The sequence below is a fragment of the Camellia sinensis genome, chromosome 5 (genome assembly GCF_055761805.1).
Source record: "Camellia sinensis isolate YWXY chromosome 5, ASM5576180v1, whole genome shotgun sequence".
NCBI classification, from domain to species: Eukaryota; Viridiplantae; Streptophyta; class Magnoliopsida; order Ericales; family Theaceae; genus Camellia; species Camellia sinensis.
The window spans coordinates 151,656,355-151,800,533 of NC_138965.1; the positions used below are offsets into that span (position 1 = coordinate 151,656,355).

The window sequence follows — 144,179 nt, forward strand, 5'->3', positions numbered from 1 at the left end:
TAAACTAATTTGACAAAAATAAATGTTAAAAAAATATTTTTAATTTTTTTAAAATTATTTTTATCCACCAATGATAAAATTATGTAAAATTGATAAAAATTAATAAAAATTACATGATTATTTTTTAAAATTAATTTTACATGATTATCATCCAAATACATAATAAAAATTAATTTGGTAAAAAAATAAATAAATATTTAAAAGATTTATCAATTTTACATATTTTACTTTTAGTGGGTAGAAATAATTTTTAAAAATTCAAAAATATTTGTTTGATATTTATTTTTGTCAAATTAGTTTATATTTTATCAAATTGACGATTTTACCCTTAAAAAATCTAATAATATTTTCAATTGTCCTTATTTGGAACAAGATTCAAAATTTATGGTCAAATGTGTCTCAATTGAAAAGTCAGGGACCAAAGTGACACAATGCCCAAATTATAGGGACTATTAGTGTAATTCACTCCAAATATATTATCAAATTTTCTACTAAACTACTTACATGTAAATATTTTGTAGAAATTTTGATGAAAAATATTTAGTAGCCACACCTATGTGAATGATTAAAATTTTGATAATACATTTAATATCCCTAGAATTATTCTTTTTGGTTTTCTACCAATTTGGTGTGTCATGCTTCTAAATATGTATATAAAAATTTCGTGTGGTTTAATTTTGAAATCAATTTTAAAAGGTAAGGTTGCGTTTGGTAGAGCTTTAAAATTATGATTTGAGAATAGAGTTGTATTTTGAGTTTGTAAGTTTTGAAATTATGATTTGAGTATGGAAATTTTGTTTGCTTATGAGTTTTAAAAAGAATTTGAATTGAGTGATGTGACATATAATATTAAAAAGTGGATATTTTGAAAAATGGGTGTAGAATTAATATACATAGATTAACATCTACATCGAGTCATAAGAATTCCCAATTTCAACACATGTAAAAGCAAAATAAAACTGAACACAACAGAGTAACAATACGCGTAAGGGTGAACATCGGCCATCTCAAAACTCTGACAAATGGGAACCTTGCAGTAAGACACAGAGGTTAGCTTGGTAAAACCAAAGCAAGGTCGATGCCACTATGTCCTTTCCTGAACTGGATCACCTACTTAATATATCAAAATATGAGTTTGAGCCTAGTGAATAACAGCTAAGTAAAGGGGTTCTGAACGATGATCATAATGTAAAGCAAATTACATACTGAGCAGGTTCTTGTTACATATAGAAAGTATAATGCAATACGTGGTACATCCAAAAGCAATAAGTACAGGCTATCTAGAAGACCGAACAGGCGGTCATGAAGACCGAAGATTAGATATGATGGCCATCACTATAGTGAACAGAAGTCCCATGAATTGAAACTGACAAAGATCTCTATAATCACATGAACAGATGCCAAGGATGCCACGATAAATAGTGTAAGCAGAAATAGAATCATCATTCATAAATATAAGAAAACATATCAGAACAAAGCATAACTTTAAAGCAGGAAAAAGGTACTTTAAATTAAACATATCTTTATAACAGTATTACTCACAATTGGCTCTGTGATATATGTGACTGGAACGTGGCGTTTGACCTACACAGACATATATAAGCATAGCACACTTAATTCACCATACAACCAACTAATTAGTTTCATTACTTAAGAATTGATTGGTCTAAATATCTTTTACTCTCATTTAATGCCTATGCAGTGCAAATAAACGTCAATTACGGATGCAAATCCCGCTAACAGAAGCCCAGGAGTGGAGTAAACAAAGCAGAAAAGTGAAACCGAGGCTGCCAAACAGTCGCATGTGCGAAGCTCCTTGGCCGCACGTGCACCGCACGTGTTTTTTATGCAGAATGCTCCCAGCATCTCTCTTGTTATCTGCACGTGCAAGCCTACCCACTGCACGTGCGCCAATGCTTCCCGCACGTGTGGGCTCTCCAGTCGCACGTGCAGTTCTAGGTGTTCCAGAACCGGATTTATGCTCTATTTTTTGAGCTTTAAACTACCAAAAATTAAACCCAAATTCGATCAAATCAAAGGCCAAAAGTTAACAAACACGGTGTATAAACAATTACCAAGTTCAAACCAAGAATAGAACTTTAAATTCAAACTCAAGTTCCACAATCTCATAAACAACTTCAAGGTTAAATAGAAAACAAAACCATGGAAATTAATCTTAAACTCATGCAAGACCAAATAAATGAGCTTGAGTAATGCCATTCAGGCAAGGATATGGAAGAATTCCTCCTGTTAGGGTGATAACACAACTTATACTACCCAACTCCTTACTCTCTCCCTCAATCCCATGAGTTCAAGATTAAAATTCATTCTCATGTAAGAAATTAGGAAGAACTCTTATCTTAATGAGTTAATTTGATGAAGTTGTTTCAAATTCTTCTCTTTTCCTTTACCTTCCTCTCTTCTCTTCTTATTCACTCACTCAAACTCTAGAACACTCTTTAACTCTCCCAAGTTCTCTCTCTCTCTCTCTTTGAGTTCAATATGAATATATAGATACATATCTATATCTCAGTTACTTAACTTGGATTAATTAAATGAGAGCCTCATTACTTGAATTACCTCACTAATTAATTAAATTACTACTTGACCTACTTAAGGTGAATCAACTCTACCCACCTAGTCCACTAGTTAATTTATAACCCTACGATTTAACGAATCAGATAGGTTTTTTTTATAAATGAACATATTTGTCAACAAACATGATGCACATAACACATAAATAAGCATATAATACACAGATAAATACATAATTAAGATTAATCATAAAATTAACAGCTATGTAAGAGGCGGGTATTACAGGATTCCACTTTGATTCTCTAAAGTAGGGAAGGACTAATTGATTAATGCAAGTAGTACGGCTGCCATCTTCTCTATTGCAAGTTTTTCTGCTAGTTGAACTCCAATTAGCGGATTTACTTAACTACACCCGCTTTGATTCGTGCAGCTATTATGATAACATCTGGCGTTTTCATGAATGGAACAATAAATGAAAAAAACTTGAGATGTCCATATAATAAAAGAAAATCTTCACATAAATGAAGAAAACATGATCTACGGTATTGTCCATCCAATGAAAGCAAATCTTTGCATTTCCTGCTGATATCCCAAGTCTCCAAGTGGATTGTTTTGAAAATTTGATCTATCAAATCCTAATTTCTATATATATATTTTATGAACATTTGTATCCTTTTAGGCTTTTATTGTATAATATATATAGATATATATAAAATAAAATATTTTTATATTACGTGACTCATATTTGTGTCATTTTCTATCTAATTTTAGACATAGTTGACCCTAAGTTTTATAGGGTTTAGGCGAACTCTTGGGAAATAGACACTTTTGCCATGATTTTAACTGAAATCCTTGCAAATGAACCGTGTAATCGATCACTTAGATTAGTCAGTTCAATGGGTTGGTTGCCAAGTTATCAAAAAAAATCTAATTTATTTTTAAGCATTATCTGCTTGAGATATACAAAAAAATTAAAATAATTAAGAGTAAATTACACTTTGACCCTTAATTTGTTGTTCTATTACTTTAGCCCTTCATGTTTTAATTTTTTGTCAATTTACTTTTAAAGTTAACTTTTATTTAAAATTAGATTGAAAATGTCACATTAACTACTATATAACCTAACAAAAATATATGGGGAACTTAGGCCTCGTTTGGGAACAGGCTAATTTAGTAACTTTTTGGCTATTTGGCTAAAATATGAGCTAAAAAAAACTAATATGTTTGAGATGACTTTTTAGCTTTTTACGAAAAGATGTGCAAAAAGTAGAGAGAAAAGAGAATCTTTGACTTTTTTGTATGAGTTGTTGACTTTTTGATTTTTTTAGTGACTTTTTGACTTTTTAGCTAAACGGGTCGCTTCTCAAACGAGACCTTAATTGGTGTTATAAGTTTTGGGGCGTTACAGGTTTAGTAAAAATTTTGGTAATACATCCGATATCCCTAGAATTAGGGTTCGTTTGAGATTTGAGTTGGCTTTTTGTGTAACGCCCTGACCCTTCACATGTCATCGATATTGTCCGCTTTGGGCCACGCCCGCACGGATTTGTTCTTCCCAGTGGGTCACCCATCCTAGAACTACACCAGCCTAAGCACGCTTAACTGGGGAGTTCTAATAGGGATTGCACCACTTGGGAAAAGGCCTCGATGCTATACAAGAGTCTAAGTTTTTACTTTTATAGCCTAGGAACTCCCCCTCCATTCTCGATGTGGGACACCGGGGCCTTACATTTTGACTTTTTAATTTTTTGACTATTTTAGCCTGGGGCTAAAAAGTCTCGTTTGAGATTGACTTTTTGACTTTTTTGAGAGAAAAAATAAAATGATTATAACTTGGATATGACATTTTATCTTATGAACTAAAAAATATATCTTATCTTTTTGTGATTATTTTAGTCAAAAAATTTCATTTTAGCTTATGCTAAATGAAGGCTTATTCTTATTGGTTTTCTACCAATTTGGTCCCTCATGCTTCTAAATATGTATGTAAAAATTACGTTTAGTTTAATTTTGCAATCAATTTTAAAAGACACATTTTTTAGAAGAGCTTTCAAAATATGTTTGGTTGTATATTTTAAAAATAATTTGATAGTTTTGTAGTTGAATAGATGTTTATGAGAAAAAAAATAATTAATAGTGCATCAACCAACGTTCATTATAAGAGGAGAAGTAATTCTCCAACCTTTACATTTCGTGATCATGAGGTTCATACAAAATAATCCCACATGCAAATATACATTCAATGATTTCTAATACATGAGTCTATAGCATGTAAAACATTAAATCAAAAAATAAACAAACAAATGCCCTCAAGGACTAACAAATTCCAAGGCTTAAGCCGGGTTTCACAAAAGATGGTTTCTCGAATCCATACATATATTGCCCTTGGCTTACAAAAATACAATCACAATAAAATAGAGCCTTGTGCTCTCAATACATACATTCATGCCCTAGTTTGGCAGATTCATCACGTCTTTTTCTGTACCAAAATCCCATAGGGTGAGCATAAAACCCAGTAGAAAATTTCTTAACAAAGTATATACATTTTGTACAAGTTTCATCAAATGAGATGCATATGCCATGCCATGCTTTTAAAGGAAAATCACGTTTATGTCCTTTGAAAACCTTCATGCTCAATGATAACTTGAAATCTCAACAATTCAAAATTTATCAATTTAGTTCAAAGGGCGATAAATACAACTTAGGTAATCCCTAGGTTGGTGTTTGCAAGTAGGCAAAACTAGCACTACCAAGACCCCACTTTACTGGTTGCTAACCGGAAGGAAAGTGGTACCTCATCCGCGCGTGTTTTCGGTCTTTCACTCGGACACTCGGACCAACTTAATCAATTTCATCTACACCTTTTATTTGGACTTACCAACATATTTACCCAAAAACAATTCCATGAGCACTTATTTCACAACATGCTTTTCTCAATGCAAAAATTTTCAAATCCAATAATCAAAATTTACCATAACCAAATGAATTGAGATGAAAATGCAACCCTTAACAATGCAATGCAATATCCCTTCATTTACATTTCCATCCCATGATTCAACCATGAAGACCAATATCACCAATTTCCTCATTTCTAATGTGATTTCACAAGATAACCATTTATCTATTCAAATTCATCAAAAGTAACAATATTTCCACATTTCTTATGTTCTCAACAAATTAGTCATTTCAAGACTAAGGCAACATTTAAACAACAACTTCCAATATCAACAATTTTTATGTTTCATGAAACTCATCATACATATATATATAAATAAAAAAAATTATCTTCCTTCACTTATTTTGGCACACAAAATTGTACATATACAATGTATAAATTCTATAAAGAAGACTTAATTATTCGACTCCGTATTGCGGAGGATAATAGAAAGAAATGAGGGAGTACCTCTTCAGTGAATGCCAATGTCATTAAGCATGTAAATTTTCGGGAATGAAGAAGAAGCCCCCCTTGAACAAGGGCTCTAAGCTGGGGCCAAGGGGTGGTGTTGCAAAGAAGTTGGCATACAAGTTGTAGAAACCAGGTTATTGGTTCTTTGGGAAGTGCTACAATTGTGGTAGCGAGGGGTTTTAGTTTTACTAGGGCTACACACCACATCTGCTCCGAGAATGAGCTATTTACAACTTTCGAACCAGTTACAAATGGTAAGAAGTTGTTTATGGAAACTCTACTACCTCATTTGTTGAGGGAAAGGTGGTCCTGAAGTTAACCTCAGGAAATGAGCTAACCATGAATGAAGTCCTGTATGTTCCGGACTTTCGCATGGTTTTGAGTCCGACAAGGTCGTTTTGACGAAACACAAGTGTGAAACTTGTGTTGAAGCGAAGTGGACAAGATCCCGTATGAGTAATGGAAAGGCGTTAAGCCTTCTTAAAAATTCTTACAAATGTGGGGGTGTCTTGCTATAGTGGTGATTCCTACACCCAAACGGGTTAGGATAGGCCCGAAATCCGTGGATTGTATAGTCATTGGTTATGCACATAATATTAGTGCATAACGGTTTCTTGTACATAAGTTTGAAACTTCAGACATTCACAGGAATACCATCATGGAATCAAGGAATGCTTGTTTCTTTGAAGACATTTTCTTTGCCGAACCTAATAAGGGGTTCCGAGGTTTTGAAGCAATTTGGTGAGCTTGTTAGTGATGATCATTTTGATGATCAAGTCGAGAATCAAGGTGATGATCAGCCTAGAAGGAGTAAGAGGGCTAGGACTGCAAAGTCTTTTGGTCTAGATTTTTTGACTTATATGTTAGAGGGAGAACCTCGAACTTTCCACGAAGCTATGACTTCTCTTGAGAGTCCTTGATGGAAAGAAGCGATCAAAAGTAAGATTGACTCTATCTTACAAAATCACACCTGGGTGTTGGTAGATTTACCTCCAGGTTGTAAGCCTTTAGGCTGAAAATGGAATTTTAAAAGAAAGATGAAACCTGATGGGTCAATTGATAAATATAAAGCTAGACTCGTTATCAAAGAATACAGGCAGAGAGAAGGCCTGGATTACTTTGATACGTATTCACCTGTGACAAGGACTACATCCATTCGCATGGTGATTGCGATAGCAACGCTACGTGGTCTGGAGATACATCAGATGGATGTAAAGATAGCTTTTTTAAATGGGGATTTGAATGAAGAAATCTATATGGAGCAACCTATAGGGTTTTCAGCTCCAGGGCAAAGCAAGAAAGTCTGTAAACTTGTCAAATCTTTGTATGGTTTGAAGCAATGGCATGAGAAGTTTGACAACGTAATGTTGTCAAGTGGGTTTAAAATCAACGAATGTGACATGTGTGTTTATGTCAAAGACACTGACAGCGGTTATGCCATTTTGTGCCTATATGTTGATGATATGCTCATTATAAGTAGTAACGATGAAATGATCAAAACTACCAAGAAATTGTTAAATTCTAAGTTTGATATGAAGGATATGGGTATTGCAGATGCTATTCTGGGAATTAAGATTACCAGAACATCTGGCGGAATTGTACTTTCTCAGTCTCTTTATGTTGATAAGATACTTGAGAAGTTTAGTGGATCAGATACGAATGTGTCTTCGACACCTGTAGACTTAAGTCTACATTTTACCAAGAATAATAAAGAGAGTGTTTCTCAGTTAGAATATTCTCGAGTAATTGGAAGTTTAATGTATCTGATGAGTTGTACTAGGCCGGATATAGCTTACTCGGTTAACAGGCTTAGTAGATACACTAGTAATCCCGATGCTTCTCATTGGAAGGGCGTTGTGCAGGTGTTAGGGTATTTACGCTACATTCGGGATTATAGGCTGCATTATACTCGATATCCAGCGGTGCTAGAAGGCTATAATGACGCGAATTGGATATCAGATATAAAAGACTCAAAGTCCACTAGTGGATTTGTTCCACGTTGGTCTAAACCTGTGCTAGCTATTTGTATTCATTGTGATATCTACAATTGGTAGGGCACAAAGTAATATGTATAACGGAAAGTCTAGACATATCCGTCGTAGACATAATTCCATACGACAACTACTCTCGAATGGAGTTATCTCTATAGACTATATAAAGTCTAAAGGACAACATTGCAGATCTGTTAACCAAAGGGTTAAATCGAGTGTTAGTCGAAACGTCGTCAAAAGGAATGGGGTTGAGGCCTTTGGAAGTTACCGGAATGGAAACCCAACCTAGTTGACCGGAGATCCCAAGATCTAGGTTCAATGGGACAACCTAATTGCGTGTAACGATGGTATGTCACTGAGGAGGTTAAACCTCCAGCCATTCCTTTTATCAGTGATACCTACAAGTGTAGAGGTTAAGCTGAGTTTTTAATGACTCTAGTGTGTTAAGCTGTTGAGCTGAGTATAGCAGGATACTCTAGTAGAGTCACCTATGTGAGTGTGAAGTGGGGTCGCTTTTAGAAGAATTGGGCAGGCCAAGATTCTTTGAAACCACTCGCTGAACCAGGCTAGTGCCCAGGGCCATACAGGGCACACCAGTGAGAACAAAATGGTGGTAGGAGTAATTCCCGTGTTTGATCTATTGTCCTAGTTTACATAAACAGTAGAGCAGTTCAAGATGTCATATTCACTGATCAGCTAGTAAACTCGATAGGTTTTCACTGGGAGAGGTTCAAAGCCAAAAGCTACGTTCTCTAATGTCGGGGTTAGTCCGTTGTGCTCTCTCTCCGAGTCTTTATTGTTGAACGGTGTCCGTTTGTTGAGTCATTCGGTCAATTTTTATTCATGTGGAGGATTGTTGGAAAAAATAGTTTTTTGGTGACTTTAATTAAATATTAAAGTGGGTCCCAATCGTCTATTGTGTTGGGTCGAAGTGGGTCTAGATACTTTGCAATGAGATCTTTACACCACAAATAGAATGGCCAAAAACCATTGAGAATTGAATGAGAAATTGCCCCATGAAGTTAGCTTCATAAGAGAGTTAATGGGGTTTGTAACTTCTGCCTTTATTGCAGAGTTTAATAGTGCATTAATGGAGTTTGTAACTCTTGCCTTTACTGCAGAGGTTAATGGTACATTAGTGATCGGCCATAAAGGCTGGAGGCTTCTCCTCTCTCCCCTATACATGTATAAATTGAGACCCTCCTGTCAAGTCTCAAACATAGAAATTGTTTCTTCTATTCTTTAGCCAGTTTGCTAGAAATTTCTACAGTGAGAGAGTGCTGCCACTGTTTTGTTCGCCAAGCTAGACAAAGAATGCTTCTGCCGTAGCTGGTTTTGACCGTCGTATCCTGGGAGACGGACGCCGGGATTCCTCAAGCACTCGACCTGTGAGGCGGCGAAATCTGTTTTAAGAAAACTGCTACCGTGCAGGTTTCGGTTTGGTTTCTTTACCATTTTTTATTGTTTTGTATATTTCTGTTGAAATTTAGTTGTAATTATCAGCATATGTTCTTGATATATAATTTTGATTTCTTCATAAATCTATTTCTTTAATTTCACAAATATAAACAACAATGTGCTCTGTTTTTGTTTGATAAAATGAGAGTAAAATTCTACTATGGTATGTGTTCTGATTTTGTTTGATAAAATGAGAGCAAAATTTTACTTTGGTATGTGCTTTGTTTTTGTTTGACAGAATGAGAATAAAATTTTACTCTAGTATGTGCTCTATTTTTTGTTTGATAAAATGAGAGTAAAATTTTACTCTAGTATTATCTTTTTTTTTTTTTTTGATACAATGACAGAAGATTTTTATTCTATTATTGTGTACTTCTGTTATTTGTTTTCAGAGCAATGAGTTCAAGCGATGAAACAAAGTGAGGGAGACAAACGGTTCCATCGTTTGATATTTGCCTATTTATATAGATGGGTATTTTAGTTGTTTTACCATATTTTTTTATTTAATAGACTTTTGGAACCAATATTTTATTATATGAGCTTCACACAAAAAAGATCCAATGGGAGGGGCTTTTCACCAAAAATCCCTCCGGCTTACTCCTAAGGAAAATGCTATAGGTCCCGACATATCTATCAAATATTTTATCAAATATCTCACATAAATATGGTGTGAGACATTTGACAAATATTTGGTAGAAATGTTCGCATTCTTAACATTACTTCACACTTATTGACCCAAAAACGATAAACGTCTGTTTGGGATGAGAGAGTTTTAGTATATAAAAAAAAAAATCACTAAAAAGATGAAATACATATTTGCCAAAAAAAAAATAATAATAATCTTTGTATTATCTGTACTTTTTACATTATTTTCATAAAAAATAAAAAAATTATTTGTAAACACTTCAGCATTTTTCACTAATATTTTAGCCAAAAAAACACTCCTAAAATAGCTACCTCGCAAACGAATCCTAAATTTCATCAAAACAGAGCAACGAAGCAGGGCAGCAAAAACTAAAGAGAGAGAAGATTTTGAACTAGGTCTACAACTGAGTAATGCCCAAACTACTTTGTAAATCAAATATATATACATATATATGTATGCATATGCTAAAACTATTCTACATATACTTGGCAGGTTAATAAAGGATTCACAATTCAGCTGCACATAAAAATCAAAGCAACACAAAGCCAAATAGATGTCTTAGAATATACTACATTAATTTTTCTCAAAACAGAGAGGAGAAAACTAGTTATATTTGTCACATCATACTTCTAAGAAACCCATGCAAATCTAACTTGCTCCATCTTCATTCTCATCTTTATTTCTCTCCTCTGTTTTCCCCTTTGTTTAGAGGCCTGGGTCTTTACTGGTATTTCATTCACAATCTGCAAAATTGTTTGAGTACAATCAATGTTGGATTTTAATTAAGAAATATTAAAAACTATATGGATAAATTTGGTAAATTCATATAATATATATAAGGGTTAATTACACAAATGGTCCCTAAAGTATGCATTAGTTACATTCTAGTCCTCTTTAGCATTAGCACGTTCAAATCAATTATCAATAACTGGATAAAGGGTATTTTCACAATTTTAGAAAAAAATAAAATATGCGACAAACTATAAAAGATTATGGATGAAAATGTGAGGAAGTGCACACTTTGTAGACTAAAATGAAACAAAGTACATATTTTAAGAACCAAAATAATACAAAAAGTATAGTTTGAGACCATTTGTGTATTTGGTCATTTTAATTATGTCGAGTCTTCATATAAAATTTTAAAAATATCTCTCTAATTTCAAATGGTGTTAATATCATGAATTAATGTGTAACACATTGTATACTGTTAAGATCAAAGTGGAACAATTAAAAGATTGAGAATTAAAATATAGTAGAATATATACGTACCGATTGGCGATTGTCTGTAGATGAAGATGGAAGAGAAAGGAGTTCAAGCTTTTCAACCTCTGCATTGCAGATGATACACTGATGAACATAATCTGACAGTCCTTCTCCACAACCTTTTTTGAACATTCCTTCTCCACAAATTAAGCACCAAATACGACACCCACATGGAACATTGCATAGCTCCATTTTTCTCTTTTCACAAAGAAAACATAAGTTCGTAGCCTTACATCTTTCATAATCCTGCATAATATATACATATATAAGTCTTTAATGAATAAAATGAAAAGCATTCAAAAAATTTACAAAATTAATTCAATCTTGACTCATATATTCATAATAATGTTGAGAAAAAAGAAAAATATGACAGAGTTGTTGATTTACCTATTTAAACTTAAATGCTTTATAAAAATGTACAATTCAATATCTTTTGCAGTGTATGTCACAATAGAAGCAAAATATACTCTGGTTGTAAATAAATTGTTCTCTTTTTATTTTTTGGGTAATTTTTAAGAGAGCTTTTTTGATAAATCTATTTTCTAAGAGGTTTATTCCATCCAACCCATATTCTTTTTGAGTATTCCATTAGGTCCAATTTGAGATAAGAAGACCAAAATACCCTTTTCATCTACTTATGTTCCATTTAGTTCACATTATTTTCTTATGTTTCAATAAGTTCTATGGGTGACATAAATTACCAAAATACCCTTAATGTGAATGTTCACACCGTCAATATAAATGTTTATATCGTCAATGTGTAGGGGCTCGGCTCATGTCGATCCTCGTGGGTGCCCGGAAAATTTGAGTCGGGCCGGGCCGGCCCACAAGCCAAAAAAATAGGCCCGACCCGGCCCGTTGATAGTATGAATATTTACATTGATAAGTTAATATTCACATTGATAGGAGTGTAAAATTGGCCTGCGGCCCGTGGGCGGCCCGAAACCAGCCCGTCGCCCGGGGCGGGCCCAGGCCGGCCCGTTCACAATATGAATATTCACATTGACATATTAACATTAACATTAACATTGACAAGAGTATAAAATTGGCCCATGACCCGTGGGCAGCCCGGGCCCGGGTCGGGGCGGGCCTGGCCCGGCCCGTTGACAATGTGAATATTCACATTGACATGTTAACATTTACATTGATAGGAGTGTAAAATTAGCCCGCGGCCTGTGGCCGGTCCGAAACCCGCCTACGGCTCGTGGGCTGCCCTGGGCGGGCCCGGCTAGCCCACGGCATGTGGGCGGCCCGGGGCGGGCCCGACCCGGCCTGTTGACAATGTGAATATTCACATTGACATATTAACATTCACATTGATAAGAGTGTAAAATTGACTCGCGTCCCATGGGCGGCCCGGGGCGAGCCCGGTCCGGCCCGTTAACAATGTGAATATTCACATTGACATATTAACATTCACATTTATAGGAATATAAAATTGGCCCGTTGCCCGTGGGCGACCTGAAGCCCGCACGCTGCCCAGGGCGGGCGCGGCCCGGCTCGTTGACAATGTAAATATTCACATTGACATATTAACATTAACATTGATAAGAGTGTAAAATTAGCCCGTGACCCGTGGGCAGCCTGAAGCCCGGCCCCGGGCCAACGCGGGCCCGGTCCGTTGACAACGTGAATATTCACATTGACATGTTAACATTCACATTGATAAGAGTGTAACATTAGCCCGTCCCCCGTGGCTGCCCGAAACACGCCCACGGCCCGTGGGCGGCCCGAGGAGGGCCCGGCCCGGCCTGTTGACAATGTGAATATTCACATTGACATGTTAACATTCACATTGATAAGAGTGTAAAATTGACTTGCGTCCCATGGGCGGCCTAGGGTGGCTCGGGTTTGGGTCCGGGCCTACCCCGGGCTGCTGGCGAGCTTCGGGCAGCGGACAAGTTTTACATTCCTATCAATGTTAATGTTAACATGTCAATGTGAATATTCACATTGTCACGGGTCGGGCCAAGCCCGCCTCGGGCTGCGATCGGGTTTCGGGCCGCCCATGGGCTGCGGGCTAATTTTACACTCCTATCAATGTGAATGTCAACATGTCAATGTGAATATTCACATTGCCAACGGGCCGGGCCCGCCCTGGCCCGAGGTCGGGCTTCGGGCTGCCCACGGGTCACGGGCCAATTGTACACTCTTATCATTGTGAATGTTAACATGTCAATGTGAATATTCACATTGTCAACAGGCCGGGCCGGGCCCGCTCCGGGCCGTCCACGGGCCGTGGACGGGTTTCGGGTAGCCGCGGGGCGCGGGCTAATTTTACACTCCTATCAATGTGCATGTTAACATGTTAATGTGAATATTCACATTGTCACGGGTCGGGCCAAGCCCGCCTCGGGCTGCGGTCGGGCTTCGGGCCGCCCACGGGCTGCGGGCCAATTTTACACTCTTATCAATGTTAATGTTGACATGTCAATGTGAATATTCACATTGTTAACGGGCCGGGCCGGGCCCACCCCGGGCAGCGGGCGGGCTTTTGAACGTCCATGGGCCACGGGCCAATTTTATACTCTTATCAATGTGAATGTTAACATGCCAATGTGAATATTCACATTGTCAACGGGTCGGACTGGGACCGCCCTGGGTCGCCCATGGGCCGCGGGCGGGTTTCGTGCCGCCACGGGACGGGGGCCAATTTTACACTCCTATTAATGTGAATGTTAACATGTCAATGTGAATATTCACATTGTCAACGGGCTGGGCCGGGCTGAGTCGGGCCCGCCCTGGGCTGCTGTCTAGTTTTATACTCTTATCAATGTGAATGTTAACATGTCAATGTGAACATTCACATTGTCAACAGGCCGGGCCGGGCCCGCCCACGGGCCGTGGGTGGGTTTCGGGCAGCTACAAGGCGCGGACTAATTTTACACTCCTATCAATGTGAATGTTAACATGTCAATGTGAATATTCACATTGTCAACGGGCCGGGCCGGGCCCGCCCCGGGCTGCGGCCGGGATTTTGGCCGCCCATGGGCCGCGGCCCAATTTTATACTCTTATCAATGTGAATGTTAACATGTCAATGTGAATATTCACATTGTCAACAGGCCAGACCGGGCCCGCCCCGGGCTGCCCATGGACCGCGGGCGGGTTTCGCGCTGCCACGGGACGGGGGCCAATTTTACACTCCTATTAATGTGAATTTTAACATGTCAATGTGAATATTCACATTGTCAACGGGCCGGGCCCGCCTTGGCTCGCGGGCGGGTTTCGGGCCGCCCACGGGCCAATTTATATTTCTACAAATGTGAAATTTAAAAAATGAATTTTCACATCATTAAATTGCTAATCGTTGAAAAAATATTTATAAGGGTATCAAAATTAAATATAAGGGCATAAGTGTCCAAGAAAATAGTGTAAATCAAGAAAATGGACTTTATGGAATAAAACTATACATACATGGGACTAAATGGGTTAAAAAATTCCTTCATGGACTTCTTAGGTTAAAACACTTCTAAATTGGACTTATCAATAAAAATCTCAATTTTTAAATGCTTTGTTTTTTTGGTTTTTTTGTTCATGCATATTTTATGCCGTTAAATCAACACCAAAAATAAAAATAAAAATCATGTAATAGATTATATTGTGTTATCTCAAATTAAATGAGATCTATGCTTAAATACATATATGCACATCTGAATCTTATACGAAAGTTGTTTTTTTTTTTTTGGCCAATGCTGATTAACATCTTCGTGTATAAGTAAAGGAGGAACAAAACTGAGAAAGGCAAAAAGAAATTGTTTAGAACTTTGAAACAATCATTCCAACCAAATTATCCTACAATACAAAAAGAGGAAATAGTAATAATAATAATAAGGGTAAATTACATTTTCACTCTTATAGGAGTGTTTGGTGGGTTTTTTTGAGCCAACTTATGGCTTCTGCCTTTTAAAAAGTTATTTTGGATTGTTTGGTTAAACTTATTTCAAACAGTTTCTGATTCTAATAACTTATTTTAAGTCCAAAAAGCTGATTCTAAGAAACTGTTCACCCCTTGCTTCTGATTATCAGCTTTTGCTGTGGACATATTAATTCACGGTTATATTTTTAGATTTTTTTATTTTTTATTTTTTTAAAAATAAAAAAAGACCCAAATGGACTATTAAATATTATTATTATTTTTTATGAGAAATGTAGACAAATAGTGAATAATAAAAAATAAAAGTTAATTGAAAAAAATACTTCACAGCTTATTTAACAAACACTACTCAGCAACTTAAATTTATAATCCAAAAGCTATACCAAAAAGATTAACACTTTCTGATTAAAGTCATAATCTATAATCTGTTAAGTTATAATCTATAATTTGTTTTAAAAGTTACACCAAACAAGACCATAGTTTGACTTAAATTTTATTTTCATTCTTATTATTTTAATTTTAAAAATTTTAATCACTATATTTTAAGTATAATTTTAATTTAGTTCTTCAATCTAAATTTCCATTAATTTTTTTTTTTCAAGTGTACACCTCAAAAGATAAATAATTGTTCTAAAATCATTAATTTTAACTTCTAACTTGAATTAAAGGACCAAAATTAAACTATTATTAAAATATAGAGACTAAAGTGAAATTCAGATCAAATTACAAGATTAAAAGCGTAATTCACCCTAATAATGATGATAATTACAATTACTGTACCTGTATATTCGTACTCAATGGACTACATATGCATCAAAACCCACTGTTTCCATATGCAATAAACTCAAAGCCAAATGTCTCCTTTTACAAATTCTCATATATACACATCACATCCAAATTTTACGATCATAGAAGAAGAAGAAGAAGAAGAAGAAGATGAGTAGAACATACAGTGCCGAAGATGGGACCGGTTTGAAAGAAAGAAGATTGATCGCGCCCATACTTGTGATCCAAGAACTCGTTTTTGAGGGTATTATTGTTATTATGAATGGTTCTTGTGTTTGAAGGTTGATCACAATCTTGTTCACCACCTTCTTCTCTTCTTCTTGTTGCTACTGCAAATGGCCTAAATTTGAGCCATTTAGATTCCTCAAGTCTTTCGGTGAGTTCATCAATTCCCACAATCTTCTTCTCCTTCAAAATATTCAATATTTTCAAGTTTACCATTACATTCATATATCCATAAATATATAAATAATATAAAACTGTGATACACATATGTATAGCTAGATGTAGTAAAGATTGTTCTTACTTCATCTTCCATAATTTCTTTAAAAATGGGTTTGTATGGTGGAACTGGTTCTGGGTTTTGGGTATTTCTTGAAACGATCTAAGGTTGTTTTGCCAGTCTTCAAAGGTTTGAAAGGAGGGTTCAAATTTCAATGTGTTATATATGCGATGAGCTTCCTCCGCCGATTTAATCCTTTAATTTTTGGGTAAATTCCATTTTGTTCTTTTTATATTTGACTATTTTTTCACCCTTTTTACATATTCACCTCTAAAAAAAAAATTAAATAAATAAAATAGAGTAATATGGTAAAAACAAAAATATTTAAAAAGATTGTTGCTAGTATCTACTCAGTTTACTTACATATATATTTCGATAGAAATAAATCATTATAATGATTCAAGGGCTTATTTTGAGAAGTAGGTTTTTTATTTTTTTGACCTTTTTTTGTAAAAAAAAATATAGAGGTAATGTGACTGAAAAAAACTAACTTTTAGCCGAGTTTTCAAAACAAAAATAACAAAATTCTAGTTAAGTTGCTTTGTAATTTAGCAAATTTTAGTTTACAGGAAGACTTTATTTTTCGTTGTTCAGTTGGTCAAAATATAAGTAAAATATGTCTAGTTACAAAGAACAAAAATTACAGATTTGATTTTGGACATAAATTAGCTTTTCAAGTAAATTTCAAAGACCAAAGTAAAAATAAAAAAGAAAAAAGAAGAAAGGGCCACCTCCCAAGAGTTCGCCTAAACACTATAAAACTCAGGGTCAGTTGTATCTTAAATTAGATAGAAAATGACACAAATAAGAGTCACGTAATATAAAAATATTTTATTTTATATATATCTATATATATTATACAATAAAAGCCTAAAAGGATAAAAATGTTCATAAAATATATATATATATATAGAAATTAGGATTTGATAAATCAAATTTTCAAAACAATTCACTTGGAGACTTGGGATATGAGCACGAAATGCAAAGATTTGCTTTCATTGCATGGACAATACCGTAGATCATGTTTTCTTCATTTATGTGAAGATTTGCTTTTATTATATGGACATCTCAAGTTTTTTTCATTTATTGTTCCAATCATGAAAACGCCAGATGTCATCATAATAGCTGCATTAATCAAAGCGGACGTAGTTAAAGTAGATCCGCTAATTGGAGTTCAACTAGAAGAAAATCAACTAGTCATTCCCTACTTTAGAGAATCAAAGTGGAATCCATACATGTTTTATAGAATTTATTGGAATACCATAAAATCATTTGAACTAATTATAATATAAGTATGTGAAGGGAGATTTATCACTAAGGGCTCGTTTGGGAACATGTTTTTTTAGTATTTTTTTGATTTTTTAGCTAAAATATGATGTAAAAAAAACTAGTATGTTTGTGATGATTTTTTAAATTTTTACTAAACAATATACAAAAAGTAGAGAGAAAAGAGAATTTTTGACTTTTTGATATAGATTATTGGCTTTTTGATTTTTTAATATTTTTTTGACTAAAAAAGTCACCTGCCAAACGAGCCCTTAGTTTTTCATAATTTACCCGTAATAGTATAAGCAATACTACATTTATCAATTTATCTGAATTTATTCATGTCGGTCATCCGGTAACAAAGGTGAGAGCCGCCGTTGACAATGGTAACAACCATGGTAAACATCAGTTGTCCATTCGGCAACAAAGATGACAATTGCAGTAGACACTGGTCGATCGACATGCATAAATTCAAGCGATTCGGCCAAACTTAAATTCAATGGATGAATTATTTTGTAAAAATATATATTTTGTTCAAAATTAAATAGAAAATGTCATGTTAATTGTCACATGACATAACAAATATATTATATTACAATTTAAGTTTGTGTAATATAAATTATATAAAATAAAATATTTTTATACTGTGTGATTGTCAATGTGTGATTTTTGAGAAAGTCTAGGGACTCAGATTTACCTATCCAGAATTTTTTACATGGGTGATTGTGTGGTGAAAATTAATTTTCAGATAATTTTTGGTTTATAATAGTGAATTTGTAGTATTACTTGTAATTTTTTGACATAAGGCCTCGTTTGGGAAGCGACCCGTTTAGCAAAAAAGTCAAAAAATTACTAAAAAAATAAAAAAACAACAACCTATACCAATAAGTCAAAGATTTTCTTTTCTCTCTACTTTTTGCATATCTTTTTTTAAAAAGCCAAAAAGTCATCCCAAACATTGTTTATTTTAGCCAAATAATCAAAAAGTCATGTTCCCAAATAGTCAAAAAGTTACTGAATTAGCATGTTCCCAAACAAGGCCTAAATTAGTTTTTTTAAGGTAGCATTTGGTAACGTTTACATTTTTTATTTATGTTTACAAAAAATTTATAAACTGATTTTTGTTTATCTTAAAAAAAACATAAACTACAAATGCGTTTGATTTGGACAAAATGTTTGAAAATTTTTAAAAACATAAACTAAAAAATATGTTTGTTCATGCTTAAAATATTTATATTTATTTTTTTATTATTTATGACAATGGGATCATACACATTATAATTAAAAAAAATTAATTAAAAAAAATAATTGAAAAAAAATTATTTTAAAAAAAAATTGTTAGTCAAAATTTTAAATTTATGTTTAAAAACCAACGTAAATTCATTTTTTGAATTTACGTTTTTTCCTCAAATTTATAAACTGAGAGAACCATTTATAAATCAAAAAAATTACCAAATAAGTTTTTATAACAATTTTTAAATTTTTGTAAATATAACCTGAAAATTAAAAATGAAATGACTACCAAACAGGCCAGATTTTTTTTTTTTTTTTGAAACATTAATAACCAAAATCAGAAAAATAAAATAAAATAAGAAAATGGTTAAACATTAAAGGGTAAAAACTAAATAACACTTCGCACTTGTGTTATTTTGAAAATAACTCTTCACATCTAATTTCACTTTTATCTCTTGACATTTTAAATGTACTGATCAACTTCTTAAATTTAAGTTTCAATTCAAGTTGTAAGTGAGGCCTATTTTGTGAACGTAATATTTTAATAAAAAAAAATCAAAAAGTTATTAAAAAAATAACTATTCCCTTTAATTTTTTACATTTTTGTTTTTGTAAAAATAAAGGAAAAATACTAAAAATGTTAATTCCCAAATAACATTGAGTATTAGTTGCACAATATTGTTTTGAAGTTGCTGGAAAGACTAAAGTAAAATTTTTATAAAAATAGAAGGATGTTAAAGACTAAAATAAATGGATTAAACTGAAATTTTGATAAAATTATAAAGGTGACGAGTGTAATTTTGAAGCAAAACTACAGAAACTATGGCCTTGTTTTGTTCAGTTTTGAAAATAATTTTGAGAGTTCAAAACCTAAAATTTATTTGGTTTACAATTTTTTTTTCAATTACTTTATATATATCCTCTCTCATTTACATTTTATACATCAATCTATTACTTTTTCTCTCTCATCTCTTACATCATATTATTTATTATTAAATCTTGAAATTTTAAATTGTTTATATATATATATACATACATTACGAGCCATTTTTGATCCATTTTGTTGATTTGAACAATTTGGTTCTTAGTTCATAGTTACATTTATCTTAAAAAATGAATAATCTATCTTCGCAATTGTATTTATTATTTATTTTTGTAAAGATAGATATAATTCAAATAGAGATTTTTGCCATGATTTTAACTGAGATCCTCGCAAGTGAAAGGCGTAATTGATCATTCAAATTAGTCAGTTCAATGGGTTGGATATCAAGTTATCAAAAAAAATCTAATTTATTTTTAAGAATGATCTACTTGAGATATACAAAAAAAAAAAAAAAGCGTAAATTACACTTTTGGCCCTTAATTTGTTTTTCTCTCACTTCAGCCCGTCATGTTTTAATTTTTTATCAATTTACTTTTAAAGTTAACTTTTATTTAAAATTAAACAGAAAATATCACATTAACTACTATATAACCTAACAAAAATATATGGGGAAGTTAGTGATAAATCCCCTTTCACATACTTGTATTTTAATTAGTTCAAGTGATTTTATTGTATTTCAATAAATTCTATAAAACAGGTATGGATTCCACTTTGATTCTCTAAAGAAGGGAATGACTACTTGATTAGTGCAGGTAGTGAGGCAGCCATCTTCTCTATTGCAAGTATTTCTTCTAGTTGAACTCCAATTAGCATATCTACTTTAACTGTGCCCGCTTCAATTCATGCAGTTGCTATGATAACATCTGGCGTTTTGATGAATGGAAAATAAATAAAGAAAACTTGAGACGTCCATATAATAAAAGCAAATCTTCGCATAAATGAAGAAAACGTGATCTACAAAGCAAATCTTTACATTTCTTGCTGACATCCCAAGTCTCCAAGTGGATTATCAAATCCTAATTTTTATTTATTTTTTATAAATATTTTTATCCTTATAGGCTTTTATTGTATAATATATATAATAAAATATTTTTATATTATGTGACTGTTATTGTATCATATTCAATCTAATTTTAAACATAGCTGACTTTGAGTTTTATAGTGTTGAGGCAAACTCTTGGGAGGTGGCCTTTTTACATATTCACCTCAAAAAAGAGGAAAAAAAAAGGAGTAATATGGTAAAAACAAAAATATTTAAAAAAATTGTTGCTCGTATATCTACTCAGTTTACTTACATATATATTAAGATAGAAATAAATCACTATAATGATTCAAAGGTTTATTTTGAGAAGTAGGTTTTTTGATTTTTTTTTTTTTTTTAAAGTATAAAAGAGTAGAGAGGTGATGTGATTCAAAAAAACTAACTTTTAGCTAAGTTTCCAAAATAGGCAAAAATAACAAAATTCTAATTAAATTGCTTTGTAATTAGCAAATTTTAGTTTACACTAAGGCTTTATTTTTCGTTGTTCGGTTGGTCAAAATGTAAGTAAAGTATGTTTAGTCATAAAGAACAAAATTTACAGGTTTGATTTTGGACATAAGTTAGCCTTTCAAGTAAATTTGAAAGACCAAAAAAATAAATAAATAAATAAAGTGAAAAAATAGTTAATTATAAAAAGAATAAAATGTAATTTACCCAAAAATTAAAGGATTAAATAGGTAGAGGAAGCTCATCTGCATATAGTCCAGATCCTTTGCAATGGTTCCTACTATTGTGCCAAATCGACGTCGTTTTGGCACCACGTTTTTTTTTTACCCAGCTTCTCTCTTTAGGGCATCCACAATGGGATGGCTAAAAAAGTGCATTAAGGTGTGTTATATGACAAAAGAATAAAGATTGGGACCCCCTTTCCCCCACCCCCTTTGACCCCTTTTCTTTTTTGATTGATCGCTTTTTCTTTTTCTTTTTCTTTTTTTTCTTCTCCTCCAATCACCACCTGCCACGTGTGTGTGGGGGGTGGTGGGGGTTGAAGTTTGAGGGGGTCTAAATCACTGCTGATGACAAAAAGGAATAGAAGTGGGGCCCAAAAATATTTGTTAAGATGTGTTAAGAGTTTGTTAATTTTATAGAGTGAATGGTGGTGCAATGGATGTGTTAAGATATGTGTTAAATATATATATATATATATATGTGTGTGTGTGTACATAATAAATAAAATAAATAAATAATTTAGTTTAATCAAAAATTTTAAGCCCAAAATTAAATTTCAAGTCCAAAAAAAAAATCCCAACAAATAAAAATAAATAAATAAATAAAATAAATTTGTCGTTGACCGGTCAACCGGCCGGACATTCGACCGATCAACCTGTAAGAATACAAACACACTCTCCTTCGCTAGCTAAAACCATCACTACAGATAACAAACAAATTAACACACACCACTAACACACACGTTAACCCATGCACTGCCACACCAAACAATACCCGCAACTAGCCAAAAATTAACACCCGACGCTAACACACAACTTTAGGCGTCCATTATGAATGCTCTTACACTCCATTCCCAACTCTGAGACCCAAATCAGAGAGATACCACAAGGATGACAGAGAAGAAGAAGGAAGGAAGAGAAAGGGAAATCACCGGCATCACAAACGAGACCCTTCACCTCCTTACCTCGTCGAAAAACTCTCATGCTACTTTCGCCGCCGTCACAGCAGCCAAAGCCTCTGAAAAAAAGGGGCTTCATCTTCTTCTCGCATTTACAGTTTCGTTTTCATTACAATGTTGTTACTATGATTTCAATCTAGGTTTTCTTCGCACAAGGAAGAGAGATATGGGTTCAAACAAAACAATCATCTCTGTTCACATACAATACAATCATCTCTGCCAATGCCCTTCTTAAACAAGACTCTCATCATCAATATCATCAAATGGTTTCAAGCCAATCATCAAGACGCCAATGGACACATCAAAAAAAACACCCAAGAAGAGGCAAATTTTGAGTTTGGACATTCTTATTTGAAAAGTTAACAATAGAAATTCTACTGATTTTTTGTTTGTGATTTTGGGTATACTTTCTTTTGCCCTTTTGGTTTGATACTGGTGAAAATTGATGAATATTACTGGAATCTCAGATTTTTGTTTTGGTCTTTTGTTTGGTTGGATTTTTTGAACCTATAAACTAAACACAAACTTTGACATTTTGGACATCAATTTGAATCAAGAGATAAACCAACACATCAATTTTCTAAAGCAAGACAACACCACCGATTTGCTTTCATTCGATAACCTGAAAAAAAAAAAGAAAAAAGAAAAAAAAAAGAACCAATTAAAACCTAGAAACAAAACCCAAAAACCCAGAAATTGAAAACCTAATTTCTTTGTTAGTTCATGTTTTCATTAAAAGAAATTGGTGTATTGCCAAGTGAAATTGATGGGTTGAGTTTAATTTGTGTTTAGAGAGTGGTTTGTTGCAGACTCATGGTAAGAAATTGTGATTGATTGGAGCAATAGAGAGTTATGATATAAATATATATATATATATATATATATATAGTGGTAGCTCAGATTTCTGCCATACAGAAAGATTGGGATTTACATCTTTTACCCATTACTAGTTCAAAACCTTCAAGTCTAGGATTACATTCTACATCTTCATCCTCTGCTCGTGTTCCTTCATTAGTTTCCGAACTCGAACCCAGATTCGATTGAGAGAAAGAATAAAGAGTGTGAAGAGGATGAACACAGTGATTGTCACAGAGCAAAGAAATCAAAAGAAGAAATCAGATTTTTGCCAATCAAAATCAGATTTGGTTGTTTTCTGGAGTCAAAACCGAACAGGACTTCTGATCAAAACCACTACTTTGGTTCTTTGAATCTCTGATTTGGGTTTGATTTCATTGTTTCATCTAGAAGAACCCAACAATGCCATCTATCTGGTAATAAATCGCAGAATACCGTGGGGTCGTCGTTGTTGCTCTCCGTCGCTGGTTTCCATGGACTACTGTCTCCCACTCTTTGTCGTCCTTGGTGGTCTCTCTCGGATTTGGGTCTCAGATTTGGGAATGAAGTGTTAGAGAGAGAAGCTTGAAATTTTTTTTTATTTTTTTTATTTTTTAAAAAAAGGTACCAAAACGACATTGTTTTGAAACCACAGCAGGAAACTGGCTATACATTAGAGTTAGACCCCATTTCTCTCTCTCTCTCTCACTTGAGAACGTTTCAAGAAAATATCCAGAACCAGTTCCACGATACAAACCCATTTTTAAAGAAATTATGGAAGATGAAGTAAGAACAATCTTTCCTACGTCTAGCTATACATATGTGTGTCACAGTTTTATATTATTTATAGATTTATGGATATATGAATGTAATGGTAAACTTTAAAATATTGAATATTTTGCAGGAGAAGAAGATTGTGGGAATTGATGAACTCACCAAAAGACTTGAGAAATCTGAATGGCTCAAATTTAAGCCATTTGCAGTAGCAACAAGAAGAAGAGAAGAAGATGGTGAACAAGATCGTGATCAACCTTCAAACACAAGAATCATTCATAATAACAATAATACCCTCAAAAACGAGTTCTTGGATTACAAGTATGGGTGCGATCAATTTTCTTTCTTTCAAACCGTTTCCACCTTCGTCACTGTATGTTCTACTCATCTTCTTCTTCTTCTTCTTCTTCTTCTTCTTCTTCTTTTCACTCTATAATCATAAAATTTGGATGTGATGTGTATATATGAGAATTTGTAAAAGGAGACATTTGGCTTTGAGTTTATTGCATATAGAAACAGTGGGTTTTGATGCATAGTTTGGCATCCTCCAAAAAATCTAAAAAGTCAAAAAGTCACTATCCTATTTAAGTCACATCATCTTATTTAGGTCACATCACCTCTCTAACACGTCACTTCAAACCCAACCCAACCCAAATCCAACCCATATTTCATAAAAAGTCAAAAAGTACACTTATTTAGTCTTTCCAAACTTGGCCGTAGTCCATTGAATATGAATATACAGATGCAGTAATTGTAATTATCATCATTATTAGGGTGATTTACGCTTTTAATCTTGTAATTTGATCTAAATTTCACTTTAGTCTCTATATTTTAATAATAGTTTAATTTTGGTCCTTTAATTCAAGTTAGAAGTTAAAATTAATGATTTTAGAACAATTATTAATATGAGGCGTACACTTGAAAAAAAAAAAAATAACGGAAATTTAGATAGAAGAACTAAATTAAAACTATACTTAAAATATAGTAATTAAATTTTTTTTCAAATTAAAATAATAAGAACTAAAATAAAATTTAAGTCAAACTATAAGAATGAAAATGTAATTTACCCTTGTTATTATTATTATAACTATTTCCTCCTTTTGGATTGTAGGATAATTTGGTTGGAATGATTGTTTCAACGTTCTAAACAATTTCTTTTTGCCTCACATTTTTGTTCCTTCTTTACTTATACACGAAGATGTTAATCAGCATTGACAACAAAAAAAAAAAAAAAAACCTTTGGGATAAGATTCAGATGTGCATTTATGTATTCAAGCATAGATCTCATTTATTTTGAGATAATACAATATAATCTATTACATTTTTTTTTTTGGGGTGTTGATTTAACGACATAAAATATTCATGAACAATAAAACCAAAAAAAAAAAAAAAAACGCATTTAAAAATTATCCAAAAAATAAAAAGAGAACAATTTATTTATAACCAGAGTATATTTTGCTTCTATTGTGACATACACTGCCGAAGATATTGAATTGTACATTTTTATAAAGCATTTAAATTTAAACAATTAAATCAACAACTCTGTCATATTTTTCTTTTTTCTCAACATTATTATGAATATATGAGTCAAGATTGAATTAATTTTGTAAATTTTTCGAATGCTTTTTATTTTATTCATTAGAGACTTATATATGTACATATTATGCAGGATTATGAAAGATGTAAGGCTAAGAACTTATGTTTTGTTTGTGAAAAGAGAAACATGGAGCTATACAATGTTCCGTGTGGGTGTCGTATTTGGTGCATAAGTTGGGGAGAAGAACTGTCAGATTATGTTCATCAATGTATCATCTGCAATGCACAGGTTGAAAAACTTGAACTCCTTTTTCTTCCATCTTCATTTTCAGACAATCGCCAATCGGTATATATATGTTCTGCTATATTTTAGTTCTCAATCTTTTAATTGTTCCACTTTGATCTTAAAAGTATACAATATATTACACATTAATTTATGATATTAACACCATTTGAAATTAGAGAGATATTTTTAAAATTTTACTTGAAGACTCGACATAATTAAAATGACCAAATACACAAATGGTCTCAAACTATACTTTTTATACTACTTTGGTTATTAAAATATGTACTTTGTTTCATTTTAGTCTACAAAGTGTGCACTTCGTCACATTTTCATCCCTAATCTTTAGTTTTGTTGCATTTTTTATTTTTTTTCTAAAATTGTGAAAATACCCTTTATCCAGTTATTGATTTTGATTTGAACGTGCTAATGCTAAAGACCAAAAGGATTAGTCTTTGGCAACCAAAGTGAAATAATTAAAAAATTGAGGACTAGAATGTAATGCATACTTTAGGGACCATCTGTGTAATTAACCCTTACATATATTATATGGATTTACCAAATTTATCTATATAGTTTTCAATATTTCTTAATTAAAATCCAACATTGATTGAACTCAAACAATTTTGCAGATTGTGAATGAAATACCAGTAAAGACCCAGGCCCCTAAACAAAGGGGAAACGGAGGAGAGAAATAAAGATGAGAATGAAGATGGAGGACCAAAAAGATGAGCATGAAGATGGAGAAGGAGGAGCAAGTTAGATTTGCATGGGTTTCTTAGAAGTTTGCTGTGACAAATAACTAGTTTTCGCCTCTCTGTTTTGAGAAAAATTAATGTAGTATATTCTAAGACATCTATTTGGCTTTGTGTTGCTTTGATTTTTATGTGCAGCTGAATTGTGAATACTTTATTAACCTGCCAGGTATATGTAGAATAGTTTTAGCATATGCATACATATGTATATATTTGATTTACAAAGTAGTTTGGGCATTACTCAGTTGTAGACCTAGCTCAAAATCTTCTTTCTCTTTAGTTTTTGCTGCCCTGCTTCGTTGCTCTGTTTCGATGAAATTTAGTATTCGTTTGGGAGGTAGCTTTTTTAGGACTGTTTTTTTGGCTAAAATATTAGTGAAAAATGCTGAAGTGTTTACAAATGATTTTTTTAACTTTTTATGAAAAAAATGCAAAAAGTAGGGATAGTACAAATATATTTTTTTTTTGGGGGGCATATATGTATTTCATCTTTTTAGTGATTTTTTATTTTTTATTTTTCAGTAGAACTCTCCCATCCCAAGCAGATCTTTACCTCTTTTGGGTCAATAAGTGTGCAGTAATATGCTAAGAATACTAACATTTTTACCAAATATTTAACCAAATGTCTCACGCCATACTTATTTGAGACATTTGATAAAATATTTGATAGAAACATCGGGACCTGTAGCATTTTTTTTAGGAGTAAGTTGGAGGAATTTTTGGTGAAAAGCCCCTCTCATTGGGCCTTTTTTGTGTGAAGCCTATATAATAAAATATTGGTTCCAAAAGTCCCTTAAACGAAAAAAAAAATTAAAAAATGGTGAAAAGACTGAAATACCCTTCCATATAAATGGAAAAATATCAAATGGTGGAACCGTTTGTCTCCCTCATTCTGTTTCATCACTTGAACTCGTTGCTCTGAAAACAGATAACAGAAGTACACAATTACAGAGTAACAATTTGCTGTCATTGTATCAAAAAAAGAAAGAAAGAACAGATAGCACCAGAGTAAAATTTTATTCACATTCTATCAAACAAAAACAAAGCACGTACCAAAGTAAAATTTTGCTTTCATTCTGTCAAACAAAATCAGAATACATATTAGAGTAAAATTTTACTCTAATTTTATCAAACAAAACAAAGCACACGTCAGAGTAAAATTTTACTCTCATTCTATCAAACAAAAACATAGCACATGCCAGAGTAAAATTTTACTTTCATTTCGTCAAACAAAATAAGATCATATACAATAAAAATAAATAATAATAAAAAAAAACTAATCAACCAATCAACATACCTAATTGAACTTGAATAATAATCAAACACGCGATTGAAGCAAAACCTCTAAAACTCTATCAACACTCACAAATTTCGATGAATCTCTCTAAATCTGATACAAATTTGTATAGATTTGAAACATAATCCTTCGTTTAATTGAGAGTGCTGATCGTTGATGGCGAGATCGTACATTGTTGACCAAGAGTGAGATCTTCAGATTTCGATATCGTCTTCATAGATTTCGCAGATCATCTTCATTGATTTCGCAGATCCTTCTCACTAAGCACATGTATACAAGATCTATGTATACATGAGCTCAATATCCGTATATATAGAAGGCCAATATGGTAAAAAAAAAAAAAAAAAAAAAAAGATATAAATTATAAAATGTCTTTATTGAGCCACGCGTCTCCTATTTAGGGATTTTTTGTGAAGAGAAATTTATTGAGTTGTCATTTACCCTACAAAAAAGCCCATAAAGGGAGGTTTCACCAAAAAAGCCGGAGAGGTAGGCATTGGAACCTAGTATTTGAACAAAAATAGGACCCCAAAATATTTAGAATAATTCTATCTATACTAAAAATATAAATAGTCAAATGTGATTGGTTGTCAAAACAAGTCCTTGTAGCATTGAAAACATAAATAGTAAATTACAAATATATCACTTGAAATTTGTTTAAAATACAAATATATCCCAATAGAAGCTTAGCTTCAATGGACTTAGGATTACTGCTAATGTTGGACTCCCAGTAGGATTAGGATAAACTCTCTAAGAGTTTTTATCTTTACCCAAACTGAAATTTTCTCCCATTCTAGGACTCGTCCCTTATCCGCTTATCCCAAATTTCGTTATTCTCGCAGATAACCTCGGCCTAGCCAAGATCATCTCAGCATCATGACCAGGACACGTGGCACCCCGGCTGTCACTTCAGTGACACCTCGGCCACATGTCGTCATTCAAGATTTATGTCCCCACAAAACATATATTGAATAATTATAAATAGATTGTATATGAATTTTTAGAGTTTAAAAATTACTTTTTTAATGTAATTTTGTATGATTTTATTGTTGCTTCATATTATTTGAAAAAATAGAGTTGAAACGTAAAGGAAAAATTATAAATATATTTTTTGAGATTTGCTTAAAATGTGGATTTCTCTTTATAGTTTGGAAAATTATAAATACCCATTTGCATAATTTTTTATTTAATAGAATTAACTAAAAATTGAATTTTCTAATTATTTTCTTATACAATAATAAAATTACTTACATTAATTAAAATAAATTTATGATATCATTAAAAATTATTAATTGATTTGATAATTTATTAATAAAATGTGCCAATTGTTATGAAATTCAAAACATCAGGAGGCGAAATGTAATTTTTAAAATTACATAAAATAATTCATATTTTAAGCAAACCTTAAGGAGTGTAATTGTAATTTATCTAAAATTTTAAAATATTGTTTCGGGCTCAATGGGTCCAATAGGTCATGTTGGTGAGATCTCATTGGGCCGGATTGTTCACAAAGCTTATGGAGATTGGGCCCGGTCAAGTGTAAATTTGAAATTAGATTGGACCCTATCTATTAATATTTTAAGATATAGCCCAAAATAAATCTAAAAAACCCAAATAAACTCAAGTTTTGTGTCCCAATTAATGAAATCCCTTTTGATGGACTTGTTCTCCATTTGGACCATTTCATATTCTTGTATCCTAATTTTTGTCAATGATTATATGCTCATTTAAAATTTAACAAATTTATATACATTTTTTTTGCTACAAAACTCAAAGTCAATGTCAATTTAAGATTATTTGTTGGATTATAACCAAGCTACTTTGGGATACGATTATATTTGTTACGTAAGTTATTCAATCCAGTGTTTGATGGTGCAATGGATACAGTTTTAACAAGTGATATCCTTGGTTTGTTTTTGTAATACTGTTTAATTGTGAAAATGTCTTTGGAGTTACCAAAGAAAATTTAATTGTATATTTGTAAAGAAATATGATTTATAAAGAGAAATTTTATACGAGATTTTATATTACAAAGTGATAATATCAATCTTAAAAATATAACCCAACCTATTACATCATTCTAAATAAATAAAATTTTAAATTGAATCCAAATGCTACATCAATTGAACTCCAATCTATGTTTCATTAACAACCTTTAAGTTCACAAAATGCACACTACAATAAATCAACAACTTTTCACACTCATCATTCACAAATACAATTCCATATGAACATTCTTATTGGTTCCTCAATTTCTAGATCACTTCTTTTAACAATTAATAAAAGAAGAATAAGGGAAAAGAGACGAGACATCTTTAGTCTTAAATCTCTTTTACCTCTCTGTCTCAATGAATTTCTAATCATAAAATTCCATGAGAATTTCAAGACATAAGAGTCTCAAACATGACCTAATGACAAGAGAGAGAAGAAATTGTTTTACGTAGCGACAAGATTAGACCACTTGAGTTGCACCAATGGAGGTCTTTTGATGAATCGTATCATCGGCGTAGACTCCATGTCTGGTTGCATCATACTTCTCCCCATCACCCCACAATGCGTACCCTTCCTCTCCATGCACTGCATCATCACCAATCTTCGACTGTTCCTCAGTCATTCGCAACGGAATCACTGTTGAAGGTCACCCCATGTGAAAGGGGTGATCCTCATGTCAACAAAGGAAGACAACCAACCAAGTCAAGCTTGGTGGCCACCAACCATGTCAAAAGTCAAGAATGAAGGCTCTCCCACCTACTCCTTTGTGTATAAATAGAGACGGGAGGGAGAGGATGATATACAGATCAGAAATTAGAGAGTGAGAGCTGTGAGTTGAGTGAGTTTCATCTCCTCCTCTGTATTTTGTATTTTGCTCCATTTTAGTGAAAACTTCTCATTTCTGTCCGTGGATGTAGGCATTGGGCCGAACCACGTAAATATTGTGTTTCCTGTGTGTGTGAGATATATTTCTGGGTGTGTTTGATCCTAACAAGTGGTATCAGAGCCGGTGTTGTGCGTTTTGCGGAAAAACAGAGTGTTGTTCCGAAACTGCCCAGAAATCGTATTGCTCGAAATCCGATTTTGAGCATACCAGGAGCAAGGGCTCGACGAGAGGAGTCCAGAAACATAAAACAGACACCCAACAGAGGCCAGACGCATTCTCACGCGCCACTAGAAGTTGGCTCGTGAATCCCAGTCGCGTCACGCGCCGCACGCGCTTTCAGAGGTAGAAGACGCGTGAGTTCACGCGCATGCACGCGCCTCACGCGCTTTCAGAGGTAGACGACGCGTGATATCACGCGCGACACGCGCCGCACGCGCGCGCACCAAGCCGCTCGAGCCGGAGCCGAGTTGACCGAGCCCGAGCCGCTGACCGAGCCGCTGACTGAGCCGCTCACGTCAGCCAGACGCCAGCCGAACAGAGAAAAATCTGGTGCTTCTCAGGCGCACCAGATTCTGCCGATCTGAACCGTTAAAATTGTTTTGGCTTGATTTAAGCCATTTGGAGTCCGTTTTTGGTGATCCAATAGTGGTTTCTGACTATTTGGAGTATTCCGGACACATCCGTACGGTCAGATTTTGCAAATAAATTGTTCAAAAATTCGCAGTTTTTATTTTGGCAATCCGAAGTGTTTTTCCGGCTAATTTGAGCAGTCCGGACTTCACAGCAAAGCCTGTTTTTCAAACAGAGATTACTTTCTGGATGATGGAGGAATCCACATCAGCTTCAGGGCCGATGATTCGGTTGAACGCTTCTAATTATGCGATATGGAAGCCGCGGATGGAGGACGTCCTGTATTGTAGAGATTTGTTTGACCCTATAGCGCTAAAGGGGGTCAAACCAGATGGAGACAAGGATGTGGACTGGATAAAAACCAACCGGAAGACTGTTGGTCAAATCAGACAGTGGATTGACCACAGTGTGTTCCACCATGTTGCCCAAGAGACAGACGCCTATGCCCTATGGATGAAATTGGAGGGCATGTACCAGTCCAAGACCGCACGGAACAAAGCCTTGATAATGAGAAGGCTTATAAACTTGAAGCTGAAGAATGGTGTGTCTGTTGCTGAACACACCAGTGAATTCCACAGCCTTGTGAACCAGCTTGCATCAATCAAAATGGAGTTGGAGGATGAGATGCAAGCATTATTATTACTCAGTTCCTTACCAGATAGCTGGGAGACGTTGGTGGTTTCTCTCAGTAATTCTGCACCCGAAGGGAAGCTGACCATGGGAATGGTCACAGACGCCTTATTCAACGAGGAGGCAAGGAAGAAAGAGATGGAAGGAGAGCAGTCCCATGCCCTTGTCACAGAAAGTAGAGGCAGAGATAGAGAAAGGGGCAGAGGTAGAGGAAGAAGTAAAAGCAGAGGGCGTTCACAGTCCAGACAGGACAACACGAGGAGGTGTTTTTACTGTGATCAAGAGGATCACGTAATAAGAGATTGCCCGGAGAAGAAGGTGGACAGACAAGCCAAAGAGAAGGCTAAGGGACACGGAGGTCCCTCAACTACAGCAGTTGCAGTGCATTCCTCTGACGATGAAGAGGTGATGCTTACAGTCTCGTCAGAGTTGAAAACACCCGGCTGGATTTTGGATTCAGGGTGTACGTTCCACATATGTGCGGATAGGAAGCTTTTCTCCACTTACCGAAGAGTCAGCGGTAGCATTATCCGGATGGCCAACAACACAGTAAACAGAGTTGTCGGCATAGGGACAGTGCGATTCCTTACTAAGGATGGAAGAAAAGTAATTTTATCTGAGGTCCGACATGTGCCAGGAGTACGGAGGAATCTAATCTCCCTGAGTATGCTAGATCTAAAAGGAAATTGTTTCTCATCTAGTGGGGGGGTTCTTCATGTACGCAGAGGTGATAGAGAAATGTTGCAAGGCAAATTGTGCAACAAACTGTACAGACTGGAAGGAGAAGTTTTGACAAAGATGAGTGTTGTCAAATGCCAGTCGAAGGGTACAAAGAGAGAACATACGCAACCAAAGCGTATGATTGAGCAAGGCTTTCATCAGGAATGGCGAAAACGGTGCACGGGAACGCAAGGAGGCAGTTCAAAGGTGCACAGATCTGAGCCAGTGAAGCCAATCTTGAAGAAAGTTCAGAGCAAAGAAACCAAGTCTGTAGAGACTATGCCAGTGAAGAAGAGAGTTTCTTTTGCTTCCGTGTTAGAGACATTTTGCAACCTCTCAAAAGATGCATGGAAAGGAGGGATGCAATCTCGAGTCGCAAAGTGAGCGTTGCAATGCACTCCAATAAGGGGGTGCGAGCACTATGCACGGAGTTGCATAGTGATACCTTGTACAGACCGATGGAAGTTGTCTTGGCAGAAGGGCTAACTGTCAAACATCAGTACAGACGTACAAGTGAGACTAAACCGAACATCAGGGATTGCAGCACAGACAACGGGCATATGAGATCGCTGGGAAGTTGTTCTAAAGTGCAGAAAGCAAAGGCTGGTTGTTCAGAAATAAGCTCCGAGCAAGGAAAATTGAGGATATTGATGTGTCACACTCTGAAGTTTTCTAGTTGCTCCCGTGTTCATCATGGAAGGAGTTGCACGGTAAAGGGTATCCCGAGCAGGGGGTGCAGGGCATCCAATCAGGGGGTGCTTGATACCTTGGCAGCAGGTTTTGTTGTGGATCATCTCACATGGGCTGAGGGGGTGATTGTTGAAGGTCACCCCATGTGAAAGGGGTGATCCTCATGTCAACAAAGGAAGACAACCAACCAAGTCAAGCTTGGTGGCCACCAACCATGTCAAAAGTCAAGAATGAAGGCTCTCCCACCTACTCCTTTGTGTATAAATAGAGACGGGAGGGAGAGGATGATATACAGATCAGAAATTAGAGAGTGAGAGCTGTGAGTTGAGTGAGTTTCATCTCCTCCTCTGTATTTTGTATTTTGCTCCATTTTAGTGAAAACTTCTCATTTCTGTCCGTGGATGTAGGCATTGGGCCGAACCACGTAAATATTGTGTTTCCTGTGTGTGTGAGATATATTTCTGGGTGTGTTTGATCCTAACAATCACCAACCTAATCACAACACAAATGATCGATGTGATCACGAGGTTCCACCCAATAATAAATAAGCCACCGGCGATTTGTTTGAGGAATTGGATTTCACCAGAGCCGCCATAGACGCCGCCTCTAGAGTTTGTGACGGGCAAGAAGAGGGCGCAAAGTGTGGGCTCTGCAAAGAGGCCGGTGAGGGTGCCACCGAGGAAGCCAGCGACGGCGTGGGTGTGGAAGACGCCGAGTGTGTCGTCGATTTGCTGGAGCGGTGTCCACCTCTTGTGAATTATCATCATTGTGAACCATGGAACACTGCCTGATAGAATTCCCATGACTATGGCAGCCCATCCTTGAACAAGACCTAAACAAATATATGTGTGACAAATTGATGAAATTGAAGCAAGATTATATAAATAACGATTGGTTAAGGTTGTAAATAAATTGAGTTAAGTTTTTTAGCTCAGTTTGTTTGAGAGTAAAAATTTTAAACTCATTTAGGCAATAGGGTTGCGCTTGAGTAAAAATAAGCTCGATTTGAATAGGCTTAGAAATACAATGATATATATATATATATATATATAAGTTAATATTTATTTTCAATAATTAAATAAATTATTTTTTAGAGAAAATTGGCCTAAGGTCCCTCCATTACTTTTGATAGGAGGAGATGTCCAAAATAATATGTTTTGATGGCTAAGGTCCCTCAAATTTATTTTAGGTTATAAAGTACCTAAATTACCCTTCCTTTATAACATAAATTTGTTTGAATATTATATTGTTGACTTAACTGATAGATTTTGGAAACCGAATTTGCAGTGGAGATTTCGTTGGAGATTTCAATGGAGATTCCATGGTGGAGATTTCGTCGGAGATTTCAGTGGAATTGACGAAAAAGATTGCTACAATCGTGTAGATTTCGTTGGAGATTTCAGTGGTGTTACAGTGTGTTGATCGCGTAGATTTTCAGTGGAGTTGAATCATGTTTGTTTTCGATGGAGATACCACATGCATTTTGATTTTTGTTTTGAATTTTTGTTTAGAGAGAGGCCAGTTTGATAGTGTTGATTTTTATTTTTTGAATTAATTTTTGATTCTTTGTTTTTTAATCAATTTCAAAGAGTGTTGACAGTGTGTTGATCACATAGGTTTTTGAGTGGAGTTGAATCAGGTTTGTTTTCGATTTAGATTACACATGGATTTTTATTTTTGTTTTGAATTTTTGTTTAGAGAGAGGCCGCTTGATAGAGTTGATTTTTATTTTTGGAATTAATTTTTCATTCTTTGTTTTTTGATGAATTTCAAATAGTGTTGACAGTGTAGGTGATTTTGATGTTTAGAGTTCATTTTTCGTGCTTTGTTTTTTATCAACATGCTGATCAATGATAAGTTTTGTTCTATGTTTTTTCAAACCAGAGAAATTTGGTTTTTTTAACAAAAAAGTCAAAAAGTTACTAAAAAAGTCAAAAAATCAACAACCTATGTCAAAAAGTTAAAATTTTCATTTTCTCTCTATTTTTTGCATATCTTTTCGTAAAAAGTCAAAAAGTCATCACAAGCATACTAGTTTTTTTTACACCATATTTTAACTAAAAAGATAAAAAATTACTAAAAAACACATGGTCCCAAATGAGCCTAAATAGAAAAATAAGCAAACATTTTATTTATTTTTTTGTAAATGAATTAAAAATTAAGGATGGACTTTTCAGGTAGAAAGGGACAAAAATAAACCATATCAACCCTGGTCAGTACCGTGGGAGGGTACTATGATACCACTACACCAGATGCGCTGCTTACTATAGTGTTGCTAAAATGAACTAATATATATGCACTTATTTTCAAATCTTGAAATTTTAAATTGTTTATATATATATATATATATATACATTATGAGCCGTTTTTTATCCATTTTGTTGATTTGAACAATTTGGTTCTTAGTTCATAGGTACATTTATCTTAAAAAATAAATAATCTATCTTTGTAATTGTATTTATTATTTATTTTTTTAAAGATAGATATAATTCAAATAGAGATTTTTGCCATAATTTTAACTGAGATCATCGCAAGTGAAAGGTGTAATTGATCATTTAAATTAGTCAGTTCAATGGATCGGATATCAAGTTATCAAAAAAATCTAATTTATTTTTAAGAATGATCTACCTGAGATATACAAAAAAAAAAAAAGAAAAAAAAAGTAAATTACACTTTGGCCCTTAATTTGTTTTTCTCTCACTTTAGCCCTTCATGTTTTAATTTTTTGTCAATTTATTTTTAAAGTTAACTTTTATTTAAAATTAGACAGAAAATATCACATTAACTACTATATAACCTAACAAAAATATATGTAGAATTTAGTGATAAATCCCATTTCACATACTTGTATTTTTAATTAGTTCAATTGATTTTATTATATTTCAATAAATTCTATAAAACAGGTATGGATTCCACTTTGATTCTCTAAAGTATAACATCTGGCGTTTTCATGAATGGAAAATAAATAAAGAAAACTTGAGACATCCATATAATAAAATGAAATCTTCGCATAAATGAAGAAAACGTGATCTACAAAGCACATCTTTGCATTTCTTGCTGATATCCCAAGTTTCCAAGTGAATTGTTTTGAAGAATTGATTTATCAAATCTTAATTTTTATTTATTTTTTATGAACATTTTTATCCTTATAGGCTTTTATTGTACAATATATATAATAAAATATTTTTATATTATGTGACTGTTATTGTATCATTTTCAATCTAATTTTAAACGTAGCTAACTCTGAGTTTTATAGTGTTTAGGCAAACTCTTGGGAGGTGGCCTTTTTACATATTCACCTCGAAAAAGAAATTTTTTTTTTGGAGTAATATGGTAAAAACAAAAATATTTTAAAAAATTTGTTGCTTGTGTATCTATTCAGTTTACTTACATATATATTAAGATAGAAATAAATCATTATAATGATTCAAAGGCTTATTTTGAGAAGTAGGTTTTTTGATTTTTTTTTTAAGTGTAAAAGAGTAGAGAGGTGATATGACTAAAAAAAACTAACTTTTAGCCGAGTTTCCAAAATAGGTAAAAATAACAAAATTCTAGTTAAATTGCTTTGTAATTTAGCAAATTTTAGTTTACACTTTATTTTTCGTTGTTCGGTTGGTCAAAATGTAAGTAAAATATGTTTAGCCATAAAGAACAAAAATTACAGGTTTGATTTTAGACATAAGTTAGCCTTTCAAGTAAATTTGAAAGACCAAAGTAAAAAAAAAAAGAGTAAAAAAATAGTCAAATATAAAAAGAATAAAATGTAATTTACCCAAAAATTAAAGGATTAAATAGGCGGAGGAAGCTCATCGCATATATATAATACGTTGAACCCTCCTTTGAAACCTTTGAAGACTGGCAAAACATTAGAGTTAGACCCCATTTCTCTCTCTCTCTCTCTCTCTCTCTCTCTCTCTCTCTCTCACCTGAGAACGTTTCAAGAAATACCCAAAACCCATAACCAGTTCCACCATATAAACCCATTTTTAAAGAAATTATGGAAGATGAAGTAAGAACAATCTTTCCTACATCTAGCTATACATATGTGTGTCACAGTTTTATATTATTTATATAGTAAACTTGAAAATATTGAATATTTTGCAGGAGAAGAAGATTGTGGGAATTGATGAACTCACCAAAAGACTTGAGAAATCTGAATGGCTCAAATTTAAGCCATTTGCAGTAGCAACAAGAAGAAGAGAAGAAGATGGTGAACAAGATTGTGATCAACCTTCAAACACAAGAATCATTCATAATAACAATAATACCCTCAAAAACGAGTTCTTGGATTACAAGTATGGGTGCGATCAATTTTCTTTCTTTCAAACCGGTCCCACCTTCGTCATTGTATGTTCTACTCATCTGCTTCTTCTTCTTTTTTTCACTCTATAATCATAAAATTTGGATGTGATGTGTATATATGAGAATTTGTAAAAGGAGACATTTGGCTTTGAGTTTATTGCATATAGAAACAGTGGGTTTTGATGCATATGTAGTCCATTGAGTATGAATATACAGAGTATGAATATACAGATACAGTAATTGTAATTATCGTCATTATTAGGGTGATTTACGCTTTTAATCTTGTAATTTGATCTAAATTTTACTTTAGTCTCTATATTTTAATAGAGAAAAGTTAGGAATCATGAAATTTTTTTCATGAAAAATTTATGATCACTGGATTACCTTGATTAGTGTGTGGTGCTTTATTCTAAGTGTAATCCAAGGGTCACAAAGCTTTCACGATTATTTTTATGAAAAGTTTTTCATTATACTTAGCATTGCTGATTTTAATAATAGTTTAATTTTGGTCCTTTAATTCAAGTTAGAAGTTAAAATTAATGATTTTAGAACAATTATTAATTTGAGGTGTACACTTGAAGAAAAAAAAAAAATTGTAACGGGAATTTAGATAGAAGAACTAAATTAAAACTATACTTAAAATATAGTGATTAAATTTTTTTCAAATTAAAATAATAAGAACTAAAATAAAATTTAAATCAAACTATAAGAATGAAAATGTAATTTACCCTTATTATTATTATTACTATTTTCTCTTTTTGTATTGTAGGATAATTTGGTTGGAATGATTGTTTCAACGTTCTAAACAATTTCTTTTTGCCTCTCATTTTTGTTCCTTCTTTACTTATACACGAAGATGTTAATCAGCATTGGCAAAAAAAAAAAAACCTTTGGGATAAGATTCAGATGTGCATATATGTATTCAAGCGTAGATCTCATTTATTTTGAGATAACACCATATAATCTATTACATTTTTTTTTTTTGGGGTGTTGATTTAACGACATAAAATATGCATGAAAAAAAAAAAAAAAAAAAAAGCACATTTTAAAATTATCCAAAAAATAAAAAGAGAACAATTTATTTATAACCAGAGTATATTTTGCTTCTTTTGTGACATACACTGCAGAAGATATTGAATTATACATTTTTATAAAGCATTTAAATTTAAATAGTTAAATCAACAACTCTGTCATATTTTTCTTTTTTCTCAACATTATTATGAATATATGAGTCAAGATTGAATTAATTTTGTAAATTTTTCGAATGCTTTTTATTTTATTCATTAGAGACTTCCATATGTATATATTGTGCAGGATTATGAAAGATGTAAGACCAAGAACTTATGTTTTGTTTGTGAAAAGAGAAACATGGTGCTATACAATGTTCCATGTGGGTGTCGTATTTGGTGCATAAGTTGTGGAGAAGAACTGTCAGATTATGTTCATCAATGTATCATCTGCGATGCAGAGGTTGAAAAGCTTGAACTCCTTTCTCTTCCATCTTCATCTTCAGACAATCGCCAATCTGTATGTATATGTTTTGCTATGTTTTAGTTCTCAATCTTGTAATTGTTCCACTTTGATCTTAAAAGTATACAATATGTTACACATTAATTCATGATATTAACACCATTTGAAATTAGAGAGATATTTTTAAAATTTTACATGAAGACTCGACATAATTAAAATGACCAAATACACAAATGGTCTCAAACTATACTTTTTGTACTATTTTAGTTCTTAAAATATGTACTTTGTTTCATTTTAGTCTACAAAATGTGTACTTCCTCACATTTTCATCCCTAATCTTTAGTTTTGTTGCATTTTTTATTTTTTTCTAAAATTGTGAAAATACCCTTTATCCAGTTATTGATTTTGATTTGAATGTGCTTAAGCTAAAGGCAAAAGTCTAGTCTTTGGCGACCAAAGTGAAATAATTAAAAAATTGAGGACTAGAATGTAACTAATGCATACTTTAGGGACCATTTGTGTAATTAACCCTTATATATATTATATGAATTTACCAAATTTATCTATATAGTTTTCAATATTTCTTAATTAAAATCCAACATTGATTGAACTCAAACAATTTTGCAGATTGTGAATGAAATACCAGTAAAGACCCAGGCCTCTAAACAAAGGGGAAAACAGAGGAGAGAAATAAAGATGAGAACGAAGATGGAGGAGCAAAAAGATGAGAACGAAGAAGGAGGAGCAAGTTAGATTTGCATGGGTTTCTTAGAAGTGTGATGTGACAAATAACTAGCTTTCTCCTCTCTGTTTTGAAAAAAATTAATGTAGTATATTCTAAGACGTCTATTTGGCTTTGTGTTGCTTTGATTTTTATGTGCAGCTGAATTGTGAATCCTTTATTAACCTGCCAAGTATATATAGAATAGTTTTAGCATATGCATACATATGATTTACAAAGTAGTTTGGGCATCACTCAGTTGTGGACCTAGTTCAAAATCTTCTTTCTCTCCAGTTTTTGCTGCCCTGCTTTGTTGCTCTGTTTTGATAAAATTTAGGATTCGTTTGGGAGGTAGCTTTTTTAGGAGTGTTTTTTTGGGCTAAAATATTAGTGAAAAATGTTGAAGTGTTTACAGATGATTTTTTGAACTTTTTTTGAAAAAAATGTAAAAAGTAGAGATAATAGAAAAAAAATCTTAGATTTTTATTTTTTTTTGTATATATGTATTTCGTCTTTTTAGTGATTTTTTTTCTACTAAAACTCTCTCATCCCAACCAGACCTTTACCACTTTTGGGCCAATAAGTGTGGAGTAATGCTAGGAATACTAACATTTCAACCAAATATTTGACTAAATGTCTCGTACCATACCTATGAGAGATATTTGATAAAATATTTGATAGAAATGTCAGGGCTTATAGCATTTTTCATTGGGACCTAGTATTTGAACAAAAATAGAACCCAAAATTTTTAGAATAATTCTATCCATACTAAAAATACAAATAGTCAAATGTGATTGGTTGTCAAAATAAGTCCTTGTAGCATTGAAAAAATAAATGGTAAATTACAAATACATCTCTTAAGATTTGTTTAAAATATAAATTGTCTTATGTGGTTTTAAAATTACATCTCGTCCTTAAAGTTTATAATTTCATAACAAATAACTCATTTTATTAATAAAACATTAAGTTAATTAATAGTTTGTAATAATGTTAAAATTTATTTTAATTACTAATTTAGATAATTTTATTATTGTATAGTAGATTAGTTAGGAATTTTATTTTTTTAATTAATTCTGTTAAATAAATTTTTTTGACAATGAGGTATTTATAATTTTTCAAACTATATGAAGTACTCTGTATTTTAAACAAACGTCAAGAGTGTATTTATAATTTTTCAAAAAATAAAATTAGCTCAATCTGTCTTTATAGAAATTAAAAGGGCTAAAAAATTCTGGGATCAAATTAAAAAAAAAAAAAAAAAAAAAGTAGCTATTTTTTTTTTTTTTTTGTTGGGGGGTTAGGATTATTTATAAAAAATTAGATTCCAAGCAGAGTGTTAACTAGTGGTGACTCCTCCTTCCGCGACTGTAAGCTGCCATTGTGAGGAAGAAATCGGTGTCTGATGTTCCGCGACTCACCGGTACTGAGTCGTCTCCCTTCGTTTCTTTAATGCTTTTTAATTGAATAATATTTGCCTTAAAAATGGCAATTTCTGTGTTCTATTTGATTTTTGTTTTCATTACAATCAAATCCATTAAATTTAAATTTAAATTTAAATTTAAATTTAATTTTTTTTGCTGTTAGACTTGTACTTTGAATCAATTTTTTGTTCTTACTTTGTGTTTCTAAATCCATTAAAATCCTTATAAAGAGTGTTATGCTTTGCCACAAGTTTTTGTTCACTCTTGGCTATTGTTTAATGTTGGGGAAAATTAGTTTGTTTGTTTGTTTGTGTTATTTTTTCAATGTGGTTGGAAACATATGCTTTGCAGATATATTTTCTTCAGCTTATTCATTTCTGTGCCTTTGGGTTGAATTTATGTTGATCATTGATTGGAATCTCATTATAGTTGGTTTAATTGTAAATTGGATTTTGGAAACTTTTTTGTGGCTACTAATACATAAAAATTGTGCATACTTATCATTTTATTGAAATTTTTTCCTTTTTTTTTTAATATGTAAGAGGTCCCATCTCATGAGTTTGCCTAGGGCCCCATGAAACTAAGGGCTGGCCCTGTTAGTGCTACTAAGAATTCCAAAAGGATAAAAATTACACTTATAATCTTTAAAGTATACACCTTATCTTATATGTAATTTTGATGGGTCAAGCACATAATATTGTGACTACGCACATCTCATTGTAACCAGAGGGGCGTGCCCAAAGGGTGCGCATTGTTGATTTTGCCTAGTGAATAAGCATATATATATGTATATCGTTTGTGTTCTGTACATTTCTGTTGTCTCTCAGTAGATTGAAACTTTGTACTTTTGCATTGTCATCAAATCCATATTAAGCTGACTGCATATGTTAGTAATTCTTATTACAACACCTTCATTCAATGTTCCCAATCAAAACATTCCAAAATTCTACTCAAAATTTAGAAAATGTTACACTAATTCGCAATTCATTATGAAGTCAAATTTTCATAAGCTATAGACACACACAAGGCATGAGTTGAAGTCACAAAAACCACCTCTCCAATAATGGAGGTAAGGCTGCATACATCTTGTCCTTTTCAAATCCCGCTTTAGTAGAAGTCTCGTGCACTGAGTCGCCCTTTTATAGACACGTACAAGGTACATACTCTATCGGAAAGGAGCTAGAGGATTTGGACTACTTGGAACTTGAGAGATTCTTAGCTCTTTACAAACATGATCTAACATACCCAGAAAGTCCCTCACAATCACAAAAATTCGAAGCGGGTTCACTTCTTCTTTGCTCACATTTCCATGAAAGTATTCTGTAATTTCTCGAACATGTAAAAGCACTCTTCCCTCATCTTCCCGCAACTCCTTTATATTCTTCTCTGCATAACCAATAAAAGATCTCATGCAGTTCACAAAATTCTCTCGCTTTTCATCCACACACAAGTCCTTGCCTACTAGATGTTTCAACTTAGCCATTTCATTTGACAGGTTTGAGACAGAGCTTGCAAGAACATCCAAGTCTATTGTAGCTGTTTTCTTCACATTGCATAGTTCAATACTTAGACTAGAAACAAGATCTAGACCCATCCTCCTGTAATCTTCTTCTCTTTCTTCAACATTTTGGATCTTGTTTTCCAGATTTATATTTCCCATAATGCTCTCTGAGACTCTGATTCCTTCTGATCGAATGATTTCTTGGACAACAAAATGGAGAAGTGTTGTTCTTCCATCAGTTCCTTTCACATCAGATAGCTTGAGGAGGGTGTCAAGCTTGAATGCTCTGGCACCTCCTCTTATGGTTCCAACATTCATTCTGTTTCCGGTTTTAAGGACTGCTTCAAGTAATTTTAGGAAGAGCCGACTTGATCTGAGTTCATTGCAGGCTTCCTGAAAGAAAAGAAAAAAGAAATGGATCGTTCATTTCAAAATAAGTTTTCCCATTAGATAAGAAGCATGAACACTTCTAAAAAGGTGATGTGTTGGATACCAATAAGATATGACACTTCTGCACAGTTCCCAACAGCTATCAAACACATGTTCAAACATGTCCTATTTAAAAATATATATATTTCTACACACTTCAGACACTTAGCAAGCACACATGTCTATTGTTTAGGCACACATGAAACACATTACAAATTTGAATAAAATATAAATAATGTAAATTTATACATGTTCTCTACCTTTAGATTTTAAAAGTTAGTCTTTAAATTAAATATTCATATATATGATATATAATAATTGTTTATCCTTAATATATGCTATTTTGCGCTTGGCCACTCTCTGTCATGCTATATTTTTTTGAAATTTTTTGTATTAGTGTGTCCATGTCATGTCTATGTCATGTCACGTGTACATGTCCATGCTTGGATGATTAATTACCTCTAGCATTGAGAAAGACTTTCTGAGATGAACTACTTCATCTTCAAAAGTTTCTTTGTAAAGCATGGCTTCAATCCTTAGAAAGGCAAAAGGAATGTTTAACATTGTCATGACAAACTTCTCTGCTGAGCACAGTTCATTGATGTCTCCTTTATAGCTTGAGAGCTTATCTTCTTCTTCCTTGGTGGGTACCATCTTCACTAATGCTTCTAGTTGTTGTAAGCACAAGCCCTCCCCTGTTTTTTTGGAGATTTTAAAACTTAGAACAGTGGAAATATTAAAAAAGTATGAAATATAGTTGTCCTATGTCTTGACATGAAAATTATGTGAATTTGACACTTAGGCACATACCTACCCGCAACATCTAACTATTTGTTCATTATAATCTTAACATTAAAATTTCATTCAATCTGATCCTAAATGGAAGCATGTTGTATCATATTGCATTGTAATTTCATATTTCTTTCCCCCACATTCGGTGAATTCTTGTAGGTAGAACAACCTCTGATAAAGAAAAATTATTCAGTAGTTTCGGAATACCACCATAACATGTGCACTCATCCTATGAGATTTCACAAAAAGGAACAAATGGGGCCGACCTTGTCTCCCATCTAGCCAATTGATGGATGGGATGGGGCCAACCTTGTCTCCTACCTAGCTGGTCTGATCAACTCCACCCATCTCATTAATACTATTCTTTTTTTTTTTTTTTTTTTTGATTGAGAACTCAGACCAGGTAGGGTTTTTTGGACCCACCCCAGGCAACTCGGGTTCAAAAGCCACCTCCTAAGCCTATGAATTGGGAAAACAAGAGGGGAGTCAAACCTCAGACCTCCTAGACAAGAATTGGTCCAATATGAAGACTGTTTATCTAAACATAATAGAGTTTTAGGAGAAAAACCTTGTACTAGTGCATCACAAACTTGCTGAGCAGTAACATTCAAAGCTTTTGCAAGTATGGTAATGTTTTGTAGTCTCTTGTGTTCAAGAATATGCTTGCTTGGAGAAGGGCTCTTGCTCTTTGCCTCATCATTCTTCATAGAATTTTGTAGATTGTATCCAAAAAGTGATTCAATCATCTCCTCATCCAATCTGTTCCACATCTCACACACTGTTTAATTCCCAAACATAAAAGAAATTGAAACCAATTACAACATGTAAAACAAAATCTCTTACTCAAATGAGCTTGATGTCAACTTGTCCCACACCATAGACCGGTCCGGTGCAGCTCTAACTTTGTCCCAGTGAAGCGGTTTCAGCTTTGGCAATGGAGCTCCGTCTTTGCCCAATGGGGTAAACAAAGGAAGTTGGGATGGCGGAGGAGGTGGCAAGCCTTTAAGAGAGTTATTATAATTTCCTTTGAAAAATGGCGGTGGACATGGTGGTGGAGGAACATTGCCTGAAGGCTTAGGAGGACTAGGAGGTGGCAAAGGTGGCAAATTACTTTTTGGGAGGCCTCTTGTCTCCAATCCAATTTTGGATTGTATTGGTGTAGTATGTGCTTGTGGGCCCACTGCGGGTCTTGCTTCGATGACCTGATTTGAGTTTCTTGGAGATAATGAAAATGGTAATGTAGGAGAACTTAAACCTTTACATGTGATCTGAGTCGAGCAAGAAGAAGAATGAGAAGGAGAAATGTGTAAATTACTTGAGGAAGGAAGGGACGGAGGCGGTGGCGGTGGCGGTGGAGGAATAGTGCTTGAAGGCTCAGGAGGATTAGGAGGTGGTGAAGGTGGGTTTTGATTTGGGAGACCGCTTGTCTCCAGTCCAACTTTAGATTGGCCCGGTTCAATTTGGGTTTGTGGGCCTACCATGGATCTCGCTTCGATGATCTGATATGAGTTTCTTGGAGACAATAAAATTGGTACTGTGGGAGAACTTAAAGCTGTACATGTGATCCAAGTTGAACAAGAAGAAGAATTAGAAGGAGAAATGTGTAAATTACTTGAGGAAGGAAGGGGTGGCGGTGGCGGTGAGGCTGAGGATGTGTCAGTAAGACTACCTGCTGAAGCATTAGAAAGCCTCATGTTGGATGAATATGAATCACAGAAAGAATGAAAAGATTCATCACCGTCTGATGAATGAGCTTCTTGATCAGCAGGAACTACTTCATGATCATCATCAGATGATCCATCATCAGATTCATACTTCAGTGACTCTTCTTCACTCTCATCACGAACACACATGATTTCTTCTTGCCCTGACTCTTCTTCTCTCTCATTCAATTCACATCTTGGTGTGTTTTCATTTGATGATGAGTTGTTGACAACTTCAAAATTTTGTTTCAGACAAAATGGTTGTGGTTCTAAAGCAGTTTCTAGGGACTCAATGTAAAAGAGGTCCAAGACTGGTTCAGAGCTCACCCTTTTCACTGAGTTTTGAGAGTTCACATACATGGTGGGCCGACCTCTAGAGCCTGCTTCCGTGTTGTGTGTTTTTGACCCCGCATTAGCTGATCTCTTTCTCACCCATATGAGCCCAATGGCACACAACAAAAATATAGCTCCAACAGACACAAGAATTGAAACTAGAATTCTTTTGAGTCTACCTTTATGATCGTGTCTGTGAATCTTGTGGGGTGGTGGTGCGATTGGATGCGTTGGGTGCACCAAAACAGGAGGTGGAGCTCCTGATTCAATGGTGGGTGATGGGGAAGGTGATGGTGATGACCACACATTTTCAGTGTCACCATTGATGGTTTTGAATCCAAGTAAAGCTCTGAACTTTTCTATGATCAGAGTTTGCTTTTCTTCACTCTCATCCTTTCCTGTGACCTTCTCAATGTGGTGGTTCTCTTTACCATCTTCACTCTCTTCCTCCAAGTAATAGAGCTCTTGTAGGCCATCATGGCCATTCAAGTGATACTCCGCATTCAATGAAGCATCCACTGCCAGAATGTGGGTAGTAATTTGGAATGAAATGAACATGAGGATGAGGAGGGTGAAGATCATGTGGAGAGTAGTGTGAGAATCGGAACCCATATGCTTCAACCCAAAATCATCAAGCAATGAGTCTACCTTTCTGCATATAAGGCTAGCTCTGTTTTTTTATTTTTATTTATTTTTGTAAGTAAAAGAAAGAAGGTTGGTTTTGGGTGGTGCGAGAGGGAAAATTATTAGGTAGTCCTGGAGTCCCACACGACGTTACTTACATGGTGCTTCTGAGACATAGATGAGGCATCCCCTGTTTCCAAACTAACTATTAAAGATGGGTCAACATTGTCTTACTTGTAAAATTTTTTGCTACATCATTGCTTGGAGTACCATGTGAACAACATCATGTGGCACTAGTATCCCCACACTACTGAATAATTACCCTGTGGGGGTGTGATATGTAGTGAAGAAGATCTTTATGTGGAGAGTCTTTAATGCTACTCCAAGAAACCCCTGAACCTTTGGCAGCTGTAGTTGTAACTGGACCTTCTTTATTTCTTGTGTTCTTGCCCTCTTATCTACTCTCTCTCTCTCTCCACCATTAATTGCCTCTGCTAGTCACTGTTTAGCTTGTTTGGAGCTATAAACTGTTTATAGTCTTTTACTGAGCATTTGGTGCAATTTCTGCTTTTAATTTCTATTTTATGATTATCAATTTTCATGATTGAGAAAAACTGCCATAAAAAGGCCTTTCTCAGCCTATCTTTTGGGACATGTTTCACAAATTTTACTCAAAATCTGTGCTTCTATCCGTCATTCACACACCTCACCATCTTCTTCTGGTTTAGTGTTAGCTTTGGAGTGTGAAAAAGTCATAGGATGTAAAATCAAATTCATGCGTTTTTAGATGTGAATCAAGCTTTATGTAGCTAAAAGTCATCAGTGAATCTGATAGTCTTTTGGTGGGTCTAGATTGGTTGGACTTGCCTTGCTTTCCAGGAGGGTGATATTGCAAGTTTTCACCAACCCCACAATATTAAAAGAAGAGAGGGAGAAAATGTTCCATCATTTTCTCATCTGATTTTTCCATCCACAAACCCAATGGATTAAAATAGTCAATAAAACAAAACACTAGATCACATCAAAGTAAAACCTCTTAAGCCTCTTTTAGAGATAGACAATTTTAGTAATTTTTTTATTTTTATGAAAAAATGTGCAGAAAAATAAGAAGAGTGACGTGACAATTTAACTTTTTAAACTTTTTAACTGAAAGTGAAAGTTGCCAAACTTTTTATTATATTGTTTTTGAAAACACACCAAATAGGTTTATTTTATTTTATTTTACTTTTTAAAGAGCAAACACACCAAACAGGTTGAAGAAGTATGAAAACTTTGAAATTTTTTGCCACTCCCCCCCCCCCCCAACTTTTTAAAGTACAATTTTTAGAAGTATAAAATTTCAAATTCTAAACTAATTGAGTTATTAATATATATATGTATGGAGAAAGCAAGATTTTTGATGTTGAATTATGTGAGGCTAAAAAAACTAGTAGACCATATGTGTCCCATTCACACACTACTTTAGATTGAATCTCCATTAGCAAGTGGTGTGTTAGTTAATGTTGTTTATAGATTTGCATGTAGCATTTTATGGTGTGTTGGGATTAAATTTGAACTTGTGGGCTGTGGGGGTACGTCTCTCTCACATAACCACTGGAGAGAGAGAGAGAGAGAGAGAGAGAGAGAGAGAGCATTACACACACACACCATCCGTCCATACGTATATCATTGGCCAATTGGGTTGGCTTGCCCGCTACTTAGAATGCCACTCCATGCCCTTTACTTAGACTATAATAAGCAGTTCGGTTTAGTTGGGATTGTGAAAAAATTTAGGTCTTGTTTGTCATAACCGAAAAAAGTCAAAAAGTCGCTATCCTATTTAAATCACATTTACTTATTTAAATCACATCACTTCAAACCCAATTTATATTTTATAAAAAGTCAAAAAGTACACTTATCCCAAGCTACTCCTTAGTATCGAATGAATCCTTCACTTTTGTTGGTTTCATGAAAAGTTGAAACGATGACATGTTAAGGTTTAGTTATTTTGATTTTTTGATTTAGTGTAAATGAGAGGTTTATAAATTTTTTTAAAGAGATTTATAAAATCATACAAAATTTCATATCAAGAATAAATGAAGAGAAATGGTGGACATATAAATGGCTCCCTCTAACTTTTATTGCGAAGTATGTAATATTAGTCACTTATCTTTTAATATTCAAAGAATTAGAATATAAAAAAGTAATTAAATATATGATTTGAGTAGGTATTGATGTAAAATTTTTCAGAGTTGAAATAGTCCTTATGTTGTGATAAATTAACAGAAATTTTTAAGCAACAGAAATTTCTGTTGATCTCGAACAGTTGTTTGCATTAATTATGCTTGTTTTACTCATATTAAAAAGGAAGTCAATGTAATTATACCAAATTTATGTAATTTATTGTATTTTTTAAAAATTTTAAGACAGATCAATGTAATTTACCCTCTTTCTTTTTTCTTTCTTTCTTTCTTTTTTTTTTTTTTTAACAAAACCCTCTAAATAATAATAGGTAAAATGAGAATTTTATTGTAATTTTATAGAATAATAAAGATAAAAACAAATTGAGTGATTTTTTTTTTTTTTTTTTTTTTTGTAAATGAGTAAAACCTAATCCAAGCCAACATCAGGCCTAAAGTTCGAAGTGAAGCCTAAATATAAAATGAAAAATGCTTCGGACCCCTACTGAGGTGGCGCGCCGTGATTGGACAAAAAAAAATTGTTTTATTTATTTATTTATTTATTTTTTGAGTTTCAGCCAGTGGGGGCTCGCCACCTCACTGGGAGTGCGACCCCCACTGGGGGTCTGCAGCATAATTGATATAAAATTACCTTTCGATCCAAAACTCATACTGTATATTAAATAAACAATAAAATTTAAAGCTTGGTAGGTGCATTTTGCGTTTAGTGTATTTTTTTTTATTTAGAAAAAAATAAAACTAAATAAATTATAAATGTACATATATATATATATATATGTAATTTTTGGATTCAAGAACTATTCCCAAACCTAGTCTATTTAACGAATGGACCTTAGAGTTCAGCCCAAGTCTACGCCATGGGCTCAAGTACTAGTCCCAAGCTCTTAATTTGAGACCAGAACCATAACACAAGAAAATGGGCCAAAACGTGTAAATTGAACGACCCAAATCTAATAAGATCTAGATCAATAGAAATATGATTATTTTTGTCAATTTTGGCGATCTACTTAACTATATCACCAATTGATTCTTTTCATGCTAAAAGTTATTCAGTGCATTTAGAATAAAATCACTTTGTGTTTTAAGACATTCATATTCTCTCATTTTTTAAGCCATTTAATGTTGTGTTTGGATGATAAATTTGAAAAAATAAAATAAAAATAAAAAAGGTGACTGGATTTTTTTTCACTTTTCCCTTCACAATACACTTCAAATTCAAGATTCAAACGGAGTTTGAAGCTAAACTCACATTTTTAAGTTTGACCTTGAATTTACGGAGAGGTTTGTGAAGGAGAAAAGAAAAGAGAAGAAAAAAGTAAATAGTTAACCTCGGAACTTAGAGGGCAAGTGTCTAGATTTTTTTCAAAATGCATGTGAATGGTAGAAATTGAAGGATTGTGTTGTTGGGTCCATGTATAAAATGAAACTGGACCATATATTAATAATTTTGAGTATAATTTATGGGTTTGTAGCATTATTTAAAGGTAATTGCAATATAAACTAAGTTTTACACCTTCACAAATTCCCCCCCAAACTTCAAGATCCAAGCATAGCGTCCTCAAAAATAATAAAAATATAATAATACAGAAATTGATTACAAAATCATGTACAATCTTCTCGCATGAGATGAGTTTTTTATTTTTTGTGAGTCCTACACCCATTTATGAGAGTTGCATCTAATTCTATAATTGATTTTTGTTCTTTCATTTCTTGGCAGCCAAAGCCAGTTTAAGCTGTCTGATCTTTCGGAAATATAGCACCAACTCATCTCTATTTGGTGAGCATTCTTTGATCAATGGCAACTCTAGGAAGTCCTCCATCCATTTGATGAAAGAAGGATACTTGAGTGAGTCAACCATTTTGACACAAGAAACTTCTTCAATTATGTCTAGCCCTATGGCTATAAAACCCATGACCAGGTCCAAGTAACCAATGGTTTCACCTCCAAAGAACTTCTTTCCCTTGAGCTCTCCTTCAACGATTTCTAGGGCTTCTTTTGCATTCTTCACTTCCATCTCTTGTTGTTCTCCATCAAGCAATAGCACCTTCTTTACCACTTCAGTGAACTGTTACAAAAAAAAAAAAAAAAAAATCTACTTAGGTCCTGTTTGGCAAAGGCTTAAAACCTATTTTTGGCCCCAAAATATTTTTTGACATTTATAGCCCCAAAAATAGCTTATTTGGCATTGACTTAAAAGTTGAACAAAAGACTTGAAAACCTGTCTTTTACCAAGTGAGCCATTAATAATATTTAGGGCAAATTACATTGGTGAATCTTATATTTTACTGATTGTGTCATTTTTGGTTCGCATACATTCAATTGTTTAATTTTAACCCTTAATTTTAAATTTTGTGTCAATTTAATTCAATTGATAATTTTGTTAGTGTTTTTTAAAGAAAATTATCACTAAATTAGTTGAGGTTAACTAACTGAGTTTAGTATCTTTATAATTTTGACCTTAAAAATATAACACGTGATACTTATGTGCGTATTTTTGATAAAGAAATACTAAAAGTTGTAATTAATTAGATCAAATTGAGACAAAATTATAAATAAAAGGTCAAAATTGAGCCAATTGAAATTACAAGGACTAAAATGACAGAATAATCAAAGTACAAGAATTACCATTGTAATTTGTCCTAATATTTATTTATTTATTTATTTTTGCATCTTAATAATATTAGAATATATGATTGTCTTATATATATATATATATATATTTTTATCTCCTGTTATTGAAAAATCACATCCAGTGAAATATAGGTCCAACAACCTCCCAAATAATTTCTCAAGTGAAACAATCTCTTTACCAATATATCTCATCATCGGTTATATATGATCAGAATTATTTTATATACTTGTGATGAATTTATTATTGTGTAATTTATAGCACACAAACATCAATCTTGACTGAATATTGACATAGTTTTCTATTACTTTTGTTTTTGGATACCATCGTCCATCTTCCCAATTAGAGCAAAGTTTCAATTTAATCCTCATAGTTTTCATTCCAACAACTTGAATCTTATATTTTTAATTGAACAATTTACTCAATCAAACTATATAGGGACTAATGGTACAATTTACCCTGAAAAAAAATCTAATGAACCATATATATTAAACCTTCATGACAGCAACACAAGATTGAAATGGTCAGAGATGAGAGAGATTACCTTTTCTTCAACAAACTTAGCCCAGAAACGAGCCTTGGCTCTCTCATAAGGGTCCTCAGGCAATATAGGGTTGTGTTTCCAGATGTGGTCGATGTACTCAATGATGATGAGGGACTCACATATAGGTTTGTCGTTGTGAAGCAGGACGGGGACTTTTCTAAAGACGGGATTGCAGGTGAGGAGAAGATTGCTCTTGTTGAAAACGTCTTGTTCTAAGTACTCATATTGGATGTTTTTAAGCTTCAGAGCCCATCTTACTCTGTAGACAAATGGACTCACTGATGAGCCCAGCAGCTTCACCTCTTGCCCCTTTTCCATGTTTGATGATTTTGTGATTTTATGACTTCCTTCCTTCCTTCTGCTCTTTTCTTATATATACAACACACGAGAGAGAGAGAGAGAGAGAGAGAGAGAGAGAGAGAGAGAGAGGTAGCTTTTCTTGTTCAATCATCAATTTTTTGAATGCTTTTTTTTGGGAGTTCGGTTAAAAGTTTTGATTTTCTTAAATTTTTTTGAAAATTTGTATAAAAAAATAAAGAGTTAATATGACTTAAATAAGTTAAAAAATCAAAAAATTAGTTTTTAACCCAAATTGCCAAAATATTCAAGTTGGTATTAGAATTTTCATTCAATTTGATTAGTAGAATTAATAATGAGGGAATTAATAACTTACGAGATTAAGCTTATTTTGGAAAGCAAGTTAAAAGCTGAATTTTTTTATTTTTTTTTAAAAAAGTACAAAAAAAGTAGAGAGGTGATATAATTCAAAAATTTCAAAAGCCAAAAAATTGACTTTTAGGATTAATTATTCAGTTGGATCAATGTGATAAATAATTCACTCTTATCGCGTTTATTTTGCAATAGATATGGACACATATAATCTCAGTTATATGTTTATTTTGTATTATTAGTTGTAGGATTAAAAAATTTATCAATTTTGTTAGATAAAATATTCATCAAAATTTAATTCAAATAACGAATATTGCAACCAAATAATGGAATGTGAGTTATGTGGATTACTAATCTCAACCCTGCACTATAAACACCACAAATAAGGTTGCAAACAAGTAGAGTTGATTCAAGTCTAGTATTAAGTTGCTCAAGCTTGAATTGAAAGAGTTTTTGAAAAACTTAAACATTTTCAAAAAAATTTCAAATTTAGCTTTTTATACTTCAAACAAGTTTTTAACGAGTTGGATACAAGTCGAGCTTTAATAATTTTTTTTTATAGTATATATAAGTTTATTGAGTCAAGTAATAAATTGTTCAAGTTTAATTTAAAAAATTAACGTATTGTAAATTATGTTTAAATTTAATTTATTTATCTAATCAACTTTTAGTTAACCAAATAAGTATATGTAAAATTTATAAAACAAAAAAAGAATAGACTTTTCTCGCATGCAACAATCCAATCGGTGGTTTTTTGAGGAGAAAAGTAAAGAAAGACAATTTCAAATTGGATGTAAAAACATAACCAATCAAACATTGACAAATTCTTCTCAATGTGAAAAGTGGCTGACAAAACAAAAAAACAAAATTCAAAAGCAAAGAGAGAAAATTGCGTGGTTGCCAAAATGGAAATAGTCTAGCAATTTTCTTTTCTAGATGGATGACCCTGCTTTGAACGCTAATAAGGTGATTAGGATGATTTGACTTTGAAGAAAAGTTATTGGTTGATTTAAGACTAATGTCAAATTGATAAACATCATATTGATTAGTTGGTGTTCTTATGAATAATTAATAATTGGAGAAATTTTAATTTAGGCCTTTTGGGAATCATTAAAAAAATTAATTTTTAATTTTTTATTCATTTCGAATCACATTATTTTTTATATTTTTTATTCACAAAAATATAAAGTAGATTAAAAAAATTAAAAAATCAACTTTTTGCTAATTTTCCAAAGCACTCCTCAATGTAAGATTTTTAAATATATATATATATATATAAATGATAAATGTTATACATATTAATAGTTAAAATTATAAATTTTTTATGATTCTACATAATTATTTGATAGGACCATTGACAGGTAATTTCCCCTTAATAATATTGTCCAGTCACGGCTCTATCAGCACGGAATACTGATGTAAATGTATCAATAGGAGTTTATCTTATACCAACTAATAATTTTTTTGACTTTCAAACCTAATTTTTTATTTAAACCATTTCAATATTTTTTTAATAATGTGTTTGGATCTTCAATTTAATAAATAAATAAATAGTACCCAAAAAATGAGTTTATTTTAAAATTTTTATTCTTTATAAATGACTAACCCTCTGTTTTTTTATTAAATTTTTTCTTATTTTTTTTTTTTGGTGTGCGGAATGATAGGAAACAAAAGTCAATAAAAATAATTTTCAGCCAATGCAAGGCATATTTAAAAGGCAAAAAATTATTCAGTACATTTGGTTTCAGTTTTCTGACTTCAATTTTTTGAAAATTGAGTTTTTTATTTTTCATATTTTTTTTTGTTTTTAATGGATATTTTTAAAATTTTAAGTATTTTTTTTTTTACTTTTTTAGATGCATGTTACTTAGATATATCTAAAAAGTAAAATATTTGTAAAAAAATATTTTAAAAAATTAATAAATATACAAAAATAAAAAAATATACTGAATTTTCGTATTTTTCTTGTATTTTTGGTATTTAATGAATTTTTTATAGATTTTTTTCACAAAAATTATACTTTTTAAGTGTATTGATATTAGGTGTGTCTAAAAATTAAAAAAAATTACTTAAAATATTTAAAAAAATCAGTAAAAACAAAAAAAAAATCTGAAAAACAAAAAGTAAGCCTGCGTTTGGTTGTGTTTTGTAAATGTGATTTGAGAGTATGAGTTTTATTTTGAGTTTGTGTGTTGTAGAATTATGATTGGAGTGTGGAAAATTTGTTTGGTAAAGAGTTTTGAAAATAGTTTTGGAAAAGAGGTTTGATTTGAGTGGGGAATTGTTGATGTGACATTTGATATGTGATACAAAAATTTACAAGTCATAACTAAACATACAACTCAAAATTATTTTAAAACACATAAAAAATTTAAAAAAATTCAGAAAATATTTTTCCCGAGTATGTAAATCAATTGCCAAAAAAAAAAAAAATTCTGGAATTAAGAGGACATCCGGGTGGACGTTCCCAAGGACATCCGGGTGGACATCCGGGGGACATCCTCAGGCAAAATTTTAACAAAAAAACGCGGCCTGTGCATCAAAATTCTCTGCAGAGAGTGTGGAAAATTGATTTCAAAACCATAACCAAACATCATACTCAAACATAAGTGTAGAAAATTGATTACAAATCACAACCAAACAGAGCCTAAAATTTTCTAAAAAATGTTTTTAAAAAATTAAAAACAAACATAGTGATTTTTATTGGAAATTTTTTGACTAGAAAATGGTTTATTAAGACAAAAATAGCCTCAAAAAATACAACTTAAAAAGATTTTGATGCCAATCCCAAACATGAAAAATGAACCGTCCAAATCGAATAGGATATCTAAACAGAATTATGATTGTGTGTAAATCTAATTAAATGTAAAATCTATATAATAAAAATATCATATTTTTTTTAAACCTATGTGCATGGTTGAGTGTTACGACTAAATAAATCTAAGCCTTATAAAAAAAGAGATATGCTAGAACTGAGAGTTAAGATTGAGGAGTTATTGTTTAATTTGACATGATTAATTTAAAATTAGACTTGATTTTTGATTTGATCATAGGGTTATTATTGTCCGATCAATATAATTTTTTATTAGAATATTCAACTTAACATGTCTTAAAAATAAAAACAATTTAAATTATTAAGATGAGACCTGTATTGGGTTCAGTTGTGCTCACAAGTAGGGGTGTGCGCGGTGCGGGTCGGTGCGGTTTGAGGGAAAAATAGAAACCGTATGGCGGGTGGCGGATTGATAAAAGTGTCACTAGAATTTGTCATTTTCCTTATCAAAAACCAGCGGTTCGGTTGGCAAATAATGACGGATTTGCCTTGGCGGTTCGGGCGGATTGGCGGTTTATAAAAAATATAATTCAAATTATAAAACTTAAATCAAAGAGTAAAAAAAAGACGAGAGATACCGTGATGTTAAGCATCTTGAAAAGTGAATTGGAATCCAATTTTATTTTGGATAACTGACATCTTGAATTCCCCTCGAGCAGTAATGTAATACTATATTCTAAGGTATAGAACACCAAGAAAACTTAAGTAAAAAATAATTTTTAGAATCTTATAAAAACATGATTTAATAGCGGTGCGGGTCGGTGCGGTTTGGAAGAAAAATAGAAACCGGCGGATTGATAAAAGTGTCACTAGAATTTGCCATTTTTCTTACCAAAAACCGGCGGTTCGATTGGCAAATAATAACGAATTTGCCTTTGCGGTGCGGTTCGGTGCGGTTTTGGCGGTTTCGGCGGTTTCGGCGGTATTATGCACACCCCTACTCACAAGAGTGATTTCTGTGCCAAAGGAGACAACAAAGGATGATATATATATGGATTGGTGATAAGGCTTGGAAAGAAGCCTTCATAGATTGTACCTAATGCCTATCATCCAGTCAAATGAGATAAGGTTAGCATGTGAAGCACAACTCATCATTTATGGTTTTTATGAATGTGGCACTACCTCACCAAATTTTGCTGGACTTTTTGTTGATTGTGTTTGGTATATAATTTTTTTATTTGGGAGGTGAGAGAATTATTATTAAAGTTAAATTTTATTAATTTCTTTTTTGTTACGGGATTGTTTGTTTAGTTCATTGTCAAGTTTTGTTGTGTCCTTTATTTTTTTCTTATTCTGGGAGCTCTTTGTTAGATTGATTGTTAGATTATAATTATTCAAATTGTCTTTATATTTATGTGGGGATATATTTTCAGAGTACCAACACGTGGCATGGTGACGCCGAGGTGTCAGCCGAGGTGCCACGTGTCGTGGCAGTTATGCCAAGGTTATCTTGGCGAGGCCGAGGTGATCTCCGAAAATATCGGAATCCGAGATAAGCGGATAAAGGACAAGAGTCCTAGAGTAAAGAGAAGACTTAGCCAAGATAAGGATAAAACTCTTAGGGAGTTTATCTTTATCTCTTGAAGAGTCCAAAGTCAGTATTGAATTGGAGTCCATAGAAGTCAGGCTTCTAGTGGGACTTGGATTAAGTAAACTATAAAAGAGAGGCACCCCCATGGGTCTAAGGTACGCAATTTTATGCTTTGAATAATAAGTTTAGCACTTGATTATCTTTGAGAGATATACTGACTTGATCGTCAGAGTGCCCCCGGGTGGAAGAGCCACCGTCGGAGCCTTTTCTTTCTGTTACAGGTTTGCTAAAGCCATCTATTCTGCCGGTGCTCTCCAGCTGATTACTAAGCGGGCAGTGTGGTCAGAAAATTACTCACACAATTTGGCGTCGTCTGTGGGAAACTTAGAAGAATAGATGGCCAGTAACGGACAGAGGGAAAACATTGGGGGCGACACTCCTACTAGGAGTGGTAGACCAATTGACCTTGACGTTGAAGGAGACAACCACAATACAGAAAATCGTGACCAGGGCCACGGAGAGAGAGACGTCGGCTAGGAGGACGACGCTTCAAAGAGGACAGACCAAAGCAAGTATTATAACGAAGATAACCTTCAGGTATGGAGGGATAGGTGCCTACGGAGGGATGAGGAAGTAAAAGACTTGGCAAACAAGTTGGCAGACCTACAGTCAGTGGTCAACTTCATGATGCAAAACAATGTCATGCAGCCACCTTACCCGCTGCAGGATACGCCAATGCCAGCAACTAACACCCAGAAGGGAGGAAGAAGAACAATCCCCGAAATCCCTCAGCACACCAGGAGCGAAAGGCACTCTCACCGACCTTCTGGGGAAGCCGGACGAGAGGAGTCGAGACGAGAGGAGTCCCGAAGAACGTATCACACGAAGGATCCAGAGCCCAAAGAACATCGGCATGTTCAAGGGTAGGCGTTTTGCTTTGACACAACACATGGAGAGAGATCAAAACAAGCCCACCACGAGGCCGAAAGTAGTGTGCCGAAGATATTGAAATCCAGAGATAGCCGAGCTCCAGGAAGGAGTAAAGAAGACTTGAGAGATTACCTCAAGAGGAGGCAACAGAATGCTGAAGCCGAGGTAACTTCCCCGGTTAAGCCGAAGACACCATTCTCGGTGGAACTGGACAAATTTCAAGCACCAAAGCGATTTAGTATGCCGAGGTTCCAAATATATGACGGTAAGACAGATCCCAACTTCCACGTCGTGCTATACCTGAATTCGATGGCATTATAAAGTGGGAACGAACCGTTGCTCTGCAAAGTGTTCCCCTCGTCCTTTGGAGAAATTGTATCCGATTGGTTCCATAAACTACCGAAGGGAAGCGTAAAGACGTGGGAAGGCCTGACCGAGATGTTTGTGGCCAGGTTTGTGACGAACAAACTACAGCCCTTGAGGGTCGACGCCCTGATGGCTTTAAGAATCACCAAGGAAGAAGGCCTTAGGGCCTACGCGAAGAGGTACTACGAGGTGTTCAATTGAATACCCGAATGCAACCAAGAAGTGGCGGTCGTGTCTTTCAAGAACGGCCTGAAAGATGACTGCCCATTACGGAAGTCTTTGGCAAAAACATTGCCAAAAAACATGGAAGAACTCATGGCGAGAATAGAGAAGTACGCCAGAGCCAAGGAGGATACGTCGGGAAATAAAGAAACAAAACAAGAGAAAGGAAATGACTCGCCGAAGCGAAGCCGAGGCAACAATGGACCAACCAAACAAGAAACGGAATTGAGGGGTAAACAGGCAGTAACAACTATATTCCGAGTCCCGATCCACAAAGTCTTGGATCAAATACAAAACAAACCCCATTTCAGAGCTCCAGCAAGAGTACCAGGGGAATTCATGGGAAGAAACGTTGGTAGGCGTTGTGCTTACCACAATGAAGAAGGGCACCCAACTCAGGGTTGCAGAGCCCTAAAAGCACACTTAGAAGACTTGGTAAGGCAAGGCCATCTGAGGGACCTTGTTGATGAGGCCAGGACAAGAGAAGAACAGGCAAGATTGCCTCAAGCACCAGCAGCTCCGCCTCCCCCAGCACAGCAACCACAGGCAGGAGGACCACGGGTGGTTAATGTAATTCACTCAAAGGTAAACGAAAGCGACATTCAGGGAGAAACCCAAAGAGTAAGACACGTGCAGCACGTGAACCAGGTCAGACATAAAAGACCTCGGCCTGAAGAATGCCGAGGACCGATGATAGCCTTCACTGAAGCTGACCTAGAGATGGTCCAGCATCCGCACAACGATGCCTTGGCAGTATCCCTCCAGGTTGGGGAGTGCCAAGTGAAGCGCATCCTGATTGATTAAGGCAGCTCTTGCGACATCATGTATGTCAGATGTTACAAGGAGCTGGGCCTTCATCCTAACGACCTGGAACAATCCAGCAACCCGATGGTCGGCTTCAATGGAACGCCGACGTGGCCACTGAGCGCAGCAAGCGTGGAAGTACAACCTGGTACTAAGAAGATCAAGACAGAATTTATGGTGATTGACACACCCTCGCCATATAACATCATCTTGGGAAGGCCATGGTTTCATGCAATGGGGGCAGTTCCCTCAACGTTGCATCAACTACTGCGGTTCCCAACAGAGCATGGGATTGAAGAAATCAGAAGAGATCAACTGCAGGCAAAAAATTGCTCCATGGCAGCAATGAAGTCTACCTGCTGCGTACGAGAGCCAAAGAAGGCAGAAATTGAAGATGAAGACGTGGAAGTCCTAGAAGACGTCGGCAAAGAACCAGCCGAGAAGAGCGAAGAGGCGCTAAAGAAAATCGTCGTCCAGGATGGAGATGAAGAAAGCTTCTTTCTTCTCGATTCAGGCTTAGCCGAAGAAGAGGAGAAAGAGTTGGAAACTTTTCTAAGAGCCAACATTGAGCTGTTCGCCTAGACACCTTACGAAATGCCTGGCATTGACCCCGAGGTCACTTGCCACAGACTGAATGTCAACAGGTCAGCAAAACCTGTGATTCAACGAGCCAGAAGACCGATGTTGATGCACGTCGAAGCAGTAGAAGAAGAAGTAGACGGACTTCTGGAGGCCAGGGCCATCCGAGAAGTTCACTACCCGACATGGCTGTCCAACACAGTAGTGGTAAAGAAGAAGAACGGCAAATAGAGGGTCTGTGTAGACTTTACCAGCCTCAACAAAACCTGCCCCAAAGACAGCTTTCCTCTGCCCAAGATTGACCAGCTAGTAGATGCTACTTCAGGGCATGAAAGGATGAGTTTTCTGGATGCATACAGGGGGTACCACCAGATTGCCATGTACCCTCCAGACGAGGAGAAGACCGCGTTCATCACCCCTAAAGGCCTGTACTGTTACAAGGTAATGCCTTTTGGGTTGAAAAACGCAGGAGCAACTTACCAAAGATTAGTAACAAAGATGTTCAAGCACCTGATTGGCAAAACGGTAGAAGTCTACATCGATGACATGGTCGTGAAAACCAAGGAATCTAAGGGTCATCTTGCCAACCTAAAAGAGGTCTTTGATATACTAAAAACATACCGATTCCGACTCAACGCATCAAAGTGCGCGTTTGGAATTGGATCAAGTAAGTTTTTGGGGTATCTGGTAATAAGAAAGGGCATTGAGGCCAGCTCAGACCAAATCAAGGCCATCCTAGAGCTGAAAAGCCCGACGTCGGCAAAACAAGTTCAGATGCTTACTAGAAGGGCCGCAGCCCTAAACAGATTCATCAGCAGAAGCTCAGATAAGTGCAGACCCTTCTTCAACCTGGTGAAAAAAGCCACAGACTTTCTGTGGACAAAAGAATGCGAAGCCGCTTTGACTGACCTGAAGAAGTACTTGACCACAACTTCGGTTCTTTCCAATCCAGAACCAGGGGAAGAACTATTTTTGTACTTGGCAATTTCAGAACACGTAATCAGTGCAGTACTAATCCGAGAAGAAAAAAGGGAGCAAAAGGCTGTTTACTATGTAAGCAAAACCTTGGCCAACGCAAAAACAAGGTATCTACCACTAGAGAAATTAATGCTAACCTTAGTAATAGTTTCAAAGAAGTTGAACCATTACTTTCAGGCGTACAAGATTGTGGTCCTAACAGAGCATCCACTGAAGTCCTTGTTGCAACAAGGAGACTTAACAGGAAGAATAGCAAGATGGGAAGTTGCCTTGGGCCAGTATGACCTGGAGTTCAGGCCCAGAACAGCAATAAAAGGCCAAGTTTTGGCCGACTTCGTGGCAGAATTCACGCCTGAAACCATCGAACATCGGGCTCCGTTGAGCCAGGATGAGCATTGTCCCAGCAAGCAAGGAGAATCCCAGCCAAAGGTAAAAAAGCAAAGGAAGGAAAAACTCAAACCCTGCAGCATCTACATCGGCAACTCATTCAGACTATTTGTCGATGGAAGTTCGAACCGACAAGGAGCGGGAGCAGGAGTACTACTGATATCACCAGATGGCGAAATAATAGAACAGTCCATCTGTTTGGGGTTCAAGGCCTCAAACAATGAAGTGGAATACGAAGAATTAATTGCAGGGCTAAAACTGGCAGCAGCAGCAGAAGTAGATGAGGTAATAGTTTTTTGTGATTCACAGCTTATTGTTAATCAGTCAACAGGAGAATTTGCAGCCAGAGACGAAAGGATGTCGGCATATGCAAAAGAGGTCATCAGATTGGCAGCCCTATTTCAGAATTGCCGACTACTCCAAGTTAGCCGAGATGACAACACCCACGCCGACGCATTGGCTAACCTGGCAAGTTCAATGCAGACTGGAAAAACAAGAACAATTATGATCGACTATATATCGGGCCCGAGCATAGAACCAGAAAGCACAGAGCAGAAAGCAATGTGTGTGGACATGGGACCAAGCTAGATGGATGCAATTATTGCATTCCTAAAAGAAGGAAAGCTGCCGGAAGGTCGTAAGGAGGCACACAAAGTCAGATTGAAATCAGCAAGATTCAATCTGACAGAAGATGGACACCTCTACAGAAGGTCCTTCACTGGACCCCTTTTAAGGTGCGTACACCCTTTGCAGGTTGAGGATTTCCTATATGAAATTCATGAAGGTATTTGTGGAAGCCATGCTGGGGGCAGATCTTTAGCCCACAGGGCCATTACCCAGGGGTATTGGTGGCCCTACATGCAAAAGGATGCTGAAGCCTACGTGAAGAAGTGTGAACAATGCCAAAGGTTTGCACCTTTGATACATCAGCCAGCTGCCGACCTGAACCCAGTATCCAGCCCTTGGCCGTTTGCCCAATGGGGCATGGATCTTGTTGGGCAACTTCCCCAGGCAACTGGGCAGAGAAAATACTTGCTAGTAGCCACAGATTACTTTACGAAGTGGATAGAGGCAGAACCTCTTGCCAAAATTCGAGATGTGGACGTCAAGAACTTTATATGGAGAAACATCATCACCAGATTTGGGATTCCAAGAGCAATAGTTGCCAACAACGGAACGCAGTTTGACAGCAAACTCATCAAGAACTTTTGTGCGAAATTCAAGATCAAGAATTACTTTTCAACACCAATTTTTCCCCAAAGTAATGGGCAAGCAGAAGCATCCAACAAAGTAATTTTGGATGAAATAAAGAAGAGGCTGCAGGCAGCAAAAGGAAAGTGGGTAGACGAATTGCCCAACGTGCTTTGGGCATATCGGACTACGCCGAGAAGATCAATAAGGGAATCCCTTTTTGTAGGGATGGCAATTTGAAACCAACCCGATGGGGATCCCCGACCCCGATCCCGATTTGAGCGGTTTTTTCCCAAAAAATACTCCCGACGGGGAGGGGACGGTATTTGAAAATCAATCCCCGATCTGTTTCGGGCCGGGGACGGTGATCAGTGTTCAAGCCCCGGCCCGGCCCCGGCCCCATCCCCGAATTTCCCCGAAAGAAAATTACATTTATACCCTTTATATTTATATTATATGCATATATATATAATATATCTGTGTTGTTTTTTTTTATGTTTTTTTGAGGAGCTGTGTTGTTTTATATCTCTTACTCTCTAACCTGTTTCTGACTCTCATCTCAACTCTCTCTTCTTTTTTTTTGATCGGAATCTCAACTCTCTCTTTCACTCTCACTCTCTTTTTGACTCTCATCTCAACTCTCACTCTTAACTCTCTCGTTCCTCATGGCCACTGCCGCCGCCGCCGCAGGTCCAAGCCCACTGCCACAGCCGCAGAGGTGTATTCAGATCTAACAGATCTGTTCTCTCTCTCTCTCTCGCTCTCTCTCTCTGTGATCTGATCATCGTCGCCGCTGCATGATCATCAATCGTCGCCGCTGCATACCTTGTCATCGTCGCTAGCGAAGAAGTATGGGGTTTCAGCTCCGCTGTAAGACAACTCTTTCTCTCTCTCTCTCTCTCCCTATATTCTCTCTCTTCATTTCAGTTCTGAATCTAAAGCGTTTTTCTTCGCCATTTCTCAGATCTGAACCAGATGGTGAAAGAAAATGAACCAGATCTGAGGGCTTGTCCATTTTTAATGATTGTTGATGATTGATGAATTGTTGTTGATGATTGAACCAGAATTTTTTTTTTTTTTATAAGTTGTTAATGATGAAAAAAATGGGTTGGGGATATTTCGGGGTCAGGGAAACCCGCTCTCCGTTGGGGGCGGGGATGGAGACGACGGTAGGTTCCCCGTCGGGGATTGGGGCCGGGAGATATTCACAATCGGGGATCGGGGACGGGGAGGGTGATCCCCGGCCCCACCCCTCCTCGTTGCCATTCCTACCCTTTTGCCATGGCTTATGGCACAGAAGCAGTCATCCCATTGGAGAACGGCATTCCAGGGATCAGAACCCAAGGAGTAGAGAATGGCACCAATGACATACTCTTAGCCCGAGATCTGGATCTTTTGGAAGAACGAAGAGAGAAAGCTGTAATTCAGCTCGCAGTATACCAGCAACAGCTTGCCAGAGCTTACAACAAGAAAGTCAATCCAAGAGATTTTCAAGTCGGTGACCTAGTCTTGAGAAAAGTCGTCGGCAACAAGAAGGATCCCAAAGAGGGCAAGCTTGGCCCAAACTGGGAAGGACCCTACAGAATTAATTTGGTATTAGGCAATGGAGCTTATCGGCTTGAAGATAACGAGGGCAAAGCACTGCCAAGACCTTGGAACACTTGTAATTTGAAATTCTTCTATCATTAGATGTGCATTATTTTTGGCCGATGTCATCAACAAAATCTTTTCCCTTTTCTTTAAACACATATGATTGATAAAGTTACATATTGGTGTTTTTGGAGACATGAATAATGAGAACCCAAGTAGAACTCAGGTTCACATTGGGGGCAGAGAGAAGACAGAGACACTTAATTCACTTGTTGAAATTTGTAGCAATTTACAAGTTGAAGTTAAGCTGAGATGGTTCCGTATCTTCACTTGTTGAAATTTGTAGCAATTTACAAGTTGAAGTTAAGCTGATTCCATATCTTCACTTGTTGAAATTTGTAGCAATTTACAAGTTGAAGATAAGCTGAGATAGTTCCTTATCTTCACTTGTTGAAATTTGTAGCAATTTACAAGTTGAAGTTAAGCTGAAATGGTTCATTATCTTCACTTGTTGAAATTTATTGCAATTTACAAGTTGAAGTTAAGCTGAGATGGTTCCTTATCTTCACTTGTCGAAATTTGTAGCAATTTACAAGTTGAAGTTAAGCTGATTCCTTATCTTCACTTGTTGAAATTTGTAACAATTTACAAGTTGAAGATAAGCTGAGATAGTTCCTTATCTTCACTTGTTGAAATTTGTAGCAATTTACAAGTTGAAGTTAAGCTGATTCCTTATCTTCACTTGTTGAAATTTGTAGCAATTTACAAGTTGAAGTTAAGCTGATTCCTTATCTTCACTTGTTGATATTTGTAGCAATTTACAAGTTGAAGTTAAGCCGATTCCTTATCTTCACTTGTTGAAATTTGTAGCAATTTACAAGTTGAAGTTAAGCTGCAATTTACAAGTTGAAATGAAGCCGAGGTTATTGCTTAAACCCTTATAGCAATCTACAGGTTGGCTAAACCTAAAGAAGATGCTTAACACTTGTTGAAATTTGTAGCAATTTACAAGATGACGTTAAGCCGACATATGATCAGCTGTTGAAATTTACAGCAATTTACAGGTTGAAATAACAGCTAAGTATATTGTTTAAACACTTATTGAAATTTGTAGCAATTTACAAGTAGATCATTGTTTAGCACTTGTTATAACTTGAGAAATGTTTGCAAAGATAGCATTGAATAGTTTATACTTGTTGAAATTCATGAAAAGTTTGCAGGTTAGTATCTTGCCGAAGTAAAGCTTGTAGTTACTATACCCGAGGTCTTTAACCCGAGAAGATTGCACAAAGGAGGCAAAGTATGAAAGGCATGCCAAATATTCTAAGTATAGAACCATGCAGAAGCAATCAAAAGAAAATAAATACTAAAGCATTCAGAGAAAAACAGTTGCAGTTGTGTACAAAGAAGGCACTACGGCCTAACCAAAAGCAAATTGGTCGGCAGTGACAAAGATAGGCACGTCGGCCACAAAAGGAAGCTTACATTGTCCAGAAAACAGAAAAGTAAAAAAGTTCAATGTCTTCGGAGTCAGGCTCCTTCAGCATCAACAGCTGGATGGGTTGGAACCTCGGAGGATTCTGGTGGAACCACCTCGGCAATCTTTTCCGCCGCCAACTCAGCGTCAATTTCGGCAAGTGTTTGATCAAGACTTCTATCGACTGGAGGAACATCAGATGATGCTTGCTCAGGAGTGGTCTCCTTGATAACCTCCTCATGAGTCAAGTCTAGGACTTGATCATCTTGAGGAGGGGACTTGGTCTCACTAGCATCTTTGGGCTTCCTTACCAAAGCCTCATCATCATCCTTATCCTCATCCTCAGACTCAGACTCAGATTCATCTTCAGCTTGGCTTGGCAGTGGAGGTGGAGGAAATGGAAGAGGAATAGCGTCGACTTGGCGCAGTGGTGAATTGTCAGGAAGATTAAGTTTTTTTGCACGGGCCATCCAACCAAGGGAGAAGCCCTTGTTGTACGCCTGCCTAACTTGTAGTTTGTATTCCTCTGTAACGTCAGCCATTCCTTGAGCATAGGCCTTTTCGTCGGCCTCTTTGATTTCGGCGTCTTTAGTAGATAAGGCCTCTTGAAGTTCCTTTTCGGCTTGGGCCTTTTTGTCCTCGGCCTCTCTCTTTTCGGCCTCGGCGACCTTCTTAATAGCCTCGGCAGATTCGGCCTTTTCTTCGGCTAGGGTTTGGGCTTTGGTGGCAGCCTTAGCCTGGTCTTCAAGCTTCTTCATCTTTGTCAGAAAGGTTTTGTTTTCCTTTTTTAGGACAGAAACCTCCCGCCTCATGTCGGCTAACTTCTCCCTTGTTTCAAAAGCTTGCATGGAGAGAGAATGGGCATGTTGAATGGCCTGAAAGAACCCAAGGGAAAAGTTATTACACAAACTTTACAAGTATAGAAAAAGAGGCAGAAAGACAAGTTGCCAAATGGGGGAACTTACTTGAACAGAACGTTGGAGCATGAGGGCATAGTTCTCGTACTCGCTTATCTTGGCATTCCACTCAAGATCACCAGGAAAGAGAACAGCAGTACTAAGTGCCATGCCGACATTAATGTCATCGGCACTGTCACAGGCTAGAACAGGCTTATCTTCCAGGGTGATTTCAGGCACCCAGGGGACTCTTGGTATTTTGGAACTCGAGGTCGTCGCAGACGATGACCTCAGCTTCTTTGATTGAGTGGACTCTGATGGCTGTGTTTCAGCAGACCTTTTTGTGGGAACGGAAGCGGTCTTCCCACTCTGAGCCAGTTTGGATATAGGTAAAGTGTCCTCAGATTCAACCTGAGTCACTTTAGCCTTTGGCTGGGCTTTCTTGGTTCTCTTCGGCTTTAGTGGGGGCATGGTTTGCGTCGGCTGAGCGTTAACATCCGTAGGAAGGTCGACTAGGAGATCTTGGGCAACAGGCTTCGGGCAACCCATCTCAGCAGTTTTGATAAGACGTCGCCGACGTTTTCTTTCTGGTATTGGGATTAAGTATGGGGCTGAAGTTGATGGTTGATCGGCTGGATCAGAGGTTGACCCTTGATTAGCCCGAGATGTTGATGCGGTTTGTGGAGTAGTAGCAGAGGGAGGAGATACGCTCTTCTTCTTTCTTTTCGGGACGTCGGGCAGTGTAGACTTGTACGTCGGAATAAAATTCAGTACCAGTGGAGCCTTGTGCTTTTGGATTGGCAGATCTAGGAGCCTCTTTAAGTCTTTGTTGGGAATGTAGGATTGGCGAAAGTCTTTTGGTGGCTTACGAACGTCTGCAAGAAGAAACAGACATTAGAAACAGATAAAATATTGAAGACTTGAACAGAAACAACTAAATATTGACGCTGGGCTCTTACCCTTGCCCTCTTTAACTGATCGGGGAAGAGGGTAGAGATGGGTGTCCTCGTCTACGCCAAACTCCCAATTTCCCGAAGCAATAACATAATCATCTCCAGCCCCCTTGTTGGAGTCTGGAAGGTCAGCTACGATTTTGAATTCAGTGGACCTCGGCTTGAGGTAATAGACGTAGCCTTTTTCCTTCAGGTTAAGGGGGCACATGGTATAACAGTACTGGATGTCGGTAAGGGTGATCCTAGCGTTCTCCTGCCTAGCTAAAACTATGATGCCATTGATCACTCGATAAGAGTTTATGGCAAGTTGCATAGGGTTCAGCTTGTAAAAGTGAAGAATTTCGCGAAAGAGAATGTTAAGTGGGAGCCGGAGTCCGCACTCAGTAAAAGCTACTATGGGAAAAGGCATTGAATCATCTATGGGCATGATGGAGTCGTTATCTTCAGCCAGCCTCAGATGGACATCGGCAGGAATAGAGAACTCTTGTCTAAAGTACTCAAGTTTGGTCGGGGTGTCTACCCTATGTCTCCACATACCCATAACGTCGGCCTAAAATCAGAGGGCTAGGTTTCAGAAAGAAGATGCTCTTAAGAGGATTGTCGGACCTCGGCGAAACCCTGGGTATATGCTGGTAAGGATTGTTTCAATTTTTTTTCTAAGAATTGATAGGTTCTATAGACAAATCCCAAACCTAAATCTATGAAGGCGAAGATTGAAAGCAAAAATTGAAGGTAGAGATCTAGCAAAGACACAAAAAACAGAAAACAAAGGCGAAGTTTCAGAAACAAGAACAGGGATGGGCTATCAAGAACATGAAGAATACGAGAAATAAAAGACCAAGATCAGTGGCAAAAATACAGTGAAGTTGTGCAATGGTGCGTGTGTTCAAGATATAGGCAAGGGCCAAATCAAGGAGTAAACACATTCAGATGTATGATTCACAAAATAGATATTTGAGCAAGGTAGTAATAACAGGAGATTCCAGAAATAGTCAAGAATTGAAAACAGAAGGAACAGCTGCTTACTAGAAAAAATGAAGCCGATGTGAGGACTGCCGAAAACAGTCAGTAGTTACAGATGTGGCAGAACGACGAAAGTTCCACCAGGAAGACAAATACAGAGCTTGGAGCTTCAGCAATGGCAGATTCGAAAGAACGAGTTTTAGAGAGAGAGACAGCAAATGCAATAGCGAAGAAATGAAAGAAGAAGGAAGAATTTTGTCAAAAAAACCAAAAACGGCGGCGAAAGGTAATCAATGCATCTGGAGCAGCGCATACGTCAGGCGGCGTGCGCAGAAAAAACGTGGTTATAGGCGCGTCACAAAGACGGCCCAATAAGGTAAAGACGCGTAAAAGAAACGGTTAAGAAGTAATGCATGACAGCACATGCGCGTGGGAAAGTTCATTTGAGTTCTTGTTCTTGAAAATCGAAACATGTCGGGTTGAAATAAATGATCTCGGCTGAAGAGTTTGTAAGCCAATATATAGAAAGAGATATTGATATAGGTTTCATCACCTTAGAATGCCGAGGTAATAGAACTTAGGGGGCAGTTGTGGGGATATATTTTCAGAGTACCAACACGTGGCATGGTGACGCCGAGGTGTCAGCCGAGGTGCCACGTGTCGTGGTAGTTATGCCGAGATTATCTTGGCGAGGCCGAGGTGATCTCCGAAAATATCAGAATCCTAGATAAGCGGATAAGGGACAAGAGTCCTAGAGTAAAGAGAAGACTTAGCCAAGATAAGGATAAAACTCTTAGGGAGTTTATCTTTATCTCTTGAAGAGTCCAAAGTCAGTATTGAATTGGAGTCCATAGAAGTCAGGCTTCTAGTGGGACTTGGATTAAGTAAACTATAAAAGAGAGGCACCCCCATGGGTCTAAGGTACACAATTTTATGCTTTGAATAATAAGTTTAGCACTTGATTATCTTTGCGAGATATACTGACTTGATCGTCGGAGTGCCCCCTGGTGGAAGAGCCACCGCCGGAGCCTTTTCTTTCTGTTACAGGTTTGCTAAAGCCATCTATTCTGCCGGTACTATCCAGCTGATTACTAAGCGGGCAGTGTGGTCAGAAAATTACCCACACAATTTATAAATATTTTCTTACCAATTTATAAAAAAAACAAAAAACAAAAAACAAAAGGAGAACAGCTTGGTTGTACTTTTGACGAGGATGCTTATTTGGTTTGTGTTTGTGGAGTAATTTTTGAAATAAAAAGTACGAAAACTTGTTTGATTTGCCTTTTTTCAGAAATTGTTTTGGAAAGAGAGTTTTAAAAAAAGTGATTGATTTGATGTGTATGGGAGAGAGTGTGTGATTTTGGAAAGAAGCAAACCAAACAAAATTTTGAGATTTTTTTTGGAAAAATTTATTTGATTTGATTCCTCTTAAAAATTTGTTTGTAGATAATTTTTTCCAAAATTTTTTCCCAAAAACAAACCAAACAAGCCCACTTTTCTTGGGTTCTGTAGTCTTGTTTTTAACATCAATAAATTTCACTTTTGCCTATCAAAAAATAAAAGCCATTTCTATAGCAATGTTATTATACTATCATAATAGTGTAAATATTATTTTGACACATCTAAATCATTTCTTATTTATGTCGGTTAGATGTCTCACATCCAAGCTATTGGATCAAGATCGTTTTGAGTGAGTTGAGTCAGCACAAATAACATTATCAAAGTTTAGCAATATCATATTTTAGCAAGCTGCTGCAAAGATATTTTTTAGATAAAACTGTTATAATTTGAAAATAACAATCATTCTAACAATCCACCGAAATTATTCATATATATATATATATTTTAAAAGTTATCAGAAAAACAAAAAAATATAATTTACTATTCTTTTCACAAGAAATAATGCACATAAATGCCACATGTGCTCGACATTATCAAAAATACATTCAAATAAAAACAAAGTAAAATAAATCTAAGAGATGTAAAGAGTTTAATTTACCAATCTCCCCCAATTCTTAGCATTTAATTTTGTATTTAGATCATAGATTTTATAAAGTGATTTTTGTGAATGGAAAAGAAACAAGAAAAGTGAAAAAATCAACTCATAATTATTTTACTTTTTCTTTTTCCTTCACAAATTTATGTTCAAATCTAAGATCCAGACATAACTTATAACTAAAATCTCATTTTTTAACTATCTAATACTTTGTTTGGATCTTGAATTTCAAGAGAGAGAGTTATAGAAGGAAAATAAATAAGAAGAAACTTTATTTCTTTCACTTTCCCTTTACAAAATTCTCTTCCTAAATTTAAGATCCAAACATAATAAAAAAACAAACAAAAAAAAAAAGTCTAACAACATAGAAATCAATCACAAAACCAGAGACAACCCTTTCACATGATGTGAATTCCACATTAATATGAAAGGATTGTGTCCAATTCTGTGATTAATTTCTGTCCAGATAGAAAACTACATAAACAAAACACTCATTTCTTGGCAGCCAAAGCCAGCATTTGCTCTCTTATCTTGTGAAAATATGGCACCAACTCATCTCTATTTGGTGAGCATTCTTTGATCAATGGCAATTCTAGAAAGTCCTCCATCCATTTGCTCAAAGAAGGGTGCTTGAGTGAGTCAAACACTTTGACATGAGAAACTTCTTCAATTATGTTTAGCCATATGGTCATAAAGCCCAAGACAAGGTCTAAAAGACCAATGGTTTCACCTCCAAAGAACTTCTTTCCCTTGAGCTCTCCTTCAATGCTTTCTAGGGCTTCTTTTGCATTCTTCACTTCATTCTCTTGTTGTTCTCCATCAAGAAACAGCACTTTCCTTACCACTTCAGTGAACTGTAAAAAATTAAGGTAAAAACACATTGTTACTAACAAAATCCCATCTAGTTAAGCCATGTTTAGCAAAGGCTTTAAAAAAAAAATTCTTTCTTTTTTTTTTTTTTTTGACATTTTTGGGAACATTCTAAAAAAGCCAAAAAAACTATATAAATTACCACATCACTCTCTTTACTTTTTCTACACATTTTTTAATAAAAATTCAAAAATTTAGAAAAAAAAAAAAAAAAAACGACCACTTAGCCCCAAAAAGCAGCCTATTTGGAATTGGCTTAAAAGCTGAATAATAGACTTAAAAACTTACTTTTAACCAAGTGAGTTTGGCTACGACTTATTTTTTTAATTTTTCGATTTTTCATAGAAAGATATATAAAAAAAGTGGAGAGGTGATATAAAAAAATATACTAATAAGTCAATAAACAACTCATTTAGCTTGTTGTCAAACTTACTGAATCATTAATTATTATTATTTTTTATTTTAGTTGCCAAGCATTTCACATTTTTTAGCTACACTTTTCACTATGTTTTTTTTTTTAAAAAAATATTATTTTTTTGTCAAAATGGCCTATTTTAGAAAGTACGTAAAAAAAAAGTTAATTTACTGACTTTTTTGAGTCAAATCATCTCTTTATTATTTTTTTTTTGCACGTTTTTAAAAATAAAAAAAATATGTCAAAATTAACTTTTAATCTACTTTCCAAAATAAGCCACAAGTGGTACAATCAGATGAAATAAGAAGTTATATGATAAATCCAATCATATAATCATCTTGTCTTTAGGGGGAAAAAAAAAATCTAGGTTGTGACAAAATAAACATTTGTTTTTAAATTTTATCAATTTTAATTTTAATTTTTTTAAAAAAAATTATCTAAATTATTTGTCTATTTTAATTAAAAAAAATTAATCATTAAATTCAAAAAAAATTGTATTTTAAATATTTTATATAATTTTTCTTAAAAACAAAGTAGCTATGTGTACTCTTGTTATTTAGAAAGCACCCTGTGTTTCACATAACTCAAACTTACTAGATAATTTCTCAAGTAAAACATCTTTTTTAATGATAGATCTCATTATTAAAGAGAATCTATTATTAGTTTATGTAATTGATTACTTATTATTGTTTATTTCATAGCACACAAATGATGAGTGAATATTGAAGTAGTTTTCATCTAAAGAACAATTAATCACACCATATATGTTTCACAAATGTTTATGACAACAAGAAGATTGAAATATAGACAGACATGAGAGAGATTTTCACCTTTTCTTCAATAAACTTAGTCCAAAAACGAACCATGGCAATCTCATAAGGGTCCTCAGGCAAAATAGGGTTGTTTTTCCAAACCTCGTCGAGGTACTCCATGATGACAATGGACTCACAGATAATCTTATCGTTGTGAATGAGGACTGGGACTCTTTTAAAGACAGGGTTGCAAGTGAGGAGGAGATTGCTCTTGTTGACGAGATCTTGTTCTAAGTATTCATATTGGATGTTTTTGAGGTTGAGAGCCCATTTTACTCTATAGACAAATGGGCTGACCCATGAACCCAACAGCTTCACCTCTTGCCCCTCTGCCATGTATGATGATTTTGTTTTGTGATTTTATGACTTGCTTCTGCTCTTGTTATATAGAATACAGAAGGGGAAGAGAGAGAGAGAGAGAGATGTGAGTGTGACTGTGAGTGTGAGTAGGGGTGTGCGCGGTGCGGGTCGGTGCGGTTTGAGGGAAAAATAGAAACCGTATGGCGGGTGGCGGATTGATAAAAGTGTCACTAGAATTTGTCATTTTCCTTATCAAAAACCAGCGGTTCGGTTGGCAAATAATGACGGATTTGCCTTGGCGGTTCGGGCGGATTGGCGGTTTATAAAAAATATAATTCAAATTATAAAACTTAAATCAAAGAGTAAAAAAAAGACGAGAGATACCGTGATGTTAAGCATCTTGAAAAGTGAATTGGAATCCAATTTTATTTTGGATAACTGACATCTTGAATTCCCCTCGAGCAGTAATGTAATACTATATTCTAAGGTATAGAACACCAAGAAAACTTAAGTAAAAAATAATTTTTAGAATCTTATAAAAACATGATTTAATAGCGGTGCGGGTCGGTGCGGTTTGGAAGAAAAATAGAAACCGGCGGATTGATAAAAGTGTCACTAGAATTTGCCATTTTTCTTACCAAAAACCGGCGGTTCGATTGGCAAATAATAACGAATTTGCCTTTGCGGTGCGGTTCGGTGCGGTTTTGGCGGTTTCGGCGGTTTCGGCGGTATTATGCACACCCCTAAGTGTGAGTGTGAAAGGAAGAATTTCTTGTTCCCACATCATCAATTTTTTAGTCACTGGATGGGGTCTCATATTTGAGTTCAGATCTCACCGGTCCTTCCTTTGGGACGGTTCAGATTAACCCACGTTACCCCACTAAAAATTTGTGACTTCAATTAATTAAAAAAAAATTCAAAATTCCCTCTGAGACTCTCTCTCTTCCTCCCTCATTGACACACCCACGTCACACACTTAAGCCTCATTTAGAAACAGACTAATTTAGTAATTTTTTGACTATTTAATTAAAATATGAGTTAAAAAAATTAGTATGTTTGGGATGACTTTTTGACTTTTTACGAAAAGATGTGCAAAAAGTAGAGAAAAAAGAGAATCTTTGACTTTTTTGTATGAATTATTGACTTTTTGGTTAATTTAATAACTTTTTAACTTTTTAAATAAAAAAGAGAGTTTCCAAACGAGGCCTTAGTCATTCTCTCTCTCCCTCTCTCATTTTTAATAAAAAATTAAAAAAACGATTTTAATCTTTTTCATTTTATTTTCATAATTATATAATTTTTAAATATAAAATTTTAATTTTATAAAATTAATATCATTAAAAATATAACTTTAAAATGATATTAATATTAAATATATTTAATAAAAAATTAAAATAAATAAAAAGTAATTACTATGTTTAGTTATGTTTTCAAATTATTATTTTTTAAATATAAAATTAAATTTATGTGTTTTCAAAAATTATTTAAAACATAATAATTTGTGTGTTTATTTTATCAAATTAATTTTATTTCATCAAAGTAATTTAATTTTTATATTTAAAAAATAATAATTTAAAAACATAACTAAACATAGTAATTACTTTTATTTATTTTAATTTTTTATTAAATATATTTAATATTAATTTCATTTTAAAGATATATTTTTAGTGATATTAATTTTATAAAATTAAAATTTTATAAGAAAAAGATTAAAATAATTTTTTAATTTTTTATTAAAAATGAGAGAGAGAGAGAGAGAGGGTGTGTGTGTGTGTGAGAGAGTGGTGTGTGTGTGAGAGGGAGGGAGAGAGAAGTGTGTCAGAGGAAATTTTTATTCAGAAAAATGAGTTAGACCCCCTTTTGTGGAGGACCTCCACAACCCCTTTATTGATTTACATCATTTATAATGTGTGAGATTTACTCATGTATGTGTGAGATTCACATCATAAATGGTGTGGATCATAAAGGGAGTTGTGGGGTCCTTCACAAAAGGGTCTCTATTATTTATTTATTTATTTTTAGCTAATTTGAGTCGCACATCTTTTGTAGAGTGACGTGGTGTAATCTAGATCCTCCGGAAAAAAGGCTTAGAGAGTAGCTGGAGAATATGTACAAACTCCTCGTATTTCAACCATAACTTTGGCCTCTTTGGTAGGACCGTGGAAAAATATTTGGGTGTCGTTTGGTAATATTTATTTTTTTAATTTTTTATTTATATTTATAAAAATTTAAAAATCTCAAATAAAAATTTGTTTGATAAAATTTTTTATTTATAAATCAGTGGTCTTAGTTTATAAATTTGGCCAAAAAATGAAAACATAAAAAATGTATTTCTATTTTCAGTTTTTAGTTTTTTTTTTTTTATCACCCAACATTAGCCACCACCCGCCACCATTTTCCACCACCGTCTTCCGCCACCACCACCCACCCTCCACCACCACCTACCACCACCACTCACCACCCACCTGCTACCATCCGCCGCCACCCGCCAGCCACCACCCACCTGCTACTCACTCGCCACTACCACCCACCCCTTGCCACTACCACCACCACCCACCTGCTACCATCCGCCACCACCCGCCAGCCACCACCCACCTGCTACTCACTCGCCACTACTACCCACCCCTTGCCACTACCACCACCCACCACTTGCTACTACCATTCACCGCTCGCCACCACCACCAGCCACTTACTTGCCACCACCACTCACCACCTACCTGCCACCACCATTCACCACCTGCCACCACCAACCACCCATCACTACCAGCCACCTGCCACCTACCACCTACCTGCCACCACCATTCACCACCTGCCACCACCAACCACCCACCACCACCAGCCACCTGCCACCCACCCGCCACCACCACCCACCAGCCACCCACCCGCCACCTGCCACCCACCCGCCACCACCACCCACCACCACTACCACAACCACCACCACCACCATCACCCACCATCCACCACCACCACCAGCCACCCATCTGCCACCACCACTCACCACTCACTACTACCACCCACTCGCTACCACCTACCACCCGCCACCGTCACCCGCCCACCCACCACCACTACCACCACCACTACCGCCACCCGCCACCTACTCCCCACTACCCGCCATTCGCCACCCACTTGCTACAACCACCCACCACTCGCCGCCACCGCCACCGCCACCACCCACTCGCTACCACTCATCACCCGCCACCGTCACCATCACCACCCATCATCACCACCCACCACCCACCTGCCACCACCCACTACCACCTGCCACTACCACCACCACCCATTCGCTACCACCCACTACTCGACACCGTCACTCACCCACCCACCACCACCACCCACTACCACCCGCCGCCACCACTACCACCAACACCACCTACTTGCTACCACCCGCCATCGTCACCCACCCTGCCACCCACCACCACCCGCCATCGGCCACTCACCACCCACCACCCACCATCCGCCACCCACCTGCCACCACCACCCACACCTCCCACTCACTACCACCCACCACCCGCCACCGTCACCCACCCACCCACCTACCACCACCACCCACCCGCCACCACCCACCACCACCAGCTGCCCACTACCCACCGTCACCACTTTCCACCACCGTCTTCTGCCGCCACTTGCCACCACTTGCCATTTCTCACTCTTTTTTATATTTTAAATTTTTTTTAAACATTTTGTCAATTACCAAACGCGTTTGTAGTTTATGTTTTTCTAAAAATAAATAAAAAATAAACAAAAATCAGTTTATAAAATTTTTGTAAATATAAACTGAAAATGTAAAGGTTACCAAACACACCCTTATAGTTTATGTCTTAATAGTTTATAACTTATAATTATGAATATAAGTTGATTTCTGACTTATAAATTAAGTTTTTTCTGACTCATTCAAAAAATAAGTTAATTTTTGACTTACAAAAAGTTATAAGCTGCATTGTTAAGCTAAACCAAACACATCAAAATAACTTAAATTAAGTTGAAAGTTAAAATAAACTGAAAAAAAACTATACCAAACAGGGCTTTTGAATTCTTCCGGTTGGTAAATATGAGTGCCATTATAGAAAATTGAATCCAAATCACACATTAATTAATAATTTTTTGGACATATTTTTTGATTTTTCTATCTTTGGAAATTTTTGAATATTTATGAGTGTCTACATGATACTTTTTCAATGATATAACAAGTCTCATATGTAAGTAAGAAAAATTTATTAATATATATAATATTATTTTATTTTAAAAAGTTTGAATGGTTCAACTTTTTCTTAAAATATTTTGGCAGTAATTCTGGGTCGTTTGCTAGTTTGATTCATGTATCTAAAATAATCCAAAGTAAATATATTTATTTAATAAATGAGTTGACAAATTCACTGCCTAAACCGTTTAATTTATTGAATTTTCTTCTCAATGTATATCGTTAGTATCTGTTTAAACAACATTAAAAGGTTAAGCTTGTTTTAAATAAAATAATTGAATCAGTTTACATTTCAAATTGAGTTTATCCTTGTTGAAACTACTGCAATATAATTAATGATTAGACTCCCCCGTCCATATTATAGGAACAAAATTGTTTTAGAGCTCTAAAAGAGCACCTCTAAACTAGCATTAAATTGTCTTTTAGTGGCTTTTGTTTTGTCTTTTTCTATTTTTTTTTTTTTTAATTGGTTGCCACCTCATTAGAGCCAGCTCTAGTTAGAGCTCTCAATCACTCCCCTTATAGGAATGTTTTGGAAAATGTTTAAAAGTTACTTTTTAATTTTTTTTAATGAGAGAGGGAAGTGGGTTAAAAATTGAGAAGTGACTTTTAACCTATTCCTCAAAATAAGTTATATTTTTTTGATGTGCCCAATAAAAGAGGAGGGGAAAAAATCCCTTGCTTTCATTGGAGAGAGAAATGAAAACAAAAATATGAGTTCATTGATTGGTTGGGTCAAAATATTGTTTATGCTCCCAATAACTTGAATTCAAAATTTTTATTTATATTTAGGTTATTTTGGAGAGTCACTATTTTAGGGGATGTTTGGGGTAAGTTTATGTAGTGACTTTTAATTTTTTGGGCAAATTACATTGACACCCCCCTGAGATTTATGTTTATTATAGTTCTTCCTCTCACATTTTGAAAATTACATCTCCTCCGAAGTTTAAAGTTTCATTACAGATTCCCCCTCAGCCCTTTTAATTTTTTTAAATACCAATTTTATCCTCATTGAGTAAATTACATTGACACCCCTCACATTTTGAAAATTACAATCCCCTTCCTAAGGTTTAAAGTAATATTACCAATTGCCCCCTCGTTAGTATTAGTTGCAAAAAAAATTCATTGAAAAAAAAAACTTTCATTGGAAAAAAAGTCATTGAAAAAAAAAATTATTAGTAAATTTTTTAAATTTTTGTTTAAAAACCAACGTAAATTCATTTTTTAAATTTACGTTTTTTTCTCAAATTTACAAACTAAGACAATTATTTATAAATAAAAAAAATTATCAAATAAGTTTTTATGATAGTTTTTAAAATTTTTGTAAATATAAATTAAAAACTGAAAACGAAATGGTTACCAAACAGGCTTCAGATGGTAAAAATGTCATAAAATTAACAAATAATTAAATAAGTTACCAATGTAAGAAATGACTTACCAAAAGATTCTTAGGGTATGTATGGTTTGATTTTTAAATTTTTTTTTTTAAAAATTAAAAATTAATTTGGTTAAGAAATAAAAAATAAAAAAATATTTTTTTAAAAAAATTTCAATTTATATTTACAAAATATTGTTTAAAAATCAAACCATACATACCCTAAGAATCTTTTGGTAAGTCATTTCTTACATTGGTAACTTATTTAATTATTTGTTAATTTTACGACATTTTTACCATCTGAGACCTGTTTGGTAACCATTTCATTTTCAGTTTTCAATTTATATTTACAAAAATTTTAAAAACTGTCATAAAAATTTGTTTGATAACTTTTTTGGTTTATAAATAGTTGTCTCAGTTTGTAAATTTGAGGAGAAAACATAAATTCAAAAAATGAGTTTACAGTGATTTTTAAACAAAAATTTAAAAATTTTATTAACAATTTTTTTTTTAATTAATTTTTTTTTTCAATGAATTTTTTTTCTAATTAATACTAACTAAGAGGACAATTGATAATGCTATTTTAAACCTTTGGGAGGGGATTGTAATTTTTAAAATGTGAGGGGTGCCAATATAATTTACCTAATGAGGGTAAAATTGGTATTTAAAAAAATTAAAAGGGCTGAGGGGGGAATCTGTAACGAAACTTTAAACCTCAGGAGGAGAGATGTAATTTTCAAAAGGTAAGGGAGGAACTATAATAAACATAAACCTCAGGGGGTGTCAGTGTAATTTACTCTAATTTTTTTATGAAAATATGTGTATAAAAGTAGAGAGGTGATGTGTAAAAAATTTGGTGCTCTTATTTCCTTTTCTCTTTTTCATCTCTTTTATTTAAATTTTGAATTTGTGGAAGGAAAGTGTGAAGAAAATAGTTTGGGTGAATTACATTCACCTCCTTTCATATTTAGAGAAGGAAAAATTATTGTAATATCTTTATTTAACTTTGGATAGTAGGGGAGATTCAATAATTTTTTTTTATTCACTAAGTTTTCTTGATAAAATTCCTTTGTAATCATGGCAAAAAATTTCAAAATTTTCCTGTGAAATTAGAGAAATTTATCTATCGAGGCAAAATTTTTGTGACGAATTTTCTCTATGAAAATATTGAGAGACCCCAATTACTATGAAAATATTATATGTTCTTTATTTTATAAAATCTTAATATCATGGTTCGAAAATATGATAATTGCCTCGTTTCGTAAGGAATTTTTTTGTTTGACTTTTTTTTTTTTTTTACTATTTTAGCCTGATTAAAAAATAAAAATCCCTATCTCCGCATTTCATCACTCCCAATTATACCTCTAATGAGATGACAACCAATTACAACCAATCGATTTTCTTCAAAGTGTGAGATCATTTCACATGGGAGTGAGTCACATCATTATGGATGAAATTAATGGTGCAAAATTAGAGGGATGCAACATCACTCTTTAAAAAAGTTTCATTTAGAATGAATTTTTAACTTTCTTTTTTATAATTTTATAAGAAAAAAATAGGGATGAGCATGGTCCGGATTGGACCGAATTGGGATAAAACCAGGACCAATCCGTTATCTACGGTTTCTGAAAAATTGGAACCAATCCAATCCGTTTAAATCATGGAACCAATTCGAACCAATCTATTTAAATACGGATTGGATCGGTTTAGGACCACGGATTCACATAATTAAATAACAAAAAATATATATATAATACTTTAATTTCATAAAAACATAAACATAACGCTATATTTGTTCCACAATAGTAACATGTCTTTCTATAATAGCTACATACTGTTCTAGAATTTAAACAACCATAAGAAAACTGATTTCACCATAAGTATTTAGACCATTACAAATTAAAACTAAAAACTAATAAACAAAAGTAATAAAAAAAGATATTATGCGGTTTAGATTTGAATTTAGGTTTTATATACAATAAGAGAAAATACTATGGAGGAGGATGTATAATAAAAATATAGACTATTTGTATACGGTCCAGATTGGTTCCAATCCGTAATTGTGGGGTTCAATCCGGAACCAATCCGTGGATTACGGATTTTTAATTCTTCAATCCGAAACCGAACCACGGATTCAAAAAATCAATCCAAACCTACTGGATTAGACTGGATTGGATCGGATGACGGATTTCACAGATTCTTTCCTTAATCCTAGAAAAAAATAAAATAATTATAATTTAAATATAATATCTTGACTTTTTAATTTTTTGGAAAGTTGGTAAAAAGCTGACTTTTAGCTTTTTACTAAATTTTTTGGCTTTTTTGAAAATGATTTGGGAAGTTGGTAAAAAGCTGGCTTTTTTTATTTTTAGTTTAATATTTTTTAAAAGTGTCACATCACTTTAAAATGACCAAAATATCCTTACTTGACATTTATTTTTTACTTTTTTACTTTTTCACTTTTTTCTCATGGCCCAAATTGTAATTTCAACTGTGGCGTTTTTTGACTTCCCAAATGCATAAACTTGCGTTTTGGGCCAGGAGCTTTTTTTGAAGTTGGATAAAAAACGTGGCGCTTTGATAGTCTTCCCAAAACGGCACTTATTCATTTGAAATGATTTTTTAATTCTTTCGAGATGTGTGCACGTTTTTTATTCTGTTTCTTGGAAGTGAAATTTTATTCCAATTGGTTTTGAATTTTTAAAAATAAATTTTGAATTTTTTTTTTCTTGCTTTGTTATATTTAGTGATTTTTGTTTATATATATTTTAATTATTTTTTAAAATTAATTTAATTTAGATATACTTAAAAAAATAAAATATTTATGAATTTTTTTTTATAAAAAATTAAAAATATAATAATTTTTTATATTTTATTTGTATTTAATAACATTTTTAAATGTATTTAAATTAAGTGAATCTAAAAAATAAAATAAAAAATTGATTAAAAACAGATATAGAAAACAAAAAAAAAAAAACTTAAAAACTGTTCATTACGTAATATTTGTTGCAAAAACATGAAACAAGCACAAGAAAAATGAATAATAAAATATATGGTACACAACATATCAAAAGGGTTCCCGTTATGGTTGGTCATTTTTCAACATGAACACAAATATAATACAATTCGATAACGCGAATATTAAATGAGTTGTATTAGGATTAAGAACGCATGTAATCAAAATACAACCCTTTTGACTTGTGTAAAAATTCAGGTCGAGACGTGGAGACAAACCCACTGTTGACCCACAAATAACCCAAATGCAACCTAAATTTGACAGCCATAGAATCTTAAATGCTTTATTGTCATTATATTTTAGCATTGGAAGAACTCGTGGTGGATTATTAATAAATTGTTTGAATCATTTTCATAAATATTGATACGTAGTCAATAAGGATTCTTATAGAGATGAAACATCAGAAGTAGCTATGGCTATTAAGGAAGCTGGTAAGTCTTCCATCCAAACTTGGTGGTAGTTTTGATGCCTAGCCATTCGCGCAAGCCCATGGGCCAACCCATTGCCCTGCCTGCCCACATGACTAACATGGAAGCGACTGAAAGACTTGCACACACCCACCGTTTGTAGCAAGATATGACCATATTCTGACATAAACTCAGCTTCCTCCCTCAAGGCCTTGACAATGCGTAAAGAATCTCCCTCCAAATGTATATCACTTAAACCCAAATCCCTTGCCAATTCAACTGCTTTCGTTGCGGCATAAGCTTCTGCACAATCGGAGTCTACCCAAAATGGAAGACGTTCTGACAAAGCAGCCATCACTTCCCCCAAATGGTTTCGAATCACCACGCCTACACCAACAGCCTTTAATTCCTTGAATAGAGCCCCATCGAAGTTAATTTTCAGCCAACCATTTGCCGGAGCACACCAGCCAACTTCGCTTGCCCGCCGGTTACACCCTGGAGTTCGGTTCTGCATTTGTGTATAATCATTCACCAGATTACATTGATATGTTTATGTCAACTTTGTGGATGTTAATATTTAAACATGTTACCTTTATATATACATGTAAGGTGAAACATGTTGCTTAAAAAGTACTAATCGTGTTAGGTGTGTCGTGTTCAAATCGACATAATTGTAAGTCACGTTAGTATCAAAATAATTCACATTTCTAGTTAAATAAATTGTATCAGTATTAAGTGTTTTGAACACAAACCCAAAATAATTGGATTCTCAACACTGCCTAAACATACACAATTAAACATTGACTATTCCTCTCAAAGTGCTGTACTCGCTTTAATTTTGAATTGTCAATAATTTTTCTATTTATAAAAAAATAAAAACAAAAAATTGTATGGTTGCCAAATGTGGATAGTATATCAATTTGTCATTCTTTAAAAAAGAAAAGAAAACAATGACAAAATGACAACAAAAATAAAACAAAATAACAAAGACAGAAAATTGCATCTATCTATTTGTCATTCTTTCTAGGTGGATTATATTATATTACTTCTTCAAGTCCAATATAGTTATTAGGATGACTCAACTTTCAAACCCAGTTCTTTTTCAAACCATTTCAAATTTTTTTAATGTTTTTTGAAAGGAAATATCATGGAAATTAAAAGTCAACAAAAAAAATATTTTTCTGTAATCAATGAAAATAGTAAAAATACTTTTCATTTTCGAAAAAAAAAAACGAATTAAAGTCTAGCACAATAATTTTAAGGGTCACAATAAAACATAAAATATATATATATATATATATATATATATATATATTTCAACTTGCATCTATCAACTCCTTAACTTAAACTTGTATTAAATCGAGTTTTACTTTCTTTTTTTAATCCAAATCAAAGGAAACTCAAAATTTTATTCAAATTTTCAAGATCATCTTGGAACTTTCAAATTTACCAATCTAACATTACTGAATCTTTTACACAAATTTATACTCAAATGTGAATTTGTCTATTAAGCAACTCTAGCACTCTATGCTTTTTGAGTAACTTTTATCAAATCTAAATGTGAATTTATTACTTCATTTTTCACTACTAAAAAGTATAAAAAAAATATACACTCTATGGTTTTTTAGTAACTTTTTAATTTTTTAGCTAAAATATGATATAAAAAAAAATTAGTATGTTTGGGATAATTTTTTAATTTTTTATAAAAAGATGTGCAAACAGTAGAGAGAAAATAGAATCTTTGACTTTTTAGTATAAGTTGTTGGCTTTTTAATTTTTTAGTGACTTTTTGACTTTTAGGCTAAAAAGTGATGTTGCCAAACGAGATCTCTGTCTTACCTGATCACTTTTTTTCCTATGTGTAAAAGCATCTCCAAGGGAATAATTAAATAAGGTTTGTTAGGTATTTTAGCCAATGTAATTAAGTTTAATTTTGAACTCCAATGGGCTAGCTATTGGGCTAGTTACTTTACTATCTTATTTTTTTGGTGGCTACAATTGAAGAGCTCCAGAGGCTCTCCAAACAATTATGTATGTATATATTTTAAATTTTTGTATATTTATGTCTTGGATTTAGGATTTTATATTATGTATATATATATGTGTGTGTGCGCGTGTGTGTATGTAGCAATTTTATATGTTCTTTCAATTTTGTTTAATGAATTACAGAATAACTTATTTTGTATTTTGTATTTTTTGTTCTCCTCAGTCTACAGGTTTTGTATGTTTGTATGGACAAATTTATATTAGTGAAATTTCAACAATTAGTCTTTTTTTATTTTAAAAATTAATTAAGTTAGTTTAAATAATTAGCTAAAATAAGGGCCGGCCCTGAGTTTTCGGGGGCCCAAGGCGAAACAATTTTTTGGGGCCTTTTAGATATTTATAAAAATATAAATATAAATCACCCGAATTTTCAAAAATAAATATTTGAGTTTGCAATTCATATTTTTTTATATTTTTTGTATTTGGCAACTTTTTTTGTTTTTTTCAAAAAAAAAAACAAAAATATTATAGTTTTTAAGTGTATCTAAATAGATGTATCTACAAAATAAATAAATAACATTGCGCAAAATATTTAAAAAACCACTAAAAAACACATAATTGGGCCATAAAAGGAGAAGAAAAAAAAAATAGGCCCCATAGACATATGCATATATTTTATATTTTACTTTTTTAATTGGGCTAACAACTAACACTTACAAATATTTTTTAACTGGGCCTTTTATCAATTGGGCCAAATAAAACTTTTGAAGCATTTTAAAATGTCCTAAATTAATTAAACAAAATTGGGCCATTTTGAATTTTTGATATATTATAAGATAATGAATTTTGAGACCCTTTTTTGGACCTAATTTTTGGGGCCGTAGGCACAGGCCTCGCTGGCCTTAGCCCAGGGCCGGCCAATTAAACCTATCTAAAACCTATCGAAACCTATAAATGGGTTGGGTACTTGTTTGTTTAAACCTGTTTAAATGGGTATTACTTCTATCACTACTCCACCTCCACTACTGTCATATTAGTCAACAAAATTTATAAAAACAAATTGATGAAGTAAGCAAGATTTATTTGTCCAATCCATATACAATTCAACTCAACCCGCTTAAACTTATTAATTAAATGTACGGGTTTAAGTTTAATTGTTCTAAATGCATAAAGCGTTTGTCACCACTAATCTATGTGTTCCAATATTACTTTTTATTTTACAGAATCTCACAAAACACTTCAGATATAATTAGCCTGAAGTAAAATATTAAAAATAACTAACCTGTTGAAGGAAATAAAATGAACTAGTACTAGAAATAATAACCAAAACACCTCCTTCAAAATAAGCATTAAATCTAAAGTGCTTGGCTAGGCTGACATATGATAGTTACAACTCCAAGTGGGTACAGTGGCCACTCTTAGAAACACAAAATGAATGCGGATTATACTTTCACAGCACTGCCTCCTGGAACAACCCAATTTGCTAATCTAAGTACCAAAGGTAGGGCCACTAATTTCAAAGCACATATTTGACAGTCAGTGTAATGTTTAGGGTTGGTTTGAGAATAGGTTATTTTAATATATTTTTTTTATTTTTTTAATTAAAATGTGAGAAGAAAAAAATTAATCAGTGTACTTGATTTGAGTCTTTTAAATTAAATTTTTTGAAAATTGACTTTTTTAGTTTTCATGTTTTTTTATTTTTAGTGAATATTTTTTAAATTTTAAACATTTTTTTTAAACTTTTTTAGATACACCTTACTTAGATGTATTTAAAAAGTAAAAATTTTGTGAAAAAATATTTTAAAAAATTAACAAATACATAAAAATATAAAAAATTTTTTTACTGAATTCTTATATTTTTTTTTGTATTTTTGATATTTAGTGAATTTTAAAAAAAAAAATTACAATTTTTTTACTTTTTACGTGTATTTATGTTAGGTGTGTCTAAAAAGTAAAAAAATTGCTTAAAATATTAAAAAAAAATTCAGTAAAAACAAAAAAACACGAAAAATAAGAAAGTAAAATTGCGTCTTTGTGGTGTAAAAGGCTCTATTTTCATCGGCATCTCAAACTGAAAATTTTGGGGGGAAAAAAAACTACTTATATTAAACAGATATTTCCAGATACTTATTTTATTTTAAACAAACATAAAGAATCATTAGATCCAGAAACAATTTCTCAAGCTCTTCATAACTTCTTTTTTTTCTTTTTAAGACAAGAAATGACATTAATATCATCATAAATATCTAAATACAGTACTCTAACAGTTAAACAACATTTGCTTATCACTACTAGTGTTTAATTCTCCACAGCAAAGAAAACATGAAAACTTATTTTGACTTTCATCCTAAGCTAATAGAAGCTAATCAACAGCATGTATTACAAACATTTAAAAAAAAAAAGAAAAAGAAAAGAAAAAAAGACTAATTTTGGATTGTTCATGAGAAGGAATGAATAACAATGAAAGGAATAAGAATGGTATTTATCCATTCTTCAATTTCAAATATACTGTTCAAGGCTGTTTCAACTTTGAAATATGCTGAAAAAATACAAACTGATAAGTGAAATTACCTTAAGGATAAGTAAAGATGGCCTTAGATCAATGCTCGCTGAGATTGACCTACAGAAAACATCATCAATCTTGAATAGACATAACTCCTCAACTTCTTTCATCAGATAAATAATTGAGATAACTGACAGCAACCAATTACGACAGAAGGAAATTTTGATCAAAACAAACAAGGCTTATCAATATATATATTCACAAACAAGAGTTCCTGGAGGTGTAACTATAATCCAAAAGAGACTTTCATATTTAAAAAAGTTGTACTCAACGGCAAGAAAAGGATAAAATTTTGTTTTTTCTTGATTCTAGGAAAGATGAAGGAAGGGAATTGAATCCTAAACCTAAAACCTTAAACCCTTTATATATTTATTCACAAACAATATCCATCCTGGAGGGGTACCAATAACCCAAAAAGACTTTTCATGCCAAAAAAGTTGGAGTCAATAACAAGACAAGCATATAATTTTGTTGGTTCTTGATTCTAGAAGAGATGAAGGATCGGATTCATTTCAAATGCAACAAAAACAACAAGGACTCGTATAAATGCCATGCAATAAAAGGGGGGAAAATCATTGCATAAGGATGCCAATCATGTCACAATCTTTTTTTTAATGGCTGCATGAACAAAGGGAGACGAAAATAAAGAAAAAGTAGCAAGAAATCATGATATAAACATCATACATATTTAACAAAATAAATAATCATGCACTTGGTGGCAGTTATGTAATATGGATCTTTACCTTGTCACAGTTGATTTAGTTGTTGTGAGTCCAAATCCAAAGGGGAAGAGTGGGTCATAGTGCGAATCCCCAATGTTCATCGGGAGTTGATCTACAGTTTTGAACCACGTTCGTGAAAGTTTCCCAGTAAATCCATAGTCCCCAAAGAGGACATCAGTCACACCTTGGCCTTCAGTGCCCGGTAGCCAGGCTGCTACCAGTGCATCAATCGAGGAAATATATGGTTCAATCACAAGTGGTCGACCGGATATAATGACAACAACACACTTGACAGCCCCACAGACATTGCTGATGACAGTTGGGCCAGGATCAGCAATAGTGAGGGTTGGGCTGTCTCCTGCAGTCTCAGCATATGGGTACTCACCAACAACGACAATAGCATAACTGAACTTGCCAGACTTGACATAGTCAATGTCAGGGTTCTCAAGGTGGATGATTTCTGAGCTCTTGTCAACAGTAGAAGCTATGGCATTGAGGATGGTAGTTCCTGTCCAATAAAAACAAGCTTTGTCAAATGAAATTCAGTTGCTGAAAGAAGTTCCCTATGGCTGTGTTTGGATCTTGGATTTGTATAGAGATTTGGGGAGGGGAAAGAAAAGAGACATGAAAAGTGATAAACATTTAGCTTCTACGTCATTCAATTTTTCCCTTCTCTTTTACTTTCCGTCCACAAATCCAAAATCCAAATATAGCTTAACGTTGCTCTCTCATGGAAGTGTGGACATATTAAGGCCAATAAGAAAACAAATCACAATCAACGCATTCAGAAAGTAATAACCAAAACTAGAAGGAGAAGACCATTGAAGTTATAGTGAATTTTATCTGTTCAGAGACTACAGATGGTTAGCTTAATGTTCTTTTCCTTTTATTCTTTCTCTATACTTGTCAGCTAGGGAGCTACAGAGCAATATCCAAAGCCATTAAGTTTAAATTAGTACATTTATGGGTAAAATAGATTACATATATAAATATATATTGATGAATGTAATTTCCTTCATATAATTTGTAAAATTTAAGATTTTGAAAGTCTACCCTAACAAAAATTCTACAGCCACCACTAATTGACACAGAATCCAATTTTTAAATAATTTCTTCAAATATGTTCATTTCTCTTCGCTAGAATGTCTTTAAATGCATATAATTTATAATCACAACTCCCATTATTCATGGTGACACAAAAATTAAATTACCATATCATTCTCCCATTGGAGAAAACAAAAAAAGCAAATGTTTCCCATCTCCTACTCTAGCATGCAATGCTTTTGGTCCAATCCATTTGTTACTAGACTTGCTAGATTGTCCCAGTTCCCACCTGATTATTGCATTCAAAGTAGCTCCCAGCTGCTAGTAATTTGCAGATCCTAACTTTATCACCTATTATCCAAGTATTTAAAAGTACGCTATAAAGCCTAATTAATAAATTAAAAGAATTAAATCAATCATACCAGTTGTGTAGTTATTGCCACTAAATCCCTGCCAAGTGATTGTCCACCCACCACATTGATAACCCAAATTATCAGCACTGCTACCTGCAACCAGAATTCTGGGTGCCTTTTTGGGAAGGGGCAGCAACGGATCATCTGGACTTTTCCCATTTTTCAGAAGCACAAGCGACTTCCTCACAGCTTCCCTTGCCAAGTTTCTATGTGCCTGTCCAAGTACAAGAACTCCACTTACGGACTGCAGCAAAAAAAATTTCATATGCAAGATTGATGAAAATTTAAAGTTCCTTTAAAAATAACAAAACAAAACAAAAGAAGAAGAAGAAGAAGAAGAAGAAGAAGAAGAAGAAGAAGAAGAAGAAGAAGAAGAAAAAGGCCCATAGAACATTAGAGAGTAATTGGAGGCTTTAAGCATCCAAGGAATAGTGATGGTTACATGTCAGTTGGAGAAGAAGGATCTGTTTAAGCCAAGTCCAAGCAGTTGGCATGTTGAGTTGAGTTATATAAGTAAGGCATTTTAGAACAAAAAGATCGAAATTATTTTTCACAAATCTTAAATTCAACGACGCAAAACCCAAACTCATCAGTAGAATGACCAGTTTGAAAGTCAAGAAATTTGAAACCTGGTGATAGAATACCGACTGACCTGGCTTCCAACCTGATCAATTAGGCTGAGATCAGCAAGAGGGTTCTCAAACATACCCATTATGAACTTAACTAGCAAAATCCTGCTCACAGCATCATCAATACGATCCATAGGGATAACCTTGTGCGTCACGAGTTTGGTGAGGTCATCAATGAACTCAGTATAATTGTATGGAACCATGACCTGTAAGTCCAGGAGCAATATCTTAAGTTAAATTCACACTTCCATTAACAGTTGCTATCAACTATACTGGAGTGGCTGGAAATTCTCCTCTTCAATTCCGTGAATCAGTCTTAAGCTGACGTTTGTCCATGAAGAGAAGCACTAACCATGTCGATGCCAGCTAAAATAGCAGCCTGGACGGAGTAAGTGTAGTTTGAATGAGGTGGAGTGGTAATCCTGTCAATGCCCTCCCAATCTGAGATAACGAAACCCTGCCATTTCATCCGAATCAGAATAATTAGCACAGTAACCATAACATTCTTTCAGTCTATGCAGAATAGCCCCAGGACCCCAGGTATAGGCAATAGCAAAATGGTGAAAGGTATTAGCAGATTCAGCATGCATTAAAAAGCTATGACTTCTGCAATTGGCTACTCCCTCCGTCCCAAAATATTAGTCCCTTATTCTATTTTTCATTGTACCAAAATATTTGTCCCTTTTAAAAAATCAAGGACTAAAATAACATGAATTTCCTATTTTGCCATTCTTTTTAAATTCATTAACATATTTTTGAAGTGTAATTATTGTACTACCAAAGGGTAGTTTTGGAAAGTTAATATTTTTGAAGTGTAATAATTGTACTACTAAAAAAAGTTCGATTCTCCAAAAGGGACTAATATTTTGGGACGGAGGCGGTATGGTTTTTTTTTTTTTCTTTAGATTTGTGAGATAATTCACTAACTCTCTGCCAATGGGCACATTGTCATTTTACAGTGCTTTTATTTAAAAATCTATTTTACCTAGAATAAAGTCATTTAGGAAAGTGGCAGCCATCTCACAATGATGTTTACCATTTATAGAAGACACAAGAATGTCAGCCGCCACTAAATAGGGTGAGGCCCGTAGTTTCACAATAGCCTCATTTCAGGTAATAAATTTTCACTTCGAATGCCACACAAACTACAATGGGAGCATTCAAATACAAATTGAAATCCAAACACATCCAATTAGATCACAAAAATTAAGTAAATAAACAAGCTTAACATCCATATGCAAGGAACAAACTTTCGTTTATTTTCCATCGAAACGGATGAAATGATCCAGTTTCCTAGGAAACCTCACTAGAGTACTATAATGAAACATTACTAGAATACCGAAATGTCAATGTTTACAATGAAACATCTGAAACACAACAGAATTCTACGAAACATATCGAAACAATGAGACATTTCAATACCTATTAAGAATATTTAACAATGCTCATTTTCATTTGCCTTCTTTTTTCCGAAACGTTTCCATTTCCAACCTAATAGAAAAAATATACCGAAACGAAATTTTGATCTTTGTCTATATGCAATATATCTTTTGAAGTCAAATTTCATGAGTAGATATTTTTCATGATAAGTGGTCAAATCCAAGCATCAAAGTTGCCTATGTACAAATCTGTTCACAAAAGGATCCGTGCAAATGGACAAAATTCAGCCTTAAGTTTTTACTGTCCAAGCAACATAGCCCCTGTTCAATTATTAACAGAAAGTTACAAGCATGGGCATTATATGAACCTTACCTTAAACTTTAGGCTGTCCTTGAGAAACCGAGTAATTAGATTGCCATTGGCATGCATCTTTTCACCATTCCAGCTGGAGTAGGAAACCATGATTGTGGAGACACCTTTACTGATCGAGTCACTATAGGCGGGCATATGAATGCTAAGCAATCCATGCATGTCAATCACTGTGTTGTTTTCATTGAGACCATTGGTTGTCCCACCATCACCCACAAAGTGCTTTGCACAAGCTGCAACCTTGTTCCTGCCGTTTTGTGAGTTATTTGTGGCAATGAAGCAATTGTTAATTCCATCATGTAGGTTTGGTGTAGGAATGATGACAAACCAAAGAGATTTTTTAGGTAAAATGTTTAATTATGAAATCAAGTTGTAAGGCTAGATACCCATTAATAGCATGGGAGAAACAGAACAAAACGAAACGAAAAAGTAGCTTAGTTTCTTGGCTAATCAGATATAAGAATACGTTAGCTTTATAGCATAAATATCATATGAAAACCAGAGTGGCTCACCCTATTAATTCTTCGGCTTCTACTATTAGTCAACAAGATCAGGAGAATACTGTTAATAACTTTACTGGATTTCTCAAAACAGAGCTTATTTTTAACTTTAATAGACTCCATACCTTCCTGCAACATAGGGTACTCCCTTAAGAGAACTATTTGGATTTTCTCCTTGTAACCCCAATATAATGTCGGTCATTTCTCGAACAATTTTGGGATCTTCACTATAGCTCTCATAACACCGACCCCATCTAGGGTCTCTGCAAACCTATAAAAAAAGGTTCCATGAAATGCTTGCAACCTTGGGAAGCAAAGAAATTCGCTTAAAAACACCATATATAAATGACAATTTCTGATGGTTTGTATAACATGGTTACTTACTGCAATACAAGGAGCAAAGACGTAAGGAATCCCAGTAGCCCTGACTTCAAGAGCAGTTGCATCGCCAATTCTCCGCAAAAGCTCAGGATCCCTGGTGAAGTGAAGTATAATAGAATAATGCAATTTAGTTTTAATGTAACAACTTACTCAAACAGCCTACCACTGGCACAATCTAAAGTGCCAAATAAGATAGCATATGGAGAAGAAGTTTATATGAAATTTTGCTAGGGCAGCCAGCTTATTATAACTAAAACAAGCTTCATCACTGAGTTTCCCCTCTTGCAGATGGCCTAGGTAACTAAAGTTTAGGAGTTATGCTTCCATTTTTATGTTTTTGCAGGAATGTAATGAACAGTCAATGCAGATACAAATTAATCAAGCCTTTAATGAACCGACATTGTTATTAGCTAGGACCTTCAATAGTACAATATCAAGTTTGCTCTGAAAATACAAGAAAAATTAGAAGCGTGGAAGGGGGTATACGAAATGCATTCATTCAAAGAAATTAAAATTTTCTACTTGCCTGGTTGCTCCAAGTCCAATATTATGCGGAAATATTGTAGCTTTATATACATTATTGTGTCCATGAACAGCATCAATCCCATAAATCATTGGGATCCCCAAACGGCTAGATAATGAACCCTTCTGAAACTCATTCACCATTTTAACCCAATCTTTGGCACTAGCATGTAAAAGGGGTGTACTCCCGCCACCACTCAGCACACTCCCTGCACAACAAACAAATAACTATGTTCTTTACTGACTCACTAACTCAACATCATTCCCATTTTCTTATTATGATTAAGGACACAAGGATACTAAAACTTCCCGTAATATCACTTTTTCAAGAAGTTAAAAGGGACATTCATTTCTTAGGCTGGCCAATTACACACATGCAAGCTTGTAGAAAATGAATTAATAGGAAAAGGACCAAGTGAGAAAAGTACAAATCGAGACAAAAAGCAAGAAAGCAGCAAAATATATAACATCTAGGTTCCATAGCAAATCTAGAGTTTCTTATGCATAGAATCTTGTGTGTGTTTGTGTTGTATATATGTCATCTAGATGAATATTAGCATATATAATTTAAAAGTAAACTAGTGAAAAAGAAAATTTAAGAATAATTGGATAAGCATAACGGTTTGCCCACCTAAGCTTATTAACAATTGCACTTTTGCCTTTATTTATAAAGAAACCTTTCTAATTTGTCCCTAAAAATTTATATATGGGCCCCTCTAGATCATTTATAGCCAGCCCTTGATGTTTTTATTTTTCTTCAAAAAATTTCCTACAATTTGCAAGTTGAAATGTTTGTTTCCATATGAATAAAAGTGTATTAAGTATAACAGTATTTTTTATTTCTTGGAAGTTTTGTGGAATTAAATAATGTGTAAAAATTAATGTATTATTGATTGATGTATTTTGTGTTTACAATGAGTCCTATATATAGAAGATTAAAGGAGGTAGGTATGTAGTAGGTGGAGTAGTAGGTGGAGTAGGTGAAGTGGGTGGAGTAGGTGTAGTGGTAGGTTTTGGTACATTTTAACAGCCCCCCGCAAACTCAAGGGGGATAGGAACTAACCAACTTGAGTTTGGAGAGACTAACAAAACAAGAAAATAGACGAATACATAAAATAAAAGAGGATAGGAGACACTGTATGGTCGTGTCAGACCATTGTAGAAGACTGTATGGTTATGGCAGACCGATGTAGAAGACAGTTTATGGGGTCATGTCGGACCGTTGTAGCAGACAATGTTGTGACAGTTGTTGTGACAGTTTACGGAGTCTTGCTGGACCCTTGTAGAAACTAACCGGAATCAATGTCGGGACAGTTTACAGAGTCTTGTCGGACCCATGAAGGAGCTAACCGGAATCAATGTTGGGACAGTTTACAGAGTCTTGTCGGACCCCTAAAAAGTCGCACCCTCAAAAGGTGTGCCCAATCTTTCAAAAGGCGTGCCCAATCCATAAAAAGGCGTGCCAGATATGATGGCGAGGCACGTGAGTGCCTTGGCTGGCGCGCCCGTTTGTCGTCTGGCATCAAGTGGCGCGCGATACGCGTGGCTGCCTCGGCTATTTAACCAAGACGGAGGCTGAGGCTGAGGCAGAAGCTGAGACAGAAAAACTGAGAGAAACCTCTGAAAAATTCTTCGTTTTGTTGAGAAAGATACTCTGTAACACTCTGTTGCCTAGAAAAATGGCTTCGTCTTCCCGCGGTATACTCACTCTCTTTCCCGACCTCAACGAGTCAACAAGAGAGATAACTGGTGCGGTGGCACTGGAACCTCAACCAAGCGCCCCGGAGTTTGCTCCGTTGAACTTTCCTATGCGATCTGTGGAGCAAAGAATGGCAGTGCAGTCGGATGTGGAGGCCAATCAGTATACATTGAAGTCATGTGTGGAAACCATGACTGCGGTCACAAACTTGTCGCACCGGCTGCAGAGTAGGACAAATGAGGTGCAGCAGTTAAACGCCCAACTGGCTTTGCTCCAACGCATGTATAAGGATGCGCGAGCAGAGATATGTATGCTGAAAGCGGAAAACAAGGAGCTGAAGCGGAAGGCCACCGTGATGTTCCGATTTGGAGATCCGCCATATGCTGCAGTGGAGGAGCAGAGAGGAGGCAACTTGCTTGGTGGTCTAGGAAGCACGGAGGCAACACCGTCAAGGGCCGTCCAGGACGGAGGCAAGAAAAAGAGACCAGCGGCAGAGTAGAGAAGAAAAAAAAAATCCCGCCGGTGGATATGGTTGTTTTGTTTGTTTGGTTGTTTTTTTTTTTTTGTGTGTGTAAAAGTGTGATCGGGGTTGTTCCCTGAGATAAATAAAATATGATTGGTTGTGCAAATTTGTAAATGGTTTGCAATGGTGTTTGGTATTTTTTTTTTTTTTTTTTTTTTTGTTTTAATAAGAATAATAATAATAATAATAATAATAATAATAATAATAATAATAATAAATAGGTATCATGGAGTGGGCGGTGATAAAAATATGATTTAGAAAAAAAGAGGAAGGTGGTGGAATGATGGGTCAAAAAGTAGAATAAAAGAGAAAAAAAAAAGGTGCACATGAGTTGGTATGTCAAAAAGTAGAATAAAAACAAAAGTGCACATGGGTTGGAAAGTAACATGACCTCGTCAATTATTTGTCCATAACCAGTTCCTTTCTCCTTAAACCAGTATGGGATTTTTCTCTTGGTAAATATGATGTTATCATCGGGGAGACCCGGCAAAGCAAATGTCTCTGTAACATAGAACAAGAACCTGGGAATGCCGAGGCGAGCACCAAGGTCGGCAGTCCAGGGATGGAACATGTTGCTGACGATGCAATCAGGGCGGCGTCGTTTGAAATGATCGCCGATGACCTGCGATTTTGGACGCCGATCACGAGGTTGAGATTTTCCGGCGAGGAAAAGAAGCAGAAGCTTCCGAGATCGCAGGATTCGCCTCTGATGGTGACGACGTAGGCGAATCGGACGGCGATGATGAGAACACCGAAGACAAAGAGTCGAACCAGAATGTTCCTCAGTAAGCTTGGCTTAGACTCCATAGCTCTCTGTATATACTAAATCTAGAGAGAGGGAGAGAGAGCCGTGGGTCTCCTTGGTTTGATGCCAGGAGAGTGTAAAAGAAATTGAGAGAGAGATGTGGAATTTGTGGCAGCGGAGTGAAGGAATGTGTGGAGGTCCGGCGGGCGGCCAAGGCGAGGCTGCCGCCCGCCGGTGAAGCAGAATTACTAGCTTCTTAACCTTGCTCTGATACCATGTAAAAATTAATGTATTATTGATTGATGTATTTTGTGTTTACAATGAGTCCTATATATAGAAGATTAAAGGAGGTAGGTATGTAGTAGGTGGAGTAGGTGAAGTGGGTGGAGTAGGTGTAGTGGTAGGTTTTGGTACATTTTAACATAATGTGTAGACTGTTTTTTCTCCTACCAAAGTGTTATTTCTCCATGTTCTTATAGTCATCCCCTTGTTCTCGAGCAAAATGTATATTTTCCTTTGATCAATCCACCTCTATTCCTTCATTAGCAGTAATTTCTTATTTGATTGGTTTATCAAGAAATGTAGGATTGCTGCAATTCTGCAAATGCAGCCTCCTAAACCAGATTTAATGCTTCATCTATTAGTCTTGATAAGCATACATAAAATACATTTGAAACATTTCTTCAGTCACCCTTTTTTTTTTTTTCTTTTTTTCCCTGTAGACAAAAAGATGAACCAAAGATGAAGCTGTTTTCACTGTTGCACATAATTGTGTATAAACTAAAATCACAAAACATAAAATAAAAATAAATAAATAAAAAGACAACTCTAAACAAGGACATACCTGAAACCTCTAAAGAATTACATAGTGAAATCTCTAAAATAACCACAAGCCAAATAGAAGGAAAAAGGATGAAGAAGAAAAAGAAGAAGAAGAAAGGACCATTTATTGCATACTAAAGGCAAAAACTCATCGTAGCTGCAATTTTAGGAGTGCTCTTATGAGTGATTAAGGGCTGTATGAATCAATTTAAGGCAAGTTGAACGCCTTCAACTATTTCCCCACCCCCACCCCCACCCCCACCCCCACCCCCAAATTTATTTCTTGGCTCCACCACTGGCAGCTGATATATATATATATATATATTTTTTCACATAATAACTTGAGTTCAACTTATAAAACTAGAAATTTTAAAAAGAACTAGCTGTAAGTCACATTAACTACATTTCGGTCCATATTAATTTGACAATACAAGGTTCCAAAGAAAATGAGAATCACTATTAATAAGACTAAACTACAAATTTTCAAAAGACCTAGGTGTAAGTCACATTAACTACATTTCAGTCCATATTAATTTGACAATACCGGGTGCCAAAGGAAATGAAAATCACTATTAATAAGGACTCTATTCATTTAATTCCCAAATATAACAGACCACGGAAATGCATTCAATATCAAAATCTACTTCATATCACATTGTGGCCAACATGAATATTTTCATTCTGTTGCAAAAAATAGACGAAGAATTACAGAATTCTAAGGGAATTTTTATTTTCTTTTTTTATTTTTACCTATCGAGTAATTCCTCATGACCTCATCAGTGGCAACAGACCTATCTACCTGCACCATCTGACCAATCTTCTCTGCCAAAGTCATCCGCCTCAGAAGATCCTCCACTCGAACACCCACCGGCAGTTTCGGATCTTTGTACTTTACATACTCATCAGCCATTGCCATTGCAATGCATGACCACAATAACAACATGAATTGAACTGAAAACCTCACCATTGTCACTGCCAAAGGTACTCTCCTCTGCTATCACATAAAACACATGTACAATAACACAAATCAGCTCAATTTTCAGGCCACAACCCCTGTTTGGTTCCCGAGAAAAAATTCAGGAAAAGAAAAAAAATCACAATTTGCATTTCAGTGAAAAAGGCACTACACACATCCATTACTAAAGCCAATACCATAGTTTGATCAGGGAACACAGTAATACAGAGGATTGGGTATTCAAGCTTTCTTCTTCTTTTGTTGCCCACTGTTTTCCGAGCAACCAATCAGAGTGTCAAGAGGAAGCATGCAAAAGATTCCCACAAACCAGTTGCAAAATACATACATAAATATAAACTCAGTCAATATAATAATAAACAAAAAGATATTAAGGCATTAAATGATTGATTAGTTAAGAACCCTAATTAAAGGAAGCAAGATTGAATTAACTTGTAACAGTAGTACATTGAATTCAGACGATAGACAAAAGCAGTAAAAAGGTCCGAGATATATCAAAATGGAACACTCAATGAAACAACAACACAGAGATATACATTTGGGATTGGGGAAGAGAGAGAGAGAGAGAGAGAGAGAGAGAGAGAGAGGCGGTGATACCGGTACGGCGGTTACTGGAAAAAGAAGAGACGTGTATCAGCACTAGCTCTTGTGGAATGATCCTCTCCTTGTATCTCTCTATTTGTCTTCTTACCTGGTGGGTTATTGGCCCACTTCGGGGCTAAATTATTTGAATGGTTTGTATTTTAAAATTTATTCATACTTATAAAAAAAAATCAAGTTAATTAAATATTGAAAACTGCGCCTTCAGATCATTAAACTAAAAATTATATATTTAAAAAAATTAATGAGCATTTTTATTTTTTAATAAAACTTTTAGTTTAATGATATTTACGAGTATGATACACTTAATAAATCTTAAACATGAATTGTTTGAATCATTGAAATTGAGCCCAAGAGTGGCCCCATGACCCACCACGTAAGGAGCCAGGCATAGAGATCAAAGTAGAGGATCTGGACTCGCTCTTGCGTATGAAGAGAGAAACAAAGAAAAAGTTCAAGGTTAATTACATCGCTCATCCTTTCTTTCACATTAATTCTTATTGTTTTGATTTAAATTTATGGGTGATTTGAAATGTTCTAAATAAGTGTATTTTTTAACTTTTTATGAAATATGAGTTAAGTTTAAAGTGATGTGGTAGAGAGGTGATGTGATTTAAACAAGATAATGTGACTTAAATAAGATAGTGATTTTTTTACTTTTTTAAGAGATGATAAAGAAGGCCTTAATTTTTTTTATCTAAATTTTTGTAATTTTATTTATGTGTGCACGTTATAAAATTGATAAAGGTTCTAAAATTATTAATTTTAGCTTTTAATTTATGTCTTAGAAAAAAAAAAAAGGATTCGAAAATTGTTGATTTTAATTTTTAATTTAGACGAAAAAACTAGATTAAAACTAAACTTAAAATTATTCAATTTAAAATAATAAGTATTAAAATAAAATTTAATTCAAACTATATAAGTGAAAGTAATTAACCCAAAATTCAATTACCCTTATCACTTACGTACATTCACTAAAATTTTATTTTTATTTCTTCACTTTTAATTATAACCATTAATTCTTACACATGCAATGTTGTTATTCTATCCATCTATTGTTAATATATTTAGCAGAACTTGTCATTTATGGGGTTGGCTGAATCCTAAATGAGGCATTTCATATATTTTTAAAATAAAAAAAAAAATTGTAATTAAAAGACTAAAATATTATATTTAAACCCAAGTAATAACTATTATTTCAAAATATAGTGGTTAAGATCAAGTGTCGATTTTCGGGGACTAATCAAATTGTTTTGATACAAAAATAATAATTAAAGTAATTTAAGAAAACAGCAGTGCTCCAGACCCTCAGTGGGAGGTGACTCCCAGCACCCCCACATACACGTGGGGGGCAGTGAGAGGAAGATTCAAAACAAAACAAAATAAAATAAAATAAAATTCAGCCAATCAAAAATCAATGAGGGTGGTGGGGGTCTAAGTCATTTTTCTTAAGAAAATTGATTTTGAAAATAATAAAACATAAAATAAATAAAATAAAATAAGAAGTTTATCAAGATTTTGAATTTACCACTAGCCTTATAATCAAGGATTATTGTACTAGTTTTTAGAAATCATCAATTTGGATAAAATGATGTGTAAGTTAATCAGAAATATATCGTCAAAAAGATTTGTATATTAAAACTAGAAAGTCATGAATCATCTTCGCTTAGCATGGACCGTCACCATTAAACTAAATTAAACTAAACTAAACTAAACTAAGGTTGATGCACGACCTATTTTACCGGGTATGACTCGTCTAATAATTTTAACATACAGCAATGAAAATAATTGTCTAACATAATTTGAATAAAACGTTTATTGTACAAAAGAATCTAAAGATTATACAATATATTCAAATTAAATCAAAATTAAAAACATTAAATACAACCTACCTTAATTATTTAGTCAGAATTTCATCTCCACCCAAATAAGAAAATATTAATTCCTCACACACATATAACTACCACACTCTAATATATACCAATTATACTCTCGTACTTCTCTTTTGTTCTTGCTGCCCTTGGCTCCCTTGGCCGAAACCTCTGCCTCACTCTCCTAATTGCTTCACTTGCCTTATATAGGCAAAAGATCTTGAAAAAAAAAACAAAATATAATAATATAAATAATATAATATTATAATAAAATAATATATATATAGAAGTGGTGGGCAGCTGACACCAATTATATATTTTTTATTTTTTATTTAAATTATATGTAATATAATATATAAAATAATATAATAATATGATATTTTATTATATATATAATGGTTGAGGATGGATGTAGGAGACGTGACAACGCCCTTTCTTTTCTCATTTTTCTTTGTTTTTCTTTCCAACTGTCTCCATTATTTGTTTGTTTGTTTCGTTTTTATTTATTTATTTATATTATTTTATTATTGATATAATATAAAATATTTAAAATATATTATTTATACTAATATATATAAAAATCCTTAAAATATATACAAATATATAAAATCACACAAAATCTCTGTCTCTCTCCAAGAATCTCTCTCTCTCCATTATTTGTTTGTTTCATTTTTGTTTATTTATTTATATTATTTTATTATTTATATAATATAAAATATTTTAAATATACTATTTATACTAATGTATATACAAATCCTTAAAATATATACAAATATATAAAATCACACAAAATCTCTATCTCTCTCGAAGAATCTCTCTTTATTTATTTATCTCTCTCTCTATGTCTCTCTTTCTCTCTCTCTTCAGATTTTCACTTTCATTATTGATGAGAACTCCTCTAATGGTGATCGTCGACTTCGTGCTCAACTCTTCGTCTTCTCAGAAACCCGATCTTACCGTTGTCGACAAACGATCTCGCTGACCATTGAAGGTTTCAGATCTCGCCGCCAACGACTTCCGACGGCGATCGCACAATCCATACGCAATTTAGGTTTGTCCAACATTTCAATCTAAAATGTTATGATCCAATAATCTATTTATGCTTCGTTTGGGAACAGGCTAATTTAGTAACTTTTTGGCTATTTGGCTAAAAATGTAGGTAAAAAAAACTTGTATGTTTGTGATGACTTTTTGGCTAATTACGAAAAGATGTGCAAAAAGCAGAGAGAAAAGAGAATCTTTGACTTTTTGGTATGAGTTGTTGGCTTTTTGGCTAATTTAGTAACTTTTTGGCTAATTGGCTAAAAAAGTCAGTCCCCAAACGGGGCTAGCACACCAATAAGCAATCACAAATAACAACATAAGAGATTTACATGGGAGGTGTTTGGTGAGGCTTTTTTGAGCCATCTTATGGCTTCTGGCTTTTTAAAAGTTATTTTAGACTGTTTGGTTAAACTTATTTCAAACAGTTTCTAATTCTAACAACTTATTTTAAGTCAAAAAAGATGATTCTGAGAAGCTGCTCACCCCTTACTTTTGATTATCAGCTTCTGCTGTAGATATGTTAATTTACGGTTATACTCTTAAATTTTTTTATTTTTTATTTTTTTTAAAATAGAAAAAGATCCAAATAGACTATAAAATATTATTATTATTTTTTATGAGAAATGTAGACAAATAGTGAATAATAAAAAATAAAAAATAATTGAAAAAGCTACTTTACAGCTTATTTAACAAACATTACTCAGTAACTTAAATCTATAATCCAACAGCTATACCAAACAGATTAACAGCTTCTGATTAAAGTCATAATCTATAATATGTTAAGCTATAATCTATAATCTGTTTTAACAGCTACACCAAACAGCACCATGGTTCGGCAATAGCCTACGTCCACAGGAAGAGGTATCCACTATAGAATTATCCCGGAGGAAGTTTACAACACTTACACCTCACTCTCTCTCTATAGCACTCTCACTCACTCAGATTATACAAACACACACTCTATGTTTCCTGTCTCTTCTCTTCCTCTTAGCATCTATATATACACGGGAAGAGGGAAACAAAGTTAAGAAATGGGTTGTTAAGCTCTCTTCCCTCCTACTTCTTGGCTTGGAGCAAACTTTCAATAACTCCTCCATGTAGGCTGGAGCTGGCAATTCTTCTCCTCTACTCCCATATGGATAGCTGACTTCTCACTTGAAGTCTATCCGGGTCAGATTTTTGCAAACTTCCGGTTTGTCTCTAGTGACAACCTTGGTTCATGTCAGAAGCATTTTTGTCAGTGTGAATCTTTACCAGCTTCATCAGCTGCTTTTTCGTCACTTCTTGTATCCAATGATACCTAACATTAATGTGCTTTGTACCAGAATGGTACATGGAATTCTTGCTCAAGTCAATTGAACTCTGAGTATCACAATATACTTTGTACTCTTTCTGTTGTAGACTCAATTCTTGGAGAAACCGCTTCAACCACAACATTTATTTTCCAACATTTGTGGCAGCAATGTACTTTGCCTCTATTGTAGATAAAGTAACACACTTCTGTAGTTTGAACTGTTATGAAACAGCCCCCCCTACAAAGGTGAATAGAAAATCTGATGTAGATTTTCTACCATCAAAATCACCTACTATATCAACAAAATTGGTTCAGCCCCCCCAAAACATAGACACATCTTTGAAGTTTCCTTCAAGTACCGAAGAATCCATTTGACCACCTCTCAATGCTATTTTCCTGGATTGGCGATGAATATGCTCACAACGCCAACTGCATGAGCTATATCTAGCCGAGTACATACCATTACATACATCAAACTTCCTACTACAAAAGCATAAGGGATTGCCTCAATTTCTTTTCTTTCAGAGCTGGTCATGGGACACGAACTCTTTGTCACATTGAAATGGTTAGCCAGTTGTGTGCTGACTGGTTTGGCATATTTCATGTTGAACATTTCAATCACCCGTTCAACATATTTCACCTGTGACAACCATATCTTCTTGGCTTTTCTGTCACGAACAATCTTCATACCCAAAATCTATTGTGCTAGGCCTAAATTCTTCATGTCAAAATATTGCGACAAATCCTTTTTCAACTTGTTGCTCATAGTAATATCATATTTGATGATCAGCATATCATCGACATACAATAGTAGAATGATGAAGTTTCTATTCGAAAATCTTCGAAAATATACACACTGGTCTGCTACCATTCTTGTGTACTCGTGATCCACAATGAATGAATCAAATTTCTTATACCATTGTCTCAACGCCTGTTTTAGGCTGTAGAGACTCTTTTCAGTTTAGAAACTAGATTCTGTTTCCCTTTAATTTCAAATCCTTCTGGTTGCTCCATATAGATATCTTCACCAAATCACCATGGAAAAAGACAGTCTTGACATCCATATGTTCTACCTCCAGATTTAAGCGAGCTGTTAATCCCAAAGCTACTCAGATGGAAGTCATCTTCACAACAGGGGAGAAGATCTCATCAAAGTCAATTCTCCTCTTTTGTCCAAAACCTTTGACCACCAAGCGAGCTTTATGCTGCAATAGTTTACCATTGTCGTCTTTCTTTAACTTATATACTCATTTGTTCTTTAAGGCTCTCTTGCCTCTTGGAAGTGAAACAAGCTCAAAAGTGTGGTTCTTCTGCAAAGAACTCATCTCCTCTTTTATGGCTTGCATCCAACAATCTTTCTCTGTATGATTATTTGCTTCTGAAAAACTCTCAAGCTCCCCCTCATCAGTAATCAGAATATACTGAGAAGCGGGATATTTGGTTAATGACATAGCAACTCTTCTAGATCTCCGCAACTAAGGCCAAGTTGCCTCTGGTTGAAGGGGTTACTCCTTCTGCTCAAGACCCTCTTCATCCAGGTCTTCATCTCTTTCCTCATGATCCTCAATTCCTGGCATAGGATCCAATAACTCTGGCATTTCTTGTTGCACATCATCACATTCATCATTTTGTGATGGCTCAAAAGATGGAAACAAGTATGGAGTGATGACATCTCTAGACTTTGCAGACTTCTCAAAATCTATTATTGTATGGTTTTCCTGGAACACAACATCTCTGCTGCTGAACATCTTCCTATTTACTGGGTCCCACAACTTGTCAACTTGTACCCACATGTTGTATCCGAATAGCCCACAAATATGTATGGAGTGGACTTATCATCAAGCTTCTATCTGTTTTCCTTGGAGATATGTATGAACATTTTACACCTGAAGACTCTCAAGTGAGAATATGATACCTTTTTTTTGGACTAGACTTCCTCAGGTATCGCAAAATTCAACGAAACTAAAGGCGACCTGTTGATGAGATAACAGGCTGTATGGGGTGGCTTCAAACCAAAATGACTTTGGCAACTTTGCCATTCTGAGCATGTATGTGACTCTTTTAACAATAGTGTGGTTCATCCTCTCTGCCATACCATTGTGTTGTGGGGTACCGAGAACTGTTATCTCATGCCGGATACCTATACTGGCACAATAGGCTTCAAAAGCATTGGAAGTGTACTCACCACCATTGTCTATGTGAAGACACTTCAACTTCTTCCCAGTCTTTTTTTCTACCATTGCATGGAACTCCTGAAAGTGCTAGAATACCTCATCCTTCGTCTTCAGGAAATACACCCATAACTTCCTTGATACATCATTAATAAAAGTCAAAAAATACTTGCAGCCACAAAGTGACTCCACTTCGATAGGGCTACAAACATCCAAGTACACCATATTGAGCACTTCTATTTTCCCCTTGCTCTTTGAACTAAATGATACTTGATGTTGCTTGTCATAAAGGCAACGATCACACGGCTTCAAGGCACTCCCTTTAGATAAGGGTATCCTGGATTGCTTTTCTAACAGATACAATCTCTTCTCACTCGTATGAGCCAATCTTCTGTGCCATAAGTCTGGTGACTCCTTGTCTTTTGCTGCATTAAGACTTCTCAGACAAATCTTCGTTTGAGTCTTGTACAGTGTTGAAGACATCTCTCTTCTAGCGATTGTCAAAGTTCCTCTTGTCAGCTTCCAACAACCATTTCCGAATGTACTTGTATAGCCTTGCCGGTCCAGGGCATTTCGGAGATAAGATTGAGGCGCAAATCTGGAACATGCATCACAACTTTGAGAACCAGCTTGTATTTAACATTAGTCTGAATACTAATGTCTCTAATACCCACAATCTTTGAATAGCTAGAATTCCCTATTTGAACAGTGCCAAAATCTACAGTGTTGTACGAGCTAAAGAGTTCTCTGTGGAAGGTGGCATGGTAGGCTGTGTCTACCACCCATTCTGTACAGCTATGGTCAGGCATGTGAAGGCAATCCTCCACTTCACCAACTACAAGAAGTATTTCATCAATTGTTGTGGCTGTTGTGTTCTTTTATTCTTTTGACTTATTGCTTTGGCCTTTATCTTTTCGGCTTGGGCAATTCCTCTTTATGTGACCCTTCTAGCCATAGTGAAAGCAACTGAAACGAGAGTTATCTTGACTTTTACTGTCTCTCGATTTACTCATGTTGTTCAATCTGCCTCTACTTTTGCTTCTTCCTCTTCCTCGGCCTTTTCCTCTACCTCTATTCTTGCATTTATCTTCTGTAACAAGAGCATGAGACTGATGACCTCTCATGTCTTTCTTTCTTGTCTCTTTATTGTATAGGACATTTGTGACCATGCTCATGGTCAGCTTCCCCTCTGGTGCAGAGTTGCTGAGAAAAACCATCAAGGTTTCCCAACTGTTCAGTAAATAGCTGAGCAGTAGTACTGTTTGCATTTCATCGTCTAAGGACATCTTGACAGTTGCAAGCTGATTCACCAGATTCTTGAATTCACTGGTGTACTCAACAACAGATACACCATTCTTCAACTTCAAATTTACTAACCAAGGTTTTGTTCTGGGTAGTCTTTAACTAGTACATTCCTTCTAACATTGTCCAAATGACATATGCATCTATCTCCTAGGCGATATGGTGGAACACATTATGGTTTATCCATTGTTTGATCTGAACGACAATCTTTCGGTTCATCTTTATCTAGTCTTCATCTTTCTCTGCTTCTGGTTTAACCCCTTTTAGAGCAATAGGATCAAACAGGTCTCTACAATATATGACGTCTTCCATCTGCGGCTTCCAGATTTCATAATTGAAAGCATTTAATTTGATTATCGATCTTGAAGTTGAAGTAGATTCTTCCATTGTATTTTGTGTTTTTATAGAAAAATTTGAATAAAAAATATGATCGTACGGATGTGTCTGGAATATTCCAAATATTTGAAAAACACTATTAAATTGTCAAAGTCGGATTGCAGATGGCTCAGATCTAGTCAAAACAGGTTGAACGGTTTAGATAGGTGAACTCCAGAGTGCCTGAAAAGCACCAGATAATTCTTCTGGTTCGACTGGCATCAGGCTAACGTCATTGGCGGCTTCGGCGGGGCTGTCAGCACGGCTTAGCAGTGCAGCGTGGCTAATAGCTTGGTCAACAGCCCTGTGAACGACTTCAAACAAAAATAACGGCTCGATGCGATGATATCAGCACCATGCGCACCTCAACTTGTCTTTTTTCTTCAGCCGGCACATGGGGGCATGTGTGTGGTCCGTTTAGCTTCTGCTTTGCTTTTCTGGACTTCTCTTGATGATACAGTCCTCCTGTTATGCTCAAAACTTGATTTCGACAAATTCGAAATCTCATAGGGTTTGAAAAACGCACCGTTTTTCTTTCACTAGGCTCTGATACCACTTGTTAGGATTCAGTAACCTATTTGGCACACCAATAAGCAATCACAAACAATAACACAAGAGATTTACGTGGTTGGGCAATAGCCTACGTCCACGGGGAGAAATATCCACTATAGAATTATCCCAGAGTGAGTTTACAACACTCATACCTCACTCTTTCTCTATAGCACTCTCACTCACTCACTCACACAGATTATACAAACACACACTCTGTGTTTCCTATCTCTTCTCTTCCTCTCAGTATCTATATATACACGAGGAGATGGAAATAAAGTCAAGAAATTAGTTATTGAGCTGGTCTGCCATTTGCCCTCTTCCCTCCTACTTCTTGACTTTGAGCCAACCTTCAATAACTCCTCCTTATGGGCTAGAGCTAACATAAAACACCTCTCTTTCATTGCCATATGTTTCATCACTTTTTAGTTTTTTGGGCGTTGAAAGAATGTTGAAGAGAAACAAATGACAAATCGAGCTATGAACCAATGGCTGCATGATTTCCACAATTTACCATGTTAATGTATATATGGTAGTATATATGGTATATATTTCTGCATATATTAGGTATTGATTTCTTAGATATATTAGGTATTTCCATAGTTAGGTTTCTTATAAGATACTATTTTTCACAGTTAGATTTCTAGTAGGATACTCTTTCTCAGCCTATATATACAGGCCTTCTATTGTATAGAATAAATTCATTGAATACAATACATATTATTTTCTTTCTCTACTATTCTAACATTGTATCAGAGCTATAGGTTAAGCTCTTGGTGTTCTTCGCCTTACCGGCAGACAGCAACCTTGCATTGGCTACTCGGTAGACCTCAACCCATTCTGTTGCCATACTTTCCTTTCAATATCGCTTTGTGGTGATCTCTTCCTCTATCCACTGGTTTATTTCTACCCCAAATATCTCTATCATATATATATATATATATATTTGCTTGCAATTCATTTTTTTTTTCTTTTTCTTTTTTGTGTGTTTCTGCTCCACTTTGTCTTTTTCTCAGTTTCAACCTCAAATAGGTTTCTATCTTCAAACCTATTTGAGTTTGAGGGAGGGTGTTATACCTATATCACGGTAAGCATAGTTATACACCATGCGAACCACCTAAGCTGCCCATGGTTATACACTATATGAACCACTTAAGCCGCCCCTAGCGCACTCAGTTATCTGTTGCCATCATCGTTTAGCACAATGTCATAAGTTATATGTGTGCCAAGCTTGGTTCAACATCCAGTCTCTGGCGCACAACCTAAGTCTCTCATTGCGCACCATCTAAGCCGTCACTTGACACACTCAGTTATCTGTTGCCATTATCGTTCAACACCACGTCATAAGTTATATGTGTGCCACACTTGTTGGTTCAACATCCAGTCTTTACAACGGTCCGGCATGACCTTGCAAATTGTCCCAATATTCATTTTGGTTAGCTCCTACAATGATCCAGCATGACCCCTTTAAACTGTCCGGACATTGATTTCTGCTAGCTCCTACAACGGTCCAACATGACCTTAAACTATCCCGGCACTAGTTTCGATCAATTTCTACAACGGTCCGGCATGACCTTAAACTGTCTCGACATTAGTTCCGACCAGTTCCTACAATGATCTGACATGACCATAAACTGTCTCTTGGCATTAGCTCCGGTCTCTAATATATCTCAAGCACTCTTGCACTCCCGTTTAGACTTTGCAATCTATTTGCCATTTTATTTTATTTAGTTTAATTTCATGTTTTAGTTTCTCTCTCCAAACTCAAGATGTTTATCCTCTTTGAGTTTGAGGGGGGATGTTAATGTATATATAGTATATATTCCTACATATATTAGGTATTGATTTCCTAGATATATTAGGTATTGTCATTTTTAGATTTCTTATAAGATACTCTTTCTCATAATTAGATTTCTAATACGATACTCTTTCTCAGCCTATATATACAGGCCTTCTATTGTATAGAATAAATTCATTAAATACAATACATATTATTTCCTCTCTTTCTACTATTCTAACATGCCGGATGATTTAGTGGACAAGTTCATAGAGTATATAGAAACAATAAGCTACAAGTTACATAGAAAATATATATCTGTAGATCATTATCTACATATATTAGTCGATTATTAATCGTATATTCTACAGTAATTTTGTTACATTAAGCTTGATTATAATGATTTTTTTTTTAAAAAAATTTAGTGATTATATAAATTTTAAATAATTTTTTCCCCCTACTTTTAGAATTTATTATTTAGACATTTGTTGATGATTTACTCTTGAATTTGGACTTCACTATTGGTTTGGTTCATTGTCTTTGTCAACTTCGATCCCAATCTACATGAATATTTGGGACTGTAATTTGGATGATTTATTTGGGATGCTCTCTATGTTTTCAACAGATCAGATTTGTGTGTTTTGCACAGACCAGATAAGTTGAAACAGACAAAAAAATTATACATATAAAAAATTGAACAGATAAAATTTTTACAGATAAAATTTAGACAGATAGGAAAAAATTGAATAGATAAAAAATTGGACAAATAGAAAATTTACACATAAAAAATTTGAACATATAGAAAAAAAATTTGAACAAATAAAAAATAATTTGAATGGATAGCCAAAATAATTAACAGATAAAAAAAGTCAATAGATAAATTAAAAGATAAAATTAGGAATGAAATGTATTTCCAAAACAACAAAATAACTTCTTACTAAATTATTTCACAAAAGATGGACCTCTCACCAACAAAAAATATCAACCGAACTAATGTCTTATACCCTTTTTAATTTAGAATTTTCAACAATTTTCTCAAAAAAAAAAAAAAAAAAAAAAAAACTAGTTCCTCAACTAGTTTTAAAAAAAATTAGATGAATACTTCCATCAAAAAACAAAAAATTGAAATAGAGAAGGAAAAAAGTACTAGGTTCAATTATTTTTGCCAATAGAAACCCAACTGGTAAATTAAAAGTTTTGAATTTATTATACTTGCAATTATAAAACATAAATTGAGACTCAGAAATATTGGGCCTTTTTATTTATATTGGGCCTCTTAAAGATACTTCAAATCTTTCTAAGTGAGCCTTTCTTTTTAGGACCAGTAACAACAATTACTATAATTTTGGGGCCTTTTTTTGAGGGGACCAAAACGGTTGCTTTATGGGGTTTGCCCTAAAGCCAGCTTGGCTTTTTGAAACAAACGTTACAATTTTTTTTTTCTTTTTTTTCTTATTAGTACCCTAACACTTTTAATAAAATCTCAATTTAGTCATTTCACTTTTAATTTTTGTTAGCCATATTAATGATAGGCGAACGGAAATGAGAGATTGTAAATTAATGTATGGGGTTGACTATTATATTGAAAAGAGGTGACGAAAGTGAGAGTATGGTAAAAATGTAGGGACATCAAGTGTAATTTAGCCAAAATAAAATAAAAATACTGTTGGGTGCAAAATAAAAATTTGGAGGAAATATTGTTTGAGGGAAAAAAAAAGGACATTATTTTTAGAAGAAAAATGAAGAAAGGGATACCTCCAAATTCAGGGGAAAAAATGACGTTGTAGCATATATTTTTTATTAGCAGATTATCCATGCTATTTACGATTACAAATAAATAATTTAAAATTAAATAATAAAAAAATTAAAATGGGGAGAAAACACTGCTTATAATGAAGAAAATTTGAATTATTTTCATATTGATTACATTTAAAGAGTTTATTTATTTGGTAGTGCTATTGATGGTGTGTTCTTGATATTAAATAGTATAAATGTATTATAATGCAATTGGTAAAAATTGAAGACAAACAATAATGTAAATTATATGGCATCTTACCAGTTGGGTGTGTGTATATGGCATTTCACCTGCACATGCTTTTTGAAGGCGTGTGTTGTGTAAGTTCTGCTGTGCTCAAAACAATAATATAAATTATAAAATTTGTACTTGCATTAAAATATAAGCACATTTTGCCCTCTGTAATTTTAATTTGCGTTATGTTAGAATTCATTCAATAACCAAATACTCTTTGTCTTTGTCTTCTCCTTTTCTTTCTTTTCTTTTAACTAATAAAAAATAAAATAAAATAAAAAAGAGAATGAAGAGAGTAACGGTATCAAAGCGACCTTCACCCTGTGCTCGGCACATCCTTTACGCTTTTCATATCCTCTTTGTGCTTACATGAGTGTATTTTTCAAGTCCTCCTCTTCATTAGCCTCACAATTTTCACCACTCCAATCAATTTTTCGACTAATAAATTTCACTTATACACAAAATTCATATATGATATTAATAAATTTAACAAGAGTATTGCTATTTAATATTTAAAAAATTAGGCCCAATTTTTAAGTTCAGTAATGTGACAATCAATTAGGATAGTAAAGACAACTTCATCTCTCATATATTCTTTAATCATTAATTAATTATATCACTTACACATCATTAAGTGTAGAAAACAAAGTTTACAAAGTAAACTTATGGCCTTGTTTGGGAAATTGGCTATTTAAATAGGCTATTTTAGTAGGCTAAAATTTTTATGTTTAGTTAGAATTTTTTGTAGTTGAATGTAATGTTTGTGAGAGAAAAAGTGAAATGATTATGGGTTTGATGTGACATTTTGTCTTATTAACTATTTTAACTTATTTTTATCTTTTTGTAAATTTTAGCCTAGAAAGCCAAATTTTAACCTTTGTCAAATAAGGCTTATATATTGTTTTTCATTTAATAATGTAAGGTTTTTATTAACAAATTGAAAGTTTCAATAAAGCATATGATTTCTCCATCTCAATCTATGTGGGTGTTTTGGAAATTGTTATGTTAGTAGGTTATTTTAATTTGACTATTTTAGTAGGGTAAAATTTTTGTGTTTAGGAAGATAATTGAATTTTTTTATAATTAGATGTAATATTTGTGAGAAAAAAGTGAAATGATTATCAGTTTGATGTGATATATTGTCTTATTAGTTATTTTAGTTTATTTTATCTTTTTGTGAATTTTAACCTAAATTAAGTTAAAATTTTACTTCGCAAACAACCCCTATGTATTAAATTAAAACATGTTCATAATGCACTTATATTATGCTTAGTTGTATATAATATAAAATATTAAATGCAATGTTAAATGTTTTAAGCATTCAATGATGTACTACACTAATTACATTTCAATTGCCCGTGAACACAACAACACCAACCAAAAAAATAAACTCATGAATGGTCACTCATTTTTAACTTTTTGTTGTTGTTTATTTTTATTTTTTTATAATTGTTGTCTACATATACGATACATCTTTTTTTTTTTTTTTTAAGTTTTAAAATTTTATGTGTGGCACGTGAGTTTCCCTTATCTTAAATAAAAAATAAAAAATACAAATGGCAAGCCAATTCAACTTTTTAAAATTACACTTAAGTCAATGGTTTTGAAAATATCTTTCAATTTGCCCCTCGAAATGACATATATCCTTCAAATTTATTAAAAATTTTAGCCTATCTATTTTATTTTTTCAAAAAAATCTACAATTTATTTGTTTAATTTTTATTTTACTCTAAAATTTCTTTATATATATATATATATTAATTTTTTTTTGTTGCCTGCTCAAATAGAATAGGTCTTCTATATTGTTTATAAGATCATTTAAAATGTTAAAATTATTGAGATATTGAAGGAAAAAATAATGAACCCGAGAAAAAGATAGAAGCATAAAATTTACAAAGATAAAATCAAACCCCCTACCCAAATGGAAAACTTTTGAGATATGAAATCATTGAAGCTATAAAATCAAAATGCATATAAGTATAGTATAAACCATAAAAATATATATATAAAGTTGTATAACTTTTATGCAGATATGATAAAATAAGATACTCAGATGGATCCTTTGAAAGAAGAAGAAACTTACACTAAAAAGATGCTAATAGTCGTATAGTAAATAGGCATGCAATTCTTACCATCATCCTCATCATCCACAATTACGCTCTTGATGAACATGCACTTGAAACCACTCAACTGTGAAAGAAAAGAGAAGAGAAATATTTTATAAAAATGCACTAAAAATCAAATAAATTTGTAATAAGCATGTACATATGAAAATATCTATTGATTGCACAATACAGATAAAAATGGGAGATATTCGATATTAGAGATAAATCTTTTTGAAAAAGTAGTCAGAGATTAGAGAGGGATAAACTAAAAACTTACATTTGGGAATACTTAAATTGAAACCTTTTCAAAATGTTGACGCATATAAAGCCATTAAATAGTAAGAAAAAAACATCTATGGGAATTTGTGAATTGATTTTTGAAACCAATTAGTTATCTTTTCTTTCAAATTTCCAAATTTAAATGACTTTCCTTTTCAAATTCGTAAATCATGCCTTAAAATTTTTATTTCATTTTTTTAAATTATTGATTGAGAGCCGATAACATTTAGGAAGATTAGACATTAGGAAAGGTTTTTTCCCCCTTTATTTATCTTTCCTTTTTGAAAACCATAAATTATGAAATTATTTATATTTTAAAATTTGTTAATATAATGGATTAGCCAATAGCGTTTTTTAAATTTACTTTTAATTGTAAAAAATTCTAAAATTTGCTATGAAGAATTAGAACTCTCACATATATATATATATATAGATTACCTGTATTATAACAATTAAAATTTATTGAATCTCAATATTTATGAATAAAGAGCTATGATTGCATGGGATTTATGTCCTTGTTAATTAAACGTATACATTTTTATCTTAGGAGAGGTAGTGTGGATTCTTTTTTTCCCTTTTTTTTGAAGTGTGACCAAAGCTTTTGAAATTGCATTAAATATTTCTTAATTTTAATTTTTATGAAATAATGATAGCCAAAAGATGTTTTTAAAATACTATAAAAATAAAAAATAAAAACAAATTTGAGTTTAAGGTTTCCAAGCACTTAAACCTCTTTCACGAAAAGTGACTTTCCTATAATATATATTAGTAGAAAATTTTATTTCAAATTTCAAATTTTATTTCAAAAATATAGCATAGATTACAAAAATATTATTTCAATGGAATTTGAGAGAAATATTTATACATTAGTAGAAAATTTTACAACATTAAAAGATAAATATATAAACTCAAATTTTTTCTATCAAATTGAAGATTATTTTGTGCAGTTTTCACAGAAACGCTACTTTCCCTTTATGCTATTTTTCTTTTTTTGTTTTTATTATTTATTTTTACAAGGATTTCTCATCATTGTGCTGCTTTTACAAGGCTATTTCACTGTTCATAGTTGTAACGGTGTAGGAGGGTTCTGGCTTCTGGCTTTTAAAAAATTATTTTGGACTATTTGGTTAAACTTATTTCAAACAGCTTCTGATTTTAACAACTTATTTTAAGTCAAAAAAGCTGATTCTGAGAAGCTGCTCACCTCTTGCTTCTGATTATCAGCTTCTGCTGTGGACATGTTAATTCACGATTATACTCTTAGATTTTTTTATTTTTTATTTTTTAAAAAATAGAAAAAGACCCAAATGGACTATAGAATATTATTATTATTTTTTAAGTGAAATGTAGACAAATAGTGAATAATAAAAAATAAAAGTTAATTGAAAAAGTTACTTCACAGCTTATTTAACAAACACTACTCAGCAACTTAAATCTATAATCTAACAGTTACACCAAACAGATTAACAGTTTCTTATTAAAATCATAACCTATAATCCGTTAAGTTATAATCTATAATCTGTTTTAACAGCTACACCAAACAGCACCAAAGCTAAGCTTAGTATCCTTGGAGTTCGGATCCTCTTCGGCTCTTCTCTCCGGTCATTCCTCCGGTCAGCGGTCAAAATTTAATCACGTCACCCTACTCAAAATCTGTGACTAAGATTAGCTTAAAAAAAAAAAAAAACTCATTTACATCTTACCACTTACTCACACTCAATCACTCACGTTTTTTCTCTCTGTCTCTCACATCCCACCACTCTCTCTCTCTCTCTCTCTCTCTCAGACATCCCACACTTTCTCTCTCTCTCTCATTTCTAATAAAAAATTAAAAAACTATTTTAATCCTTTTATTTTATTTTCATAATATATATAATTTTTAATATAAAATTTTAACTTTATAAATTTAATATCATTAAAAACATATCTTTAAAATAAGACTAATATTAAATATATTTAATAAAAATTTAAAATAAATAAAAAATATATATGGTTTGCACCAATACACAGATTAAATTTGTGTTTTATTTGATTTGTATCTATACACAGATTGAATTTCTGTATATTTTATTTCCTTTAAAAAATTATAAACTTGTTTGGTTAATAAAATTAAATTAAAAATCATTATTTTCATATGATTTTTTTTAGAATGAAGATTGTTTTTGATATTTTCATATGATTATAACCTTGTTCGGTTCATAAAATTAAATTAAAATTCATTATTTTCATATCATAATGAATTTTAATTTAATTTTATTAACCAAACAAGTTAATAATTTTTTTTAAAAGAAATAAAATATACAGAAAATTCAATTTATGCATAGGAACAAATCAAATAAAACACAAATTGAATTTGTGTATCCATGCAAACCAAATACACCTTTTTTTTTTATTTATTTTAGATTTTTATTAAATATATTTAATATTAGTCTTATTTTAAAGGTATATTTTTAATGATATTAAATTTATAAAATTAAAATTTTATATATATCTTATGAAAATAAAATAAAAAGGATTAAAATAGTTTTTTAATTTTTTATTTGAAATGAGAGAGAGAGCATGGTGGGATGTCAGAGAGAGAGAGAGAGAGAAAACGTGAGTGATTGAGTGTGTGAGTGGTGAGAAGTTAATGGTTTTTTTTATTTATTTTAGCTAATCATAGTCACAGATTTTGAGTGGCGTGATATGGTTAAATTTTGACCGTTGACCGGAGGGATGGCGGGAGAGAAGAGCTAGAGAGGATTCGGACTCGTATCCTTGATGTATTTGTTTTTAGATTCATGCTATTCTACCCAGCAATGTTAGGGGTACAAAATATTTATGTTATGTCTCTAAGCTATGGTAGTAACGTTCGCTCGTGTGATTAAGGGTTATTTTGAAAATATAATTAAAAGTTATTTTTTAATTTTTAATCTATTTTGATTGATATTACCTCTTTACTTTTTTATATATATTTTTTTAAAAAATCTTAAAAAATTAAAAAATTAATCTTTAATCAACTTCTCAAAACAATTCTAATTCAAGTGTATCGTGGCATTTGACTCATTCAAATAGTTACTGTAGTTCCTCTTCCCTCCCGTTCCTCTTCCCTCAGACAGACAACTCCAGTTATAAATTTGGCTCGGTTGTTTCATCATTCCAAGGGGCACTACTATCTGTCGTTTGACAGGGAATTCTGTTATAGCCAAATCAGGGACTTATTTGAGAGGTTGACTATTTTAATAAGTTTATTTTAATTTTTGATTATTTTAATAGGTTAAAATTTTTATATTTAGAAAAATTATTGAATTTTTTTTGTAGTTAGATGTGATATTTATGAAAAAAAAGTGAAATGATTATAGATTTTGTAAGAGGAGCTAATTTGAGCCCACTAAATTAATTAGGCCTAATAGTCCAAGGTTGGTGGGCCTGAATTTATCGCAAGTCCAAGATTGGTGAGCCCGGATTTATCGCCATAAAACGGGCCGAATCGCTTTAAGCCTCGAAAGGGTTCGGATCCACGACTTAGAGACTTATTCAAGCTCGGACTCGAAAGGGTTCAGATCCACGAACCTAGAGATCCGAAGCACTTGGCTTCGAACGGATTCAGACGCAATCTAGAAGTCGCTTCATTAATGAGTCCCAGAACACTTGCGGACTCGGAGCTTTCCGGGATCTACGTACCAGAACCATGGGCATAATGGAGTCCGAACAAAGGATCCGATCCCAAGGACAGTGAGTGGAGATAAATTCACTCTTCGGTTAAACTAGGCTATACTTGGGTCGAGGTGGCATGATCTAGGGGGTCCCTGAGACTCGACAATATTTGCAGTAGGACGTTCTCTTGAACTACCGCTGACCCTTCTGCAGCAGGGCGTCCTCTGGGGCTACCCCTGACCCTTTGGAATGATTGGGGATCATTGGTTAGGTGTGGCTAAGAAGAAGGGTTCGCCGAGAGGTTGATCTCCTCTTCGAGGATTTTCCTCATCCTCAGAGAGGTCACCTCCTCAGACAAGGTGGTTAGAGAGAATATTCCCCATGTGTCTGGCACATGGGCTCTATCCTACATCATGAGGTGCTTATAAATAGCACACACCCATAACTTTATAAGGAATGGATTTTGAAAAGATAATTCTTGAGAAAGAACTAATTTCCTTTCCTCATTATCAACCTTAAGAGTGAAAGTGGGAGATCCATAGGAGAGCCTTGCCATTATCCTCTCTCTAATTACTTTACCTTCTTCTTCACCCAATGTCTTATCTCCATCATCTCTTTGCTCTTGTGTTCTTCATTGAGACTATTGAAGAATCTAAGTCTCTCATCATTCTTTAGAGAATTCGAATTTTTCTCCAAAGATTTTCGAATTTTCCGACGACGTTCTTGAACCCTCTCATACATATTTAATATGACATTTTATCTTATTGACTATTTTAACTTCTTCTTCTTCTTCTTCTTCTTCTTTTTTTTTTTTTTTTTTTTTTTGTTTTTTATAAATTTTAACACAAAAAACCAAAAAAATAGCCTTTGCCAAACAAGGCCCATATTTCCATCGTCCCTGCCCCTCGAATTGAATTAAGCATCATATGCAAAACTTAATTCTCTACCATCATTCCAGGTGCACTATTATGTCTTTTCATTTATTTTTAGTAATTTTTTATTTATTATATTTTAATTAATTTACTTTGCTTTTTAAATGCGTCTAAAATAATATCATAGTTCATAATTTAGAACAATATCATGCATGAGGGTGAGCTGAGCTGAGCTCCCTCTCTTTTATCATAAAATTGGAACACATAAATTATATCCAATTTTGTGATTGTCATAAAGGATTTTTTTTTAAATTGGTGGAGCGAAACTGATAAAAAAACAAAAAATTCTTATTCTAAAAATTCTTATACCAATATGGACGGAAGAAAAATGTTTGAGGGCCCGAAATCAAGGGCTCGAATTTGGCTCGAAACGCAAAACGACGCCGTTTGCGTTTTGAATTTTTTTTTTCCTTTTTTTTTTCATTTTCTTTCTTTCTTTCTTTTCTTCTTCTTCTTCTTCTTCTTCTTCTTCTTCTTCTTCTTCGTTTGAACACAGGCGAGAGAGAAATAGAGGGAGAGGCGAGAGAGAGTCGTCGTCATTGTCGTCGTCGCAGCTCGTCGGCCGATCGTCGCAGATCGTCGCTCGTCGCATCGCAGCCCGGCCTCCGCCTCTGCCTCCGCCCGCCTTCGCCTCCGCCTCCAGCCCCATTTTTATGACCCCCTCCAGTTCTACTTCTCCTTCTTCTTCTTCTTCTTCTTCCTTCTTCCTTCTCAAATTCGAGCCAAATTCGAGCCCCGATTTTCGGGCTCTATATCGGGGCTGATGGACGGAATCCATCAAAATATTATATCGAAATATTTTTTAGATTCTAATTTATTGAGCATCAAAAGGTAAGTGATTAATGCTACAAGTTTTGCAATAAAAATTAGAGAATGGGGCATTTATACATTTCTCTCTTCATTTATTCCAAATATAGAATTCTACAGTTTCTATAAAACCTTTTAAAGTCTTTTTGAATTCTTTTTTTACACTAAATCGAAAAACTAATAAAATCAAATCATAGCATGTGATCAGTTTGGATTTCTTGAAAATTTTGAATTAATGATAAATCTTTCCTCAATCCCAAATGAACCAAACTGCTTACACCACTAGTTCCAAATTTGGTATAGCTAAATAGGGGACCAGCAACCATGGTATTAGCAATCCTTCCCCAGGATTATCTATCCCTCCATCCTAATAATCAGAAATAATCATCTTATCTCATGTTCTTCCTACATTAATCTAAATCTATATCTATAGCTTCTATACTATATATAAAATGAAGGTTTGAGATAATATATATTTCACAAATTTTTTATTCCAAAACTGTCAGATCCTCAAAATTTCAGCTATCTTCTCATTTTCTTAATCACATCTGAGAGGGGAGATTTGCACGTTAGTACGGCCGAGCTACGATAACGCCGATCATGACGAACCGCATGGAGTTGAGTAGACTTCTCTCTTGCACGGCCCAGCGGCCTGACTTGCACGGCCGGAGAGGTCGACCGACTAGACACGAACCAATGCCTGGCCGAACTATGACGCGGCCGAGCGCGCAGCGGTGTCTGATGACCAAGCTAAGAGGAGCCCGGACTAGACTTGAGATGCGATTAGCACCGGCATGCGCCTAACCGATCGGCTGAGATGGACGGGCTTCGTGTGATCAAGAATGAAGAACGATGGAAGTCCAGCGTGCTTCATGGCCGGTCAGTCAGGTGGGACCGATCATAAATAGCCCGGTCATAAGCATAACACTTTGGCTCCTTTGCCAAGTGGCAAGTCGGCGTTTATTAGCTCGGTTGTGTGCTTGTGGAGAATTGCCTCCACAAGGAACCGGCCGGTCGTGGTACTCCGGTTAAGTGTGCCACTTGGGCCAATGGCGTGAGGGAGAGGACATCTGCTCCACGGACGCACCAATACCGTTTGGCAGTTCTGCATGTGCTGATTGGAGGACAAAATCTTTACACGCGTAAGGTGGTGAGAGGCAAGCATTGCCACCTGTCCAGAGAAAGACGACAGAGGTGGTGCGCGCACGATCTTGGGGCTGCATGGCCAGCCTAGAAATAGTGGAGGAAGGCGAACGTTAGAGGTATGCAACTTTTTTCTCTAAGAAAACACTCTCTCTCTAGTCTTCTTCTTCAAGTGGCCTGACTTGATCGTCGGAGGGTTTATCCGGCACACCACCACCGGGCAGCTCACCGTTTTTGTGTTGCCAGGTTAGACGCCGTCAAGAGAGGCTTAGAGTGCAAGGAGTACGGAAAGCAGAGGATATTTCGCCCCTGTACAACATCCATTTGCACATGTATCACGTGTGTACTCGTCGCTAGTTATTATATAAAGTGAACACATACTTAATGTAACTGTCACATTTTCCTCCTCCAAAATACCCTCGAAGTTGTAACTGCTTTAAACCATTATCAAATCCAATTACTTCCGTTAACTGTCAGCACACATCTATGCCCATCTCTAATCAAACATAGTATAAGTTAGCAAATGACATATGCATTCATTATCCTTTAAGTGTTACTGTACGAGTACGAAATAATCTTCTCGTATAATCCTATTGATCAAGTTTGCACTCTTCCAAACATCGTTGCTTTGCCACCTGAAAACACAAACGTGAGCTAACCGGCGGGTGTGTGCCGGAAACCCCTCCGATGCCTAAGTCAGCAACTAGACAATAGACAATAAGTTCTGTGTATTCTAGAGTAAGAATTGGGATACTTGTGAATAGGTCTTGCTATGAGTTTTTATAGATTCTGCCTGGCACAATACTAATAGGATTCCAACTCTCTTTATAAGAGTCCTCCTAGGAATCACACACCCTACTCACTACCAACCAAGTGAGATGGTTTGCACAATCCTGGCACAATCCAAGTAGGATTCCAACTCTCCTTATAAGAGTCCTCCTAGGAATCACACACTCTACTCACTACCAACTAAGTGAGATAGTTTACACAATCCTAGTAGGACTCTACTCTCCTTAGCAGAGTCCTCCTAGGAGTCTTATCACTATAAGCCAAGTGAGATGGCTGAACCCTTTACCTTGGCTGATACTGCGGTCAACCACGTTACTTCGGCTTCGTGCTCAACATGGGTGAGTCGTGATGACCATGCTACAGCTCGGCCCATCGCCCTGTTATCATCTCGGTCAGAAGGTAGATAGGTCCCAATTCTAGCAACACATCCAACCATCTTGGTACCTACCTTGGTCCAAAGCCGAAATACAAAATACCTCATTGGCCCATTGCACGGCCCAACTTTCAAAGAAGACTCGTCCTAATTCGGTCTAATTTATTCACAAATTACCCTCTCAGTTACTAATCTTTATCTTATCCTCTAATCCATTAATCCAACCCCACACTTCCTTCGGATTTTATTAAAGCTCCTCTGTGATGAACACACAATAATCATGAAGGTGGTCCGTTTTAATTATGGATTGATATAAATTATCAATAAATTATCAGTCCCACTACTTTTTCTAATTGAAGTCTCTAGCTTCACTCCTAATGATGTGATTAAAATCTATATAAACTAGTCAGACACCCATCTATCTCTCATGCCTAACAAAAGTAGGGAGATAAAATCATTTTTCTATAGACTACATGTGTCTACTTTGCAATAATAGTGATAATTTATTTAGTTTTATCCGATATTTCCTTTTATGTTTAGTAACAAAGAAAATTTGGGGTATGTTTAGTTTGGTTTTGAGAGATAAATTTTTTAAAAAAAAATTAAAAAAAGAGTTTAGAAATTTCTTTAGTTTGTTTGGTTGTATATTTTGAAAATAGTTTTGGAGTATCTAAGTTTGAGATAATTTGATATTTTATTGTAATTGAATATATGTGTGAAAAAGTAATTGAGAATGAGAGAGGAGAAAGAAAAAATGATTGATTAATGTGTAAAAGATAGAAAGTGATTTTGATTTTTTTTTTTAAAAAACCATTAAATCAAAAAAAATTTTAAAAAAATTTCTCCAAAATTTATTTCTCAAAAACAACCCAAACAAAACCCAAGGCTTTATTAATCGCTTTTAAATTCTAAACTACTTGAAAAGCGAGTACTCTTTCTTTTGTTCACACCATCATACAAATTTGAAAATGTATTAGATAGTCATAAAATCTTACGTGATATAATTTACATAGTATTTTGAGTAGTGGATAAAAAATTAATTTTTTAAAGTTTTTTTTTAATTTTTTTTAAAAATAAAAAATATAAAAGATAATATGACTCAAAATAGGTAAAAAATTAAAAATTAACTTTTTATTTAGTTCCAAAGCACCCCATAATATTCTTGACAATTGATGAATCACCAAGCACTTAAAGATACATCATGTATTTTCTCTTAATTATCCAATAAATATAAGTCAACATTATTTTTCTTGACTTTTGGTGAGAACAAAAGTACTGGAATGATGGTTAGTTCACATTTTTATTTAGGAAATTGTTTTGTAGCTCGAAACTTATTTGCCCCGAATGGCTCGATTTCGGAAACGACGTCGTTTGACGTTTTTTTTTCCTTTCCTTTCCTTTCTTGCTTTCTTTCTTTCCCTTCCACTCCAAACCCAAACAAACCGAGAGAAAGAGAGAAATGGAGGAGGAGGAGGAGGAGAAGGAAGAAGAGAGGATGTCGGAGATGACTTCGCCGACCGAATGGAAAGCTGCGATTTGGTCCGTCTTGTATCCTTTCATCCTTCATCTCTCTGTGAAACATCCATCTGTGTGAACGCATAGAGACATGGTGCTCCAAAGGCTGATAATAATAATAATAATAATAAGTAGATTATGTTTCTATTTTGATGGCTTTTGTGGGTTTTGGACATGGGTTTTGGACATGGGTTTTGCTCAATTTGCGACTGTTTTAGTGTTGTTTTGGTGCAGTTTTGGTGCTGAAATTGGGGCTGTTTTGTGCTGAAATTGGGGATTTTTTTTGCTGAAATTGGGGCTATTTTCTTCCTCTTCTTCCTTTTGTTTTTTCGCTGAAATTGGGGCTGTTTTGTGCCAAAATTGGGGCAGTTTTTTTTTTTTGGCTGAAATTGGTTTTGATTTTGATTTTGATTTTGGGTTTTGATTTTGATTTTTTTTTCTCAGATTAATTTTTGGGGCTGTTTGATTTTTTTGGACTCTTCTTCTTCATACAGCCCCAATTTTTCCTTCTTCCTCTAATTTTTCAGATTGCCCAGGGGAATGGAAGAAGAGGAAGCAAAGAGGAGGGAAAAAGTAGAAAAAAACAAATGTCAAAACGGAGTCGTTTCCAACAATCGAGCCATTCGGGGCAACGAGTTTGTCGAGCTACCTAGCAGCTCCGTTTTATTTAATGGAAAAAAAAGATGCTATGAGATGTCATCACAATATTCGTAGGTCTAAATTTTGGGATAGCCCATTGTTGACCTGATTTAACCTAATCCAAAGAAAATGACCCACTATCAAGATACCAATAGTGCTCAATACAAGTTATAGATGAGCTTGGGTTTTAAGTGGAGTACAGGAGAGATATTTGAAGAGAGCCAGCTGCGAAATAGCGGAATAAACCCCTCTCAAAAATCGAATTTGGGTCATACCTGTAGAGAGAGATACCTTCTTTACTTGGCCACTACTCCCGTTCAAAAAAAAAAAAAAAAAATTGATTTATTAACTTGGGCCCGTAAACCCCGAAGGCAAACTAAGGTAGTGTTTGGTAGAGTTTTAGAATTGTGGTTCGAGAATAAAGTTCTATTTTGAGTTTGTGAGTTTTGAAATTATGATTTGAGTGTGGAAAATTTGTTTGGTTATAAGTTTTGAAAAGAGTTTTAAATTAAGTTTGAATTGAGTGATGTGACATATGATATTTGATACAAAAACTTACAACTTATAACCAAACACACAATCCAAAATTCTATTCAAAACTCATAAAAAAATTTAAAAAAATTTCACAAATATTTTTTTTTTGTAATATAAAAGTAATAGGTGCAAAAAAAAAAAAAAAAAAAACCGAACACTGTTTCAGTCAACCGACCCGACAACCGGTGGGACGTCACGTAGGACGTCCGGTTAACTCAAATTTTCCCACTTTAGAAAGAGTTTTGAAAAGTGAGTGTGAAATTAAATTTTAAAAACGCTAAACAAACACTACACTAAAAAATGAGTATGGAACTATATTTTAAAAGCTCCACCAAACGAAGCCAAATTGAGTATGAAACTATATTTTGAAAGCTCCACCAAACATTACACTCAACTGTTTATTTTTAAGATAATAAGTTAGCTTAAAAATTGAGTGTCAAATGAAGAGACAATTACCAAAAAAAAAAAAAAAAATTATTTGCCCACACATTGATAATGTACTAACAAAATTAGATTATATGAATAAAATTAGACTCAACAACTTTATTTGGCTGGTAACTAAAAAACTAACCTATTGATTAAAAATAAGTTAACAAAAAAATTAATGCTAAATTTTTTTAGCATTTTAATCATATTTTAGAGTGCTTATTTTTATTTTTTTATTTTTGCAGGAAATAGGCATGCACAAATAATTTTTTTTTAAATTAACAAAATAATTTGTTTTACCAATAAATTAATTTTTAAGACGGTAAAAAACCCAAAAAAACCTAAATAACTACACACATAACCCAACTCCCGTAGAGTCCATACAAGATTTTTCAATCGGAAAATATCTCAAATTTTATCAAATGTTTTACTTATATGCCTTATATGACTGTAGAACTTTCATTCTATAATTTTATTTTATTTTTTTAAATTCCACACTTACTTAAGTCATTTAATAAAATATTTAAATTTACTTTTGAGCAGAGTAATGCTATAAATTTTAAAATTTTTATTAAATATTTTTTTTATAGATGTCAGATCTACTCAATAATCTCATGTAAATTCTAAACAATATTTAATAAAATTTTTAATAAAATTTGTAAGGTGTCTAATATTTTTGCGACAATGCTACGTAGCTCAAATTTTGTGGCTCAAAAGTGGCTCAAATGGTCAAAACGACGTCGTTTTGAGTACAGAACAACATAAAAATGGTCAAAACGACGTTGTTTTGGCCATTTGAACCACTTTTGAGCCACAAAATTTGAGTTACGAGACATTTTCCATATTTTTGTTTCAATCAGTATCCAACTACTCTCTCTCTCTCTCTCTCTCTCTCTCTAAGCCTCTCATCATTTCTCCTCCTTTAACTCACTCTCTCTATTGCTTCCCCTTTCTTCATTTCCTCATCTTCTTCTCTCTCAAAACTCCTCAGTCTTCTTCTAATGGCAACAACACAACCAGTGACAATATCACCCTTAGAACAACCACTCACATACAAGGTAATAAACAACTAACTAGCCATTAAATTAATTTATATCACTACCCTCCATTTCATTTTGCAACTCACTAACTTCTCTTCTTTCTGTTTTTTTTCTTTCTCAGACATGGGTCTTGAAAGTCTCCATCCACTGTGAAGGCTGCAAAAGGAAAGTAAAAAAAGTCCTCCATAGCATTGAAGGTAACCAACAAACATAAGTTTCACTATTTTTTTGATTATTTGGTGGGTGGTTCAGCTTGCCCCCCACGCGACTAATCTCAAGATGTTGAAGTTAAAGTTAAGGCTGCACAAACCTCCAGTAACCTATTGGGATGACTCGAGCAATGTTTCAGCTCAATGATCATACTTTATCGAGCTTTCTCGTTTGGTTTCTCTTCATTTTATATATATATATATATATATATATATATATTTTTGTTTAGGCTATCAAATTTAAAATTAATTGGTAATGAACGGTGAGAGACTTCCAACAATTTTTTTTTTTTATAGTCTGGTCACATGTGAAGATGATAGAGAGATGAGAGATAAATTCAGAACGAATACTGGACTTGTGAAGCTACTCAAAGAAGTGAGAGGCGTTAGAGTACATAAATTAAGTTTGGATAATTTATATAATTTGTTGTTTACTAATTCTGATATTATGATAAAATTTTTGAGACATCTAACACGGCAATGACTTCGAATAAATTAAAAATTTTATGACACATTTTTCTCTGTTGTGTATGAAAAAAACGAAAATTTGACTTGTTTTGTTATTCATCTCTCTTAGGTGTTTACATTGTAAATGTGGATACGAAGCAGCAAAAAGCTATAGTAACAGGGAACGTAGAAGCAGAGACTCTGATCAAGAAACTGGTAAAGTCCGGTAAACATGCCGAGATGTGGCCCGAAACACCCGACCAGCAGAGAAACAAATCAAAAAAATCCAAGAAGAAAGACAACAAAGACAAAGACAAAGACAAGGACAAGGACAAGGACAAAAACACAGATACCGATTCCGAAAGCAGCACAGAAGAAAGTACCGGCGGCGCCGCTGCCGGCAGCCATGGCGGTCCGAACTCGCAAAAACAAGCGGTGAAGTTCGAAGTAGTTCATGGCGGAGACGGCGGAGCTCCGGCCAAAACAAGCGAAGGCGGTGGCGGCGCAGTCAGATTCAGCGACGGCGGTGCTAAAATCGGCGGCGGAGTGGCGGCGGAGACGAGATCTGAGGGGAAGAAACCGGAGACCGGGACTTCCGGTAACCATCCGCCGCCGGCGGCGGAGAAAAACGTTACTGAAAGTGACGGCGGCGCTGAGAAAAGTAGCGGCGGAAGTGGAACTGGGACTGGCGGTGGTGGTAAAAAGAAGAAAAAGAAAGGGCATCATAGAAGCGCAACCGAGGGAGGACCATCGAGTGGTGGTGCACCGGCGAGCACAGGATCGGGTAATCATATTGCGGGCACACCTGCAGGTAATCACAGCCCTCCACGTCATCAGGTGCATCAATACCCACCACCAACAACAACGGGGGGGCCACTACATTACCATACACCACCACAGCCTGTATACGTGACGAGTTACAATACGGCGCATCCTAGTAGTAGTTATACGGCGTCGTACTACGCATCGCCACCAGGGTATTCGTACGCTCATACGTATCAGGGTCCCGAGATGGAACCTTCACCGTTTGATTTGGACTACCACCCACGACAGCCGTTGGATTCGTTTGAGTTGTTTAGTGATGAGAATCCAAATGGGTGCTCAGTTATGTGATTGGGACATGATTGGCAATAGTAAGCTTATATTACTTGTATAAGCTTAAAGCATATATGGGAGTATTTTTGGAATTGTAGTGTATGTATATATATATATATATATGTGTGTGTGTATATGTGTGTGTGGGTGTTAATGAATGGACTAGTAGAGTAAAATTTGAGTGAAAATTAAAAGGTGTTTTTTTTTTTTCCTGGGTGAAGTAGTCCACTATGAATGTTTTTGTTTAAATTTGTTTAGTTTTATTCTTTGGATCTAAATCTCTCAATGCTTAGTTGTTTTTAGGCCATACTCTTTCTCTCTCCTATATCTAAAGTAGATTTAAAATTTTAAATATTCCTTTCTACGGCACTTGTGACAATATTACATATAAATTTTTACTATTTATTTTTACGAGACCGTATGGATTTGTATAAAGTCTATGGGGCATGTTATGGTCAATTTGTTCATGAAGTTGAATTAGCTCTAAGATATCTTAGTTAATTTTTTAATTTTTATCAAAATATATATAAAAAAATAAAAAGAGTGATATGATAATTTATAATAATTTTTTATTACAAGTCTAAGTCCTTTGGGCTTAGAACATTTTAGCTTATTAGATAGATAAGTTATTAGATAGGATCTTGTTTGTGACAATTTATTAAAGTTTTTTTATAATTTTTTTATTAAGAATTTGTGTCATAGTATTTTATGTAGTTTTTATTTATAATTTAGGAGTCAAATTTAATTTTGACTAAGTCTACAAATGGGGCTTAAGTTGAAGTACCATTTTTGTTGAGATTTTAACTTTAATAATTTCGCTTCTCAACCAAAATCTTGACTCTACTCCTGCATATGGTATAAAGGGTATGTAATAGAATTCTTCAAAAGAAAACTGGTCAAATCCTAGCTTTGAACACACACAAGGGCTATGCTAAAAACAAAGGGTAATGAGGTTTAATTAGAATGCTAACAAAAGCAAAAGACAAAAAAACATCAAACCCTAACATTGTAACTTTTGATGGTAAAAGGATTACTTTTTTCAGAAGAGACTCAAAAAACAAGGACCTTAAAGATAGATCATAATCTTTACTATTTCACCATCCGGAAAATGCGTGAGAACTCGAATGTGTAGAGTTCGAATGGCTCAAAAATATTATTTTATCGGTAAGAGAATCAAAAAATATTTTAAAACGACGTCGTTTTGAGATTTTGAACCATTCGAGCCATTTGATTTTCGAGCTACGTAACAGTGCCGTTCACCATCCAAAGCCCTACTTTACACATCAGAAAAATAAAAATATTTTAAAACTCTAATTTGTAATAGGAGTAGATTTCATTATAATATTGAACTTAGTTTTTATTTGATTTATGCTTCATACCCCCACTGGGGGTCGACCCCCAGTGAGGTGTCGGCTCCGGATTGGTGCAAAAAAAAAACTGTTTTTTTTTTTTTTTTTTTTTTTTTTTTAAAGTTTTCAGCCAGTGGGGGCGCGCCACGTCACTGGGGGCGCGACCCCCACTGGGTGTATGTAGCGCTGTTGTTTTTATTTTTTAAACTACCAGCTCAATTGAGTTTTACTTTTAGAATTATCAATTACTGTTGTCAGAAAAAGTAGTACGTATAAAAGATTTGAATGATGACAGAGAATATTAGAGTTAGAAGTATCGGTCCTGCTGGAGACCCCGAGCAGGAGAGACCCCAGCATCCCCCATGTGAGGGGCTGGTAATGGCCGAAAATTTTAAAAAAAAATAAAAAATATAAAAAAACAATTTTTTGGGCCAATAGGAGAAGACCCCCAGCTGGGGGTCTAAGCCTCTGTTTGGCAAGATGGTTTTCAGGCTTTTTTGGCTATTTTAGCCACAAAAAATAAAATAGGCTATTTTAGCCATAACAAACAAAACATCACATCCAACCCATAATCATTACATTCTTCTCTCACAAAAAAAGCCAAAAAAGCCAAAAAGCCAAAAAGCCCTTCCCAAACCAAGCTTTTTAGCCCAGGCTAAAATAACCAAAAAAGTCAAAAAGCCAAAAAGCCAACCCACTTCCCAAACGAAGGCTAAGGCATTTTTGTAGAAGTATAATGTCAATTGTCGTGATGTGACAATACATAAAAAAAATGTAACGTCATAAGTTAAAACATCAAATTTAAGAGTAAGTAATGGATATATCGATCTGTCAAAACTGATCGAACCAAATCAATCCGTCGCATTTTGGACCGATATATGATGACGAGCGGACGGTTGCGGATTGATTTTCTCCAATCCATCAATCTGGCAGACGAATGGCGGATTTGAGATTCCTTTAGCCGCAACCGAACCGCCAAACCGCGAGCACTCTTAGTAATTTATAAGACTTTGTGTTTTCAGTTTGCTTAAATATTTTGTTTGTGTTTTCAATAAAAAAGAATTTAAATATTCTGTTAAAAAAAAGTTTTCAACTAGAATATCTTTTTTGAATTAAAAAAATAAACGTATTATTTATCTATATTTTTTAGTTTTTAAATCTATCTCTAAAAATAATAAATAGAAAATATGATATATGCTAGTTGGTTTTTGTTTTCAAAAACAGATACAGATGTAACAATACAGAGACATACAATCTCTACTACTGCTCTGTTTATGGTTTTGGTAGTTTGAATTATTTTTATATTTTAAGAATCATAGATTGTAATACTTTATGTGGATGAGGCATGCTGTGATTTTGATATTCTAAAGTTTCAAACTTTCTTATTTTGGATGAGGCATGCAGTAATTGTTATATTTTTTTAAGTCATTAACTGTAATACTTTTTTTTTTTTTAAAGAAGTGCACAAGTTGAATTATATTGAAAATTTATAAAATTTTAAACCGCCAAACCAATTCACATCCATCCGCCAAACCGCCAATCCGCTCAATCCACATCCGCCGGATTGGCGAGCGGATGCGGATTGATTTTCTTCAATCCGCCAATCTAACGGACGAATGATAGATTAGAAGTTCCGTGATCACAACCGACTTGCGCCCATCCCTATCAAATCATAAAGTAAAACCCACCTCTAAAACTCCTCGAGTTTCTCCTTCGGAGGCAACCACTTTTTGAAAGGAATTCATGATCCTACAAACAACAAAGGAAAGTGAGTGAGAGCACTAATTAGTGCTATCACTAATGATGTGACAGTGGGCCCCACCATGAATGATTTGATGTTTTGGCCTTCGTGTTGTATTTTTTTTCTTTTTTTATTGAGTGCCATGTGATTAGTGATCTTTTTAGAGCTCCAAACTTAGTGGTCTCTATCATTGTTGAACAACAAAAGCATGCATTACACCCAACAGGAAACCAACAAAGCGATCAAAATTTTGCAAACATTGGATTTGACAAAGCTTTTTGTAGATTGTTTTTTAGGTGTTATTGGACTATTATTATTTAATTTTTTATTTTTGATAAATTAATTTTTTTAATTTTACTATAAGGTAGAGTGTTATTAAGTTAATAAATTAAATTATTAAAGTAAGCCGATGCTACTTCACTGATTTAAATATGAGATCTCACTTTATTAATATTTAAGTGTCTCTTCATAACCACTTAGACTATAACCCGAGTTTCAGACTTATTAAATTAGAAGATTATAAAAATTTACTAAAATAATTCACACAAGAGAATAAAAGTCAATTTTGTTGGTTATTATTAATTTTCTTTTGGTGACCATTTTGTTGTTAGTAATTTTTTTTTCAAATTAGGTCTAATTTTAAATTTGTAGAGTCATATTTAATATTAAAAAACTTAGAAAGTAATAGGTTTTGACATAAATTTTTAATAAGTTCATTATAAAAAAATTTGAAAAGAATGCAACATTTTACAATTAGTCTGAAATCCAAAAAATAAGAATCAAGTTTTTTGATAGAATGTATCGATGAATGTGGTGTTAATTGAATGAATGTATCATGGAGTTATAACGAATATGGGCTACATATTAAAAATTCTGAATATATTTTTAAGTTTGTAGCATCACTGACTATTTTAACACTTACCAAACAATTTTTTCACAAAAGCCAAATGCTAGGTTTTAAAACTTTAATGGAGTCGAAGATTTCCCTAATGCTTTTTAGGAAATATGCTTTTGATAACCATTCAACTCTATTATGCTATAGGGTCCATTGGAGCTCCCTACCTAGTATACCTTGTTATTGAGCCATGGCCATTATCATTTTGGCAATTTTTATTTAGTTATTTTTAATTAATATTTCACATCATTTATTACTTAATACTTGACAAATTATCTCCAAAAAATCTAATAAAAAGTAATAAATTTTACTATTTTAATTAATAAATATCAAATTTGAACCCAAATGTGTTTTATGGCCACCAAATAATTTTCCCAATGTCCAAATCGTTTATTGGCATAAAATTGTACCTAAATGCCATTTTCTTGATGTAGTGCTCTAATAGTGCACATGGCATTTTAGCAGAATCAACTTTCATGTCAAATTCTAACCATTAGAATGAACTTTTCAAAAGTTTATTGTGATCATCATGATGGAGTGTTGATGATATGCCAGATTTGAAATTTGCTAATTTCAGCACAAACTTTGGCACAAAGTTGTTTTAATCTAACTTTTTATTTTTTATTTGATAGTAAGACTAAAAATTAGTGTGATGCAAAAGTATATATTTAAATATAAGTTTAAGTTAACCGATCATTATCTTTATTGTTATTAATTTATTTTTATGTATGATGATCATTACGATTTAAAAAATAATCATATGTCCTCATGAAATATAAGAACAAATTTTTTATCAAGATGCACACACAAAATAAAGGTGAATAAATAATATACAGTGGTTTCTATATGTCATTTATTTATTTTCTTAGTTATGAATAACTGAAGTACATGACAATATTTTATTAGTTGTTATTGATTGTGTAATAATTATTTAGCCCCGTTTGGGAAGTGAGTTGATTTTTTGGCTTTTTGACTATTTTGGCTATTTTAGCCTGGGGCTAAAAAGCCTAGTTTGAGAAGGACTTTTGATTTTTTTGGGTTTTTTTGGGAAGGACTTTTGATTTTTTTGGTTTTTTTGATTTTTTTGTGAGAGAAAGAATGTAATGATTATGGGTTAGATGTGTTATTTTGACTTATTAGGTTAAAAGGCCTATTTTGTTTTTTGTGACTATTTTAATCCAAAAAGCCTCTAAACCAACTTCCCAAACGGATATTTTGTAAACAAATGAATCAATTATAAGTTCATATAAGAGGTGGTATAAAACAATAACAAAAACTTAATGACATATAACATTTCTCTAATATAAAATTTATAAGAATTTTGTTAGTATAATTAAATATTTAAAGTGACAAATTAAATAGATTTTTTTGAAAAAAAAAATGAATAGAAAATAGTGATATAAATTTAAAAAAAAAAATTACTTGAAATGATTGAATTAAATTATTTATTTATTTATTTTGTTAGGCCTCACGTGGTGTTGCCCCTTATACCACATGAACCTTTAGTTGTTTGGAATAATTTAAATAAATATAATTTTTAATTTTTTATGAAAAATATATAATTTGATTAAGAAATAATGTGATTTAAATAAAAAATAATATAACTCAAATAAAATAAAATAAATAAAAAGTTATGCTAAAGTGGCATACGTTAAACATCCCTCAAACTGGCCTTGCTTAGTTTATTTTTTAGAAAATTTTTTGAAAAAAATTCTCTACAAACAAATTTTCAAGAGTAATAAAACCAAACAAACTTTTTAAAAAAAAATCTCAAAATTTTGTTTGGTTGTCTACTTTTCAAAATCACTCTTTTTCTCATGTACATCAATTCAATCACTTTTTTTAAAATTCTCTCCTCAAAATAATTTTCAAAAACCATTTCTGAAAAAAAAACAAACCAAACGAATTTTTATACTTTTCATCTCAAAAATTACTCTACAAACACAAACCAAAGACTTTGCACTCCCACCATCCATTAGAGTAAAAAGCAAGTTTGCATAGTTGTGGGAAGCCTTTCTGTGTACCTGTCTTTCTCTCCATAAATTACTAGGAAAATAATAAGTAGTCCCGCTAAATGGTTCGAATCTATCAAAGTTTGAATAATTCGAGATGTTAAAACAATATCGATTTGATATTTTTTTTTCTTTTTTTCTTCCTATTTTTTTTTGTCTTTTCTTCTTTCATAACTCAGAATCAAAAAAAGATATAAAGGAGGAAAAATCAAAATCCAAATCCGACACCCAAAATCTTCTCCTCTTCTTCTTCTTCTTCTTTGTATTTTCTGCTCAAAATCAAAATCAAAATCCACTCAAAATCTTCTCTTCTTCTTCTTCTTCTCCGTATTTTCTGCTCAAAATCAAAATCAAAATCAAAATCCAACACTCAAAATCTTCTCTTCTTCTTCTCTGTATTTTCTACTCCACCACCACAACATCCAAAATCAAAATCAAAATCAAAATCCACAGATTGGGGAACACAGAGAGAGAGTGAGAGACATAACAGATAGAGACACATATCTATATACACACAGATCTATACAGATCGGAGAACAGAGAGAGAGAGAGATACACAGAACAGAAAGAGAAAGAGATATATATACACGGATCTGTACAAATTTGTGTATACACACAGATCTATTTGTGTATACACATAGAGGATGGTGGCGCTGATAATAGCGAGGTCGTTAGGTGGAGCTCTCTCTCTCTCTCTCTCTCTCTCTTTCTTTCTCTCTCTCTGTTCCCCTTTATTCTCTCTTCTCTTTCTTTCTGTCTCTCTCTCTTCTTCCTTCTCTCTATTTCAAAGATAAAAGAGAGAGAATTTTTTTTTAAAATGACGTCGTTTTAGAATTCGGGCCACTCGAGCCTCGGAAATTTCGAGTACTGAAGTATTTTTCAATAATAAATAAGTGAGATATTGAAAAAATATTTATATTTTTATAGTGATATAAATGTCATGTGTGCATAGTATAAATTTTTCTTGTATTTGCTGTAATTTTTTTTTTTTGTGTATCAGAATTAAACTAAAAAATATATTTTTTATAATGTAATTATTTTTTACTGTTACTTCTTTGTAATTTCTCCCAAATTATTTGTTGTGCAATGTTATGTATCATTTAGCTTGTGACATATATCATGTTATTTTTAAAAAAATTAACATAAAAAAAGTAAAATAGTAATAAGTGATACTGTTTTTTCTTTTTTCTTTTTTTTTAAAAAAAGAAGAAGTAATTAAGACATTACAGACCAGTAAAGTCTTGTTTGAAAATTATTTTTTTAATAATTTTTTGATATTTTATGAAGTAAAAAATTAATATATTTAGAAATAATAGCTTTTGAATGATTTTTTAACTTTTTATATTTATTTTTTAATTTTTCAATTATTTTAATTAAAAAAATAAATTACCAAATGAAACCTAAATAATTTTTCCCTTCACACTGATGAGTTGGGCGAGGGACTAAAAAGAAATGAATCATTAATGGGTTAGAAAACAAATCATTTTGACTGTTTTTCTTAATTTATTATTTTTTTCTGAATAAGATAAAATGTTACATCTTATTCATTCATTAATTAATTATTTTTTTTTCTTACAATCATCTATTCAACTATAACTAAAATAGTCAAATCGTCCCAAACATTATAAAAAATAAAAAATAAATAAAAATCATCTCATAAAATAGCCAAAAAAATCAACTAAAATAGCTAAGTTTTCAAACGAGCCCCTAAAGTCTATTATAAAGGTTGGAAGGAACACTAAGATACACACCCTTCAAACGGTATGTATCATATGCATTTTATAACTAAAAAAAAAAGGCATAATTTCATACTTTCTAAGTCATAACTAAAGAAAAAATTGATCATAACTAAAGAAAAAATAACATAATTAAAATTACATATGATATATCCCTTGGTCTACGTTAGAATTTCCCATACATTGTGCCTGTTTGGCAGAAATTATTTACAGCTTATTTCAGCTTTCAGCTTAATTTAAGCTATTTTGATATGTTTGGTTTAGCTTATAGCTTATAGCTTTGTGGAAGTCAGAAATCAACTTATTCTTTGAGTGCGGTAGGAGATGCTTTAAGAATAAGCTGGAAATCAGCTTAAGCTGAAAGCTATAAGCTGTTTAGGCATAAGCTATAAGCACTTTCTCACAGCTCTACCAAACAGGGATATCGGACCTTGTTATTTGGTTTATGGAGCTTGCCATCCGTTTCATGTCAATAATTTGATTTACTTATTTTTAAAATTTTTGTATATAAATTATTTATAAAAAATAATATTAATTTGATAATTATAATCATATTTTTATTATATTTTAAATATAAATTATTTTTAAATCATACTTATCATCTATTTTTAAAAAGAAAAATAATTTATTACTAAATCTAGGGCAAATTACATATACACCCCTTGAGGTTTGGCTAAATTACAGATGCCCCCTGAGGTTTGAGAAATTACGAATTCCCCCCTGAATGCTATATTTGCATAAGAAATTAGGGGGTAATTTGTTATGAAATATAAACCTCAGGGGGCAAATTGTTATGAAAATACAAACCTCAGGGGGAGGGATGTAATTTCCGAAACCTCAGGGGGTATCTGTAATTTAGCCAAACCTCAAGGGGTGTATATGTAATTTGCCCACTAATCTAAGTACTTAGATATTTTTTTTCTTATAAGAAACTCATGAGCTATAATTGCACTGGACTTACATTGCAAAACAAATTCCGAATATTTGTAGGCATTTACAAATTATGGCTATGCTTGGTGATTGGCTAAAATATTCAAAAAGTAAATCAATTTTTTACGTATTTTTTTAATAAAAAATTAAAAAATCAATTCTTAAATGAACCTTATATGTACTACTATTTTAAAAATGTGACCACCTTCATTTGTATTCTACTTTTTCATATTTCCCAAATACTCTTATTAACATGTTTACCCTGAAAAGGCACCATATAGCAACAGTCACGGGCATCATGTAGCAATATGTACTATGACTTTTGAATTTTTGCAAATGGTCGCTTATGTGTCGTTTGGTAACACTTACGTTTTTAGTTTTCTATTTATATTTATAAAAATTTAAAAAATTCAAATAAAAACTTGTTTGGTAAAATTTTTGATTTATAAATCAGTGGTCTCAGTTTATAAATTTTGCCAAAAAATGAAAACACAAAAAATGTGTTTCCATTTTGAGTTTTCAAATTTTTTTTTTAACCACCCAACACTAGCCACCACCCGCCACCATTTTCCACCACCGTCTTCCGCCATCACCACCCACCACCCACCTGCCACCCCCCACCACCACTTGCCACCCCCCACCACCACCTGCCACCACCACTCACCACCCACCTGCCACCACCACCTGCCACCACCACTCACCACCCACCACCCGCCACTACCACCCACCACCCACCTGCCACCCACTAGCCACCACCACCCACCCCTTGCCACCACCACCACTACCACCCACCACCCACCTGCCATCCACCATCCACCACCCGCCACTACCATCCACCGCCCGCCACCACCCGCCGCCACCTACTTGCCATCACCACTCACCACCCACCTGCCACCACCATCTACCATCTACTACCACCAGCCACCCACCACCACCAGTCACATATCACCCACCCACCCGCCCCCCACCACCACCACCGCCACCATCATCACCCACCACCCACCCGCCACCTACCTGCCACCACCACCACCACCCACTCGCTACCACCTACCACCCGCCACCGTCACCCACTCACCCACCCACCACCACCACCACCCGCCACCGTCACCCACTCACCCACCCACCACCACCACCACCCGCCACCACCCACCACCCCCGCCATCCGCTACCCACTTGCCACCACCACCAACCACCTGAAGCCACCACAACTACCACCACCGCCACCACAGCTACCACCACCACCATCACCACCCACTCGCTACCACCCACCACCCACCACCATCACCACCATCCGCCATCCGCCACCCACCTGCCACCACCACCCGCCCCCCGCCACCGCCACCACCACCACCACCACCCACTCGCCACCACCCACCACCCGCCACTGTCATCCACCCACCCACTACCAGCACCCGCCACCTACCTGCCACCACCCGTCATCCGCCATCCGCCACCCACCTGCCACCACTATCCATCACCCGCCACCGCCACCGCCACCGCCACCACCACCACCACCACCACTAGTGATAATAAGTATTGTGGGTGTTTGAGAAGTTGCTATTTTAGTAGGTTATTTTAATTTTTGATTATTTCAGTAGGTTAAAATTTTTATGTTTGGGAAGATAATTAGATTTTTTTGTAGTTGGATGTGATGTTTGTAAGATAAAAAGTGAAATAATTATAAATTTGATGTGATATTTTATCTTATTGGTTGTTTTAGCCTATTTTGTCTTTTAGTACTATTTTAGCTTAAAAAAAACTAAAAAGCTTCTTCCCAAACAACATTAGAGAAGTTAACTTAAAACGTTTTGAATTTAGAATTTGAAAAAAAATTGGGAGTTTTAAATTAAAAGTTCTAATAACTTTAATTGGTGTGTGAGTCTTGTATGATATAATGTTTGGCCTTAATTTTTTTTATTTAATTTTTTATATCATTAATGCTCTTTTTAGAGTTCCTAAATTAAAAGAATCTACCATTTCTGTTGGAATTTATGCTAATACAAATCCCTTTGCCACTTAACATATTAAAACATTGAGATTTTGGTTCCCAAAGATGAGAGATAATTGGTCAAAATTCTATTGGACCAAGTAGTTATATGGTCTGACCAAAATAAATAGTGTGGGGGAGATTTCATAATCTGACTTTGGGCCATGGTAATGACTGGGCTAAAATTGGGCCGAGCATGTTTGGGCTGAGCTAGGCTGGGACAATCCAGGTGCAGTGCGCTCAGTTAAAGCCCAGGTCCGATTTGGCCAGGATAACTTCTCTGCTAGCCCGGTTCGCGTTGTTTGCTCGTTAAGATTGGTCTCCCTTGGACCGGCCTAACTTGTCTAGAGCTAGGCCGTACTGGAATGCTTCTAAGCTCGGTTGTGATGGAGCTCGGCGAGTGGCACTGTTGGCCTCGTTAAGTAGCTCGGTCGAAGGAGGCCAAGATAATTCCGCCGGGCTACCCATTCCCGCCAATGCCGACTGGCGGTTTGATTAGGTGGTGTTTAGCTGAATTTGCGCTGATAGATAGGAGAGCAGCTCCACGTGTCAATAAGCGAATGGATGCAGAGGTGAACGCAGAAAGTATATAAGCATGACTGCGCCCCCCATGCTAATGATGGAACATCATTTGGTGAGAGAAAACTCAACATTCATTCAACTCTTCTCTCTCTCTCCGAGTGTGTGCTAACTTGATCGTCGAAGGGATTTTCTGACAACACACCGCCGGGTATCTCACCGCCGTTGTGTTTGCAGATCAATCGGATAGAAATGGCGCTTGGACACAAGGAGTACGGAAAGGGACGAATATCTCCTCCCCGTACAATTGGCGCTGTCTGTGGGAAGTCGACAAACAAAACCTTGTCCTCCAAGCTTCTCCGGTCATCTTTTATGGCAAACCACGATGACATTCCATTACTCACCATCGACGGCATCACGCCAGAGTTCGTTTGTCTCAGAGATGGCCTGTCCGCCATTCCGACGATGGCTGATTTGGAGACCTACGCACAAGGACTTCCCAGAGATGCGCGAGACAAGCGCGCAAGGAGTTTTGGATGCTCTGTCATTCCAAAAGAGCGTCGCCGACGGCGATATTCACACACTCAACACTTGGAAGACGAGCTAAAAGACCAAGATACCGTCATCAAGAAAATGGTGACGGAGATGGAGGCCATGAGACGCCAGATGAAGGGAAGGGCATTGCTGGAGTGGGAAACCACAGTGAGCACGCCCATTCCCGTCGTTCTGGTAGTCTTAATAGACGTTGCACCCCTTCACTCTCCATCACGAGAAGCTTCAGAGCTGGAGACTACGTAGCACCGGCGACGATATCTCACACATAGGACAGCAGTTTCCACCCCTCACGCCCGACGACGGCATCGAGGTATTCTTGTTTCGACCGTTCGAAAGACTTAAGGGATGTGTTGGAGGAGCGCGCTCACCGGAAGGAGGCGCAGAGGGTGCTTGCACTGCAGCGGCTAGTCCCTAGAGGGCGAGCCAGTGAAAAGGTCGCCATGCCACAACCACGCTTGGCGTCACGCGCGCCACCAGACAGAGAGTTGTCAAGGCTGAGTGTCACCCCTTTTTTCCGTAGAGATCGAGAACACATCGCTCCCCCTTGGGTTTCGTCAACCAAAGTTCACGTTCTATGACGGAAAGACTGATCCATATATGCACGTAAGCCACTTCTGCCAGGTTATGGCTGGGCACAGGCGAAACGATGCGCTCATGTGCCCTGTTTTTCTATCGAGTTTGGGCGAGTTGGGCCTAAAATGGTTCGAGAGGCTGCCGGAGGAGAGCATCGAGGGGTGGTGTAGACACCCCATTTTTGACCGACCTTAAGACTCAAACGTCATCGATTGAGCGCTCGGTGATTGCACATGTTGTGCTCGTTCTGAGGTTACGGAGTCTCGGCTGAGAGCCTTGCCTCTGGACTTCGGGACTCTTTTGTGCTTTGCCTCGATTTGCGAACCAGGTTCTGTTTTCTCTTCCCGAAAGGAGGGAGAGGTCTCGTAGACCATCTCTTAGTGGCTGTAGGCTACTTTTCATGGTCATAGACCACTATTCCCGTTTGGAGACTAGTTTCTGGTTTTCGGAGCCATCGGCTGTGCGCCTCGGTTCGGGACCGCTTAACTTTCTCTGTTTGCTCCGATTTTTGGCGCATACCTTGTTTCCTCTCTCTAGAGGGACACTGTGGCCTGGGAGACCACCTTCGTGGTCGCACGCCACTTTCGATGCTTAACAGCCAGTTTTCGAGGCACCCGGCTGCGCGTTTTGGCCCCCGAGCCCTTGTTTTGCATCCGTCTTGGTACATTTTTGGCATGGACCCTATTTTCATTGTTTGGAAGGTGGTACAAGGATGGGAGACTGCCTTTTCTCCTTGGAGACCACCTTTCTCTTTGTCGGCCGGTTTTCTTGACAAGAAGCTGGTCTCCTTGGTTTTTGGGCCATATTTACCGGTCTCCCACCATACCACTTGCTTGCATTTCATGTGGAGACCACCCTGGGAGGCTGCCGACCAGAACCTTTTGACCTTGGTCGGCCAACTAGGGCAAGTGGTCGGCCGATCACTTGAACTGGTCGGCCAGCTCCCATCAGTTCTATCTCAGTGAGTTGATTCCAGCTGTGCTAGCTGGGAGGCACAGACTGTATCCTCCATGTATGGAGGATGTTTGCCCTTGGTTTTAAGCTTCTAGGAGAAGCTTTAGTCCCTCTTTTCTATAAAGGAAGGGCTCCCCTTCCTTGTAGAGGGTTCAAAAAAAAAAATTTGTCTAAGGCATACAAGACTTCTCCCTCTATATCTCTACATCCAAGCTCAAAAAGTGCATGGTTCTTGCACCTTTTGTCACGACCCAAACCCGCTCCTATGGGTTTAGCACCGTAACCGGCCAGTAATCCGAGATTACCGAAGGCCTGCTTAACAGTAATACAATAAAACACAGTACAGGGGCCTGGCGGAAGCCAATACAGTAAATAAATAATGTCCAATGAGCTGTGACAGTCTGTATGCAAAAGACTTTTTCATACATATATGCAGTCAGTGACAAAACAGTATGTACATATATACAATCATTCAGTTCAGGGACCTAATCCCTACTAAACAGTACGGTAACAGTCTATACAGTCTACAAAACAGTTACAGACAGACGGGGGAAAATTAAAACACCCCATAGCCTTAGTTGGACAGGCTCGGCACCTCGCAGTGGGGCACATAGGTTGGCTTGACAAAACTGGAGCTTAACCTCGACGCTTCTAGCCGCGGTATGGTGCCTGTACACCTACATATATATATGAGCAGTGAGCTAAAGCCTAGTGAATAACATAATGCGTAAAGAGGTTAAGAATGAATGTCCTTACAGTAATGAAAACAGTTCATTAAATCAGTATTTCAGTCGTTTAGTCAATACAGTCATATGTGGTACATCCATTAGCATAACAGTACAGTAAACAGTAGGTCTTGAAAGACCAAACAGTCAATGATGGCCATCAATCAGTAAACAGTAGTGGTTCCAACAAGGGAACCGGTAGAGATCTCTGTAACAGTAACAGTCAGTAACAGTAGTTGCTAAGGATGCCACAATACAGTTCAGAATAGAGGACATACATTCATTCTATTAACAGTATCAACAATTACTAGTCATAATCAGTCTCAATTTAGCAGTAATCGGTAGTTTATCTGTAAACATTGGTGAGGATTGTTACACCTTTGCATACCATCTCCCAACCTAACCCCTCTACCATCACTCTAAGCATTTTGGAGGCCATTTTCAGAGGTTGAGAGGTTGTCTTTGTGGTCCAGAGGTTGCTGGTCCTTTTGTGCTACAAGGGTAACACATTTTCTCCTTTTTAAGGCTTTATTTTGCTTCATCTTTTAGCTATTCTTGCAAGCATATTTGAGCTTTGGTGTAAACTAAAAAAAGTCTTATTTTCAGGCCCTTAACATGTTTGTTTAAGATCATTTTTCTGTTGGGCGTCATCTACCCCCTTGCATGCTTCATTTTACCTTGTTTTGAGCCATGCCTTAGAGCATTTGTGTTGGCCTTTGTTTGGAATTTTAGCCACTGAAATCCAGTGGATTTTCTGTGTCTAGCATGCTATTTTGAGTGGCAAAATTAGAGAGGGGTGACCCTCTCTCTCCTTGTTTTGTTTTCTAGCATTTTTAGCCTTACAAAGGAGCCCTTATTTTCATACTTTCAAGCCATGTTTCAGGCCATTTTTGATGAATTTTAGGACCTACATAGGCTCTGTCCAGAGCTTGTTTTTCCATATTGGATGTCCATCTTGCATGTGTAGAATAACCCTCTTCATAGCAGTTCAAAGGAGCATCTCATTCTTGCATGCATTAACCATGTTTCAGTGGGTTTTTGGGCTTTATTTGGCATGTCATACCTCTGACTTTTTCTGTTTTACTGGCCTCTTGATTGCCTTACATGCTTGTAGTGCAAATCCTCTTTACTAGCTTACATTGCATGCTATTTTGGCTTTTGATTCTAGCACTTTTTGGCTATGCCTTAAATTGATTTTGTGCATGTTTTGGACTGCCTTAGCTCTGTTTTTGGGCCTCATGGTCAAATGATGTTTTCTATGCATGGTTGTAGTTCAATACCCTTGCCTAGCTTTGAGTTTTGAAGCCTACTGCATGCGTATTTTGAGGTGTTTCCATATTTTGGCATCATTGTGAATAATATTTTAGAGCTTATATGTATGCCATATTCCCATGTTTTTCACTCTTTAAATGTGTTTGAGAGTTATGCATGAATACCTCATTTTTGGACCATTTCATGAGCTTCATTTCCATGCTTTGCGAGCCATCATTTTAGTCCATATTTGCTACTGTTTTGGCTTGCATAGGGATTGTTTGGGGCTGGCTTGGCCATTTGAGTATTGCTTTGCATGCCTATAGTGTAATCCACTTCACTAGTTTCGGTATTTGGGCCATCTGACATGCATTGTGTGAGGTGTTTGCATGATTCGGGACCATCTTGCATGTCATTTCAGAGCTGAAAAATATGTGATTGTATGTCATATTTCATGCTTACCATGCTTTGGTGGAGTTGCACTTTGTGCCTTAGGTTTGGTCCCTTGCATTTATGCATGTTTACATGTGTGTTGTTGCTTCGTTTTCATCATGTTTGGCCACTGATTTGGGTGTGGCCGAGGCCCATCCATCTTGGTTTAAGTCCATCTTGCATTGTGTATGCCATATAATCCATGTTGTTACATGTTCGATCATTGCATTGAGTATGCCTCGTTCATAACATCGCGTATGTTAGTGCATTGTGTATGCATGCCATATAATCCATGTGCATTGAGTATGCCATTGATTAGTTTATAGCATTGTGTATGTCATTTCCATGCTTGCATGTCATCCTTTGCATGTTTACATCACTTAGTCGCATTACATTTAGGATTGCATACTAGAGTTGCATTTTGTACATGCCATGCCATTCTATTTGTTGCATTGTGTTTGGAGTAAGGTTTAGTCCAAACACGGGAAACGAGGAATGTTTCATACTCCAAGTGATTAAACATGTCTCGATTCCCGGTCACCGACACTCTTGGCCATCCATGATGAAGTTGTTGGTTTTAGTTGTTTATATGTGCATTCATGTCCCATTGAGTCGTGCAATCCGACTTCTCGGCCATCATGCATTGAGATGCATGATTGGTGGCACGAGGATTGAGGACTACACTCTCTGGAGCTTGTGCAATGATGGGGAGAGTGGTCATGCACACATATGTTGAAAATACTTTGCCATGCCCCTTTCTCACTCTCTGTTGCAGTAAATCGGAAACCAGCAGCAAAAACTGGTCAGCAGCCTTCTGGAGCTTTGTACAGTGTTCTGAGACTAGTTGCAAACAGAGGCAAATCGCGGCATCACGATGGATTTCCCGACAAGGTGACTTGAGCATGCATGCATCCCTATCATTTGGAACAGAGCTGAGGCAGTCCATTTTGTTTAATTTGCATGCTAATTTCTTTACTTACTTAGTTAATTTGTTAATTAATTAATGTTGTGTAATAATTGGTTTAATTAGCTTAGATTAGCTAGTTTATTCTGTACTATTCATTCGGACCCTCCGAGGAGGGCAATGTTGTAATAAGTATGCGTGTGTGTGTGATGCATGCCTTCCAACCCCACGTCTTTCTCCCTTTTATTTACCAGCTTATGATGGTTAGTTTAGGGCACGTTTCAATTAGCATACTTATGCTCGCATGTTTGCATCCATTTATCTGTCTTGCATGCACCGGGCTCGACGCATCATACTAACTGCATTGTATTTCAATTCCAAGTTGAATACGTGTATCAGTTGTTGCATTTCATATGCCATTTTAGAATAGCCGAGCCTATCTTAGTTGCATTTTTGCATGTGTTGCATTAGGCATTTCAGCATAGTTAGGATTCATGCATGATTTCTAATTAGCTTCTTTCTTTGGCTTGGAGTACTCGGTAAGTATTTATGCTTTAGCATCCTTACATGCGTGTGAGTGACTGCCATGATAGCATGCTTACCATGAGGCTATTTGCTTATGTGATATAACTGCCTGAATGCTTGTGGGTGAAGGTTAGGTTATTTGAATTGGAACAATTCACCAATTGAGAGTTTTAAGCCCACTTGAGAGTGGCAAAATCATGTTTTCTTAAGCCCACTTGAGGGTGGCAAATCCACGTCTTAGCCTACTTACGAGTAGCACCATCAAACCATCTTTCAAATAAACAAACATGAAATGTTTTGTTCCAACTCAAACGATCCAGTCTATACTTGTATGTTGTGTGCATCACATAGTAATTCTAGGCTAATAAGCAGAATAAGAGCACATAATGTTTTCAAAACTCGATATCATGGTTAGTAGAGGCCGATCTTTGATCAGGCGAGCGGGGGTGCTCACGAAGTGACCTTCCCCAATCGTACCCAAGTTCCCGAGCCGAGGCAACTTTGGTGATGACAGACACGTGGCCTTAGGCACGAGTCAGGGTTTCTTAAATTCTCCCAAAATAAAATATTTAGGTGGCGACTCTATATCTGGCAAAGCAGTCCATGTTTGACACTTCTTTCTAAAAATCAGTTTTTCAAAATGATTTGCTGGATTTGGACTCTTTGATGATTCATCGGTCTTGCATTGCACTCCGTGAGATTAGATACAGGACCGTGACATTGAGTCCAAACTGTAGTAAGCCCCAATGAACAAAACGGGATTTCTCTCGGGATGTTCGGGGACGTTTACAGTTTCTGGTGACTCTGCTGGGGAATTAGAGAACTTGACTCGAACTCATGATATCTTGTTTTGTTTGCACTTATGTGTTTCTTTGCATTGTATG

General features: G+C 34.8%; 5 protein-coding genes and 1 long non-coding RNA gene across 29 annotated transcripts; 2 read left to right on the forward strand and 4 right to left on the reverse strand.

Moving 5' to 3' along the window:
* The first annotated feature begins 41,374 nt into the window (after positions 1–41,374).
* LOC145790922 (uncharacterized) lies at positions 41,375–52,542 on the forward strand. The gene is made up of 2 exons (XR_014330327.1): positions 41,375–41,457; positions 52,156–52,542. It is a non-coding gene; the product is annotated as an uncharacterized LOC145790922 (long non-coding RNA).
* Positions 42,311–47,014, reverse strand: LOC114313162 (formin-like protein 11). Of its 2 annotated transcripts, XM_082870164.1 has the most exons (5): positions 45,850–47,014; positions 45,024–45,732; positions 44,749–44,939; positions 43,848–44,083; positions 42,311–43,352 (listed from the first exon to the last, which is right to left on the reverse strand). In XM_082870164.1, exons 1-5 carry the CDS (start codon positions 46,826–46,828, stop codon positions 42,624–42,626), a joined length of 2,844 nt encoding a protein of 947 aa, XP_082726290.1. In that variant the 5' UTR covers positions 46,829–47,014; the 3' UTR covers positions 42,311–42,623. The 2 variants fall into 2 exon arrangements, with proteins under 2 accessions (XP_082726290.1, XP_082726289.1); XM_082870163.1 differs by having other exon boundaries at positions 45,024–47,014.
* LOC114313135 (putative glutathione S-transferase) lies at positions 50,466–52,536 on the reverse strand. Its single transcript, XM_028259484.2, has 2 exons — positions 52,195–52,536; positions 50,466–51,086 (listed from the first exon to the last, which is right to left on the reverse strand). Exons 1-2 carry the CDS (start codon positions 52,510–52,512, stop codon positions 50,724–50,726), a joined length of 681 nt encoding a protein of 226 aa, XP_028115285.2. The 5' UTR covers positions 52,513–52,536; the 3' UTR covers positions 50,466–50,723.
* Positions 52,543–70,805: 18,263 nt separating the features above from the next.
* On the reverse strand, positions 70,806–73,104 carry LOC114313106 (putative glutathione S-transferase). Its single transcript, XM_028259447.2, has 2 exons — positions 72,675–73,104; positions 70,806–71,413 (listed from the first exon to the last, which is right to left on the reverse strand). Exons 1-2 carry the CDS (start codon positions 72,990–72,992, stop codon positions 71,051–71,053), a joined length of 681 nt encoding a protein of 226 aa, XP_028115248.2. The 5' UTR covers positions 72,993–73,104; the 3' UTR covers positions 70,806–71,050.
* Positions 73,105–81,814: 8,710 nt separating this feature from the next.
* Positions 81,815–99,901, reverse strand: LOC114313136 (uncharacterized). Of its 23 annotated transcripts, none has more exons than XM_082870179.1 (13): positions 99,719–99,876; positions 97,406–97,476; positions 97,004–97,244; positions 92,469–92,673; positions 91,946–92,036; positions 91,687–91,832; positions 91,065–91,308; positions 89,665–89,769; positions 89,336–89,518; positions 88,693–88,897; positions 87,248–87,734; positions 86,513–86,561; positions 81,815–82,460 (listed from the first exon to the last, which is right to left on the reverse strand). In XM_082870179.1, the coding sequence occupies exons 2-13, from the start codon at positions 97,406–97,408 to the stop codon at positions 81,930–81,932; spliced, it is 2,490 nt and encodes an 829-aa protein (XP_082726305.1). In that variant the 5' UTR covers positions 97,409–97,476; positions 99,719–99,876; the 3' UTR covers positions 81,815–81,929. The 23 variants fall into 23 exon arrangements, with proteins under 23 accessions (XP_082726305.1, XP_082726300.1, XP_082726302.1 ...); XM_082870174.1 differs by having other exon boundaries at positions 97,004–97,247; positions 99,719–99,875; XM_082870176.1 differs by having other exon boundaries at positions 97,385–97,476; positions 99,719–99,875.
* Positions 99,902–124,272: 24,371 nt separating this feature from the next.
* LOC114313138 (uncharacterized) lies at positions 124,273–126,401 on the forward strand. Its single transcript, XM_028259502.2, has 3 exons — positions 124,273–124,474; positions 124,578–124,653; positions 125,243–126,401. Exons 1-3 carry the CDS (start codon positions 124,418–124,420, stop codon positions 126,223–126,225), a joined length of 1,116 nt encoding a protein of 371 aa, XP_028115303.2. The 5' UTR covers positions 124,273–124,417; the 3' UTR covers positions 126,226–126,401.
* The last annotated feature ends 17,778 nt before the right edge of the window (positions 126,402–144,179 follow it).

What these genes read in the sequence shown, in the direction of transcription:
- LOC114313162 (XM_082870163.1), bottom strand. Translation starts at nt 46,828, where the DNA reads ATGGGTTCCGATTCTCACACTACTCTCCACATGATCTTCACCCTCCTC. An exon ending in TTGACATCAAGCTCATTTGA is followed by an intron (nt 44,940 to 45,023) that starts GTAAGAGATTTT and finishes GATGTGGAACAG; the next exon opens with ATTGGATGAGGAGATGATTG. An exon ending in TTGTGATGCACTAGTACAAG is followed by an intron (nt 44,084 to 44,748) that starts GTTTTTCTCCTA and finishes CCAAAAAAACAG; the next exon opens with GGGAGGGCTTGTGCTTACAA.
- LOC114313135 (XM_028259484.2), bottom strand. Translation starts at nt 52,512, where the DNA reads ATGGAAAAGGGGCAAGAGGTGAAGCTGCTGGGCTCATCAGTGAGTCCA. An exon ending in CTAAGTTTGTTGAAGAAAAG is followed by an intron (nt 51,087 to 52,194) that starts GTAATCTCTCTC and finishes TTTTTGTAACAG; the next exon opens with TTCACTGAAGTGGTAAAGAA.
- LOC114313106 (XM_028259447.2), bottom strand. Translation starts at nt 72,992, where the DNA reads ATGGCAGAGGGGCAAGAGGTGAAGCTGTTGGGTTCATGGGTCAGCCCA. An exon ending in CTAAGTTTATTGAAGAAAAG is followed by an intron (nt 71,414 to 72,674) that starts GTGAAAATCTCT and finishes AATTTTTTACAG; the next exon opens with TTCACTGAAGTGGTAAGGAA.
- LOC114313136 (XM_082870165.1), bottom strand. An exon ending in CATGAGGAATTACTCGATAG is followed by an intron (nt 92,674 to 97,003) that starts GTAAAAATAAAA and finishes TTTGTTGTGCAG; the next exon opens with GGAGTGTGCTGAGTGGTGGC. An exon ending in TTTTAGCTGGCATCGACATG is followed by an intron (nt 89,519 to 89,664) that starts GTTAGTGCTTCT and finishes CTGGACTTACAG; the next exon opens with GTCATGGTTCCATACAATTA.
- LOC114313138 (XM_028259502.2), top strand. Translation starts at nt 124,418, where the DNA reads ATGGCAACAACACAACCAGTGACAATATCACCCTTAGAACAACCACTC. An exon ending in AACAACCACTCACATACAAG is followed by an intron (nt 124,475 to 124,577) that starts GTAATAAACAAC and finishes TTTCTTTCTCAG; the next exon opens with ACATGGGTCTTGAAAGTCTC. An exon ending in AGTCCTCCATAGCATTGAAG is followed by an intron (nt 124,654 to 125,242) that starts GTAACCAACAAA and finishes CATCTCTCTTAG; the next exon opens with GTGTTTACATTGTAAATGTG.